The sequence below is a fragment of the Symphalangus syndactylus genome, chromosome 18 (assembly GCF_028878055.3).
Source record: "Symphalangus syndactylus isolate Jambi chromosome 18, NHGRI_mSymSyn1-v2.1_pri, whole genome shotgun sequence".
Lineage (NCBI taxonomy): Eukaryota > Metazoa > Chordata > Mammalia > Primates > Hylobatidae > Symphalangus > Symphalangus syndactylus.
The window spans coordinates 17575848-17687970 of NC_072440.2; the positions used below are offsets into that span (position 1 = coordinate 17575848).

The following is a 112123-nucleotide window of genomic DNA, read 5'->3' on the forward strand; positions in this document are numbered from 1 at the left end:
TGTGGTGGCTCTCGCCTATAATCCCAGCATTTTGGGAGGCTCAGGTGGGCGGATCGCTTGAGTTCGAGAACAGCCTGGGCAACATGGTGAAACCTCATCTCTACATAAAAATACAAAGTTAGTCGGGCATGATGGTGCACGCCTGTAGTCTCGGCTACTTGGGAGGCTGAGATGGGAGGATCACTTGAGCCCAGGAGGTCGAGGCTACAGTGAGTCGTGATCGCGCCACCACACTTCAGCCTGGGTGACAGCAAAATCCTGTCTCAAAAAAAAAAAAAGACATGGACCCACCATTATCCAGAGTAGTTTCACTGCCCCAGGGATCCTCTGTGTCCCACTGTTGATTCCTCCTTACCCCCAGTCCCTCACCACTGAGCCTTTTACTGTCCCCCAAGTTTTGCCTTTTCCGAAGTGTCATATAGTTGAGATCAGATAGTAGATAACCCTTTTTAGATTGGCTTCATTCACTTGGTAATGTGCATTTAAGGTTCAACCATGTCTTTTCATGACTTGATGGCTTGTTTCTTTTTAGTGATAAATAATTCCATTGTCTGACTCTACCACAGTTTATCCATTCACCTGCTGAAGAACATCGTGGTTGCTTTCAAGTTTTGACAATTACAGATAAAGCTGCTGTAAACATCCCTTTGCAGGTTTTTGTGTGGACGTAAGGTCTCAACTCCTTTGGGTAAGTACAGGAAGCACAGTTGGTGGATTGTATAGTAAGAGTATGTCTAGTTTTGTAAGAAATTGCCAAACTGTCTGGATCACCTGAGGTCAGGAGTTTGAGACCAGCCTGGCCAACATGGTGAAACCCTGTCTCTACTAAAAATACAAAAATCAGCCAGGCATGATGGCTCACGCCTGTAGTCCCAGCTACTCGGGAGGCTGAGGTGGGAGGATTGCTTGAACCCAGGAGGCAAAGGTGCCAGTGAGCTGAGATCATCATGCCACTGCGCTCCTAGCCTGGGTGACAGAGTGAGGGAGACTCTGTCTCCAAAAAAAAAAAAAAAAAAAAAAAATTGAAAAAAGGAAAAGAAATTGCCAAACTGTCTTCCAAAGTGTCTGTACCATTTTATACTCCCACCAGCAATGAATGAGAGTTCCTGATGCTCCACATCCTTGCCAGCATTTGGTGGTGTCAGTGTTCTGGATTTAAGCCATTCTAATAGGTGTGTATATAGCCATTTATTTTTTTAATACTTAAAAAGTTTTTAAATTGTGGTTAAAAAAATGTACCATCATAACAGTCACAGTACAGTTTAGTGGTGGTAAATGTGTTCACAGTGTTGTGCAACCAATCTCCAGAACTTTTTCATTTTATAAAACTGAAGCTTTACCCATTAAACTGCCCCCCTGCAGGCCGGCCCTGCCTCTGGAGCTTTCCATTTCTGTTTCTAGGGTACAAGCAGCCCTCGATACCCACAGGCTCCACATCCACAAATTCAACCACACATTGAAGATACTTGAAAAAGTATAACAACTAAAAATACAAATAAGAGCAGTACAGTATAGCAACTATTTATGTAGCATTTACACTGTATTAGGGATTATAAACTAGAGATGATTTAAAGTATACAGGAGCATATGCATAGGTATACTATGCCATTTTACATAAGGAACCTGAGCATCCTTGGATTTCAGTATTTACCGGAGGTCCTGGCACCAATCCCCTCCAGGATACCCAGAGACAACTATTCCACTGCCCGTAACTCTATCCCCTTGCAGCTGTGGAAACGCAGAGGTGCTGCTTTGAGGGCAGACAGACCCCACCACTCAGCACTCTGAGTCGGACCCAGCAGAAACCTGTCCCATGGGAGGAGCTGGGAATTGGAGGGTCCCTCCCAGTAGCATTGCTGTGCCTGGCAGGGAGAAGGGCAAGAACGAGCAAAATGCTCCAACTTCCCTTCCCATGCAGTCCCTTCCTGGCTCTGCACCAGCTGGCATTGCAGCATCCTAACTAGTTTATAGAATTCTCACGATGTTTTGGTCTCCTATAGCTTTAACATTGAGCTCTCTAGGAGAACAAGAGCCCGGAGTTTCCTAGTCTACCGCTTGCTGACATATTTTCACACCATCTCACTTGGCAACGTCCATAGGGCCTGCCAGGGCACAGTGCATTTTTCACCATGACACAAGGAGTACTAGCGTTCAGGGAAGGCCGGTTGGATCTGTTTCCTAAAAATAATAAATCCCAGAAACGCCTATACTGACAATAGAATGTAATGTCCAAACAGTATAGAATAGTAGCTCAGCATACACATTGGACATGGACTCTTAACACCGCTCTGTGACTTGAACCTTGTTATGTGATCTCTGAGCCTCAGTCTCTGTGCCTTGGAGACCATAAAACCACCTCCTTAGGGGGCTGTGGGAGGATTAATGAGCTGGAGCACACAGAGTCTGACCAGCAGTTTCTGGCACATAAGTGCCCAATCAATGGAAGCCACAGGTGCACAATGATTGGAAAAGGCCACAGGCATCGTTATTGAACGTTTTCCTCATGCTGCGTATCTTGAATTACAGGCCTCTGGCTGGTAAGGAGGGCACTCGGGAGGACACTGCCCACGTTGCAGGCATGCCTGTCCCTGCCCTTCATACCCCCATCATGATTCATGATGACTGCTTGGGGGAGGGCCTGACACCTCAAAAGGTCAAGAGTGCATACAGGTAATGTATAAAGGGCCACCATGTAACAAGCACCCGGACCATCCTGCTGTCCCTGCACCTTGATTCTCTCACAGTCCCAGGTAGAAGGGTGCTGCCACGTAGGACAAGAACATTCATTCAGCTGAGGCCAGTTTGGGAGACCACAAGCCAGATCTGAGAAGTCCCCAGATGTATATGAGTCTTGCTTTCTTTGTCAGTTGAGTGGCTTCAAAACTTCTGTTGGGCCAGGTGGCTCACGCCTCTACTCCCAACACTTTGGGAGGCCAAGGCAGGAGGATCACTTGAAGCCGGGAGTTCAAGACCAGCATGGTCAACATAGAACCCATCTCAACAAAAAAGCCGAGTGTAATGGTGTGCACCTGTAGTTCTAGCTACGCGGGAGGCTAAAATGGGAGGATCTCTTGATTGAGCACAGGAGTGAGCTATGATCACACCTCTGTACTCCAGCCTGGGTAACAGCAAGACCCTGTCTCTAAAAAAAAATTTTATTATTATTTTTTTTAATTTTAAATAAACTGTTCTCCCTGCCTTCTGTTCCCCAGATCCAGTCTTCATCCAGACCTGAAAAGACCCAGGCTCCAGCTGCTGGCCTCCTGCTACCCCTCAGGCCACCTGCACAGGAAATTCCAGGGGTAGGTTGGTCCCACTGCCAGTGCCATGGCCTATAGTGCTAGGCAGCCCCTCAGTCAGCTAGACAAAATTCTCCATGAATCCTTCCCAGAAAGTCCTGTTCCAGCCTGGGGCAATGTCCCCATGACCTTCATGGCACTGCTGGCTTGTCATGTCAGCTATGTTACCTTCCTTCTCCTCATGGTCATCATTACGTTGGGGCATTGACTCACAGCCTTCCCACCATGCTCCCAGTACACAGCTCAGCACCCAGTACAACCCATACCTCCAGCTTGGGTGGACCTCTCACGCCAAGCCACCTCTCACCCACCACCCTAACCTGGGTAGGCAACTACAGCGAGCAGGGGCAAGGACCTCTGGAGCAGCCCTTACCCGCCCTGGCCTGACCCTGCACTCACTGGCAGCACAGTCGACACAGTAGGTTGGCTCACAGCAGAAGGCAAAGGCCATCATCAGCTCCCTTTATAAGGGAACGGTCATGCGCTCGGTGTGCTGAGAGTGTCCTGCCTGGTCCTCTGTGCCTGGTGGGGTGGGGGTGCCAGGTGTGTCCAGAGGAGCCCAGTGGGCAGTGAGGCAGCCATGGGGCTGGATGCACTGGTGCCCCTGGCAGTGACAGTGGCCATCTTCCTGCTCCTGGTGGACCTGATGCACCGGCGCCAACGCTGGACTGCACACTACCCACCAGGCCCCCTACCACTGCCCGGGCTGGGCAACTTGCTGCACGTGGACTTCCAGAACACATCATACTGCTTCAACCAGGTGAGGGAGGAGGTCCTGGAGGGCGGCAGAGGTCCTGAGGATCCCCCACCACCAGCAAACATGGGTGGTGGGTGAAACCACAGTCTGGACCAGAAGCCAGGCTGAGAAGGGGAAGCAGGTTTGGGGGACTTCCTGGGGGAGGGCATTTATACATGGCGTGAAGGACTGGATTTTCCAAAGTCCAAGGAAGAGTAGGGCAAGGGCCTGGAGGTGGAGCTGGACTTGGCAGTGGGCATGCAAGCCCATTGGGCAACATATGTTATGGAGCACAAAATCCCTTCTGCTGACACCAGAAGGAAAGGCCTTGGGAATGGAAGACGAGTCAGAGTCCTGAGTGCCGTTTAAATCAGGAAATCAAGGATAAAGGGGGTGCAGTGACCCGGTTCAAACCTTTTGCACTGTGGGTCCTCAGGCCTCACTGCTCACCGGCATGGACCATCATCTGTAAAACAGGATGTTAACTGGGGCCTATGGGCAATTTTGGTGACTCTTGCAAGGTCGTATCTGGGTGACGCATCCAAACTGAGTTCCTCCATCCTAGAAGGTGTGACCCCCACCCCCGCCCCAGGATCAGGAGGCCAGGTTTCCTCCTCCCACCTGCTCACTCCTGGTAGCCCCGGGGGTCGCCCAAGGCTCACTTGGGACTAGGACCTGCAGTCTGGGGGGACCCTGGCTTGATGGAGACCCTGACCCTCCCTCTGCAGCTGCGGCACCGCTTCGGGGACGTGTTCAGCCTGCAGCTGGCCTGGACGCCGGTGGTCGTGCTCAATGGGCTGGCGGCTGTGCGCGAGGCGCTGGTGACCTGTGGCGAGGACACCGCCGACCGCCCGCCTGCGCCCATCTACCAGGTCCTGGGCATCGGGCCGCGCTCCCAAGGCAAGCGGCGGTGGGGGACAGAGACCTCGTTTCCGTGGGTCCCGGGTGGGCGGTGACCGTAGCCCAAGCTGGGCCGAGAGGGCACGGGGTCATGGACTTGGGACACACAGAAAGGCCAGAGCGTGGGTTGGGGACAGCGAGCCAGGAAACCACTTCCACTGGGGAGGTGCGAGTGTGTGGGCAGGAGGAAGAGGGGCTTATGAGTGGGCGGGGCAACTGCCAAGACCCGCCAGGAACCGGGTGGGCGGAGCCGGCGCCTTTCCCAGCTGGAAGCGGGTGTCTAGAAGCCGGGATGGCCTCTGCTGCAGGCTCAGGATGGGCGGGGCGGGGCGGGGCGGGACGGGACGGGCGGGATCTTCCCTGAGTGGAAAGGCGGTCAGGGTCGGAAGAACCAAGGTGGGGCCAAGACCCAAGCAAGGTGGGTGAGCAAAAGAGCAGGCCCTGTGCCCAGTTGGACAGGGCGAGGGACTGCGGGAGACCAGGAAAAGCACAGAGTTGGAGTGGGCGGCAGAGGGCAGGGCCAAGGCCTCCATGACCACGCCCAGTGTCCGTCCCGCTCCCATGTGTCCGTCCCGCCTCCAGGAGTGTTCCTGGCACACTACGGGCCCGCGTGGCGCGAGCAGAGGCGCTTCTCCGTGTCCACCTTGCGCAACTTGGGCTTGGGCAAGAAGTCGCTGGAACAGTGGGTGACCGAGGAGGCCGCCTGCCTCTGTGCCGCCTTCGCTGACCACTCCGGTGGGTGATAGGCAGAGGGGCACAAAGTGGGAACTGGGAAGGTGGAGGACCGGGAAGGCGACCCCTGACCCGCATCTCCCGCCCCCAGGACGCCCCTTTGGCCCCAACGGCCTCCTGAACAAAGCGGCGACCAACGTGATTGCCTCCCTCACCTGCGGGCGCCGCTTCGAGTACGACGACCCTCGCTTCCTCAGGCTGCTGGACCTAGTTGAGGAGGGATTGAAGGAGGAGACGGACTTCCTGTACGAGGTGTGGAGCGAGGGACCGCAGGGTTTCTGCAGGGCGAGTTCCTGAGAGGTGCTGGGACTGCAGCCAGACCTCTTAAGGGGCAGGGTTTGCATAGAGTGGTTTGGAAAAGGACATTGCAGAAGAGCTCACTGCTAGAGGAAGGGCCTGGAGGAGGAGGGGAAATCTCAGATACAGTCATGGGAGAGGTGTGCCTGGGTCAGGGGGCACCAAGAAAGGCCAAGGACCCTGTGCCTCCTGTCCACATTGGAGATTTTGATTTTTAGGTTTCTCCTCTGGCATCCCAGGGCAAGGAGAGAGGGTGGAGGCTGGCACTTGGGGAGGTCGGCACTTGGGGAGGTCAGTGGTGGGGACAGGCAGGCCCTGGGTCTTCCCTGGAGGCAGCTGGAGCCTGAGACTGGTCCAGGTGAACGCAGAGCACAGGAGGGATTGAGACCCCGTTCTGTGTCTGGTGTAGGTGCTGAATGCTGTCCCCGTCCTCCTGCGCATCCCTGGAGTGGCTGGCAAGGTCCTACGTTCCCAAAAGGCTTTCCTGACCCAGCTGGATGAGCTGCTGACCGAGCACAGAATGACCTGGGACCCAGCCCAGCCACCCCGAGACCTGACTGATGCCTTCCTGGCAGAGATGGAGAAGGTGAGAGCGGCTGACACGGTGGGGACCAGGGGTGGTGGGTTGAGCGTCCAGGAGGAATGAGGAGTGGCTAGGCAAAAGGTGAGTCCATTGGATCACTTGGTGAGTGGCACCTGGGCTGACAGGTGCAGCAGAATGGGAGGTCATTTGGGAGCTACCCCGCTCCGTCCCCTGAGTACCCTCTCGGCCCTGCTCAGGCCAAGGGGAACCCTGAGAGCAGCTTCAATGATGAGAACCTGCGCATAGTGGTGGCTGACCTGTTCTCGGCTGGGATGGTGACCACCTCGACCACGCTGGCCTGGGGCCTCCTGCTCATGATCCTACACCCGGATGTGCAGCGTGAGCCCAGCTGGGGCCCAGTGCAGGGGCCGAGGGAGGAAGGGTACAGGCGGGGGCCCGTGAACTTTGCTGGGACACCCAGAGCTCCAAGCACAGGCTTGACCAGGATCCTGTGAGCCTAACCTCCTCAACACAGGAGGCAGGAGAGTGTCAGGGCTGGTCCCCTGGGTGCTGACCCATTGTGGGGACGCATGTCTGTCCAGGCCGTGTCCAACAGGAGATCGATGACGTGATAGGGCAGGTGCGGCGACCAGAGATGGGTGACCAGGCTCGCATGCCCTACACCACTGCCGTGATTCACGAGGTGCAGCGCTTTGGGGACATTGTTCCCCTGAATGTGCCTCATATGACATCCCGTGACATCGAAGTGCAGGGCTTCCTCATCCCTAAGGTAGGCCTGGCGCCCTCCCCACCCCAGCTCAGCACCAGCCCCTGGTGATAGCCCCAGCATGGCCACTGCCAGGTGGGCCCAGTCTAGGAACCCTGGCCACCCAGTCCTCAATGCCACCACATCGACTGTCCCAGCCTGGCTGTGGGGTGCAGCATATAGGCAGGACTGGCCTCTCCATCCAGAGCCCCAGTCTAGTGGGGAAGACAGACCAGGACCTGCCAGAATGGTGGAGGACTTCAATACCTGTAGGGAGAGGGGGCAGCTTGGATGCCCCCAGGAGGTGTGACTGCGCCCTGCCATGGGGTCGGAGAGGGTGCTCTGGAGCTTCTCGGGCACAGGACTAGTTGACAGAGTCCAGCTGTGTGCCAGGCAGTGTGTGTCCCCTGTGTGCTTGGGGGTCACAGCATCCTAGAGCCGAGTCCCCACTTTCATCCCGCATCTCCTGCCCAGGGGACGACACTCTTTACCAACCTGTCATCGGTGCTGAAGGATGAGGCCATCTGGGAGAAGCCCTTCCGCTTCCACCCGGAACACTTCCTGGATGCCCAGGGCCACTTTGTGAAGCCAGAGGCCTTCCTGCCTTTCTCAGCAGGTGCCTGTGGGGAGCCCAGCTCCCTGTCCCCTTCCGTGGAGTCTTGCAGGGGTATCGCCCGGGAGCCAGGCTCACTGACGCCCCTCCCCTCCCCACAGGCCGCCGCGCATGCCTCGGGGAGCCCCTGGCCCGCATGGAGCTCTTCCTCTTCTTCACCTGCCTGCTGCAGCGCTTCAGCTTCTCGGTGCCCGCCGGACAGCCCCGTCCCAGCCACTCTCATGTCGTCGGCTTTCTGGTGACACCACCCCCCTACGAGCTTTGTGCTGTGCCCCGCTAGAGTTGGGCATCAAGCCCCCAACTTGCTCCTCAGCTGGGACCCTGTTGTACAATAAATTAGTCTAGTGGCTCCCACTTGGTTTCTGTATCCAGTCTGGGCCCCTGCCAAGGTCCTGGTTGTGTTGGGTCGTCAGTCACCTGCCTGATGTCAGTGCTCACCCCTCACCTCATTCATTTTTTTTTTCTTTTTTTTTTTTTTTTTTGACATGGAGCCTACTCTGTCACCCAGGCTGGAGTGCAGTGGTGCAATCTCAGCTTACTGCAACCTCCGCCTCCCGAGTTCAAGCAATTCTCGTGCCTCAGCTTCCTGAGTAGCTGGGATTACAGGCACCCGGTACCACCCCTGGCTCATTTTTGTCTTTTTAGTAGTGATGGGTTTCGCCATGTGGGCCAGTCTGGTTTCAAACTCTTGACCTCACGTGACCACCAGCCTCAGCCTCCCAAAGTGCTGGGATTACAGGCGTGAGCCACCGAGACCAGCCTTAACTCATTCATTCTTACCTGGACACCTGACGTTACTTGAGACAGGCATAGTGATTCTCAGCAGGCGACAGCCTGCCCCCGCGTCACGCCCAGAGACCCATCACTGGCTGCCTGGCTTGGTGACAAAGTCCATGCGTAAGTCTTGGCTGGGGTGGATATGAATAGGCATATGCCAAGAATCAGCCCATTCCCTGGCTAGGGTGGGAGACTGTGTTGTGCTCCCCCAGACCACCCTCAGGTTCAGTGATTTCTAGAAGGTCTCACAGCCCTAGAAAAGCTGTTATTCTCCCTGTTAACGGTTTATTACAGAGAAGGGTACAGATTAAAGTCAGCAAAGATGAAAGGCACAGGGGTCAGAGTCCAGAATGACCAGGCTGAGGCTGCAGCTCTCTTTCCTGGTGGACTCCTACAGGCAGTGCTTAATTCTCCCCCAACAGTAAGTGACACAGCAGAGAGCCCTGCCAGCCACGGAAGGTCACCTGAGCCTTGGTGTCCATGGTTCTTGTTGGGAGTTGGTCATCCTAGGCGTGAGCCCCTGCAGCATGGCTGACCTCAGTTACTCAGTCTCCAACCCCTCCTGAAGTCAGATGGATACAGGCCTGAGGGCCCCATCCTCGATCACATTGTTGGCATAAACTGTGTTGTACGGTCCAAGGCCCTAGCTATGTACAAAGACACTGTTTCAGGCAGGACATTCCAAAGCCTTAGCAGATATCTCCCAGCCGCCTGTCAAGAGTCAGTTGGGACTCTTGGTCCAATGGCTTGCATTGGGCAGGGAATGACTTCCCCACTTTTTACTATACAGGCCACCCCTCTTGGCTCTAACAGCAAAATGATATTAGTTTGAGCATCTGTGTGTGTGTGTGTGTGTGTGTGCGTGCAAGCGCGCGTTTTGTTTTCTTGAGACAGGGTCTTGCTCTGTCACCGAGGCTGGAGTGCAGTGATGCCATCAGGGCTCACTGCAGCCTTGACTTCCTGGGTTCAAGCAATCCTCCCATCTCAGCCTCCCTAGTAGCTGGGACTGCAGGCACATGCCACCATGCTTTTGCTAATTTTTGTATTTTTTGTAGAGACGGCCATGTTGGCCAGGATGGTTTCAAACTCCTTATCTCAGGTCATCTGGCTGCCTCAGACCCCAGAGTGCTGGGATTACAGGTGTAAGCTACTGTGCCCAGCCAAATTTCTTTCCTAATTTCTTCATTGAACCACTGGTCATTCCGGACCATATTGTTTAATTTTCACGTGTATGTATAGTTTACAGAATTCCTCTTGTTGTTGATTTCCACTTTTATTCTGTTGTGGTCGGAGAAGATGCTTGATATTATTTTAACATTTGTAATGTTTTAAGACTTGCTTTGTGACCTAACATATGGTGTATCCTTGAGAATGATCCATGTGCTGAGGAGAAGAATGTGTATTCTGCAGACTTTAGACGAAGTGTTCTATAAATATCTAGTAGGTCCTTTTGTTCTATAGTGCAGATTAAGTCTAATGTTTTCTTGTTGGGTTTCCATCCGGGACATCCGTCCAATGCTGAATGTGGGGTGTTGAAGTCTCTAGCTGTTATCGCATTAGGGTCTCTCTTTAGCTCTAATCACATTTGCTTTACGTGCTCCCGTGTTGTGTGCATATGTATTTACAATTGTTATATTCTGTTGCTGGATGACCTTCTTTGTCTCCTCTTACAGTTTTTCTTTTGTTGTTGTTGTTTGTTTGTTTTGTTTTGGAGATGGAGTCTCACTCTGTCACTCAGGCTGGAGTGCAGTGGCGCAATCTCGGCTCACTGCAAGCTCCACCTCCCAGGTTGATGCCATTCTCCCGCCTCAGCCTCCCGAGTAGCTGGGACTACAGGTGCCCGCCACCACGCCTGGCTAATTTTTTGTATTTTTAGTAGAGACGGGGTTTCGCCATGTTAGCCAGGATAGTCTCAATCTCCTGACCTCGTGATCCGCCCGCCTCGGCCTCCCAAAGTGCTGGGATTACAGGCATGAGCCACCACACCCGGCCTCCTCTTACAGTTTTTGTTTTAAAATCTGTTTTGTCTAAGTATTGCTACTCCTGCTGTTTTTTTGTTTTCCATTGGCATGGAGTGTCTTTTTCCATCCCTTTATTTTCAGTCTGTGTATATCTTTATAGGTGAAGTGTGTTTCTTCTAGGCAAAAGAGCATTGAGCCTTGTGTTTTCATCCATTCAGCCATTTTGTGTCTTTGTATTGGAAAGTTTAGTCCATTTACATTCAATGTTATTATTGCTAAGTAGGGACTTACTCCTGCTATTCTGTTAGTTGTTTTCTCACTGTTTTGTGGTCTTCTCTTTTTTTTTTTTTTTTTTTTTGTTGTCTTCCTTTTAATGAAGGCGATTTTCTCTGGTGGTATGATTTAATTTCTTGCTTTTTCGTGTGTGTGTATCCATTGTGTGTTTTTTCTTCTTTTCTTTTTCAGACACAGTCTCACTTATGTGCTTTTTGATTTGAGATTGCCATGAGGCTTGCAAATATTATAACTCATTATTTTAAACTGATGACAACACTGATTACGTAAACAAACATAAAGCAAAAAGAAAACTAATAAAAACTCTACACTTTAACTTCATCTTAGTGCTTTTTAACTTTCTGTTGTTTCTCTTGGTCTTTTTTTGTTTTTGAGATAAAGTCTTGCTCTGTTGCCCAGGCTAGAGTGCAGTGGCACGATCTCAGCTCACTGTAACCTCCACTTCCCAGGTTCAAGCGATTCTCCTGCCTCAGCCTCCTGGGTAGCAGGCGCCCACCACCATGCCCAGCTAAATTTTTTGTATTTTTAGTAGAGATGGGGTTTCACCATGTTGGCCAGGCTGGTCTCGAACTCCTGCCCTCAGGTGATCCACCCACCTCAGCCTTCCAGAGTGCTGGGATTACCTGCGTGAGCCACCAGGTCCGGCCTCTTTATGTCTTACTGTACTGTCTATGTCTTGAAAAGTACTTATTATTTTTGATTGGTTCATCATTTAGTCTTTCTAATTAAAACAAGTGTAGTTTACACACCACAATTACAGTATTATAATACTCTGTTTTTCTGTGTGCTTACTATTACCAGTGAGTTTTGTACCTTTAGATGATTTCTTCTTCATCATTAGTATCCTTTTTTTTTCAGATTGAAAAACTCCCTTTAGCATTTCTTGTGGGATAGGTCTGGTGTTGATGAAATCTTGCAGCTTTTGTTTGTCTGGGAAGGTCTTTATTTCTCCTTCCTGTTGGAAGGACATTTTTGCCAGATATGCTATTCTAAGGTAAAAGTTTTTTTTCCTTCACCACTTTAAATATGTCATGCCACTCTCCCCTGGCCTGTAAGGTTTCCACTGGAAAGGTGGCTGCCCTATGTCATGATTGGAGCTCCATTGCATGTTATTTGTTTCATTTCTCTTGTTGCTTTTAGGATCCTTTGTTTATCCTTGACCTTTCGAAGTTTAATTATCAGATGCCTTGAGGTTGTCTTCTTCTTTGGGTTAAATCTGCTTGGTGTTCTATAAACTTCTTGTACAAAAAATTAGCCAGGCATGGTGGTGGGCGTCTATAATCCCAGCTACTCGGGAGGCTGAGGCAGGAGAATCGCTTGAACCCTGGAGGTGGAGGTTGCAGTGAGCCGAGATCGCATCATTGCACTCCAGCCTGGGCGACAGAGCAAAACTCCATCAAAAAAAAAAAAAAAATTGGGGCTCGGTGGTGGCTGTAGTCCCAACTTGGGACTTGGGAGGCAGGAGGTCTACTTGATGTCAAGATTACAGTGAGCTGTGATCCTGCCACTGCACTCCAGCCTGGGCAACAGAGTGAGACCCTGTCTTAAAAAAAAAAAAAAAGGCAACATATCCTGAACAAAGGATCCTCCATAACGTTCCCACCAGATTTCTAATCAGAAACATGGAGGCCAGAAAGCAGTGGGGGACGACGGCCCTCAGGCAGCCCTGGAGGATGTTGTCACAGGCTGGGGCAAGGGCCTTCAGGCTACCAACTGGGAGCTCTGGGAACAGCCCTGTTGCAAACAAGAAGCCATGGCCAGGCCGGAGCCCAGGAATGTGGGCTGGGCTGGGATCCAGGTGACAGCTTTGAGGCTCACTGGGAGCAGCCTCTGGACAGGAGAGGTCCCATCCAGGAAACCTCGGGCATGGCTGGGAAGCACGGTACTTGGTGCCAGGTCTGTATGTGTGTGAATGGTTGTGAGAGAATGTGTGTGCCCTGTCAGTGTGAGTCTGTGTGCATGTGAGTATTGTCTGCGTGGAGGTGATTTTCTGGGTGTGTAATCGTGTCCCTGCAAGTGTGAACAAGTGTCTGGGAGTGGACAAGAGATCTGTGCACCATCAGGTGTATGCATAGCGTCTGTGCATGTCAAGAGTGCAGTGTGAAGTGAAGGGACCAGGCCCATGGCGCCTCTGATTATCATGAGCTTCCTAAAGCCCCAGGTAAGTGCCAGTGACAGATAAGGGTGTTGAAGGTCACTCTGGAATGGGCAGGAGGGGGTAAGGAAAGGGTAAGGCCATGTTCTGGAGGAGGGGTTGTGACCACATTAGGGTCTATGAGCCTAGCTGGGAGGTGGATGGCCGGGTCCACTGAAACGCTGGTTATCTCAGAATCCTGTGCGGGCTTCGGGAGCTTGGAGTGGGGAGAGGGGGTGACTTCTCCGACCAGGCCCCTCCACCAGCCTACCCTGGGTAAGGGCCTGGAGCGGGAAGCAGGGGCAGCCTCTGGAGCAGCCCTTACCCGCCCTAGCCTGACCCTGCACCCACTGGCAGCACAGTGAACACAGCAGGTTGGCTCACAGCAGAAGGCAAAGGCCATCATCAGCTCCCTTTATGAGGGAACGGTCACGCGCTCGGTGTGCTGAGAGTGTCCTGCCTGGTCCTCTGTGCCTGGTGGGGTGGGGGTGCCAGGTGTGTCCAGAGGAGCCCAGTGGGCAGTGAGGCAGCCAAGGGGCTGGATGCACTGGTGTCCCTGGCCGTGACAGTGGCCATCTTCCTGCTCCTGGTGGACCTGATGCACCGGCGCCAACGCTGGGCTGCACACTACCCACCAGGCCCCCTGCCACTGCCCGGGCTGGGCAACCTGCATGTGGACTTCCAGAACACACCATACTGCTTCGACCAGGTGAGGGAGGAGGTCCTGGAGGGCGGCAGAGGTCCTGAGGATCCCCCACCACCAGCAAACATGGGTGGTGGGTGAAACCACAGGCTGGACCAGAAGCCAGGCTGAGAAGGGGAAGCAAGTTTGGGGGACTTCCTGGGGGAGGGCATTTATACATGGCATGAAGGACTGGATTTTCCAAAGTCCAAAGAAGAGTAGAGCAAGGGCCTGGAGGTGGAGCTGGACTTGGCAGTGGGCATGCAAGCCCATTGGGCAACATATGTTATGGAGCACAAAGTCCCTTCTGCTGACACCAGAAGGAAAGGCCTTGGGAATGGAAGACGAGTCAGAGTCCTGAGTGCCGTTTAAATCAGGAAATCAAGGATGAAGGGGGTGCAGTGACCCGGTTCAAACCTTTTGCACTGTGGGTCCTCGGGCCTCACTGCTCACCGGCATGGACCATCATCTGTAAAATGGGATGCTAACTGGGGCCTATGGGCAATTTTGGTGACTCTTGCAAGGTCATACCTGGGTGACACATCCAAACTGAGTTCCTCCATCCTAGAAGGTGTGACCCCCACCCCCGCCCCAGGATCAGGAGGCCAGGTTTCCTCCTCCCACCTGCTCACTCCTGGTAGCCCCGGGGGTCGCCCAAGGCTCACTTGGGACTAGGACCTGCAGTCTGGGGGGACCCTGGCTTGACGGAGGCCCTGACCCTCCCTCTGCAGTTGCGGCGGCGCTTCGGGGACGTGTTCAGCCTGCAGCTGGCCTGGACGCCGGTGGTCGTGCTCAATGGGCTGGCGGCCGTGCGCGAGGCGATGGTGACCCGCGGCGAGGACACCGCTGACCGCCCGCCTGCGCCCATCTACCAGGTCCCGGGCTTCGGGCCGCGTTCCCAAGGCAAGCGGCGATGGGGACAGAGACCGCGTTTCCATGCGCCCCGGGTGGACAGTGACCGTAGTCCAAGCTGCGCCAACAGGGCGTGGGGTCCTGGACATGAAACAGGGATAAAGGCCAGCGAGTGGGCTGAGGACAGTGGGCCAGGAAACCACCTGCACTGGGGAGGTGCGAGTCTGTGGGCTGGGAGGGGGCAGGGCTACTGCCCAGACCCGCCAGAAGCCTGGTGGGCGAGGCTGAGGCTTTTCACCACTGGAAGTGGAGGTGGCAGGGACCGCGCCTATGCTGCGGGCTCAGCGTGGGTGGGGCGGGCAGGATCGTCCCTGAGTGCAAAGGCGGTCAGGTTGGGCAGAGAAGAGGTGGGGCCAAGCCCTGCCCCAGGCAGGGAAGCAATGTGGGTGAGCAAAGAGTGGGACTGGGGGAGACCTTGTGGAGCGCCAAGGTTGGAGTGGGTGGCGGAGGGTGGGGCCAAGGCCATCGCAACGCCCACGTGTCAGTCCCGCCCCCAGGGGTGATCCTGGCGCGCTATGGGCCCGCGTGGCGCGAGCAGAGGCGCTTCTCTGTGTCCACCTTGCCCAACTTGGGCCTGGGCAAGAAGTCGCTGGAACAGTGTGACCGAGGAGGCCACCTGCCTCTGTGTCGCCTTCGCCGACCACTCCGGTGGGTGATGGGCAGAGGGGCACAAAGTGGGAACTGGGAAGGTTGGGGACGGGGAAGGAGACCCTTGAACCGAATCTCCCGCCCCCAGGACGGCCCTTTCGCCCCAATGGCCTCCTGTACAAAGCGGTGAGCAACGTGATCGCCTCCCTCACCTGTGGGCGCCGCTTCCAGTACGACGACCCTCGCTTCCTCAGGCTGCTGGACCTAGCTCATGAGGGATTGAAGGAGGAGACGGGCTTCCTGCGGGAGGTGCGGAGCGAGGGGTCTCTGCAGGGCGAGCTCCTGGGAGATGCCGGGGTTGCAGTGGGGCCTCCGAGAAGCAGGGTTTGCATAGAGGGATTTGGGAAAGGACATTCCAGGAGAGCTCACTGCAAGAGGAAGGGCCTGGAGGAGGAGTGGACATCTCAGATACGGTCGTGGGAGAGGTATGCCCGGGTCAGGGGGCACCAACAGAGCCCAAGGACCCTGTGTCTCCTGCCCACATTGGAGATTTTGATTTTAGGTTTCTCCTCTGGCATCCCAGGGCAAGGAGAGAGGGTGGAGGCTGGCACTTGGGGAGCCTCCCAAGTCCCACTTGGGGAGGGACTTGGGGAGATCAGTTTTGAGGACAGGCAGACCCTGGGTCTTCCCTGGAGGCAGCTGGGGCCTGAGACTGGTCCAGGTGAACGCAGAGCACAGAAAGGATCCAGACCCCGTTCTGTGTCTAGTGCAGGTGCTGAATACCATCCCCGTCCTCCTGCGCATCCCCGGGCTGGCTGGCAAGGTCTTACACTCCCAAAAGGCTTTCCTGGCCCAGCTGGATGAGCTGCTGACCGAGCACAGAATGACCTGGGACCCAGCCCAGCCACCCCGAGACCTGACTGATGCCTTCCTGGCAGAGATGGAGAAGGTGAGAGCAGCTGACATGGTGGGTACCGGTGGTGGGTTGAAGCTCCCGGGAGGAATGAGGGGAGGCTGGGCAAAAAAGGTGGGGCCATTGGATCACCTGGTGAGTGGCACCTGGGCTGACAGATAAAGAATGGAAGGTCATTTGGGGGCTTCCTCGTTCTGTCCCTTGAGTACCCTCTGGGCCCTGCTCAGGCCAAGGGGAACCCTGAGAGCAGCTTCAATGATGAGAACCTGCGCATAGTGGTGGCTGACCTGTTCTCGGCTGGGATGGTGACCACCTCGACCACGCTGGCCTGGGGCCTCCTGCTCATGATCCTACACCCGGATGTGCAGCGTGAGCCCAGCTGGGGCCCAAGGCAGGGACCGAGGGAGGAAGGGTATAGCTGGGGGCCTCTGGGCTTAGCTGGGACACCCGGGACTTCCAGCACAGGCGTGGCCAGGCTCCTGTGAGCCTAACCTCCTCCAACACAGGAGGCAGGAGAGCGTCAGGGCTGGTCCCCTGGGTGCTGACCCATTGTGGGGACGCATGTCTGTCCAGGCCGTGTCCAACAGGAGATCGACGACGTGATAGGGCAGGTGCGGCGACCAGAGATGGGTGACCAGGCCCGCATGCCCTACACCACTGCCGTGATTCACGAGGTGCAGCGCTTTGGGGACATCGTCCCCCTGGGTGTGACCCATATGACATCCTGTGACATTGAAGTACAGGGCTCCCACATCCCTAAGGTAGGGCTGGCGCCCTCCTCACCCAACTCAGCACCAGCCCCTGGTGGTAGCCCCAGCATGGCCACTGCCAGGTGGGCCCAGTCTGGGAACCCTGGCCACCCAGTCCTCAATGCCACCACATCAACTGTCCCAGATTGAGTGTGGGGTCCAGAGTACAGGCAGGGCTGGCCTGTCCATCCAGAGCCCCAGTCTAATGGGGAAGACAGACCAGGATCTGCCAGAAAGTTGTGCCTGTAGAGAAAGGGGGCAGCTTAGGTGCCCCTGGGAGGTGTGACTGCTCCCCGCCATAGGGTCGGAGAGGGAGCTCAGGAGCTTCTTGGCCACAGGACTAGTTGCCAGAGTCCAGCTGTGTGCCAGGCAGTGTATGTCCCCTTGTGTTTGGTGGCAGGGGTCCCAGCATCCTAGAGCCCAGTCCCCACTCTCGCCCTGCATCTCCTGCCCAGGGGACGACACTCTTCACCAACCTGTCATCGGTGCTGAAGGATGAGGCCGTCTGGGAGAAACCCTTCCGCTTCCACCCGGAACACTTCCTGGATGCCCAGGGCCACTTTGTGAAGCCAGAGGCCTTCCTGCCTTTCTCAGCAGGTGCCTGTGGGGAGCCTAGCTCCCTGTCCCCTCCCGTGGAGTCTTGCAGGGGTATCGCCTGGGAGCCAGGCTCACTGACGCCCCTCCCCTCCCCACAGGCCACTGCGCATGCCTCGGGGAGCCCCTGGCCCGCATGCAGCTCTTCCTCTTCTTCACCTGCCTACTGCAGTGCTTCAGCTTCTCGGTGCCCGCTGGACAGCCCCGGCCCAGCCACTCTAGTGTCGTCAGCTTTCTGGTGACCCCATCCCCCTATGAGCTTTGTGCTGTGCCCCACGAGAATGGGGTACCTAGTCTCCAGGCTGCTCCCTAGCCAGAGGCTCTGATGTACAATAAAGCAATGTGGTAGTTCCAACTTGGGTCCCTTGCCCAGACCCTTGTTGGGATCATCCTCCTCAGGGCAACTGCACCCCTGCCTCATTCCTGCTTACCCCACCGCCTGGCCACGTTTGAGACAGGGGTATGTTGAGGCTGAGCAGGTGTCAGTTACCCTTGCCCATAATCCCATGTCCCCCACTGACCCAAATCTGACTGCCCAGATTGGTGACAAGGACTATATTGTCCTGGCACCTGGGGAAGGGGCCAGAATGGGCTGACTAGAGGTGTCAGTCAGCCCTGGATGTGGTGGAGAGGGTAGGACTCAGCCTGGAGGCCCATATTTCTTTTTTTTTTTTTTTTTTCTCTTGAGGCAGAGTCTCGCTCTGTCGCCCAGGCAGGAGTGCAGTGGCGCCATCTTGGCTGACTGCAAGCTCCGCCTCCCAGGTTCACGCCATTCTCCTGCCTCAGCCTCCCGAGTAGCTGGGACTACAGGCGCCCACGACCCGGCCCAGCTAATTTTTTTGTGTGTTTTTAATGGAGACGGGGTTTCACCGTGTTAGCCAGGGTGGTCTCCATCTCCTGACCTCGTGATCCGCCCGCCTCGGCCTCCCAAAGTGCTGGGATTACAGGCGTGAGTCACTGCGCCCGGCCTCACATTTCAGGCCTAACTCAGCCCACCCCACATCAGGGGCAGCAGTCCTGCCAGCACCATCACAACAGTCACCTCCCTTCATATATGACACTCCAAAAAGGAAGACAAATCGTGGCATCAGGGAACTATATGCCAGGGTTACCTCCCAGGGTTCAGTCAGCAGGTGCCAGAAAGTTCCCTGGGAAGGCCCCAGGAAAACCCAGGACCAAGCCACGGCCCTCAGCCTGTCACCTTGTGTCCAAAATTGGTGAGTTCTTGGTCTCACTGACTTTGAGAAGGAAGCCATGGACCCTCACAGTGAGTGTTACAGTTCTTAAATATGGTGTGTTCAGAGTTTGTTCTTTCTGATGTTCAGACGTGTTCAGAGTTTCTTCCTTCTGGTGGGTGCGTGGTCTTGCTGGCTTCAGGAGTGAAGCTGCAGACCTTCACAGTGAGTGTTATGGCTCTTAAGGCAGCACATCCGGAGTTGTTCATTCTTCCTGGTGGGTTTGTGGTCTCACTGGCCTCAGGAGTGAAGCTGCAGACCTTCCAGTGTTACAACTCATAAAGGCAGTGTAGACCCAATGAGTGAGCAGCAGCAAGACTTATTGCAAACAACAAAAGAATGATGGTGAGCAGGTTGCTGCTGCTGGTTCGGGCAGCCTGCTTTTATTCCCTTATCTGACCCCACCCACATCCTGCTGACTGGCCCATTTTACAGAGAGCTGATTGGTCCACTTACAGAGAGCCGATTGGTCCATTTTGACAGGGTGCTGATTGGTCATTTACAATCCCTGAGCTAGACACAGAGTGCTGATTGGTGTATTTACAATTCTCTAGCTAGACCTGAAAGTTCTCCAAGTCCCCACTAGAATTAACGAGACACAGAGCACTGATTGGTGCATTTACAAACCTTGAGCTAGACACAGGGTGCTGATTGGTGTGTTTACAATTCTTGAGCTAGACACAGAGTGCTGATTGGTGTATTTACAATCTTTTAGCTAGAACTAAAGGTTCTCCAAGTCCCCACCAGATTAGCTAGATACAGAGTGCTAATTAGTGCATCCACAAACCCAGAGCTAGAAACAGAGTGCCGATTGGTGCATATATAATCCTCTGACTAGACATAAAAGTTCTCCAAGTCCCCACCCGACTCAGGGGCCCAGCCGGCTTCACCTAGTGGATCCCATGCCAGGGCCGCAGGCGTAGCTACCCGCCAGTCCCACGCTGGGCAACTGCACTCCTCAGCCCTTGGGCAGTGGATGAGACCAGGCGCCACGGAGCAGTGGGAGGCGCCTGTCAGGGAGGCTCGGGCCTCGCGGGGAGCCCACCGTGGGGAGGCTCAGGCATGGCAAGCTGCAGGTCCTGAGCCCTGCCCCGCGGGGAGGCGACTAAGGCCTGGCGAGAATTCAAGTGTGGTGCGCGCAGGCGGGCTGGCAGTGCTGGGGGACCCGGTGTCCCCTCTGCAACTGCTGGCCCAGGAGCTAAGCCCCTCACTGCCTGGGGCTGGAGGCGCTGGCCAGCCACTCCGAGTGCAGGGCCCACTGAGCCCCTGCCCACCCGGAACTGGCGCTGGCCTGCGAGCAACCCAGGTTCCCACCCGTGCCTCTACCTCCATAACTCCCCACAAGCAAAGGGAGCTGGCTCCAGCCTCCACCAGCCCAGAGAGGGGCTCCCACAGTGCAGCAGCAGGCTGAAGGGCTTCTCAAGCGTGGTCAGAGCAGACGCTGAGGCCGAGGAGGTGCTGAGAACAAGTGAGGACCGCCAGCACGTTGACACCTCTCAACCTCACCACAGGACTGGACACCTCTCTGGGCCCTCAGGGATGCTGCTATCCAGACCCCTGACCAGTGACGAGTTTGCACTCAGGGCCAGGCTGGCGCTGGAGGAGGACACTTGTTGGGCCCCAACCGTAGGTGCCATCCTCCCAGTAGGTGGTCAGGCAGGGCCCACAGGCTTGGCCAAGGGCCATGCATGAGCCCTGTGGGCCACAGGCCTGCCCTAGGGACAGGAGTCAACCTTGGACCCATGAGGCACTGGGGCAGGCAGAGGAGGAGGAGGTGGCATGGGCAGCTGAGAGCCAGAGACCCTGACCCTAGTCCTGGCTCTGCCATTACCCTGTGTGACCCTGGGCCCGCCCTTCCCCACCCTGGGCTTCTGTTTCCCTTCTGCCAATGAGAAGGCTACTTCACCTGCCCCGAGTCCTGTCTTCCTGCTCTGCCTTCTGGGGCTGTGGCCCTTGCTGGCCTGGAGCCCCAACCAAGGGCAGGGACCGCTGTCCTCCACGTTTGTCCTCACTGACATAATGGGCTGGGCTGGGCACACAGGCAGTGCCCAAGGGTTTCTAATGAGCATCTGATTACCTGTGTCCTGGGCAGACCTTCTTAGGGAACAGCCTGGGATAGAGAACCACAGACGCTCTGAGAAGCCACCTGAGGCCTCTTTTGCCAGAGGACCCTACAAGCCTCCCTGGCAGCAGTTCCGCCAGCATTTCTGTAAATGCCCTCATGCCAGAGTGTGGCCCGGATGTCAGCACGAGAGGGACGTTGGTCTGTCCCCTGGCACCAAGTCAGTCAGAAGGGTGGCCAGGCCCCTCCAGAGACAATCCACTGTGGTCACACGGCTCAGTGGCAGGAAGTGCTGTTCCTGCAGCTGTGGGGACAGAGAGCGTGGATGAAGCCAGGCTGGGTTTGTCTGAAGACGGAGGCCCCGAAAGGTGGCAGCCTGGCCTATAGCAGCAATAACTCTTGGATTTATTGGGAAGTTTTTCTTCACGGTTCTGAGTCTTGGGGGTGTTAGAGGCTGAGAACCAGCCCAGCCAGAGCTCTGTCATGGGCACAGAGACCCGGTCCCAGGGCCTTTGCTCTTTGCTGTCCTCAGAGGCCTCTGCAAAGTAGAAACCGGCAGCCTTGTGAGTCCCCTCCTGGGAGCAACCAACCCTCCCTCTGAGATGCCCCAGGGCCAGGTCAGCTGTGGTGAAAGGTAGGGATGCAGCCAGCTCAGGGGAGTGGCCCGGAGTTCCTGCCCACCCAAGGAGGCTCCCGGGAAGGTCAAGGCACCTGACTCCTGGGCTGCTTCCCTCCCCTCCCCAGGTCAGGAAGGTGGGAAAGGGCTGGGGTGTCTGTGACCCTGGCAGTCACTGAGAAGCAGGGTGGAAGCAGCCCCCTGCAGCACATTGGGCCAGTGGTCTTACCAGATGGATATGCAGCAACTTCCTTTTGAACCTTTTTATTTTCCTGGCAGGAAGAAGAGGGATCCGGAAGTGAGATCAGGCAGGTTCTTTGAGATCAGACAGGGAAACAGGCTCTGTCCACACGAAGTTGGTGGGGCCAGGATGAGGCCCAGTCTGTTCACACATGGCTGCTGCCTCTCAGCTCTGCACAGACGTCCTCGCTCCCCTGGGATGGCAGCTTGGCCTGCTGGTCTTGGGGTTGAGCCAGCCTCCAGCACTGCCTCCCTGCCCTGCTGCCTCCCACTCTGCAGTGCTCCATGGCTGCTCAGTCAGATCCAGGCTGGAGACGTTCCAGTTGAAGCACGGGGCTGTCCTTACCTCCCAGTCTGGGGTACCTGCCACCTCCTGCTCAGCAGGAATGGGGCTAGGTGCTTCCTCCCCTGGGGACTTCACCTGCTGTCCCTCCTCAGATAAGATGGCAGCCTCCTCCTTGGGGGCAGCAGCATTCAGTCCTCCAGGTCTCCTGGGGGTCGTGACCTGCAGGAGGAGTAAGAGGGCAGACTGTGGGCAGAAAGGCCTTCAGAGCACCTCATCCTCCTGTTCTCACACTGGGGTGTCACAGTCCTGGGAAGTTCTTCCTTTTCAGGTGAGCTGTGGTAACCTTGTGAGTTTCCTGGAGGGGCCTGCCACTACCCCTGGGACTCCCTGCCGTGTGTCTGGGTCTAACTGAGCTCTGAAAGGAGAGAGCCCCAGCCCTGGGCCTTCCAGGGGAAGCCTTACCTCCGAGGTTGGCTTCTTCCTACTCTTGACTTTGCGTCTCCGCAGAGGGATGTGGGAGGGGTGACACACAGCTATGAGTGACGAGCAGTCCTTCCCCGACTGGCCCATCCTCTCCAGGTGCAGTCCCCCTTACTGTGTCTGCCAAGGGTGCCAGCACAGCTGCCCCACTCCAGGGGAAGAGGAGTGCCAGCCCTTATCCACCTGAGTGGGCACAGTGTAGCATTTATTCATTAGCCCCCACACTGGCCTGACCGTCTCCCCTGTGGGCTGCATGACAAGGAGAGAGAAGAAGGCTGAGGTGAGCTCTGTCAACACCTAAACTTAAAAAATCTATAATTGGGCCGGGCAGGGTGGCTCACACCTGTAATCCCAGCACTTTGGGAGGCCGAGATGGGTGGATCACCTGAGGTCAGGAGTTCGAGACCAGCCTGGCTAACATGGTGAAACCCCATCTCTACTAAAAATACAAAAAATTAGCTGGGTGTAGTGGTGGGCGCCTGTAATCCCCACTACTCAGGAGGCTGAGGCAGGAGAATTGCTTGAACCTGGGAGGCAGAGGTTGCATTGAGCCAAGATCACACCATTGCACTCCAGTCTGGGTGATAAGTGTGAAACGCCATCTCCAAAACAGAAACCTAATTCCCCAAGAACTGTCGGTCTTTCACCTGTCTGCTGGCTCCCAGGCAGACCCCACTTGCCAGGGCTGTCTACATTTGTCCTGAGATCTCTTCTGGTGGAAACAGCATTTTCGTCAGGAAGGTTTGTTGAAAGTCATCAGATCCATGGTTGAAATCGAAGCTGCCTGTGGTGATGGATAACAGCTGTAGTTAAAAAGCAGCAGCTGGGGCATGAGCTGTCCACAGTGAGTTTTTGTTGTTTTTGTTTTTTTGGGTGGGGGATGGGGTCTTGCTAGGTCTCAAACTCCTGGCCTTAAGTGATCCTCCCATTACAGCCTCCTGAGTCACTGACACTACAGGTGTGAGCCAGCATGTCCAGCTTGTAGTGGTTTTGAACAGCTCTTGCCCCTTCTTGGGAATCTAGGTGCCCTGCATGTGTGTAAGGCTGTCTGCAGCTGTGCCCATATTCAGGCAGGCCAGCAAGGCCCTGAGCCCTCACCCGTTACTGACCTGAGATGCTGTGCAGACAGCACGTGATGGCTAAGGGAAAGTTGAGCACTGCCTGGCCGAGCGCTGAAGCCACGCCTGGCACACACAGAGAGACCCACCTGGCAAAGACTTCGCTTCCAGGCACCTAAGGAACTCTCTGACCAGTCATTAGCTGACCACTGCTGTAACTGAAGAGAGGCTTCAGTGGCCACACCTCACAGGGAATGGAGACATTAATGCTTAGTCAGAATTAGTCCAGAAAAGTCACTCAGCAAAGAAAGAGCTCCAACAGGCAACAACAACACACCCTGGGCAGGGAAGAGAATCTGACTTCCGGAGTTGCCACATTATCACCCGTGAAATGTCCAGGTTTTAACAACAAATTATGAGACATGGAAAGGAACCCGAAAGGACGGCCCAGACACGGGGAAAGTCACCAATGGGACCAGCCCCTGATGTTGCAATTGCTAGACAAAGACGTTAAGTCAGCTCATTTAAAGACCTAAAACATGTTGCATCTAAGGCTGCACCACCTGGAACCTGCTGATCTCAGAAGCTAAGCATGGTCAGGCCTGGCTAGTACTTCAAAGGGAGAAACCATGTGTAGGTCTGGTGCAGTAGCTCACACCTATAATCCTAGCACTCTGGGAAGCTGAGGCAGGTGGATTGCTCGAGCCCGGGAGTTTGAAAGCAGCTTAGGAAATGTGGTGAGACCCCTAGCTCTACAAAAAATTTAAAAAATTAGTTGGCTGTCTATGGTCCCAGCCTCTCAGGATGCTGAGGTAGGAGGATCACTTCAGCCCAGGAAGTTGAGGGTGCAGTGAGCCATGATTGTACCACTGCACTCCAGCTTGGGTGACAGACCCTCTCCCAAGGAAAAGAAAAGAACCATATCAAAAGAACTAAGGAAAGTGTGGGAACAATGTCTCACCAATTAGAGAATATCAATAATGAGATAAACCTTATAAAAAGGGGCCGGGCATGGGGGCTCACACCTATAATCCCAGCACTTTGGGAGGCTGAGGTGGGCAGATCACGAGGTCAAGAGATTGAGACCAGCCTGGCCAACATGGTGAAACCCCATCTCTACTTAAAATACAAATATTAGCCAGGTGTGGTGGTGCACGCCTGTAATCCCAGCCACTCGGGAGGCTACTCAGGAGAATCGCTTGAACCCGGAGGTAGAGATTGCAGTGAGCCAAGATTGCACCACTGCACTACAGCCTGGGCGACAGAGTGATACCCCAGAAAAAAAAAAAAAAAAGTTATAAAAAGGAACCAAATAAAAATTCTGGAGTTGTAGGGTAAAATAACTGAAATGAAAATTCATCCCAGGGGCCCAAGAGCAGATTGGAACAATTGGAAGAAAGAGCGTGTGACTATGGAGAGAGGCCACCTGAGGTAGTCCCCTCTGAGGAACAGGAACAAGAATGAAGAGCAACGCACAGAGATCCAGAGACCTGGAGACGCTGTCAAGCTTTCCGACATGCACACAATGGGAGTCCCAGGAAAGAAGACAGGGAGAAAGGAGTAAAGGAATAGTTGAAGAATTAATGGCTGAAAACCTCCCAAATTTGATGAAAAACATTAATCTGTACATCCAAAAAGCTCAACAAACTCCAAGTAGGGTAAACTCAAAGAGATCTTCAGCCATAAGCATCACCATAATCACTGTCAAAAGACAGATTTTTCTTTTTTTAGAATTTTAAATGTACCTTTTAATTTGCTCCTGGGGCAAAGAGACAGGATTGGTACTAGAGCAGTGTCTGGGATGAGAATAATTAAATAAAATGGGATTAGGTCCAATGGTTGGGTTAGGGGAGGCAACCTGCTTGGGAGGATCAGCCTCAACCTATCCATGCAGCAGGGCCTCCACCTGTCCCTCTCCGTAGTCCCACACCTGGAACCCAGAGCCATCTGCTGCTCCCCAGATCATGGCCGACAGCACTCCGCCAGACTGCGGCTGGAGCAGGCACAGGATTCACTGATTGAGGGCTGTGGCCTGGCCCAGTTCATAGCCTATACCCGGGACAGTTGTGTCACTTCTGCCACGACCACATCCGCCTTCTGCAGCCACGTCAAGTACCACTCATGGATAAGCCTGTCACCCCCAGCGGACTTATCAACCCTGCGTCCAGCTCCACAGCTGCCACGTGCTCGGTGAGCACTGGCTCCAAGCGTGGCAGCCGCCACACGATCCACCTGTACAGGCCCCAGTCCTCCCATCCTCAGTGGATGATCCCGTAGAAGTCCAGGGCCCAGCGGCTGCCCTCTCACAGAAGACAGGATTTTGAAAGCAGCAAGAGAGGAGAGACATATCAAGTAGTCACAGTGGCTCAGGCCTGTAATCCCAGCACTTCGGGAGGCCCAGGTGGGAGGACCACTTCACCCCAGGAGTTCAAGACCAGCCTGGACAACTTGGAAGAACCCAGTCTCTACAAAAAATACAAAATTAGCTGGGGCTGGGTGCGGTGGCTCATGGCTATAATCCCAGCACTTTGGGAGGCTGAGGTGGGTGGATCACCTAAAGTCAGGAGTTCAAGACTAGCCTGGCCAACATGGTGAAACCTTATCTCTACTGAAAATAGAAAAAGCCGAACGTGGTGGCACACACCTGTAATCCCAGCTACTTAGGAGGCTGAGGTAGGAGAATTGCTTGAAGCCTAGAGGTGGAGGTTGTAGAGAGCCGAGATTGCATCATTGCACAATGGAGGGGGGCCGCCAGCCTGGGCAACAAGAGGAAATCTCTGTCTCCAAAAAAAAAAAAAAAAAAAAAAAAAAAAAAAAAAAAAAAAATTGGGCTAGGTGGTGCCTGTAGTCCCAGCTACTTGAGAGGCACGGGGTCCACTTGATGTTGAGACTGCAGTGAGCCATGATCCTGCCACTGCACTCCAGCCTGGGCAAAAGAGTGAGACCCTGTCTAAAGAAAAAAAAAAAAAAAAGCAACATATCCTGAACAAAGGATCCTCCATAATGTTCCCACCAGATTTCTAATCAGAAACATGGAGGACAGAAAGCAGTGGAGGACGACGACCCTCAGGCAGCCCTGGAGGATGTTTTCACAGGCTGGGGCAAGGCCTTCAGGCTACCAACTGGGAGCTCTGGGAACAGCGCTGTTGCAAACAAGAAGCCATGGCCAGGCCGGAGCCCAGGAATGTGGGCTGGGCTGGGAGCAGCCTCTGGACAGAAGAGGTCCCATCCAGGAAACCTCGGGCATGGCTGGGAAGCGCGGTACTGGGTGCCGGGTCTGTATGTGTGTGTGAGAATGTGTGCCCTAAGTGTCAGTGTGAGTCTGTGTACATGTGAATATTGTCTTTCTGTAGGTGATTTTGTGGGTGTGTGATCATGTCCCTGCAAGTGTGAACAAGTGGACAAGTGTCTGAGAGTGGACAAGAGATCTGTGCACCATCAGGTGTATGCATAGCGTCTGTGCATGTCAAGAGTGCAGTGTGAAGTGAAGGGAACAGGCCCATGGCGCCTCTCATCAGGAGCTCCCTAAGGCCCCAGGTAAGTGCCAGTGACAGATAAGGGTGTTGAAGGTCACTCTGGAATGGGCAGGAGGGGGTAAGGAAAGGGTAAGGCCATGTTCTGGAGGAGGGGTTGTGACCACATTAGGGTGTATGAGCCTAGCTGGGAGGTGGATGGCCGGGTCCACTGAAACCCTGGTTATCCCAGAATCCTGTGTGGGCTTCGGGAGCTTGGAGTGGGGAGAGGGGGTGACTTCTCCGACCAGGCCCCTCCACCGGCCTACCCTGGGTAAGGGCCTGGAGCGGGAAGCAGGGGCAGCCTCTGGAGCAGCCCTTACCCGCCCTGGCTTGATCCTGCACCCACTGGCAGCACAGTCAACACAGCAGGTTGACTCACAGCAGAGGGCAAAGGCCATCATCAGCTCCCTTTATAAGGGAACAGTCACGCGCTCGGTGTGCTGAGAGTGTCCTGCCTGGTCCTCTGTGCCTGGTGGGGTGGGGGTGCCAGGTGTGTCCAGAGGAGCCCAGTCGGTAGTGAGGCAGCCATGGGGCTGGATGCACTGGTGCCCCTGGCCGTGATAGTGGCCATCTTCCTGCTCCTGGTGGACCTGATGCACCGGCGCCAACGCTGGACTGCACGCTACCCACCAGGTCCCCTGCCACTGCCCGGGCTGGGCAACCTGCTGCATGTGGACTTCCAGAACACACCATACTGCTTCGACCAGGTGAGGGAGGAGGTCCTGGAGGGCGGCAGAGGTCTTGAGGATCCCCCACCACCAGCAAACATGAGTGGTGGGTGAAACCACAGTCGGGACCAGAAGCCAGGCTGAGAAGGGGAAGCAGGTTTGGGGGACTTCCTGGGGGAGGGCATTTATACATGGCGTGAAGGACTGGATTTTCCAAAGTCCAAGGAAGAGTAGGGCGCAAGGGCCTGGAGGTGGAGCTGGACTTGGCAGTGGGCGTGCAAGCCCATTGGGCAACATATGTTATGGAGCACAAAGTCCCTTCTGCTGACACCAGAAGGAAAGGCCTTGGGAATGGAAGACGAGTCAGAGTCCTGAGTGCCGTTTAAATCAGGAAATCAAGGATGAAGGGGGTGCAGTGACCCGGTTCAAACCTTTTGCACTGTGGGTCCTCGGGCCTCACTGCTCACCGGCATGGACCATCATCTGTAAAATGGGATGCTAACTGGGGCCTATCGGCAATTTTGGTGACTCTTGCAAGGTCATACCTGGGTGACGCATCCAAACTGAGTTCCTCTATCCTAGAAGGTGTGAACCCCACCACCGCCCCAGGATCAGGAGGCCGGGTCTCCTCCTTCCACCTGCTCACTCCTGGTAGCCCCGGGGGTCGTCCAAGGTTCAAATAGGACTAGGACCTGTAGTCTGGGGGGACCCTGGCTTGACAGAGGCCCTGACCCCTCCCTCTGCAGTTGCGGCGGCGCTTCGGGGACGTGTTCAGCCTGCAGCTGGCCTGGACGCCGGTGGTCGTGCTCAATGGGCTGGCGGCCGTGCGCGAGGCGATGGTGACCCGCGGCGAGGACACCGCCGACCGCCCCCCTGTGCCTATCACCCAGATCCTGGGTTTCGGGCCGCGTTCCCAAGGCAAGCGGCAGTGGGGACAGACAGATTTCCGTGGGACCCGGGTGGGCGGTGACTGTAGTCCGAGCTGGGCGGAGAGGGCGTGGGGTCGTGGACGTGAAACAGGCCAGCGATTGGGGACAGTGGGCCAAGAAACCACCTGCACTGCGGAGGTGTGAGCGTGGGGACGAGGGCGGGGCTTGTGCCGAGTGGGCGGGGCCACTGCCGAGACCTGCCAGGAGCCCAGTGGGTGAGGCTGGCGCATTTCCCAGCTGGAATCGGGTGTCGAAGTGGGGTGCAGGGACCGCACCTGTGCTGTGGGCTCAGTGTGGGTGGTGCGGGGCACGCAGGATCTTCCCTGAGTGGAAAGGCGGTCAGGGTGGGCAGAGACGAGGTGGGGCAAAGCCCTGTCCCAGCCAGGGGAGCAAGGTGGGTGCACAAAGAGTGGGCCCTGTGCCCAGTTGGACAGGGCCAGGGACTGCGGGAGACCAGGGGGAGCATAGGGTTGGAGTGGAGGGTGGGGCCAATGCCTTCATGGCCACGCGCACGTGTCCGTCCCGCCCCCAGGGGTGTTCCTGGCGCGCTATGGGCCCGCGTGGCGCGAGCAGAGGCGCTTCTCCGTGTCCACCTTGCGCAACTTGGGCCTGGGCAAGAAGTCGCTGGAGCAGTGGGTGACCGAGGAGGCTGCCTGCCTTTGTGCTGCCTTCGCCAAGCACTCCGGTGGGTGATGGGCAGAGGGGCACAAAGCGGGAACTGGGAGGGTGGGGGAGGGGGAAGGCGGGGGACGGGGAAGGCGATCCCTGACCCGCATCTCCCGCCCCCAGGACGCCCCTTTCGCCCCAACGGCCTCCTGGACAAAGCTGTGAGCAATGTGATCGCCTCCCTCACCTACGGGCGCCGCTTCGAGTACGACGACCCTCGCCTCCTCAGGCTGCTGGACCTAGCTCAGGAGGGACTGAAGGAGGAGACGGGCTTCCTGCGCGAGGTGCGGGGCGAGAGACAGAGGGGGTCTTTGCAGGGCAAGCTCCTGAGAGGTGCCGGGGCTGCACTGGGGCCTCTGAAGAGCAGAATTTGCATAGAAGAGTTTGGGAAAGGACATTCCAGGAGACCACACTCTTAAGAAGGGCCTGGAGACGGAGGGGACATCTCAGACATGGTCGTGGGAGAGGTGTGCCCAGTTCAGGGGGCACCAGCAAAGGCCAAGGACTCTGTACCCCCTGTCCACGTTGGAGATGTCGATTTTAGGTTTCTCCTCTGGGCAAGGAGAGGGTGGAGACTGGCACTTGGGGAGGGACTTGCAGAGGTCAGTGGTAAAGACAGGCAGGCCCTGGGTCTTCCTGGAGATGGCTGGAGCCTGAGACTGGTCCAGGTGAACGCAGAGCACAGGAGGGATTGAGACCCCGTTCTGTGTCTGGTGTAGGTGCTGAATGCTGTCCCCGTCCTCCTGCGCATCCCTGGGGTGGCTGGCAAGGTCCTACGTTCCCAAAAGGCTTTCCTGACCCAGCTGGATGAGCTGCTGACCGAGCACAGAATGACCTGGGACCCAGCCCAGCCACCCCGAGACCTGACTGATGCCTTCCTGGCAGAGATGGAGAAGGTGAAAGCGGCTACCACGGTGGGGGGCAAGGGTGGTGGGTTGAGCATCCCGGGAGGAATGAGGGGAGGCTGGGCAAAAGGTTGGGCCAGTGCATCACCTGGCGAGCCGCATCTGGGCTGACAGGTGCAGAATGGGAGGTCATTTGGGAGCTACCCCGCTCTGTCCCCTGAGTACCCTCTCGGCCCTGCTCAGGCCAAGGGGAACCCTGAGAGCAGCTTCAATGATGAGAACCTGCGCATAGTGGTGGCTGACCTGTTCTCGGCTGGGATGGTGACCACCTCGACCACGCTGGCCTGGGGCCTCCTGCTCATGATCCTACACCCGGATGTGCAGCGTGAGCCCAGCTGGGGCCCAGTGCAGGGGCCGAGGGAGGAAGGGTACAGGCGGGGGCCCGTGAACTTTGCTGGGACACCCAGAGCTCTAGGCACAGGCTTGACCAGGATCCTGTGAGCCTAACCTCCTCCAACACAGGAGGCAGGAGAGCGTCAGGGCTGGTCCCCTGGGTGCTGACCCATTGTGGGGACGCATGTCTGTCCAGGCCGTGTCCAACAGGAGATCGACGACGTGATAGGGCAGGTGCGGCGACCAGAGATGGGTGACCAGGCTCGCATGCCCTACACCACTGCCGTGATTCACGAGGTGCAGCGCTTTGGGGACATCGTCCCCCTGGGTGTGACCCATATGACATCCCGTGACATCGAAGTACAGGGCTTCCACATCCCTAAGGTAGGGCTGGCGCCCTCCTCACCCCAGCTCAGCACCAGCCCCTGGTGGTAGCCCCAGCATGGCCACTGCCAGGTGGGCCCAGTCTGGGAACCCTGGCCACCCAGTCCTCAATGCCACATCAACTGTCCCCGCTTGGGTGTGGGATCCAGAATAGAGGCAGGACTGGCCTGTCCATCCAGAGCCCCAGTCTAATGGGGAAGACAGACCAGGACCTGCCAGAATGTTGGAGGACCCAATGCCTGTAGGGAGAGGGGGCAGTGTGGGTGCCTCTAAGAGGTGACTGCGCCCTGCTATGGGGTCGGAGAGGGTACTGTGGAGCTTCTCGGGTGCAGGACTAGTTGCCAGAGTCCAGCTGTGTGCCAGGTAGTGTGTGTCCCCCGTGTGTTTGGTGGCAGAGGTCCCAGCATCCTAGAGCCCAGTCCCCACTCTCACCCTGCGTCTCCTGCCCAGGGGACGACACTCTTCACCAACCTGTCATCGGTGCTGAAGGATGAGGCTGTCTGGGAGAAGCCCTTCCGCTTCCACCCGGAACACTTCCTGGATGCCCAGGGCCACTTTGTGAAGCCAGAGGCCTTCCTGCCTTTCTCAGCAGGTGCCTGTGGGGAGCCCAGCTCCCTGTCCCCTTCCGTGGAGTCTTGCAGGGGTATCGCCCGGGAGCCAGGCTCACTGACGCCCCTCCCCTCCCCACAGGCCGCCGCGCATGCCTCGGGGAGCCCCTGGCCCGCATGGAGCTCTTCCTCTTCTTCACCTGCCTGCTGCAGCGCTTCAGCTTCTCAGTGCCCGCCGGGCAGCCCCGGCCCAGCCACCATGGTGTCTTTGCTTTCCTGGTGACCCCATCCCCCTACGAGCTTTGTGCTGTGCCCCGCTAGAATGGGGTACCTAGTCCCCAGCCTGCTCCCTAGCCAGGGGCCCTGATGTACAATAAAGCAATGTGGTAGTTCCAACTTGGGTCCCCTGCCCAGACCCTTGTTGGGATCATCCTCCTCAGGGCAACCGCACCCCTGCCTCATTCCTGCTTACCCCACCGCCTGGCCACGTTTGAGACGGGTATGTTGAGACTGAGCAGGTGTCAGTTACCCTTGCCCATAATCCCATGTCCCCCACAATCCCATGTCCCCCACTGACCCAACTCTGACTGCTCAGATTGGTGACAAAGACTACATTGTCCTGGCATCTGGGGAAGAGGCCAGAATGGGCTGACTAGAGGTGTCAGTCAGCCCTGGATGTGGTGGAGAGGGCAGGACTCAGCCTGGAGGCCCACATTTCAGGCCTAACTCAGCCCACCCCACATCAGGGGCAGCAGTCCTGCCAGCACCATCACAACAGTCACCTCCCTTCATATATGACACCCCAAAAAGGAAGACAAATCATGGCGTCAGGGAGCTATATGCCAGGGCTACCTCCCAGGGCTCAGTCGGCAGGTGCTAGAACGTTCCCTGGGAAGGCCCCATGGAAGCCCAGGACTGAGCCATCGCCCTCAGCCTCGTCACCTCACCACACGACTGGCTACCTCTCTGGGCCCTCAGGGATGCTGCTGTACAGACCCCTGACCAGTGACAAGTTTGCACTCGGGGCCAGGCTGGCGCTGGAGGACACTTGTTGGGCTCCAACCCTAGGTGCCATCCTCCCGGTAGGGGTCAGGCCAGGGCCCACAGGCCTGCCATAGCCACAGGAGTCAACCTTGGACCCATGAGGCACTGGGGTGGGCAGAGGAGGAGGAGGTGGCATGGGCAGCTGAGAGCCAGAGACCCTGACCCTAGTCCTGGCTCTGCCATTACCCTGTGTGACCCTGGGCCCGCCCTTCCCCACCCTGGGCTTCTGTTTCCCTTCTGCCATTGAGAAGGCTACTTCACCTGCCCTGAGTCCTGTCTTCCTGCTCTGCCTTCTGGGGCTGTGGCCCTTGCTGGCCTGGAGCCCCAACCAAGGACAGGGACCGCTGTCCTCCACGTTTGTCCTCACTGACATAATGGGCTGGGCTGGGCACACAGGCAGTGCCCAAGGGTTTCTAATGAGCATCTGATTACCTGTGTCCTGGGCAGACCTTCTTAGGGAACAGCCTGGGATAGAGAACCACAGACGCTCTGAGAAGCCACCTGAGGCCTCTTTTGCCAGAGGACCCTACAGCCTCCCTGGCAGCAGTTCCGCCAGCATTTCTGTAAATGCCCTCATGCCAGAGTGTGGCCCGGATGTCAGCACGAGAGGGACGTTGGTCTGTCCCCTGGCACCAAGTCAGTCAGAAGGGTGGCCAGGGCCCCCTTGGGCCCCTCCAGAGACAATCCACTGTGGTCACACGGCTCGGTGGCAGGAAGTGCTGTTCCTGCAGCTGTGGGGACAGAGAGCGTGGATGAAGCCAGGCTGGGTTTGTCTGAAGACGGAGGCCCCGAAAGGTGGCAGCCTGGCCTATAGCAGCAGCAACTCTTGGATTTATTGGGAAGTTTTTCTTCACGGTTCTGAGTCTTGGGGGTGTTAGAGGCTGAGAACCAGCCCAGCCAGAGCTCTGTCATGGGCACAGAGACCCGGTCCCAGGGCCTTTGCTCTTTGCTGTCCTCAGAGGCCTCTGCAAAGTAGAAACCGGCAGCCTTGTGAGTCCCCTCCTGGGAGCAACCAACCCTCCCTCTGAGATGCCCCAGGGCCAGGTCAGCTGTGGTGAAAGGTAGGGATGCAGCCAGCTCAGGGGAGTGGCCCGGAGTTCCTGCCCACCCAAGGAGGCTCCCGGGAAGGTCAAGGCACCTGACTCCTGGGCTGCTTCCCTCCCCTCCCCAGGTCAGGAAGGTGGGAAAGGGCTGGGGTGTCTGTGACCCTGGCAGTCACTGAGAAGCAGGGTGGAAGCAGCCCCCTGCAGCACATTGGGCCAGTGGTCTTACCAGATGGATATGCAGCAACTTCCTTTTGAACCTTTTTATTTTCCTGGCAGGAAGAAGAGGGATCCGGAAGTGAGATCAGGCAGGTTCTTTGAGATCAGACAGGGAAACAGGCTCTGTCCACACGAAGTCGGTGGGGCCAGGATGAGGCCCAGTCTGTTCACACATGGCTGCTGCCTCTCAGCTCTGCACAGACGTCCTCGCTCCCCTGGGATGGCAGCTTGGCCTGCTGGTCTTGGGGTTGAGCCAGCCTCCAGCACTGCCTCCCTGCCCTGCTGCCTCCCACTCTGCAGTGCTCCATGGCTGCTCAGTCAGATCCAGGCTGGAGACGTTCCAGTTGAAGCACGGGGCTGTCCTTACCTCCCAGTCTGGGGTACCTGCCACCTCCTGCTCAGCAGGAATGGGGCTAGGTGCTTCCTCCCCTGGGGACTTCACCTGCTGTCCCTCCTCAGATAAGATGGCAGCCTCCTCCTTGGGGGCAGCAGCATTCAGTCCTCCAGGTCTCCTGGGGGTCGTGACCTGCAGGAGGAGTAAGAGGGCAGACTGTGGGCAGAAAGGCCTTCAGAGCACCTCATCCTCCTGTTCTCACACTGGGGTGTCACAGTCCTGGGAAGTTCTTCCTTTTCAGGTGAGCTGTGGTAACCTTGTGAGTTTCCTGGAGGGGCCTGCCACTACCCCTGGGACTCCCTGCCGTGTGTCTGGGTCTAACTGAGCTCTGAAAGGAGAGAGCCCCAGCCCTGGGCCTTCCAGGGGAAGCCTTACCTCCGAGGTTGGCTTCTTCCTACTCTTGACTTTGTGTCTCCACACAAGGAGGTGGGAGGGGTGACACACAGCTATGAGTGACGAGCAGTACTTCCCCGACTGGCTCATCCTCTCCAAGTGCAGTTCCCCTTAGTGTGTCTGCCAAGGGTCCCAGCACAGCCGCCCCACTCCAGGGGAAGAGAGTGCCAGCCCTTACCCACCTGAGTGGGCACAGCGTAGCATTTATTCATTAGCCCCCACACTGGCCTGACCGTCTCCCTTGTGGGCTGCATGACAAGGAGAGAGAAAAGGCTGAGGTGAGAGCTACTGTCAACACCTAAACCTAAAAAATCTATAATTGGGCTGGGCAGGGTGGCTCACACCTGTAATCCCAGCACTTTGTGAGGCTGAGGCATGTGGATCACCTGAGGTCAGGAGTTCGAGACCAGCCTGGCCAACATGGTGAAACCCCGTTTCTACTAAAAATACAAAAAATTAGCCAGGTGTGGTGGCGGGTGCCTCTAATCCCAGCTACTCGGGAGGCTGAGGCAGGAGAATCGATTGAACCCAGGAAGTGGAGGCTGCAACGAGCCAAGATCGCGTCATTGCACTCCAGCCTGGTCAACAAGAGTGAAACTCTCTTAAAAAAATCTATAATTGATATCTTTAGAAAGATAAAACTTTAGGGGCCGGGCACAGTGGCTCACGCCTGTAATCCCAGCACTTTGCGGGGCTGAGACGGGCGGATCACGAGGTCAGGAGATCGAGACCATCTTGGCTAACACGGTGAAACCCCGTTTCTACTAAAAATACAAAAAATTAGCCGGGCGTGTTGGCGGGCGCCGGTATTCCCAGCTACTCGGGAGGCTGAGGCAGGAGAATGGCGTGAACCCAGGAGGCGGAGCTTGCAGTGAGCTGAGATCGCGCCACTGCACTCCAACCTGGGGGACACAGCGAGACTCCGTCTCGAAGAAAAAAAAAAAAAAAAAAGAAAGATAAAACTTTGCATTCATGAAATAAGAATAGGAGGCTCATAAAATAAAAATGTTCAAACACCCACCACCACTAATTCTTGACAAAAATATAGTCTGGGTGCCTTAGCTCATGCCTGTAATCCCAGCATTTTGGGAGGCTAAGGCAGGAGGATTGCTTGAGCCTAGGAGTTCAACACCAGCCTGGGCCACCTAAGGAGACCCCATCTCTACAAAAAATTAAAATACTGGCTGGGTGTGGTGGCACACACCTATAGTTCCAGCTGCTTGGGAGGCTGAGGTGGGAGGATCACTTGAGTCCAGGAACAAGGCTGCAGTGAACTGTGATCGTGCCACTGCACTCCAGCCTGGGCAACAGAGAAAGACCTTGCCTTAAAAATAAAAAAAATAATAATACGAATGCAAAATCTAATCAAAGTATAGAAGCTAAACTTGAAAAAAATATATTCCAGAAAGAACAGAGAAGAGGTCAGGAGCTCCAACAGCTAAATTGTTGTTTAGATGTTTCTGAAAGAGGCAGCAGAGACAATAGACTAGGAGGCAGGGAGAGATGTCTAATAAATACGTTTCTTTTTTTGTCAAGACAAGTTCTCACAGAGGAAGAACATGAGTTTCCAGTAGAGAAGGAAACACCAAGTGTTCACAACAATGAATGAAGGGGACCCAGCCCCAATTTTGTTGTCAAGAAAATTCACAACACTGAGGACGGAGCGGAACCTAAAAACTTCCAGAGATAAAAAAGTCTGAGCTTCAGGAATTCAACATTCATCAGACTTCTCAACACCAACCTTTGAAGCTATAAGATAATGAAGACCTTCAAAATCTGAGGGAAAATATTTCCAATCTAGAATTCTATACCTAGCCAAATGCTATGCAACTATGAATTGAGGTCCTTTCAGATACATAAATGTCTCAAGACTACCCCTCAGGAAGCAACCGGAGGTTGTACTTCACTAAAATAAAGGAGAAATAGAAAAGAAGATAACATGGAACCCAGCACAACAGGCAGGGAGAGCCCCTGAGCATAAGGGTGAATGGGAAGCTCAGGAGGACAGCTGGGCAGCAGACCTCCAGGGTGCTCCATCCAGATGGAATCAAGGAGATGGAGGGCTCCTGAGATATGTCTCCATGAAAATGATCATATGGAGAAATGACCTGATCTGTCTAAATGTATTGCAAAGAGATTTCTATTTTTGGCAGAAAATTTGGATGAATTAATTATATAATAGATGCACAGAAAACTAAAGAAAGAGAAGAAAAACTAAAATCATGACTCAACTGGGACTACTGTCTACATTTTTTGTTTTGAGAAAGAGTCTTGCTCTGTTGCCCAGACTGGAGTGCAGTGATCACGTTTCATTGCAGCCTCCACAACCTGTGCTCAAGTAAGTGACTCTCTTACCTCAGCCTCCTTAGCAGCTGGGATCACAGGGCACCACCACACTCAGCTAATTTTTGTTTTTTAAATAGACAGTGTCTCTCAATGTTGTCCAGGCTGGTCTCGAACTCCTGGACTCAAGCAATCCTCCCATGTTGACCTCTCAAGTAGCTGGGATTACAGGCATGAGCCACTGTGCCTGACCTAGCTAATTTTTTTCTGATTTATTTATTTATTTATTTATTTATTGTACAGAGTCTCACTATGTTGGCCAGGCTGCTCTGGAACTTCTGAGCTCAAGTGATCCTCCTCCCTTGGCCTCCCAAAGTGCAGAGATTATAGGCATGAACTATCACGCCTGGCCTGTTTACATAGTTTAATAATGTAAATCTTCAATACTGATCTAATAAAACTTGAAATATGCCTTTTAGAATGGCTTTCAAAAATAACAAATGCTGGAGAGGATGTAGAACAACTGGAACCTCTCGGTTATTGCTGGTGAGACAGCCACTTTGAAAAAGTTTGAGTTTCTTACAAAATTAAACTTATACTTACCATATGACCCAAAAATTCCACTGCTTGCTCTTTACTCAAGTGTAAGGAAAATCTATGTTCACACAAAACTTGTACGTGAATATTAATAGTGATTTTATGCCCCAAACTAGAAATAGTCCAAATGTTCTGGCACATCCATACAATGGACCACCACTCAATAAAAGGAACAAACTACTGATACACGCGACTAGATGAATCTCAAATGCTTTGTGCTAAGTAAAATAAACCAGACTGAAAAGGCTACCATACGTTTCCATTTATATGACAATCTTGCAAAGGCAAAACTACAGGAACAGGAAACTGTTCACTGATTGCCAGGGTGTGGGAGTAGGAGGAAGGGTTGACTACAGATGACTATGGAGGATTTTTTTTTTTTTGAGACGGAGTCTCAGAAAAATCGCCCAGGCTGGAGTGCACTGGCACGATCTCGGCTCACTGCAATATCCACCTCCTGGGTTTAAGGTATTTTTAGTAGAGACGGGGTTTCACTATGTTGGCCAGGCTGGTTTCAAACTCCTGACCTCAGGTGATCCACCTGCTTCGGCCTCCCAAAGTGCTGGGATTACAGGCGTGAGCCACCGAGGCTAGCCACTTTTTTTTTTTTTTTAAGACAGAGTCTTGCTGTGTCACTCAGGCTGGAGTGCAGTGGCGTGATCCCAGCTCACTGCAGCCTCAACATCCTGCACTCAAGTGATCCTCCCACCTCAGCTTCCTGAGTAGCTGGGACCACAGGCACACGTCACCACGCCTAGCTAATTTTTAATTTTTTTGTAGAGACAGGGTCTCACTATGTTGCCCAGGCTGGTCTTGAACTCCTGGGCTCCACCCATCCTCCTGCCTTGCCCTCCTCACAGTGCCCGGCCCTCCTCACAGTGCCTGGCCCTTAGATTCTCTCTTTAACCTCTAACTCCACCCTGTCTTCCTCACTTTCAGCAGAGAGCATAGACACCATCAGATGGGCATTTCCTCAACTTGCTGCCACCAAACCCATTCACTCACCAGCTTCTCACAGGCCATTTTCTTTTCCAGGGGAGGAGGGGAGGAGGCTGCCCTCCCTCTCCGAAGCTAGCCCTAGTCCTGTGCCCCATTTCATCTGGTCTTCTCACCTGGGCATTTGAAGATCTCGTCTCACCTCAATATTCTCCTTTTCCTTTTTTCTGGCTCCTTCCATCAGCATCTAAACACATTGCTGATCTCTTCTATTAAAAAGAAAAAAGCCCTTCTCCCTTGAACCCATATGCCTTCTCCAGCTAGTGTCCTGACCCCTACCCTTCACACCAATCTCCTGAGAGTGGTGTTGGCAGGGGAGTGTGTTTACTGCTTTCTACCTCTCCCACACTCCACAACCCACTTCAACCTGTATCTGTCCCCATAAGCCTCTGAAACCCCTCTTACTGAGGTCACAAGTACACTCCTAGTCACCAAACCCAGATGACCCTTTCTTCTTTTTTTGAGACGGAGTCTTGCTCTGTCACCCAGGCTTGAGTGCAGTGGCGTGATCTCGGCTCACTGCAAGCTCCGCCTCCCAGGTTCACACCATTCTCTTGCTTCAGCCTCCCGAGTAGCTGAGACTACAGGCGGTCCGCCACGAGGCCCAGCTAATTTTTTTTGTATTTACTAGTAGAGACGGGGTTTCACCATGTTAGCCAGGATGGTCTTGATCTCCTGACCTCGTGATCCGCCCGCCTCGGTCTTCCAAAGTGCTGGGATTACAGGCGTGAGCCACCGCACCCGGCCCCAGCTGACCCTTTCTTTAACGACCTCGCCTTTTCTTTTGGCTGCTTGACCTCTCATGCTCTGGTTTTCCCCCTGCCTCCCACTCTTCTCTCTCTCTCTGTCTATCTCTGTCTCTCTATTTCTGTCTCTGCCTCTATCTCTGTATCTCTATCTCTGTCTCTATCTCTCTCTGTATCTCTAACTCTGTCTCTGTCTCTGTATCTGTTTCTGTCTATCTCTGTCTCTGTCTGTCTGTCTCTGCCTAAATCTCAGTGTCAGTGTTGCTCCATGTCCTGCTGATGACAAAGACTCTGAACTTCCACCTCAGACACTCACTTCTAGGCCTTTGCATGTGCTGTTCTCTACCCAGAATGTGTTTCTCCATGGCTTTCAAGAAGGCTTCCCTGACTACCTGAGTTCAGGTGGGGTGGCCCTCCTCAGTGCTCCTAGGGTACTGTACTGTCCCCTGACTGAGGGACCACTTTAGGTCTGTCCACTGTCAAACCCCCAGTAGCTGCCCCTATGCGTGGGACACAGCAAGAGCTCAGTAACCAAATGAATGATTACATGGCTGTGGTTCATCCTAGTGCTTAAAGCCCTGATCAGAGTTGAAAAGTTGCTGTATCTTATTCAGATTTCTGCTAGCAATATATTCAATAGTAAGCTTTGTTAGTCATCTATAACCCGGTGTAAGCGAGGTTATCAGGTCTTTTTCTGGGAGGAGGTTTAGAGGAGGAAAGGAGAGAGAATGAGTCCTAAAGGAGAGAAGAGGAGTAGAAGGGGCATGCCAAGTAGAAAAGGTTGCAGAAAAGGTAGGCTTGGGGCAAAAAGATAATTTTCACCTGCTTGGGTGGTTTACTGAGGGCAGCCTTTTAGGCCTGCTTACCAAAGAGGCCAACCTTGCTGACGCTAGAAATTTGCAGATAATCCGTTTACCAGATCAGTGTCAGGCAGCTTATCCACCTCCTCCTGGGCTCTACGACCAAACCCGAGAAGAGCACTGAGGCCCAGCTAAGTCTGGGAGTTCAGTGCACAGGCCTCCCCTTTTGCACAGAGAGTGGTGTCTGTGTGACATCATGTCTTAGGGGGGCTTTATGACAGGACAACCTCTTCAGCCTTGGCCAGAACAGCTTGTCAACAGCCTCAGGGTGGCTTTAAATCCCCAGTAGTGAGAGACAGCCCCTTTGTACGTATCTCGTTGGTTCAATTCAGCACAAACAGCGCTGACTGAGCAGCTACAATGTGCCAAGCTCTGTGTGAAGACTCATAGAGACACAAAGACGCAAAGGTGTGTAAGACTCAGTCTTTTTTTTTTCTTTAAGACTGAATCTTGAGCTGTTGCCCAGGCTGGAGTGCAGTGGCATGATCATGGCTCACTGCAACCTCCACCTCTCGGGTTCAAGGGATTCTCATGCCTCAGGCTACCGAATGGCTGGGATTACAGGTGTGCGTCACCATGCCCAGCTAATTGTTTTGTATTTTTATAAAGACAGGGTCTTGTCATGTTGGCCAGGCTGGTCTCAAACTCCTGGCCTCAAGTGATCCACCCACCTCGGCCTCCCAAAGTATTGAGATTACAGGCGTAAGCCACTGCACCCAGCCAAGACTCAGTCTTATTGCATAACACAATACGCATATTTTCTAAATCCAAAACAAGAACACAGCCTAACAATTGTATGTCATCTATTCATTCATTCAACCAGTGTCTGCTGAGCTTCCATTTTGGTCCAAGCATTATGCTGAGAGGATCAAAGGTAAAAAGGACATACAGCCTACCCTTGAGGAGCTCAAAGACTTCAAACAGACATCTTATGGTTCAAGACAATAACTTCTACCTTCCTCCAAATTTCTGTAAATGTAACAATAATTACAAATCTATGGGTGGTTGAAACTGAGGGATGGATGCCTCAGTTTCACATACACATGAAACATTCACCAAGATAGGCCATATTCTGGACCACAAAACAAATCTCAATGGATTTTAAATTTATCTCAAGTATGTCCTTCAACCACTGTGGAATTAAAAATTAGAAATCAGTAACAGAAAGATTCCTGGAAAGAATCTGAGCTCAGACTCACCTAACCCTGCCCCAACCTGACGGTATTTCTCTACCTGCCCTGGTAGCTGATCACAAAAGCCATAAACTCTTGGGAGCTTTATGGCCCTGTCCATCACCTGAGAAATCCTAATACTTATCCTGGCCAACTTAGGGCAAGCTTATATCCCCCTTCCAGTATTGCAGCTGGTATTCTCTTGAAAGCGCCACCTCCTGGCTGGAGGCCAACCAAGTCAGGACATTACAGCAACTCACAACAGAATAACCCTGCTCCAAGAAATGAGAAACAACAGCTAATTCCACTGCCTGCAACATCCTGGCTAACCAGAGCTCCTGAGTCTGTCCACGTGGCAACTTCACTGCTAGCATAACCAGCATTTGAGAAAGCCAGCACAGTAAACAAAACTACAAGCAAGGACTCTCACACAGTCTACTTTACTCCCTTCCCACCTCCACCAGAGCAGGTGCTGGTATCCATGGCCAGGAGAGCTAAAGACGGATCACATCACAGGACTCTTTGCAGACATTCCTCAGCACCAGCCTGGAACCTGGTAGCCCCACTTGGTGGATGGACCCAGAAAAGCAATAGCAACCACTGCAGTCTGGCTCTCAGGAAGCTCCATCCCTAGGGGAAGTGAGGATTCATCACATCAAGGGGTCACTTTGTGGGACAAAAGCATCTGAACAGTAGCCCCTGAGTTCCAGAATTTTTCCCTGAAATAGTCTACCCAAGTGAGAAGAAATCAGAAAAATTGTAATATGACAAAACAAGGTTCTATAACACCTCCAAAAGACCATACTGGCTCCCCAGCAATGAATCCAAATCAAGAAGAAATCTCTGAATTGCCAGATAAACAATTCAGATGGTTGATTATTAAACTACTCAAGGAGAGACCAGAGAAAAGTGAAAACAAAGAAATTTAAAAAACAATATTGGCTATGGATTGGCCGGGTGCAGTGGCTCACACCTGTAAAGCCAGCACTTTGGAAGGCTGAGGCAGGCTGATCACTTGAGGTCAGGAGTTTGAGACCAGCCTGGCCAACATAGTGAAACCCCATCTCTACTAAAAATACAAAAATTAGCCAGGCATGGTGGTGCGTGCCTGTAATACCAGCTAGCTACTTGGGAGATTGAGGCAGGGGGATTGCTTGAACCCAGGAGCCAGAGGTTGCAGTGAGCTGAGATTGCACCACTGCACTCTGAGCAACAGAGTGCTCAGAGTCTCAAAAAAAAAAAAAAAAAAAGAAAAGAAAACAACAAAAAATACAGGCTACGGATGAAAAATTCTCCAGAGAAATAGATATTATAAAGAAAAAAAAATCACAATTTCTGCAAACAGAAGACACACTTAGAGAAATACAAAATGCACTGGAAAGTGTCAACAACAGACTAGAACAAGTATGTAGGATACAATAAAATTCCTCTTCAAAGGTTTAGCCTGTTGACTTCCTTGTTCTTTGTTCTCAAACTCAACTTTCTTGTTCTCTATGCCTCCTTGTCCCTAGTTACTGTAACTGTAAACAAGCTTCCTGTCAGTTTTTTTTTTTTTTTTGAGACAGAGTCTCGCTCTGTCACCCAGGCTGGAGTGCAGTGGCGCGATCTCGGCTCACTGCAAGCTCCGCCTCCCGGGTTTACGCCATTCTCCTGCCTCAGCCTCTTCGAGTAGCTGGGACTACAGGCGCCCGCCACCACGCCTGGCTAATTTTTTTGTATTTTTAGTAGAGACGGGGTTTCACTGTGGTCTCGATCTCCTGACCTCGTGATCCGCCCGCCTTGGCCTCCCAAAGTGCTGGGATTACAAGCGTGAGCCACTGCGCCCGGCCCTTCCTGTCAGTTCCAATCAATAACTCACATCTGTTCCCTTGGTTATCCACTCTTCACCCATTCCTCCCTTCGAAACCGCACGTCCCACCACTGTAACTCACATTTACCTTCCGTTCCTTATTTGGGAAAGTATTCACAAATAGACAATTGGGTCAGTTTAGATTGTGCAGTCCAACCACAGCCCATGAAGGAGTGACACAGAGGGAGGGATTGCATTAGGAATAAAAACCCCTGCTTTCCTTTGTTCGGTGTGCTCTTGCAATCGTGATTGACACAAGCAGCACCCTTCTGCAGAAGTAAATTGCCTTGCTGAGAAAACTTTCGCCTCAGTGCTGGTTTCACTTTGCAGCACTGAGCATTTATCTCCAACAAATCTGGGGCTCATCCAGGATTCCCATTCTCCTCTGGGGAAGGGGTCTCTGGTACCTCTCATTAGGAGACGCATCCCACTGCCTCGTTGCGGTGGCCTCAGGGTGAGGGATTGGAACCCACCCGGCGTGACGAATAAACCTGGACTCTCAGCAATGTGGGGAAAAAAAGGCTTGCAACACCATGGTGACCAGGTAACTTTCTGCACAGATCAAGGTAAGAAACGTCACAGGGGCGACAAAGCATTTCCTTGGTGGTCACGATATTCTGGAGGTTGAAAGTGTGTGTGAATGATCACAAGCATTACTGCTTGCGGTGCTGCTTATGTGAATGGTACTAAGCACTACTGCTGTGCGGAGTGAGTGTGTCCTATCTGAGGTTCCATGGTCACCTCATACGGCTTAGGACAGATCCTGCCATGGGGTTTATACTGGCATGCCAATGCTAGGAGGGACCTAAATTCCCCTCTGGGAAGTGACCAGAGTGGACAAAGCAAAAGAAGGGTGCAAGGAACCTCCAGCAGGTGGGGGCTAAAGGATAGAAATCTCTAGTATGAGGGATTGAGCCCCAATAAGCCTCCAGAAAAGGATAGGCAATAAATCTCTAGTATGAGGGATTGAGCCTAACTAGGACCCAACATGGGAAATACTCCAAGCAGGACACAGAGTAAAAAGGATAAAGATAGCAATAAAGATATTCCCGCTGTTAGTCCCCTATGTCTCATGTTAAAATATTGGAAAGATAATGAGAGAATTAAACATAAGAAAAAGCAACAAATGACAAAATATTGCTGTTTTATTTGGACTCAGGGACCCATCCTCAAACCCTCAATCTTTAGGCCAAAGTATGGGTTGAACAAGGATGTGATGTATCAACTTCTAATTCAATGTGTAAATGATAAAAGTCCAGTTTCTCAAGAAGAACTGGCCTATGCTCTTTGTTGGAGGCAGGGACCTGTCCTCCTCTTTCCCTTAAAGACAACTAGGGAAAAACTCAATCCAGCACCTCAAAATGAAGAGTCAGAAAAGCCAGTCCCCATGCCTGAAGACTCCAGCACATGGGATCCTCTAGACCATCTTCCCCCATGCTCAGTGCCCCTAACCTTTCTCCTCAGGTAGCAGCTGCTGTCCCCGTTCCTGCTCCAGATCCTCCTGCTCATGTTATTCCTCCTCCTTACAATCCTGATTCTTGGGAATCACCATCCCATTAGCCTGTTCCTTCTCAGCCTAAGTACCCCTCCCTAAAAGGACTCCAACGTGAGGTAGAACAACGTAAAAAAGATATCCAAAATTTCCCATTTCCCCCCACATCTAAGGAGTCAGCCCCAACTCTCTTCCCCTTAAAAGAGGTGCCACAGGGACAGGGGGGCTATTAGTTTTGTGAATGCTCCCTTAACCAGTTCAGAGGTCTGAAGTTTGAAGAAGGAACTTAAGCCGTTATTGGATGACCTTATTGGGTGACAGATCAGGTTGATCAATTCTTGGGACCTCAGTTGTACACTTGGGTCGAGTTAATGTCCATCCTAGGCATCCTCTTTTCAGGGGAGGAAAGAAGCATGATCTGTAGGGCTGCTATGGCAATTTGGGAACATGAATACCCTCCTGGTCAAAATATTCCTACCGCAGATCAAAAGTTTCCCATCCAAGACCCCCGGTGGGACAATATTAATGCAGCTCACCGGGAAAATATGCAAGACCTAAGGGAAACGATAATAAAGGGAATTAGGGAATCAGTACCCTGAACCCAAAATCTCTCTAAAGCATTTGATATACAATACGAAAAAGATGAGGGGCCTATAAAATTTCTAGACAAGAATAAAGGACCAAATGAGACAATATGCAGGCCTAAATTTGGAAGATCCCCTTGGACAGGGAGTGTTAAAGCTCCATTTTGTCACTAAAAGTTGGCCAGATATTTCAAAAAAGTTACAAAAATTAGGAGACTGGGAAAACCAACCTCTAAGTGAACTTCTCAGAGAAGCTCAAAAAAATGTACGTGAGGAGAGAAGCAAAAACAAAAGGCAAAACTCATGTTATCCACTTTCCAGCAGGTGGCCCCAAACCCACACGCTTCTAAACAAAGCTTCCAGGGGGCCAGAAACTATAAAAGGTCCAGACCCTCGTTTAAAGGACCCAAGCCTCCTTCTAGAGGACCCAGGCCCTTGTCTACCAGACCCTCTGAAGAATTTGGGGGGGGCAAAGTTGAAGAATCCCAGAACTGAGAGAGAAGAGGGACAGGATACGTGCTATAAATGCGGAAGGGCAGGCCACTTCAAAAGAGAATGTCCCAAACTGGAAAAGGAGAAAGAAGCCCTTTAACTCATGACTTTTGAGGAAGAATAGGGGGGTCAGGGGCTCTGTTTACCTCGAGTCCCACCAGGAGCCCTTGATAAATTTACAGGTGGGAACCAAACATGAGCTTATCACCTTTTAGTCAATTCAGGAGTGGCTCGCTCCTCCGTTTGCTTCCCCTCATCCAACACTGCCTGCTCTTCAGAAGAACTTTTAGTCTCTGGGGTAAAAGGAGAAGGATTTAAAGCAAAAATCTTAGAAAGTACAGAAGTTAAATACCAAGATTGGTTGACTCATATCCAATTTTTGTTGATCCCTGAGGCAGAAACTAATCTATTAGGAAGAGACTTTTTTTTTTTTTTTTTTTTTTTTGAGACGGAGTCTTTCTCTGTCACCCAGGCTGGAGTGCAGTGGCGCAATCTCAGCTCATTGCAAGCTCTGCCTCCCAGGTTCACGCCATTCTCCTGCCTCAGCCTCTCCGAGTAGCTGGGACTACAGGTGCCCGCCACCACGCCCAGCTAATTTTTTGTATTTTTAGTAGAGACGGGGTTTCACCATGGTCTCGATCTCCTGACCTCATGATCCGCCCGCCTTGGCCTCCCAAAGTGCTGGGATTACAAGCGTGAGCCACCACGCCTGGCCTAGGAAGAGACTTAATGCTAGAATTAGGCATAGGCTTACAAGTTGGTCCTAAAGGATTCTTTACCTCATTAAACCTACTCACCACCACAGATGAAAAATACATTAATCCTAGTGTCTGGTCAAGGGAAGGAAACCGGGAGAAACTCTGAATCCCTCCAATCCACATCAAGTTAAGAACCCCCGAGGAAGTAGTAAGGAGGAAACAATACCCCAAACCCCTAGAGGGTAGGATAAGATTAAAGCCTATAATTGAAAGTCTTATTAAAGATGGGTTCCTTGAACCCTGTATGTCCCTGTATAACACTCTAATATTGCCAGTCAAGAAATTAGATGGGTCATACCGACTTGGTACAAGATCTTAGAGCCATCAAATAGTCCAAACTAACCATCCTGTTGTCCCCAATCCATACACCATTCTCAGCAAAATTCCATATAACCATCAGTGGTTTACAGTAATAGATTTAAAAGATGCCTCTGGGCATGCCCCTTGGCTGAAGACAGCCGAGACATATTTGCTTTTGAGTGGGAGGATCCCCATTCAGGGCGAAAACAACACTATTGATGGACAGTTTTACCTCAAGGGTTTACAGACTCTCCAAACCTTTTTGGTCAAATTTTAGAACAAGTGTTAGAAAAAGTTGTCATCCCAAAGCAAATATGCCTGCTCCAGTACATGGATGATATTCTCATATCTGTTGAAGATGTAGAGAAAGTAGCTGGCTTCTCTACACATATCCTTAACCATCTGGAGTTTGAGGGGTTATGGTTCTTAAAGGGAAAGCTTCAGTATGTGGAGCCTGAAGTTAAATATTTAGGCCACTTAATAAGTGCAGGTAAGCAAAGGATAGGACCTGAACGAGTTGAAGGCATCGTGTCCTTACCCTTGCCTCAAACTAAGCAATAACTCGGAAAATTTCTAGGATTAGTTGGATATTGACGCTTATGGATTGACTCATATGCCCTAAAAAGTAAACTTTTATATGAAAAGCTTACCCAGTGGGAACTAGACCGTCTCCTGTGGACTTCTGAGGAAGTCAATCAGGTTGAAGAGCTGAAATACAAACTCATAACTGCCCGTCTTAGCCTTACCTTCCCTAGAAAAGCCATTTCATCTTTTTGTTAATGTAAATAACGGGGTAGCTTTAGGGGTGCTTACTCAAGAACATGGTGGTCGCCAGCAGCCCATAGCCTTCCTATCAAAAATTTTAGACCCAGTCACCTGTGGGTAGCCTCAGTGCATCCAATCCGTTGCAGCTACAGCAGTATTAGTTGAAGAAAGGAGAAAATTAACCTTTGGGGGGAAATTGACTGTAAGCACACCCCACCAAGTTAGAGCTATTTTAAATAAAAAAGCAGGAAGGTGGCTCACTGACTCCAGAATCTTAAAATATGAGGCTATTTTACTAAAAAGATGATTTAACCTTGACTACTGATAATTCACGCAATCCGAGAGGTTTCTTAACAGGGGACCCAAATCTAAAAAGAGAACACCTATGTCTAGATCTAACTGACTACCGAACAAAGGTCAGGCCGGATCTAAGAGAGACCCCTTTCAAAACGGGGTGACACTTATTTATAGATGGTTGATCCCAAGCAATTAAAGGAGAAAAACACAATGGGTATTCAGTAATTGATGGAGAAACTCTTGAAGAAATAGAGTCAGGAAGGTTGCCCAATAGTTGGTCTGCCAAAGTGTGTGAACTATTTGCACTCAGCCAGGTTTTAAAACACTTACAGAGCAAGGAAGGAACTATTCATACTGATTCTAAATACATTTTTGGAGTAGCTCATATATTTGGAAAAATGTGGGCTGAGCAAGGTCTTTTTTTTTTTTTTTTTTTGAGACGGAGTCTCGCTCTGTCGCCCAGGCTGGAGTGCAGTGGCGCGATCTCGGCTCACTGCAAGCTCCGCCTCCCGGGTTCACGCCATTCTCCTGCCTCAGCCTCTCTGAGTAGCTGGGACTACAGGCGCCCGCCACCACGCCCGGCTAATTTTTTGTATTTTTTAGTAGAGACGGGGTTTCACCGTGGTCTCGATCTCCTGACCTCGTGATCCGCCCGCCTCGGCCTCCCAAAGTGCTGGGATTACAAGCCTGAGCCACCGCGCCCGGCGCAAGGTCTTATTAATACTAAAGGCCAGGCCAGGCGCGGTGGTTCATGCCTGTAATCCCAGCACTTTGGGAGGCTGAGGCAGGTGGATCATGAGGTCAGAAGATCAAGACCATCCTGGCTAACATGGTGAAACCCCGTCTCTACTAAAAATACAAAAAAATTAGCCAGGCGTGGTAGCGGGAGCCTGTAGTCCCAGCTACTCGGGAGGCTGAGGCAGGAGAATGGCGTGAACCTGGGAGGTGGAACTAGCAGTGGGCTGAGATCGTGCCACTGCACTCTAGCCTGGGCGACAGAGCAAGACTCCGTCTCAAAAAAACACCAAAAAACAAACAAAAAAAAAAACTAAAGGCTAAAATATCTTACACACGAAGAGCTAATCATCCATGTTTTAAACAATCTCCAGTTGCCAGAAGAAATAGCCATTGTACATGTCTCCGGACACCAAAACGACTTTTCCTTTACAAGTCAGGGAAATAACCTTGCAGATCAAGTGGCTAAACAGGCTGCCATTTCATCTGAAACACCCATCTTTCACTTAACCCCTTGTTTTCCTCCCCCTGCTACAACCCCTACCTTGTCTGCTGCAGAAAAGGAAAAATAATAAAAATGGAGCCAAAGAAAACTCAGAAGGAAAATGGGTGTTACCAGATCAAAGAGAAATGCTATTCAAACCCCTCATGAGAGAAATCCTACCCACCTGCATCAAGGGACCCAATGGGGACCCCAAGCCATGTGTGACACAGTTCTCAGGGTTTATGGGTGTATACCCTAGCCAAACAGGTTACGGATAGTTGCTTAATATGTAAGGAAACCAACAAACAAGTCATAAAGAAATCATCCCTGGGCGGGGAGGGATTCAGGGCTAAGACCATTCCAATTGTTCAAACTGACTACACTGAAATGCCCCCAATCGGTCGCCTAAAGTACTTAGTAATAGCAGATCACCTCACTCACTGGGTCGAAGCTATTCCCTTTTCAAATGCAATGGCCAATCATGTAGTTAAAGCATTAATTAAAAATATAGTGCCCAGGTTTGGGCTAATAGAAAATATTGACTCAGACAGTGAAACCTATTTCATAGCACATATCATTAAAAAGCTATCCTAAGCGCTAGACATTAGATGGAAATATCATACTCCTTGGCACCCACCTTCATCAGGGAGAGTAGAAAGGATGAATCAGACCTTAAAGAACCATTTAACCAAGTTAGTTCTATAGATTTGGTTGCCATGGACCAAATGTCTTCCTACTGCCTTGTTAAGAACCCAAACTGCAGTTCCGCCGCTGTCGCCGCCGTCGTGCAGCATGCCACTCGGCAGAGGGGCCAGGCCTGCGTTCTCTCCTCCTTCCTCCCCGCCTCCAGCTGCCGGCAGGACCTTTCTCTCGCTGCTACTGGGACCCTGTGTCATAGCCCAGGCTGAGCACGATGCCCCCTAAAAGGGGAGGTGATAGAATTAAACCACCCCCAATCATTGGAAGATTTGGAACCTCACTGAAAATTGGTATTGTTGGATTGCCAAATGTTGGGAAATTTACTTTCTTCAATATATTAACCAATAGTCAGGCTTCAGCAGAAAACTTCCCATTCTGCACTATTGATCCTAATGAGAGCAGAGTACCTGTGCCAGATGAAAGGTTTGACTTTCTTTGCCAATATCACAAACCAGCAAGCAAAATTCCTGCCTTTCTAAATGTAGTGGATATTGCTGGCCTTGTGAAAGGAGCTCACAATGGGCAGGGCCTGGGGAATGCTTTTTTATCTCATTTTAGTGCTTGTGATGGCATTTTCATCTAACACATGCTTTTGAAGATGATGATATCACGCATGTTGAAGAAAGTGTAGATCCTATTCGAGATATAGAAATAATACATGAAGAGCTTCAGCTTAAAGATGAGGAAATGATTGGGCCCATTATAGATAAACTAGAAAAGGTGGCTGTGAGAGGAGGAGATAAAAAACTAAAACCTGAATATGATATAACGTGCAAAGTAAAATCCCGGGTTATAGATCAAAAGAAACCTGTTCACTTCTATCATGATTGGAATGACAAAGAGATTGAAGTGTTGAATAAACACTTATTTTTGACTTCAAAACCAATGGTCTACTTGGTTAATCTTTCTGAAAAAGACTACATTAGAAAGAAAAACAAATGGTTGATAAAAATTAAAGAGTGGGCGGACAAGTATGACCCAGGTGCCTTGGTCATTCCTTTTAGTGGGGCCTTGGAACTCAAGTTGCAAGAATTGAGCGCTGAAGAGAGACAGCAGTATCTGGAAGCGAACATGACACAAAGTGCTTTCCCAAAGATCATTAAGGCTGGGTTTGCAGCACTCCAACTAGAATACTTTTTCACTGCAGGCCCAGATGAAGTGCGTGCATGGACCATCAGGAAAGGGACAAAGGCTCCTCAGGCTGCAGGAAAGATTCACACAGATTTTGAAAAGGGATTCATTATGGCTGAAGTAGTGAAATATGAAGATTTTAAAGAGGAAGGTTCTGAAAATGCAGTCAAGGCTGCTGGAAAGTACAGACAACAAGGCAGAAATTATATTGTTGAAGATGGAGATATTATTTTCTTCAAATTTAACACACCTCAACAACCGAAGAAGAAACAAAATTTAGTTATTGCTCAGATAAACATACAACTTCCAAAAGGCATCTGATTTTTTAAAAATTAAAATTTCTGAAAACCAATGGGACAAATAAAGTTGGGGAGATGGGAATCTTTGACAAACAAATTATTTTTATTTGTTTTAAAATTAAAATACTGTGTACCCTCTCCCCCCTCAATGAAATGCAAGTTCACTAAATGTGAACATCTTTGCTTCTCACGTGATTAAGACCCTACTCCAAATTGTAGAAGCTTTTCAGGAACCATATTACTCTCATGATACTTTATTAATCTCCATCATGTATGCCAAGCCTAACACATACACATTTGACAGTGAGGACAATGTGGCTTGCTCCTTTTTGAATCTACAGATAATGCATGTTTTATAGTACTCCAGATATCTACACTCATTTGACAAAACCAAAAAAAAAAAAAAAAAAAAAGAATCCAAACTGCTCCTCGAAAAGATACTGGCCTTTCCCCTTACGAGATGCTCTATGGATTGCCTTATTTACACTCCACTGCTGATGTTCCAAAAAGACCAGTTCCTCAGGAATTATATTCTTGGTCTCTCCCCTACTTTCTCTTTTCTTAAAACCAAAGGTCTCCTAGCACAGGCTCTGCCTCTGGAGTTCCCAGTACATCAACATTAGCCTGGGGATCACGTCCTTATCAAGAGCTGAAAAGAGGAGAAACTTGAGCCAGCCTGGGAAGGACCTTACCTGGTGCTTCTAACCACTGAAACTGTAGTCCGGACAGCAGAAAAAGGATAGACCCATCACACCCGAGTCAAGAAAGCACTGCCACCTCCAGAGTCATGGGCCATTATCCCAGGGGAAAACCCTCTCAAACTAAAGCTAAGAAAAGTTTAACTCTCTTTCATCTATTCTATTACTCTTTCTCCTTTCCTCATTCTGTTGCTGACCACCTTGTTATCAATGTAACTAAATCAAACTCACCCCAAGTTATTATGTTTGATGCCTGTTTAGTCATACCCTGTAGAGATCTCCAAAGTCAAAGGCAACTCTCAGCCTCAGAAAAGTATCTCTGCCGCTTTAAAATAAGAGGCTCCCCCTACCAAGACTCTTCTCAGAAAATATAGGGAAACAGGTCTGCCATAGCTGGAATGATGTTCTGTGGACAACTGAGTATCAAGGCTGGACCTCATCAACATGTGGCTGTATATACTTAAAACCATACATTCACTTTACTAAAGGAAGCACCCCTCCCCTCGATTTTCATTATAACCAATGTAATCCAGTGAAGATTTCTACTCTCACTCCGGCCTCTACCAACCCTCTAGACCTACTTTGAGTCGCTTCTATGGCATAGGGACCAACACGGCACAGACCTCATAGGGTCTTTTGAAATGTGTTTTATTAATCTCTCATCCTCTTCACCTCCTTCCCTCTCTTCTCATTCTAAGCCTTCTTCTAATCAGACTGCCATACCTTCCACACCCAATGATAAGACTAAAGTAGATATTGTAGAAGTAAATGATCTAAGGCAAACTTTAGCAACTGAAACAAAATATCAAGATGCAAATGCCTGGTTGGAATGGATCAAATATTCTGTCCGCACATGAAACAAAAGCAATTGTTATGCTTGTGCTCACGGCCAGCCAGAGACCCAGATTGACCCCTTTCCACTCGGACAGTCCCCCAGTCAACCAGGCATGGGCAGCATGGTAACTCTCTTCCAGGATTCTATAGCTTGGGGCAATCAATCATGCCAAGCTCTCTCTCTGCTCTATCCCAAAGTTCAACATCCTGCAGGTCAGCCCCAGAGGGCCATCCAGCTTCCGTCTCCCAACATCAATTTCACCTCCTGTTTCTCACAACAAGGGGAAAACTTGGTGTTCCTTGGAAGCTTAACAGGATGCAGTGAGCTTAAGCCTTTCCAAGAGCTTACCCATCAGTCTGCCCTTAGTCATCCTCAAGCAGATGTATGGTGGTATTGTGGCGGACCCTTACTGGACACTCTGCCAAGTAACTGGAGTGGTACTTGCACTCTTGTCCAATTGGCTATCCCTTTCACCCTGGCATTTCATCAACCAGAAAAAGAAAAGCCACAACACCATAAAATAAGAGAAGCCCCTTACAGGTTTTTTGACTCTCAAGTTTATTTAGATGCAACTGGAGTCCCATGGGGAGTACCTGATAAATTAAAAGCCCGGGACCAAATAGTCTGCAGGATTTGAATCAATATTTCCATGGGTAACTATTAATAAAAATAGTTATAACCAACAGCAGTTTATTAATTATACCAGGGATGCTATCAAAGGAATAGCTGAGCAGTTAGGGCCGACTAGCCAGATGGCTTAGGAAAACAGAATGGCCCTAGGCATGATATTAGCTGAAAAAGGTAGAGTTTGTGTTATGATTAAAACTCAGTGTCAGCCGGGCGCGGTGGCTCACGCCTGTAATCCCAGCACTTTGGGAGGCCGAGGCGGGTGGATCATGAGGTCAGGAGATCAAGACCATCCTGGTTAACACAGTGAAACCCCATCTCTACTAAAAATACAAAAAATTAGCCGGGTGAGGTGGCGGGCACCTGTAGTCCCAGCTACTCGGGAGGCTGAGGCAGGAGAATGGCGTGAACTCCAGGGGGCGGAGCCTGCAGTGAGCTGAGATCGCGCCACTGCACTCCAGCCTGGGTGACAGCGAGACTCCGTCTCAAAAAAAAAAAAAAAAACTCAATGTCTTACCTTCATCCTGAACCATACTGCCCCAGATGGGAGTTATCAAAAGCCTTACAAGGGACTTACCATTTAATCTAATGAATTGGCTAAAAATTCTGGAGTCAATAACCCTTCTTCAGGATGGCTAGACAGGTGGTTTGGTAAATGGAAAGGAATCATAGCCTCAATTCTTACTTCTCTTGCAGTCGTAATAGGTGTACTCATTCTTGTTGGGTCTTGTGTCATACCATGCATCCATGGGCTAGTACAAAGGCTTATAGAAATAGCACTTACTAAAACCTCCCTTAGCTCTCCTCCACCTTATTCAGATAAGATTTTCCTTTCAGACGATCAAGTCAAACAGCAAAGCCAAGACATCTTAAAAAGGTTTGAAGAGGAAGAACTATAAAAATTAAAAGGGAGAAACTGTAGGATACAATAAAATTCTTCTTCAAAGGTTTAGCCTGTTAACTTCCTTGTTCTTTGTTCACAAACTCAACTTTCTTGTTCTCTATGCCTCCTTGCCCCAGTTACTGTAACTGTAAACAATTTTCCTGTCAGTCCTAATCAATAACTCACATCTGTTCCCTTGGTTACCCACTCTTCACCCTTTCCTCCCTTTGAAACCGCACGTCCCACCACTGTAACTCACATTTCCCTTCCCTTCCTTATTTGGTAAAGTATTCACAAATAGCCAATTGGGTCAGTTTAGATTGTGCGGTCCAACCACAGCCCACGGAGGAATGACAAAGAGGCAGGGACTGCATTAGGAATAAAAACCCCTGCTTTCCTTTGTTCAGTGTGCTCTTGCAATTGTGATTGACACAAGCAGCACCCTTCTGCAGAAGTAAATTGCCTTGCTGAGATAACTTTTGCCTGAGTGCTGGTTTCACTTTGTGGCAGTGAGCATTTATCTCCAACAAGTAGAAGAAAGAACTTCAGAGCTTGAAGACAAAGCATTTGAAGTAACTCAACCAGACAAAGACAAATAAAAAAGAATTTTTTTTTTTTGAGACAGTCTCGCTCTGTCGCCCAGGCTGGATGGAGTGCAGTGACGTGATCTCGGCTCACTGCAAGCTCCGCCTCCTGGGTTCATACCATTCTCCTACCTCAGCCTCCCAAGTAGCTGGGACTACAGGCGCCCGCCACCACACCTGGCTAATTTTTTGTATTTTTAGTAGAGACGGGGTTTCATCATGTTAACCAGGACGGTCTCGATCTCCTGACCTTGTGATCTGCCTGCCTCGGCCTCCCAAAGTGCTGGGATTACAGGTGTGAGCCACTGCACCCAACCAAAAAGAATTTTTAAAAATGAACAAAGCTTCCAAGAAATTTAGGATTATGTTAAACAGCCAGACCTAAGAATAATTGGTGTTCCTCAGGAAGAAGAGAAATCTAAACCTTTAGAAAGCTTATTTGAGGGAATAATCAAGGAAAAGTTCCTTGCCCTCACCAGACATCTATACATCTAAATACAAGAAGCTCAAAGAACACCTGAAAAATTCATTGCAAAAAGATAATTACCTAGGCACACAGTCATCAGGTTATCTAAAGTCAAGATGAAGGGAAAGATCTTAAGAGCCAAAAGGCAAAAGCATCAGGGAACCTACAATGGAAAACCTATCAGATTAACAGCAGATTTCTCAGCAGAAACCCTGTAAGCCAGAAGGGATTGGGGTCCTATCTTTAGCCTCCTCAAACAAAATAATTGCCAGCCAAGAATTTTGTATCCAGCAAAACTATGCTTCATAAATGAGGAGAGATAAAGTCTTTTTCAGACAAACAAATGCTGAGAGAATTTGCCACTAGCAAGCCAGCACTACAAGAAATGTCAAAAGGAGTTCTCAATCTTGAAATAAAAATAGAACCTCCTTTAGGTATATATTTTAAAAGGCTTATAAAACAATAACATAATTTTAAAAAGCACCAACTATCACTATGAATAAAACACTATCTCATAATTCAATACTAACATTGAATGTAAATGGCCTGAATGCTCCACGTAAAAGATACAGAATGGATAAAATTCACCACCCAATCATCTGCTGTCTTCAAGAGACTCATCTAATGCATAGGGACTCACATAAACTTAAAGTAAAGGGGTAGAAAAAGATACTGCATGCAAATGGAAACCAAAAGCAAGCAAGAGTAGCTATTCTTTCTTTTTTCTTTGAGATGGAGTCTCGCTCTGTTGCCCAGGCTGGAGTGCAGTGGCGTGATCTCAGCTCACTGCAACCTCTGCCTCCTGGGTTCAAACAATTCTCCTGCCTCAGCCTCCCAAGTAGTTGGGACTACAAGCATGTGCCACCATGCCCAGCTAAATTTTTGTATTTTTAGTAGAGACAGGGTTTCACTGTGTTAGCCAGGATGGTCTCAATCTCCTGACCTCATAATCTGCCTGCCTTGGCCTCCCAAAGTGCTAGGATTATAGACGTGAGCCAGCCAAGAGTAGCTATGTTTTTTTTTGTTTTTTGTTTTTTGTTTTCTGAGACTAAGTCTTGCTCTGTCACCAGGCTGGAATGCAGTGGTGCTATCTTGGCTCACTGCAACCTCTGCCTCCTGAGTTCAAGCAATTCTCCTGCCTCAGCCTCCCGAGTAGCTGGGACTACAGGTGCATGCTACCACACCCAGCTAATTTTTGTATTTTTAATAGAGATGGGGTTTCACAATGTTGGCAAAGATGGTCTCAATCTCCTGACCTCATGATCCGCCTGCCTCAGCCTCCCAAAGTGCTGGGATTACAGGCGTGAGCCACCAAGCCTTGCCGAGTAGCTATTCCTGTATCACACAAACAGACTTTAAAGCAACAACAGTTAAAAAAAGACAAAAAGGGGCCAGGCATGGTGGCTCACACCTGTAATCCCAGCACTTTGGGAGGCCAAGGCGGGTGGATCATGAGTTCAGGAGATCGAGACCATCCTGGCTAATGTGGTGAAACTCTGTCTCTACTAAAAAAATACAAAAAAATTAGCTGGGCGTGGTGGTGGGTGCCTGTAGTCCCAGCTACTTTGGAGGCTGAGGCAGAAGAATGGTGTGAACCCAGGAGGCGGAGCTTGCAGTGAACCGAGATTGCACCACTGCACTCCAGCCTGGGCAACAGAGCAAGACTCTGTCTCAAAAAAAAAAAAAAAAGACAAAAAGGGACATTACATAATGATAAAAGATCAGTCCAGCCGGGCACGGTGGCCCACACCTGTAATCCCAGCACTTTGGGAGGCCGAGACGGGCAGATCACAAGGTCAGGAGATTGAGACCATCCTGGCTAACATGGTGAAACCCTGTCTCTACTAAAAATACAAAAAAAATTAGCCAGGTGTGGTGGTGGGCATCTGTAGCCCCAGCTACTCAGGAGGCTGAGGCAGGAGAATGGCGTCAACCCAGGAGGCGGAGCTTGCAGTGAGATGAGAGCTGAGATCACGCCACTGCACTCCAGCCTGGGTAGACAGAGCGAGACTCCGTCTCAAAAGAAAAAAAAAAAAAAGATCAGTCCAACAGGAAAATATTGCAATCCTAAATACATATGCACCTTAATGGGCCAGGCAAGATGGCTCACACCTGTAATCCCAGCACTTTGGGAGGCTGAGGCAGGCAGATCACTTGAGGTCGGGAGTTCAAGTCCAGCCTGACCAACATGGTGAAAGCCCATCTCTACTAAAAATACAAAACTTAGCTGGGTATAGTGGCAAGCATCTGTAATGCCAGCTACTCGGGAGGCTCAGGCAGGGAAGTCACTTAAACTCAGGAGGCAGAGGTTGCAGTGAGCCAAGATTGCACCACTGCACTCTAGCCTGGGCAACAGACCAAGACTCCACCTCAAAAACAAACAAACAAACAAACAGGTAAAGATGATACAGATTAACACCCTCATAAACACAGATGCAAATATTAACAAAATCTTATCACATTGAAAATAATATGTAAATATATACAACATTATCTATAGCATTTACTCCCAGGAATGCAAGGTTGGTTCAACATTCAAAAACTAATAAATGAAATTAACCATATTAACAGACAGAAAAAGAAAAATTACATTATTATATCAATAGATGCATAAAATATATTTCACAAAATCAACATCTGATCCTCAAAGAAAAGAAAATTCCCAGCAAACGAGGAATTCATGGAAACATTTTCAATCCGATGAGGGGTATCTACGAAAAACCTACAGCTAGCAACATACTCAATGGTAAAATACTAAATGTTTTGCTCCTAAGTTCAGAAATGTCTTAATTTATTTATTTATTTATTTATTTTTATTTATTTATTTTTTTGAGACAGACTTTCACTCTTGTCACCCAGGCTGTAGTGCAAGGGCACAATCTTGGCTCACTGCAACCTCCGCCTCCCAGGTTTAAGTGATTCTCCTACCTCAGCCTCCCGAATAGCTAGGATTACAGGCGCCCGCCACCACGCCCAGCTAATTTTTGTATTTCTAGTAGAGACGGGGTTTCACCATGTTGGCCAGGCTGGTCTCAAATTCCTGATCTCAGGTGATCTGCCCACCTTGGCCTCCCAAAGTACTGGCATTACAGACATGAGCCACCATACCTGGCCAGGAATGTCTTAATTTAAGGCAAAAAAATGTCTGCCCTCGTCGCTTTCTTTTTTTTTTGAGGCAGAGTCTCATTCTGTCACCCAGGCTGGAGTGCAACGACATGATCTCAGCTCACCGAAACCTCGGCCTCTCAGGTTCAAGCAACTCTCCTGCCTCAGCCTCCCAAGTAGCTGGAATTATAGGTGTACCATCACGCCAAGCTAATTTTTGTATTTTTAGTAGAGATGGGGTTTCACCATGTTGGCCAGGCTGGTCTCAAACTCCTGACCTCAGGTGATCCGCCTGCCTTGGCCTCCCAAAGTGCTGGGATTACAGGCATGAGCCACCACACCCGGTCTACCCTCATCACTTCTGTATGATATTGTGCTAGAAGCTCTAGCCAGTGAACTAAGTCAAAAAAGAGAAGTAAAGGCAATCAGATTGGAAAGAAAGAAATAAAACTGTATTTTCAAATAACATGATTGTGTGTAAAATCCTGTGGGATCATCCAAAAAGCAACTACAGCTTAACAAGGCTGAAGGATGCAAGATCACTGTATTAAAATCAATTACATTGCTATATAATAGGAATAAACAATTGGGAATTAAAACTTCTTAAAAACCAGTTATAACAGCATCCAAAATATAAAATACATAGGCAAAAAATATAATAAAAGCTACATGCAAAATCATACACTAATAACTACAAAACATTGCTGAGAGAAATTAAAGATGATCTAAATGAATGAAGAGCCATACCATGGTCATGAATCAGAAGACTCAACATTTTAAAGATGTCAGTTCCTCCCAAATTAATCTATAGATTCAGTGTAATCAATAAAAATTCCAGCAATTTTCTTGTTGAAATTGATTGCTTTTTCTAAAATTCATAGAGGAATGCAACTCAGGCCGGGCACAGTGGCTCATGCCTGTAATCCCAGCACTTTGAGAGGCCAAGTCAGGTTGGTTGCTTGAGTCCAGGAGTTCGAGACAAGCCTGGGCAACGTGGTGAAACCCTGTCTCTACAAAAAGTACAAAAATTAGCTGGGTGTGGTGGTGCATGCCTGTAATTCCAGCTACCCGGGAGCCTGATACAGGAAAATCTTTTGAACCTGGGAGGCAGAAGTTGCAGTGCACCGAGATCGTGCCACTGCACTTCAGCCTGGGCGACAGGGTGAGACTCCATCTCAAAAAAAAAAGAAAAATACAGTTATGAACATGTTGAAAAAATAAAAAATAGAGTCTCAGCATAGAAATAGGAGATATAAGGAAGAATCAGATAGAAATTTTAGAAATAGAAAATACAACAACTGAAATAAAAAGCTCAGTGAATGGGCTCAAAAGTGTAAAAGAGGACAACACAAGCAGTTAACTGGAAGACAGGACAACAGAAATTACCCAATCTGAACAACAGAGAGAAAATGGACTGGAAAAAGTAAAAAAGAAAGAAAAGAGAAAAGAAAAGAGGCCGGGTACAGTGGCTCACGCCTGTAACCCCAGCACTTTGGGAGGCTGAGGCAGGCGGATCATGAGGTCAGGAGATCGAGACTATCCCTGGCTAACACGGTGAAATCCCATCTCTACTAAAAATACAAAAACGAAATTAGCTGAGCATGGTGCTGGGCACCTGTAGTCCCAGCTACTCGGGAGGCTGAGGCAGGAGAATGGTGTGAACCCGGGAGGCAGAGCTTGCAGTGAGCCAAGATCGCGCCACTGTACTCCAGCCTGGGCAACAGAGCGAGACTCCATCTCAATAAAAAAAAAAAAAAAAAGAAGAAGAAGAAAAGAAAAGAAACAAATAATAAACACAACCTCAGGGCCTGTGAGACTGTTAATAAAAGATCAGAGTGGGGCGTGATAGCTCATCCCTGTAATCCCAGCATTTTGGTAGACAGAGGCAGAAGGATTGTTTGAGCGAGCCCAAGGAGTTTGAGGCCAGCCTGGACAACATGGGAGGGGGCCGGGCGTGGTGGCTCACGCCTGTAATCCCAGTACTTTGGGAGGCCAAGGCAGGCAGATCAGGAGGTCAAGAGATTGAGACCGTCCTGGCCAACCTGGTGAAACCCCGTCTCTACCAAAAATTCAAAAATTAGCCAGGCATGGTGGTGGGCACCTGTAATCCCAGCTGCTCAGGAGGCTGAGGCAGGAGAATCACTGGAATCTGGGAGGCAGACATTGCAGTGAGCCGAGATCATGCCACTGCACTCCAGCCTGGTGAAAGAGTGAGACTCCGCCTCAAAAAAAAAAATAAAATTGAGTGTGGTGGTGCACACCTGTGGTCGCAGCTACTCTGGGGGCTGAAGTGGGAGGAACGCTTGAGCCTAGAAGGTCTAGGTTGCAGTGAGCCATGATTCTGCCACTGTACTCCAGCCTGGGTAACAGAGCAAGACCCTGCCTCAAAAAAATACATTAATAAATAAATAATCAAATGAACAAATATGCAAAGAAAACTTTCCTACTTAGCAAAATGCATAAAACAATAGATTCAAGAAGCTGAGAGAATTCCAACTGGGATAAACCCAAAGAAGTTCACACCAAGACACATTATAGTCAAACTTCTGAAAACAAAACAAAAATTTTTTGAAAGCAGCCAGAGGAAAACAATATGTTACTTATACAGGAAAAATAATTTGAATGACAGCTTATTTCTCATCAGAGACAACAGAAACCAGAAAGAAGTGACACAACACTTTTCCATTGTTAAAAAAACTATCAACTCAGAATCCCATATCCAATGAAAATATCCTTCAAGAATGCTGGGGGAAATTGGAAAATTCCCAAAGGAAGGAAAACTAAGAGAATTTGTCACCAACTAATATGCCCAATTGGTTTTTTATAAAGGTGCTGATGCAATTCAATGGAGGAAAAATGGCTTTTCAACAAATGGTTCTGGAATAATCAGATATTCATAGGCAAGAAAATGAACCTTGAACTAAGGCTTACATTATATACAAAAATTACAAGGTGCAGTGGCTCATGCCTATAATTCCAGCATGGCAGATCACTTGAAGTCAGGAGTTCGAGACAAGCCTGGCCAACATGGTGAAACCCTGTCTCTACTAAAAATACAAAAATCAGCTGGGCATGATGGTGCACAACTATAATTCCAGCTACTTTGGAGGATGAGGCACTAGAATCGCTTGAACCTGGGAGGCAGAGGTTGCAGTAAGCCAAGATCATGCCACTGCACTCCAGCCTGGGTGAGGGAGTAAGACTCTGTCTCAAAAAAAACAAAAAACAAAAAACAAAAAACAAACCAAACCATGGACTTAAATGTAAATCATCAAACATTTAGGAGAAAATATTCTGGACCTAGAGCTACACAAAGCATTTTTAGTCTTGACACCACAAGCACAATCCATAACAGGAAAAATAATAAAATAGATTTCATCAAAATTAAGCACTTTTACTCTGTGAAAGACCCTGTTCAGAGGATGAAAAGGCATAGAGTGGGAGAAAATATTTGCAAACTATGTATCTGATAAAGGACTAGTATGTGGGGAAAAGAAAGAGAGATCAGCCTGTTACTGTGTCTATATAGAAGGAAGTAGACATAAGAGACTCCATTTAGTTCTGTATTTGAGATGCTGTTAATCTGTGACCCTACCCCCAACCTTGTCCTTGCAAGAGACATGTGCTGTGATGACCTAAAGGCTGCTTATGGTTAAAGGTCATCACCATTCTCTTAAATCTAGAGAAAAGAAAAACATTTGTCTTCTGCCCGTCCCTGGGCGATGGAACATCTCAAAGCACAGCACCGGTGATGGTAAAGATAATTGTGAGCTAGCTTCCTTCCTTCCTTCCTTCCTTCCTTCCTTCCTTCCTTCCTTCCTTCCTTCCTTCCTTCCTTCCTTCCTTCCTTCCTTCCTTCCTTCCTTCCTTCCTTCCTTCCTTCCTTCCTTCCTTCCTTCCTTCCTTCCTTCCTTCCTTCCTTCCTTCCTTCCTTCCTTCCTTCCTTCCTTCCTTCCTTCCTTCCTTCCTTCCTTCCTTCCTTTTTCTTTCTTTCTTTCTTTCTTTCTTTCTTTCCCTCTCTGGCCCAGGCTACAATCTACTCGGCTTGCTGCTGCCCGCGCCACGGACTGCCTGGGACTACCGGCGCCCGCCACCGCTGCCTGCCTTTTCTCCTTTGGATGCAGGCACGCGTTCGCCATCTTTGCCACGCTGGTCGCCAGCTCCTGACGCCGAGTGCTCTGCCCGCCTCAGCCTCCCGAGGTACTGGGACTACAGACGGAGTCTCGCTCACCCAGTGCTCGGTGTTGCCCGGGCTGGAGGGCGGTGGCGTGGTCTGGCCTCGCGGCAGCCTCTACCCCCCGGCCGCCTGCCTTGGCCTGCCAGGGTGCTGGGATTGCAGCCCCTGCCCGGCCGCCGCCCCATCTGGAAGGTGGGGAGCGCCTCTGCCCGGCCGCCCCGTCTGGGAGGTGAGGAGCACCTCTGCCCGGCCGCCCCGTCTGGGAGGTGAGGAGCGCCTCTGCCCGGCCGCCCCGTCTGGGAGGTGAGGAGCGCCTCTGCCCGGCCGCCCCGTCCGGGAAGAAGTGAGGAGCGCCTCTGCCCGGCCGCCCCGTCCGGGAAGAAGTGAGGAGCGCCTCTGCCCGGTCACCCATCGTCTGGGAAGTGAGGAGCGCCTCTGCCCGGCCACCCACCGTCTGGGAAGTGAGGAGCGCCTCTGCCCGGCCACCCCGTCTGGGAAGTGAGGAGCGCCTCTGCCCGGCCGCCCCGTCTGGGAAGTGAGGAGCGCCCCTACCCGGCCGCCCCGTCTGGGAAGTGAGCAGCGCCTCTGCCCGGCCGCCCCGTCCGGGAAGAAGTGAGGAGCGCCTCTGCCCGGCCGCCCCGTCCGGGAAGAAGTGAGGAGCGCCTCTGCCCGGCCGCCCCGTCCGGGAAGAAGTGAGGAGCGCCTCTGCCCGGCCGCCCCGTCCGGGAAGAAGTGAGGAGCGCCTCTGCCCGGCCGCCCCGTCTGGGAAGTGAGCAGCGCCTCTGCCCGGCCGCCCCGTCCGGGAAGAAGTGAGGAGCGCCTCTGCCCGGCCGCCCCGTCCGGGAAGAAGTGAGGAGCGCCTCTGCCCGGCCGCCCCGTCCGGGAAGAAGTGAGGAGCGCCTCTGCCCGGCCGCCCCGTCCGGGAAGAAGTGAGGAGCGCCTCTGCCCGGCCGCCCCGTCCGGGAAGAAGTGAGGAGCGCCTCTGCCCGGCCGCCCCGTCCGGGAAGAAGTGAGGAGCGCCTCTGCCCGGCCGCCCCGTCTGGGAAGTGAGGAGCGCCTCTGCCCGGCCGCCCCGTCCGGGAAGAAGTGAGGAGCGCCTCTGCCCGGCTGCCCCGTCTGGGAAGTGAGGAGCGCCTCTGCCCGGCCGCCCCGTCCGGGAAGAAATGAGGAGCGCCTCTGCCCGGGCGCCCCATCCGGGAAGAAGTGAGGAGCGCCTCTGCACAGCCACCCATCGTCTGGGAAGTGAGGAGCGCCTCTGCCCGGCCACCCACCGTCTGGGAAGTGAGGAGCGCCTCTGCCCGGCCGCCCCGTCCGGGAAGAAGTGAGGAGCGCCTCTGCCCGGCCGCCCCGTCCGGGAAGAAGTGAGGAGCGCCTCTGCCCGGCCGCCCCGTCTGGGAGGTGAGGAGCGCCTCTGCCCGGCCACCCATCGTCTGGGAGGTGAGGAGCGCCTCTGCCAGGCCACCCATCGTCTGGGAGGTGAGGAGCGCCTCTGCCCGGCCACCCATCGTCTGGAAAGTGAGGAGCGCCTCTGCCTGGCTGCCCCATCTGGGAAGTGAGGAGTGCCTCTGCCCGGACACCCATCGTCTGGGAGATGAGGAGCGCCTCTGCCCGGCCACCCATCGTCTGGGAAGTGAGGAGCGCCTCTGCCCGGCCACCTATCGTCTGGGAAGAAGTGAGGAGCGTCTCTGCCTGGCCGCCCCGTCTGGGAAGTGAGGAGCCCCTCTGCCCGGCCGCCCCGTGTCTGGGTAGAAGTGAGGAGCTCCTCTGCCTGGCCGCTCCGTCTGGGAGGTCTACCACGGAGGCCAGAAGCAATGTGGGGGCTGGACGTGGTGGCTCACGCCTGTGGTCCCGGCACTCTAGGGGGCGAGGCGGGTTGATCACTTCGGACTAGGAGTTCGAGACCAGTCTGGCCAACTTGGCGAAACATGAAGAATACAACAGACAAACCAACCAACCAACTCAATGACAACAAAACAGGTCTACCCTGGAGTCATACTCTAATTTTTTCTGTTTTCCTCCCTTTCTGATCCTTTATCCCACTTTCTTTTTCTTCCTCTTCCTTCTCCCTCTTCTTTGTCAAATAGAGGATTGAGTTATTATCACTGATCCATATAAAGTCCCTCTCTCATTTATTTTAACTCCCACCCCCATTTCTATTCCCCGACTTCCCATGTGCAACCTTCCTAATATGTTTGATACGCATCTTTTTGTTTGTATGTATTTTTAGAAAATGTTTATTGTTTTTGTATGCAAAAAAAATTAATTAAAAAAAAAAAAAAAAAAAAAAAAAAAAAAAAAAAAAAGATAATTGTGAAAACCGCCTTAAGGAATAAGGTGGGGCTTGCTGGAGCAATACTGCTAAAAGGTTTGTGGAGATGTTCACATATACATCTCAAAGCACAGCACCGGTGATGGTAAAGATAATTGTGAATAAATACTAAGGGAACTCAGAGGCCGGTGCCGGTGTGGGTCCTCTGTAAGCACAGCACCGGTCCCCTGGGCCGCGCTTTTCCTTCTCTACACTTTGTCTCTGTGTCTTATTCCTTTTCTCAAGTCTTTCGTCCCACCTAACCAGAAGCACCCACAGGTGTGGAGGGGCGGGCCACCCCTTCACTAGTATCTAGAATATATAAAGAACCCCCAAAACTCAAAAATAAATAATCTAAATAAAAAATGTGCAAAAGAGATGAAAAAGCACTTCAATGAAGAGAATATACAGATTGGAAATAAACTTGGGAAAGGATGTTCAATATCACTAGCCATTAAGGAAATGCAAACTAAAACTACAATGGGCTATCACTGTACACTTATCCAAATGGCTAAATGTAAAAAGTTGCTACACCAAATGTAGAAGAGGATGTGGAGAAACTAGATCACTCATGAATTGCCAATGAGAATGTAAAATGATACAGTTATTCTGGAAAACAATTTGGCAGTTTCTTTTTTTTTTTCCTGAGACGGAATCTTGCTCTGTCACCCAGGCTGGAGTGCAGAGGTGCGATCTCGGCTCACTGCAACCTCTGCCTCCTGGGCATGGTTGCACATGCCTATAATCCCAGCTACTCGGAAAGCTGAGGCAGGAGAATCGCTTGAACCCGGGAGGCGGAGGTTACAGTGAGCTGAGATCGTGCCATCGCACTCCAGCCTGGGCGAAAGAGCGAGACTCCACCTCAAAAATAAAAATAAAAAAGAGAGAGAGAGAGAAAAGAGGTTTAACTGACTCAGTTCTGCAGGCTGTGCAAGCATGGCTCCAGCAACTGCTCCTGGTGAGGGCCTCAGGAAGCTTCCAATCCCAGCAGAAGGAAAAGGGAGAGCAGGGATGTCACATGGTGACAGCAGGAGCAAGAGAGCAAAGCAGGAGATGCCACACACCTTTAACAACCAGATTACAGATGAACTCACTCATCACCAAGGGGATGGTGCTAAGCTGTTCATGAGGGATCTGCCTCCATGATCCATTCACCTTCCACCAGGCTTCAACTCCAACACTGGGGATGACATTTCGACATGAGATTTGGAAGGGAGATATATCCAAACCATATCACCATATTTTGTGTTTTGTTTAGATTTGTTTTTTTGTCACCCAGGCTGCAGTACAGTGGTAGGATCATAGTTTATGGTAGCCTCGAACTCCTGGGTTCAAGCAATCCTCCTACCACAGCCTCCCGAGTAGCTGAGACTATAGACACGTACCACCATGCTTGGCTATTTTAAACAAATTTTTGTAGAGATGCTATCGGGCAAAATTCACCCCTGATATTTCACGTAGGTTCTTTTCTATTTTCCCTAAGTGTCAGCCGGTCTGAGAAATAAAGGGACAGAGTACAAAAGAGATAAATTTTAAAGCTGGGTGTCCGGGGGAGACGTCACATGTCAGCAGGTCCCGTGATGCCCCCTGAGCCATAAAACCAGCAAGTTTTTATTAGCAGCCTTCAAAAGGGGAGAGAGTGTACGAATAGGGTGTGGGTCACAGAGATCACATGCTTCACAAGGTAATAAGATATCACAAGGTAAATGGAGGCAGTGTGAGTTCACAGGACCACAGGACCGCAGCGAAATTAAAATTGCTAATGAAGTTTCGGGCATGCATCGTCACTGATAACATCTTATCAGGAGACAGGGTTTGACAGCAGACAACCGGTCTGACCAAAATTTACTAGGTGGGAATTTCCTTGTCCTAATAAGCCTGGGAGTGCTACGGGAGACTGGGGCTTATTTCATCCCTACAGCTGCGACTGTAAAATAGGGCCACCCCCAAAGCGGCCATTTCAGAGGCCTACCTCAGGGATGCATTCTCTTTCTCAGGGGCGTTCCTTGCTGAGAAAAAGAATTCAACGATATTTCTCCCATTTGCTTTTGAAAGAAGAGAAATATGGCTCTGTTCTGCCCGGCTCACCGGCAGTCAAGAGTTTAAGGTTATCTCTCTTGTTCCCTGAACATTGCTGTTATCCTGTTCTTCTTTCAAGGTGCCCAGATTTCATATTGTGCAAACACACATGCTCTACAAACAATTTGTGCAGTTAATGCAATCATCACACGGTCCTGAGGCGACATACATCCTCCTCAGCTTACAAAGATGACGGGATTAAGAGATTAAAGACAGGAATAGGAAATCACAAGGCTATTAATTGGGGAAGTGATAAGTGTCCATGAAATCATCACAATTTATGTTCAGAGACTGCAGTAAAGACAGGTGTAAGAAATTATAAAAGTATCAACTTGGGGAACTAATAAATGTCCATGAAATCTTCACAGTTTATGTTCTTCTGCCATGGCTTCAGCCAGTCCCTCCATTCCAGGTTCCTGACTTCCCACAACAGTTGCAGTCTCACTATGTTGCCAAGCTGTTCTCAAACTCCTGGCCTCAAGCAATCCTGAGATTATAGGAATGAGCCACCATGCCTGGGTGACAGACCACCTTCTGTTTATGCACTTGTCAACTGATAGCCATTTGGGTGTTTTTAGTTTTTGGCTATGGTGAATAATGCTGCTATGAACATTTGCATACAAGTCTTTGTGTGGACAAAAATTTCTTTGGGTAAATACCTAGGATTGGAATTGCTGGATCATATAGTAAGTCTACATTTAACTTTTTTTTTTTTTAAATAGAGTCTCATTATTTTGCTTAGTCTGGTCTCAAATTCCTAAGCTCAAGCAATGCTTCTGCCTCAGCCTCTTACAAGTGAGTACCACCACTCCTGGCCATGTTTAACTGTTTAAGAAACTGCCATACTGTTTTCCCAAATGGCTACATCATTTTACATTCCCACCAGCAAAGTATGAAAGTTCTAATTTCTCTATATCCTTGCCAACACTATCTTTTGTCTTTTTTTTTTTTTTTTTTTGAGATGGAGTCTTGCTCTGTCACTCAGGCTGGAGTGCAATGGCGTGATCTCAGCTCACTACAACCTCCACCTCCTGGTCAAGCAATTCTCCTGCCTCAGCCTCCCTAGTAGCTGGGATTACAGGCATGCACTACCATGCCCAGCTAATTTTCCTATTTTTAGTAGAGAGGAGGTTTCACCATGTTGGCCAGGCCAGTCTCAAACTCCTGAACTCAAGTGATCTACTGGCCTTGGCCTCTCAAAAGGCTGGGATTACAGGCGTGAGCCACCGTGCCTGGCTGTGTCTGTCTTTTTCATTCTAGCCATTCTACTGCGTGAGAAATGGTATCTCACGAGGGCTTTGATTTGTATTTCCCTAATGGCTCATGATGTTGAATGTCTTTTCATGTACTTATTGGTCATCTGTATATCCTCTTTGGAGAAATGGTTATTCAAATACTTTGCCCATTAAAATAAAAATTTCATCTTTAAGAGCAGTTTTGAGTTCACAGCAAAACTGAACAGAAAACACACGGTTCCCCCACCCCACACACACTCATAGCCTCCCCCCACCATCAACATCAGGCACCAGAGGATATATTTGTTATAAGCAATGAAGCTACATTGACACACCAGTATCACCCATATCCCATAGTTTACATTAGGTTTCACTCTTGGTGTTGTACATCCTGTAGGGTTTGACAAATGTGTAATAACATGTATCCACCATTATAACATCCAGAGTAATTTCACTACCCTTAATATTCTCTGTGCAGCACCTCTGTGCATTTCTCCCCACTCCCAGCCCCTGCCATCTTTTTTATTGTCTCCATAGTTTTGCCTTTTCCAGGATGTAATACAGTTGGAATCATACAGTATGTAGCTCTTTCAGATTGTCTTCTTTCACTTACTAATATGCATTTAAGGTTTCTCCATGGCTTAATAGCTCATTTCTTTCTAGTGCTGAATACAGTCCATTGTCTGGATATACCAAGGTTTATTTATCCATTCACCTGCTAAAGGACATCTTGGTTGCTTCCAAGTTTTGGCAATTACAAATAAAGCTGCTGCTGGCCAGGAGCGGTGGCTCACGCTTGTAATCCCAGAACTTTGGGAGGCCAAGGCGGGCGGATCACGAGGTCAGGAGATCGAGACCATCCTGGCTAACACGGTGAAACCTCATCTCTACTTAAAATACAAAATACTTGGAGGCTGAGGCAGGAGAATGGCATGAACCCAGGAGGCAGAGCTTGCAGTGAGCCAAGATCGCACTACTGCACTCCAGCCTGGGTGACAGAGTGAGACTCCATCTCAAAAACAAAAACAAAAACAAAAGCTGCTGTAAACATCCACGTGCAGGTTTCTGTGTGGACATAAGTTTTCAGCTCATTTGGGTAAACAATAAGGAGTGCAATGGCTGGATCTTCTGATAGGAGTATGTTTAGTTTTGTAAGAAAGCCAAACTGTCTTCCAAAGCTGCTGTACCATTTTGCATTCCTACCAGTAAGGAGAGTTCCTGTTGCTTCACATCCTCACCAGCATTTGGTGTTGTCACCCTTGCCCATTTCTAAACTTAGCTATTTGTTTTTTCATTAATGAGTTGTAAGAATTTTATGTATCCTAGATACAAGTCCCTTATGGAACAGGTGATTTGCAAAAATTTTCTCCCAGTTTGTGGGTTGTTTAGAGGTCTTTTTTTTTTTCTTTTGAGATAGGGTCTCACTCTGTTGCCCAGACTGGAGTCCCGTGGCACAATCTTGGCTCACTGCAACCTCTGCCTCCCAGGCTCAAGCGATCCTCCTGCCTCAGCCTCCTGAGTAGCTGAGATTACAGATGCCCACCACCACGCTGGCTAATTTTTGTATTTTTAGTAGAGATGGGGGTTTCACCATGTTGGCCAGGCTGGTCTCGAACTCCTGACATCAGGTGATACACCTGCCTTGGCCTCTGAAAGTGTTGGGATTACAGGAGTGAGCCACCACGCCCCATTTTTTTTTTTTTTTTTTTGAATGTTGAACACAATGAAAAGGAATGTTGAACACAATGAATTTATCACGATAGTGGGTACTTCTGAAGGAGGCAGGGGTATAGACAAGTTTAGAATCATACAGGTAGATATCATGGTATAGGTGCTGCTAGAGTCAGAAAACTTACTCTGGCACCAGCTGCCTGGGCTTCAACGCCAATGCTGTAAAGTAACTTAGTCTCTTTGTGCCTCAGTTTTCTCATCTATAAAATGAGTATATTGGCCGGGGGCGGTGGCTCAAACCTATAATCCCAGCACTTTGGGAGGCCGAGCCGGGTGGATCACCTGAAGTCAGGAGTTTGAGACCAGCCTGGCCAACACGGCAAAACCCCGTCTCTACTAAAATACAAGCATTAGCCATGCATGATGGTGCGCACCGGTAATCCCAGCGATTCGGAAGGCTGAGGCAGGAGAATGGCTTGAACCCGGGAGGCGGAGGTTGCAGTGAGCCGAGATTGCACCATTGCAGTCCAGCCTAGGTGAGTCTCACTCTGTCTCAAAAAAAAAAAAAAGGGTATATCAACACTATCTCACTGGTGTGTTGTGAGGCCTAGCCAAGTTAATGTACCTAGAGAACTAGAGAACAGTGGCTACTAACGACATCTAAGGACACTTTATACAAACCTTAACTGTGTTACAACTTCTTAAGTCAGTACTGAGGTTCAAAAGCTTCCATTTTATTATTATGCTTTATAATTTATATATGTTACGTGCTTTCTTTTGTATAGCTCACTTGAATATACATATACATTTTAGAAGATAATAACGAAGAAAAAAGTATATCTGGTTTTTTAACCCTTCGAAATGGGAAAGTCTGGAGTAGATGCTCAGCCCTGGCCCCTGGCCCTTCCCCAATACTCACAGGCTCCTGTCAACTGCACCTTCAGAAAAAGACGGAGACTCTTAGGCAGGAGTCAGGCAAGTGGGGGGCGATCTGTCAGGTGACCTAGACTCTGGGCCACCTCAGTTTCCTCACCTGTAAAATGGGGATACTGATGGTACCTACCTGACCTATGAGAGCAGAGAACACTGAGATATCTTGCCCATGGCCTGCCCTTTGGTTAGCTGTCGTTTTCTCCTTGACACTTGTAGGCTCCTCTTCATGTTTACATAACCTCAGTGGGAAAACGCCAGCGAACAGAGACACCCAGAACGGACGATCTAAAGTTCCTTCCAGCTTCCAAATTCTGGGCTGGTTTTCAGAGATCCAGGGCTCGGGATGCGAATGTCCCTGTCTACGATGGGGCTGCCGTTACAGCCTTCCTCCCGGGGATCTGGAGACGCACCAGCGCTTTGACACCTCTCCTGTGCTAAGGAAGAGTTGGTTTACAGAAAAATAAGTATATCCTGGCCCTGCAGAAAGCCGCCAGGCGGCAGGGCAAGCCCCACCGCAGCCCAGGCGCCATTATCTGCCTCAGCAGTTACCTCGGGGGCCCGCCGCGAGGAGGTTCTTCAAGGCCTGCGCCCACGGACACTACCAGGGAGCGCGGCGAGCAGCCGCATAGCAGGACGCTGAGGGAAGCCCCGCAGTCGCTCGGCGTCCCTGGCGCCAGCTCACGACCCAGCGACCTTCCTGCGGCCCGAGCGTCCCCTGGCGGCGACGCCGGCTCGTTAGAGCGACAGATAGGGTAGTCCAAAGGCCAATCGGCGTTTCTGTAGATGAGCATGCGCAGCCCCCACCGTTCGCTCAGCCAGAGAGAGGCTTCCCAGCCAATCCGAGAGCCTCAGAGTCATCCTCCCGCCCACCCAGCATACAGGCGGGGCGTTCTTCCTTAGCCAATGGGAAAAGACATTCGCTCGCGGTCCGCACGCGCTGCTTGCAAAGGGGTGGGGTTGTGGAGTGGATGCTTTGGCAAGATGGCGGGGAGCGGCGTCCGCCAAGCTGCTTCTACTGCCAGCACCTTCGTGAAGCCCATTTTCAGTCGGGACATGAACGAGGCCAAGCGGAGGGTGCGCGAGCTCTACCGCGCCTGGTATCGGGAGGTGCCGAACACTGGTGAGAGGTAGCGGCTTACGTGGGGACCCGGAGGCCGCCGCTCAAGGTCGTGGCCGGCCCGGCCGGGGTTTCTCATGGGCCGAGCTGAGGTCACCAACTTGGGCAGAGGCGACTGCGGGTGCTTCAGGGGAAGAGGTTCACCCGAGCCTACCATGGGACGGACCCGGCGGCGGCGCGGGGGTCAGACCGGCCGTGCCCAGCATTCGTACGTGCCCTCGGAGCTTTGGTCTCTTGTCCCTCGCAATTGGCGGGAGGACGATGACTGTCAGTGACACACTTTGTGGGTGAGGCAGCGGAGGTACCGAGAGGTGAAGTGATGTGCCCAGGGCCCAGGCCGAGCCACTGGTGTACCTAGAACCCAAAGTCTAGAGTTGCAGAGTGTAATTATAGATGCCTGTTGGATTTTTTGTGACAGAGTCTCGCTGTGTCGCTCAGGCTGGAGTGCAGTGGTGCGATCTCGGCGCATTGCAAGCTCCGCCTCCCGGATTCACGCCATTCTCCTGCCTCAGCCTCAGCCTCCCGAATAGCTGGGATTACAGGCGCCCGCCACCACGCCGGGCATATTTTTTTTGTATTTTTAGTAGAAACGGGGTTTCACCGTGTTAGCCAGGATGGTCTCGATCTCCTGACCTCGTGATCCGTCCGTCTCGGCCTCCCAAAGTGCGAGAAAGAGGTGTTTTTGAGTGAGCTGGAGCACGATGCCACTCCTCAGGGCTGTCCAGTCCCTGCTTGTATGTGTGAAAAGGCGGTAGAATGTGGTGGTTAGGAGCACGGACTTTTCTTCAGGCGCTGCCCTCAACTAGCTATGTGACTTTGGGCCAGTTATTTCATCTATTCCTCAGTTTCTTCATCTTTAAAATGGGAATAATAATTCCTTCTTCAGAAAGTTACTGTATTAAGTTAAAATATCTAGAGTGCTTAGAACAGGGCTTGATGCATATTTAACTCATTAAATATTAGCTGCTGCCGTTGTTTTTGTTGTTATTTTTGTTATTTATAGGACTTACCTTAGCAGCAGCTTCCAAGCAGAACCCGGTTCTTTGACATATGAGAACTGTGTCTGCTCCACAGAGTCCCTGTCTTCAAGCTGACTTTTGGAAAAATTGCTACTGACCAGAACTTAAACCCACGCGATACTAGAGAAGGAGAAATTTGAGTGATCTGCTGGTTCAGGGACTGCAAATTCAGATGCCTTCAGGGGCAGGCAGATAAAAGATGTGTGTGGGGAGTGACTGTAGTAGTGTGTGTGTGTGTGTGTGTGTGTGTGTGTTTCGGGGTGGTGCATTCAAATTCAGAAGTTTGAAAACATAATGTTTGCTTGGCAGAATACTTCTAGGAGTACCCAGAACCCTCCCTGGTTGCAGGAGGAAGGTGCTGGGGGAAGGAGGACCACATTCAAAAAGGTTGGCTTGTGAAGGGTAAATCAGTGGCCAAGTAGAAGACAGAACCCAGGTACCCTGACTCTGAGGATCCAGCTCTTTCTAAACCGACCCCTCCCAAGACCTTCCCTCAAATTCTGTTTTGGGAAGAAAGTCCCAAAGTCAGACGGGTCTTGAGAGGAGGAAAAGTAGGCAGAGGGTTACAGGAGCCTAGAGAGCAAGGGAAGAGGAGAGAAAAGAAGGCGTCAAGGAGTGTGCATCCCTATGGGGAAGATCAGTGATCTGTAGCTGGCCAGTTACTCAGACCTGTGCCACACGAGTTTTATGGTATCCATCATCAGGACTCCAGCTGAGGAATCAAATCAAGGAAGGGGGATAAGTAATAGTGTTGATAACTTAGAACAGCCTGAGCATTAATAAAAAAAAAAAGTAAAATTTTAAGTATTTAATGAAAAAAATAGTAATGATAACTCACTTTTTTTTTTTTTTTTGAGACAGAGTCTCGCTCTTGTCTCCCAGGCTGGAGTGCAATGGCGCGGTCTCGGCTCACTGCAACCTCCGCCTCCCAGGTTCAAGTGATTCCCCATGCCTCAGCCTCCCAAGTAGCTGGGATTATAGTTGCATGCCACCACACCTGGCTAACTTTTGTATTTTTAGTAGAAACGGGGTTTCACCATGTTGGCCAGGCTGTCTTGAACTCCTGACCTCAGGTGATCCGCCAGCCTTGGCCTGCCAGAGTGCTGGGATTACAGGCATGAGCCACTGTGACTGGCCAATAACTAACATTTATTGAAATGCTTACATATGACTCAGCACTATGCCTTATTTTAGGGTGGGCTCTAATAGTTTCCCTGCCTTGTAGATGAGAAAACTGAGGTACATAAACTTGTCTCAGATGACATCATTAGGAAGTAGAAGAGCCTGCCTGTAAACCCCTAATACCCAGCTCTTAGCTCCTACTGCAGTTTTCCCTGAATCTCCCAGGGCCCAGTTTTGCATGGCAGCACAGGGATAGAACTGCCTTTGAATCCTTCCTTTGAAAAAATATGACATGCTGTTTGCTGGCCGTAAGATAACAGGAGACTTTCTATAGAAACAGTTCATTCATTTAATTTCCATTTCATTAAGTATCTGTTGTACTTCAGAGTCAGTACTAGATGCCTAGAGAGATACAAAAATGAAATAAACACAACCCTGCCTTCAAGGGTCTGATGGTCTAGTCATATGGTCTAGTCTACTATAGGCATATAACCAGATAATTAAACCCAAGATATTATAGAGATAAGGGGAAAAAGTGTGACAATTTTAACAGCCAGCATTTGGATCATGCTTTACAAGGTGTCACTTGATTTTTCACTATATTCTTGTAAAAGAATTAGGTTAGAATTTATTTTCTTTCCTTTTTTTTAGATGAGATGACAGGCTAAGGAGGCTGTACCCCAGGCAAGATCATGATTTATAATGATCTGGAGACCTTACCCAGCTTATTTGACCCCTAATCCCATGTTCTTTTCCATTATACCATGCTGCCTTCCCATCTAAGAATACAGGTCTTGTGCCTTGTATGAATGCAACCAAAATGAATTGGAGCAAATAGCTGAGAGCAGTATGGGATTGTCCTTCTGAATCTGTCAGAGCCTTCTGGACTCAGGAAAGCCTTAACAGTAACTTCAGAAAAGCACACAAAGACTGTGGAAAAGTCACCTTCACCCAAAAGGGGTACTTCCTTTTGAGCCTTCCAGATTTTTTCAAATTGAAATAGAAGTATTCAGGATTCAAAGAATAAGCCAGGAATCTGTGAGCTACGAAAGAACAACTGGAACTGATTTACACCAGAGTTTCTCAACAGTGGCATTTGGGCTGGACGATTGCTGTGCAGGGCTGTCCCCTGCATCGTAGGATGTTTAGCGGCATCCCTGGCCTCTACCCACAAGATGCCAGTAGCACCCACCCCATGGGTGTGACAACCAAAAATGCCTCCAGACATTACCAAATGTTTTGGGGGGTCAAAATCATTGCTGGTTTGCCACGGATTTAGACCAAAGTACAATTCAGTCTACGGCTAGGCTATTTCCATTTGCTTTTCTGCAGCCTTTCTCTTTGGTTGGGGGGTGCATTCAGAGTGTTGGGATGGGAGGAGGGAGCCTGGGACAGACCTATGGAATTTGTCTTTCTAGAGACAAGGGTTCTTAATCTGAGGATGGGAACTCAAGGATCTGTAACCTCCTGAAACTGTAAGTAAAATGTTGCATTTATGCATGTGAACATTTTGCTGAAGAGAAGATTCATTACCCAGTGCCCTGCTGTGTAGTAATTCAGGAGATAATGAGGAATGGGAGCTGATGGGCACAAGCTCCCATAAGTATGCCCAGAGAAATCTTGTTTTTTATTCCCAAGGTTGGGCAGGAATCTAAAATAAAAAATGCAGGAAAGATAACCACTGATAGTAGGGGAAGATTCCTCATAGTCCCTTCCTTAAAAGAGCACTGGATTGTAAATTTAAAAAAAGCAACCCTGGATTCTAGGCACACGTGTACCAAGGACAGGTTTGGTCAGGTGTGCTAGCTTACACTTGTATTCCCAGCACTTTGGGAGGCAGAGGCAGAAGGATCCCTTAAGCCCAGGAGTTCAAGACCAGCTTGGGCAATGTAGTGAGATGCATGTCTCCACAAAAAACTAAAAAAGTATGGGCCTGGTGGTGCGTGCCTGTAGTCTCAGCAACTTGGGAGGCTGAGGTGGGAGAATTGCTTGAGCCCGGGAGGTTGAGGCTGCAGTGAGCTGTGATCATGCTATTGCACTCCAGCCTGGGTGACAGACCAAGACCCTGTCTTAAAAAAAAATAATAAAATAAATTTCAGGTTCCGTATTAGTTTGCATTTATTTTTGCATCTGTCTTCTTATTGCCCTTTGTCTGCTCTTTACTGGAACTCCTAATATACCTTGGTGAACAGCCCTGTGGGGGGTAGAACTCAAATTTATAGTGTTTGCCATTTTCCGTGGTATAAATACTCCCACCATGATTGATTTTTAAGTGAAGTCAGTGTGTACAGATTTGGGAAGAGATATGTGTAACTGGCTCTCCATGAGAGCCTGCTCCAGCACACCCTGGACACTTACTTCTAGTGAATGATCCTCTGTCCTCTGTGGTGTTAACATTGACCTATCAAGCTGAGATGCCAGTTCTCCTAATAGATTTCTGCTGTTGCTTTTTCCTTGGTTGGATCAGAAACTTTGTTTTCTTTGCAACATGGCCTGATATGTCCCTCAGCAGAGGCTTTGTTTTTCTATCACTGTCACTAAGTTAGGAGTATAAAGATTCAGGTGAGGTGCAGTGGCTCATGCCCATAATCCCAACACTTTTTTGGAGGTCAAGGATTGCTTGAAGCCAGGAGTTCCAGACCAGCCTGGGCAACATACTGAGACCCAGTTTCTACAAAAAAAAAAAAAAAAAATTTTTTTAAGATTCAAACTTTATTGTTAATTCAGTCACAAAATGGCCTTCATCGTTTTCAGATCTGGTTATGATAGTTCTGTAAGCCAGAGTGGACACGTCACGGGAATGGCCACAAGACAAAATATTCCAAAGGAATACACTGGTTTCCTTCACTACAGTGCTCATTCTAGCCTGGGAGCCTTGATTTTGCTGTCCCTACAGCCTAGTGTGCCTCTGTCACCCTATGTGTATCCCACCTAACACACAAGACCCTGTTCATGACCTTGTCATCAACACATCCACTGATGGCTGAGCGTCCCAGGGGGTGGTAATGCATGTGACTAAAATGTAATTTTCAAAGGACATCCGTACGTCTCATCTGAAGTTCCAGATTACTGAGTCTTTGTCACTATTTTAGGAGCTTAATCAGGGATTGTTAAATATTATGATTTTATGTTTATATTCATAGCTGGCTGTCCCTCCAGTCAGAATTTAACACCTAAACAAGTGGAGCTACATCTTAAACTTTGCTTCCTCCAAGTAATCTAAGATGCTATTAATTGCTTATTGGATTGAAGCCTCCCTAACCTGCATAAACCCCTAGCAGTCTCCCTTAACTCAAAGTTTGTGTAGTACTTAATAGCCTAGGCCACATCATTTTACATTAATTTCAATCCTGTTTTCTTTTGCTGATTGTTCCATATAAAAATAATGCTAAAGTCTATTGAGAGCTTATTCCATGTGAGGCACTATTGTGAGCATTTTGCATTGTCTCATGAAATCTCCACAACAGCCCTGGAGTTATATGTGCTGTTATTGTCTTCATTTTATTGATAAATAGATACAGTCAGCCAGGATAATGGCTCATGCGTGTAATCCCAGCAACTTGCCGGGCTGAGAGGCAGGAGGATCATGAGGGCCCAGGAGTTCAAGGCTGCAGGTAGCTATGATCACACCACTGCACTCCAGCGTGGGCAACAGAGCAAGACCCTGTCTCTAAAAAAATAACTTTTTTCTTTTTTTTTTTGAGACACAGTCTCACTCTGTCACCCAGGCTGGAATGCAGTGGCACCATCTCAGCTCACTGCAACCTCCGCCTCCTGGGTTCAAGTGATTCTTCTGCCTCAGCCTCCCGAGTAGCTGGGATTACAGGCACCCGCCACCATGCCCGGCTCATGTTTGTATTTTTAGTGGAGATGGGGTTTCACCATGTTGGCCAGGCTGGTCTTGAACTCCTGACTTCAGATGATCCACCTGCCTCGGCCTCCCAAAGTGCTGGGATTACAGGTGTGAGCCACTGCGCCCAGCTAATAATTTTTTTTTTTTTTTTTGAGATGGAGTCTGACTGTGTCACCCAGGCTGGAGTGCAGTGGTGTGACCTCGGCCCACTGCAAGCTCAACCTCCCGGGTTCACACCATTCTCCTGCCTCAGCCTCCCAAGTAGCTGGAATTACAGGCACCCGCCACCACGCCCAGCTAATTTTTTGTATTTTTAGTAGAGACGGGGTTTCACTGTGTTAGCCAGGGTAGTCTCAATCTCCTGACCTCCTGATCCGCCCACCTCGGCCTCCCAAAGTGCTGGGATTACAGGCATGAGCCACTGCGCCCAGTCCCTAAAATAATTTTTTAAAAAATACTCTCAGGCACAAGAGAGTTAACTTACACAGGATCATATAGCTAACAAAAGTTGGGATTTGAACCCAGGTTGTTCAGACTCTTGAACAATGCTTTACTGCCTCTTCAAATTCAGTGGTCTTTTTCCCCAAACAATAAGTTCCTTGAGAGCAAATAGCATGAATCACATGTCTCATCCTCAGGCACCTAGCCTAGGGTCAGGCTAACTTTTGGTGAAGAAATGAATGGGCGACCTGTATGTGTTCAATGAGTATCATTTGACTCTAGGTTTTAAAAACATGTTTTAACCATACAATTTCTACCCTGAGTCATGTTTTTCTCTCTAGTGCACCAATTCCAGCTGGACATCACTGTGAAAATGGGACGGGATAAAGTCCGAGAAATGTTTATGAAGAATGCCCACGTCACAGACCCCAGGGTGGTTGATCTTCTGGTCATTAAGGTAACTGACCCTCCCTGACCAATTTAAAAGATCAGCCAACTTGTCCACTACTTCTCAGTCTTTCCAAATGAACATTTTGTCTCCAAGTTTAGAAAGCAGCTACTGGTTCAGCAGTGATTATTGCTGTGTTTCAGAGAAATACTTGAACTTGGAGGTTATCATCTGGTTAAATAGATAAGATTCATCAAGGGAACATCCACTGGGACTTGCATTTTATAACCATAAAAAAAGATATAGGGAGGAAAGTTTGAACTCTTCTTGAACCTCATCCCTAGAAGTTACCACTTCATCTGAATGCCAGTTTACAGCTGGAAGAGGCAGTTAGGCTGGTTATGAGTCCTGTATAAATGGGGTCAAATCCTAGGGCTGATTCTGTCCCCCTGGCCAGTCACATTAGCATCAATGGGAGCTTTAGCATAGACCAGTCAGTAACAGAAGAAATGATAAGCAGAAACATAAGTTAAGCCAGTCAGGTTAGGTAGTCATGGGATAGGAGCCTGTTAACCTATATGTTTCTCCTCCTGGTACCAGCTAACCACAGAGTTAAAGAATCTTTGAAAAGTCTCAGAAATCATTTACCCCAACCACCTCATTGTCCAGACATAGAAACTTTGCCCAGACAGAGTAGTTACTTGCCCAAGGTCATTCAACAAGTCCATGCTGAGCAGAGAATAGAATCCTGGCCTTCAGTGTCATATGCCTTCAACTTGACCACTTTGACTGATGACCTCTCTCCTCACTGTTCAGGGAAAGATTGAACTGGAAGAAACAATTAAAGTATGGAAGCAGCGGACACATGTTATGCGGTTCTTCCATGAAACAGAAGCGCCAAGGCCAAAGGATTTCCTATCCAAGTTCTATGTTGGCCACGATCCATGAAGTCATTCAGTGGAAAGGTGCACGTTGATACTATTTTAGAGCACAAATAAACTCACTATACGATGGTCACTTTGTGATAGAATTCCATTGATGAACCAATTTTCTGCAGCCTTTTTGCCTGAGCAAGTGGGGCTTTGGTATACACACCACCTGTTCTTTCCCTTTTCTTGAAATGTGGTGTTTGCTGTAAATTGGATTGAATTATTTTTCTCAGAGCCTTGCACGTCAGTAAACAGGAAGGAAGGAGGCCATCTGTTCAAAAACTGTGACACTGGGCATGAGGCTGGATGACTTGTTAATGTAGTTGTTTCTATAGCCCCTATGATTAGACACCGTAGTGTCAGGGCACAAATTATCCAAAATTAGCCAGCTCTTGCTGTCAGAGAGGGATCAGAGCAGCACTAACAGGCGCAAAAGTAGAGCTGTCAAGATAGGCTAGTTTTCCTTGGGTTCTGAAGAAAATGGATGCGCAAAGGCTTGGCTCCGCTACTTGTAACAAGCTCCAGCCCTTAAAATGAAATTAACTTCCTACTCAGGCACCCTGCTAGGTGCACAGCTGTTCAATATACACACAGAGAACAGAAATATTCCTACTGTCTTTGGAAACTCTGGTGTACCTCTCAGTGGCAGAATAAACATCAACCCAGGTTCAAGAACTGATCTCTGTTTGGATAGTGGTCTTCTCTTGTCCTTCCCAGGGCAATCCAAATGATGGAGAAGGGGGTTTGGAATCTATAGGTATGATCACTGAGGACTCCCATACTTTTTTTTTTTTTTTTTTAATAGAGATGGGGTCTTTCCATTGCCCAGGCTGTTCTTTTTCTTTTTTTTTTTTTTTTTTTTTTTTTTTGAGATGGAGTCTCGCTGTTGTTGCCCAGGCTGGAGTGCAGTGGCATGATCTTGGCTCACTGCACCTTCCACCTCTCGGTTCAAGTGATTCTCCCTGCCTCAGCCTCCCAAGTAGCTGGGATTACAGGCGTGGACCACCACATCCAGCTAGTTTTATATTTTTAGAAAAGACAGAGTTTCACCATGTTGGCCAGGCTGGTTTCAAACTCTTGACCGCACGCAATCCACCCGCCTTGGCCTCCCAAAGTGCTGGCGTGAGCCACCGTGCCCAGGCTGGTCTTGAACTCCTGGGCTCAAGTGATCCTCCTGCCTCAGCCTCCCAAAGTGTTGGGACTACAGGCATCAGCCATTGTGCATGGCCCCAAACCTTATGGCACCAAGGATCCCTTTATAATCTTTTCACCTAAGGAACCTGAGGGAAAAAAAGTGTTTTTGTGCTCTCACTCAATAACAATAAACACATAAGACTTCTGTGATCAAACGTATGAGGGTTTCTCCCCACACTAAGCAAGCAGTCAGTTCTGCAGCAGACACCAGCTGGCTGTCCTCCATTTCTCTTCGAACACTATCTACGTGGAGATAGCATCAGATTCCACAGGTTTGGGGCTCAGTCCCACAAGACTGCTCCCACCCCCATTAGACAACATTCGCAAGTCCAAGCCTCCAGAACTTCTGAGCTTCAAGTTCCCATGACCCCTTCTTTTTTTTTCTTTTTGAGACGAGTCTCGCTCTGTCGCCCAGGCTGGAGTGCAGTGGCGCCATCTCCACTCACTGCAAGCTCTGCCTCCCGGGTTCACACCATTCTCCTGCCTCAGTCTCCCGAGTAGCTGGGACGACAGGCGTCCGCCACCACGCCCGGCTAATTTTTTGTATTTTTAGTAGAGACAGGGTTTCACCGTGTTAGCCAGGATGGTCTCCATCTCCTGACCTCGTGATCCGCCCGCTTTGGCCTCCCAAAGTGCTGGGATTACAGGTGTGAGCCACCGTACCCAGCCGACCCCTTCTTTTTAATTTGCTGGAGCAGCTTGCAGAACTCAGGGGAACACTTAGGTCCGTGTACTGGTTTATTATAAAGGATATCACAAAAGATACAGCTGAAGAGATGCATAGGGTGAGGTATAGAAGAAGGGGCATGGAGCTTCCAAGTAAGTTCTCTCCAGGCGTGCCACTTTCCAAAGCCAAGTGTTCTGTTCTCCAAGAGCTCTCTAAACCTGTCTTCTTGGGCCTTTTATGGAGACCTCATTGGATAGGGATGATTGAAGCATGGACAACGGTGGAGAAATGGGATTGGACAAAAGAGACATAATCTAATACAGATGGAGTGGGGAAGAAGTCCAACAAGGCCTGTCCACGTTTCTTTCTCCCAGGTATGGGGCAGAATCCCTTCTGAAATGGGGGTCTCATGACCTAAAATCAGACAAGGTAGGTCAGAGGATTCTTTTCATGGCCAACTCGAAGACGGGCAAAGGAAGATTATACTTTTAGTTTCTATGGCCTACCTTGGGGAGAAAAAGCAGCAGAAGGAGGTCAGGAGAAGGTCTGAGAAAGAGACTGCTGTTTTCTGAGGCCCGAAGTGCCCAACATTATAACAAAAGCCTAAAACAAGGGTTTTGGGAGTTATAAGCCAGGAAATAGATGAAAACCTATATATATCTTCATATCACAGAACCCAAGTTTTGAATCATTCTAGTTATATTTAAGTAATACGCTAACAAGCAGAGCTGTCATGACTGGCACTGAACACAGAATGGCATGAGGCTTTAGTTAGCCCATGTAGCTTTCTTAAGGGAAAATGCACAGTTTCTGTTGGGCTTTTGTAAACAATGAAAATAGTTCCCAGGGCTCCAGAATAGTTCACCAGGCTCCACTGCAGCCTGGATAGCCTGGGCCTATGTTTCTCCCATAAATAAAGGACAGCAGAGACAACTGCACCAACTAGAACCTAGGCATACTGAGAAACTGCAGCCATCACTCAGTCACACACAGCTGATATTTATTATGTTTATTCATAATTTGATTGCTTGTTTGCGCAGTGCTTAGTGGACAGCACATCTCAGGGAGCCTCTCAGAGCCTGGGGTGGGATATGGTCATGGACCATACAGGAAGCTTCACCAGACTGGAAGGCTGAGGGCCTTCCCTGAGCCTTTCTGCTGATAGGGAAGGCAGAGAAGCTGAGAGCATCACCATTTCTTCAGTTAGTGCTTTCTCCTTTCTGTAATTCCTGGAAGAAAGGAAAGCAGCAGTGAACTGGGCAACAGCATAGTCTTTCATCCACAGACTGAAAGAATTCCACAAAGTGCTTCTATCAAACATGGCAGGAGAAAGGCAGCTTTGAGCGCGTTTGATTGTTTATGCGCACGTTAACTGGGCATTCACCACGGGCCAGGCACTGGGGGCCCAAATGTATAAAAAACGTCCCCTGTCAGCAAGAAGCTCAGAGTCTAGTAAAATTTTGGTTTGTGTGTGTTTGGCCACATAATACCGAGTATTTGAAGAGAGGTACTGGTTGCTCAGAGGAAGGAGCCATCAACTTGCAAATGAAAGGAGGAAGGAAGACTTCAAAGACACTGTAGAATGGGTGGAATTAAGACCCAGAGCTCTGGGAAAGAGCCTTCCATGTGGGAGGAACAATGAGCCAATGTTTGGGGGTGGGTATGAGCGTGAAAACTCAAGAAATGGTGAATACTGGGAATCGGCGTGTGGCTGGAAATATGGAAGAAGAGACTGGAATAAGAGGTGTGACCAGATTATGGCAGCCTTGAATGCCAGGCTAGGGAGTCAGGAGTGTCCTCATCTCTGACAGAATGCCATGCAGCACATATTAGAGCACATGAAGTCGGCTGGGCGCAGCGGCTCACGCCTGTAATCACAACACTTTGGGAGGCCAAGGTGGGTGGATCACCTGAGGTCGGGAGTTTGAGACTAGCCTGACTAACATGGAGAAACCCCGTCTCTACTAAAAATACAAAATTAGCCGGGCATGGTGGCGCATGCCTGTAATCCCAGCTACTCGGTAGGCTGAGGCAGGAGAATCGCTTGAACCTGGAAGGCAGAGGTTGCAGTGAGTCGAGATCATGCCATTGCACTCCAGCCTAGGCAACAAGAGCGAGACTCCGTCTCAAAAAAACAAACAAACAAACGAAAACATTAGCCACCAAGTGGGTCAATTCATTAATGCTTCTGCCCCCAGTGTCCAAATGCTGCTACCAGGCCAGACTGCATCACAGATGCTCTACCCTGCTTCCTGGTCCATCTAGGGTAAAGCAAGTCTTACCTGTTAGTCATCATCATCATCATCCTCTGGAACAAAAATGTCATGTTCCTCAAGTAGAGCAGCAAAGTTCTTGCTAATGAGTGTCCCGACATAGAGAAAGGGGATCACAATGCAGAACACACGGAGAAGGCCGAAGGACATCTGCAGAGGGTCAGAGTGGCAGCTGTGAGCTCCAGAGCCCACTCTGGCAGGACCAAAGAAGACCGGGCCCTCTCACGGACATACCCTCAGACCCATCATAAGCAACTTGATTTTAAAGTCCTTGGAAAAATTCAGGGCAAGAAAAGTAATTAGAAAAGGAGAAGGCCAGGCGGCGTCACTCACACCTTTAATCCCGGCACTTTGGGAGGCCGAAGTGAGTGGACCACCTGAGGTCAGGAGCTTGAGACCAGCCTGGCCAACATGGTGAAACCATCTCTACTAAAAATACAAAAAATTGGCCCAGCATGGTGGCGCGCGCCTGTAATCCCAGCTACTCGGGAGGCTGAGGCAGGATAATTTCTTGAACCCAGGAGGCAGAAGTTGCAGTGAACCAAGATTGCACCATTCCACTCCAGCCTGGGCGACAGAGTGAGGCTCTGTCTAAAAAAAAGAAAAAAGGCCAGGCGCAGTGGCTCACGCCTGTAATCCCAGCACTTTGGGAGGCCGAGGCGGGTGGATCACGAGGTCAGAAGTTCGAAACCAGCCTGGCCAACATAGTGAAACCCCGTCTCTACTAAAAATAAAAAAACTTAGCCGGGTGTGGTGGTACACGCCTGTAGTCCCAGCTACTTAGAAGGCTGAGGCAGAAGAATCACTTGAACCCGGGAGGCGGAGGTTGCAGTGAGCCAAGATTGTGCCACTGTACTCCAGCCTGGGTGACAGAGTGAGACTCCGTCTCAAATGAAAAAAGAAAAGGAGATAAAGTGACTGTTATGGCCATCAAAGTGGACGAAAAGTCCACTGGAAAGAAAAGTCTAAGGCACCCAAGACATCTAAAGTTAGGACACAGCCTGCTAATTACTTTAAATCCCTACAGGCAATCGGGTGCACCAGTACTAGGAGGGCCAGACTGCGGTGAGCTCTACCTGAACACGAAATACACGAAAACCGATGACAGAAAGATGTACAGTGAAGGGATATTCTATACAGTTCACTAAGTAACAGGTTCCCTGATGCCTGAGAAATTTGATTTAAAAATTTTAGAAACAGATGTATTTGAAAGTGGGCATGTATTTACACTCAAAGACTATTTAGATGGATTGGGAGAATGTCAGTAAAATCTCAGCAACATTTCTCTCGTATTCCTAGAATTAAAAAAATTTTTTTTCAACTGTTTTGATAAGGCAGGTCTTTCCCAACATGGACCTACAGTCAATTGTGTGAGTTAGCATAGGCCAGACTAGCTTTAAGAGAATTTGTTTTTTTAACTCCCACACCACACAGCCCTGCAGTCGTAAAGCAAACTTTTGTTTGATATAAGGGACTGTTTCCGTTTTCCCTAGAAAAACCCAAGCATGTGATAGCGTTCAGTGTTGGAAAAAGATAGGACCTGGTGGAGACGGTACCAGGAAGAAACCCGGATGCAGCGGCCTCAGCGCTAGCCTTGGATACTAGCTTCACCGCTCTAGCCCGATTCTTCATTTGAAAAACCGTGATTGTAATAATTCCCTGCACATCTATCAGGACTGTAAATCACATGAATTAAATACTAGGTGACAACTAATAAAAAGATGAGGCCTGTCCCACGTACCCTTTATTTACAGAGTCCTTTCAAAATTCATATTTCATCTCATAAACTAGGAGACAGGCAGGGCAGAGATTACAGGACTGGTCTAAGCTAGAAGCACACGGCCTAGTCTTCTGACTCCAGAGGAGCAGAGCACCGCACCTCTCACGACAAGCTAATGTAAAAGACCAACTTCCTCAGCGTTTGCCCCCCATCTTCTGTCTACCTACCATTTTCTACACACCTGTCAAAATTAGCAACTCATTAGCGTATTCTTGGTCCGCCTTCCAGTCTACGGTAATCGTTATGATTGGCCTTGGCTCCTGTCAATCAGCGCCTCCCTCACGCACTCCCCACAATGATTGGCCTCAGCCCCTTCGCCCCGTCTCCAGGAAGACACTCACTTTCACCGGTTTGGGCAAAATGGCGCCGCTGCGGGTAACGATGACTGACCTCGACGGTACCAGGCTCTGGCCTGAGCCGCTCCGTGCGGCGGCGACATCGCCATCTTTCCTCAAGCTAGGCCCGCTCCGGAGAGCCCCGGACCTGACGGGTGCCAGTACTAGCCAGCGAGCCGCTCCGGACGCCATGCCCCCAGCTCCGCCCCTCATCCGAGCACCCGGACCCCACCGCCCGGCCCTGGTGCCGCCCTCGGGAAGAAAGCCGCCCGAAGCCTCGCGGGAGTTTGAGGAGTACACGAGAGGCCCAGCCCTCCCACTCGCGCAGTGCCGGCGGCTCCTGGGGCGGCGGGAGGGAGGTGTTTGTCAGTAGCCGGCGTGGTGGCGTCACGAGAGCGGCGGCGTCGCCCCGGCTCTCTCCGTCCGCATCCTGCTGGGCGTGGCCGCGGTCCTGGGTCCGCCCGGCCGTCAGAACAGGCCTCAGCGGCCGGCTGTGGAAATAAACCCAGGGAGCCGAAGGAGTAATAACGAAAAAGCTTTACTAGTGTTTTAACCGTGTACAAAACACTGTAGCAATAAGAAAAAGGCCCGTGCTGTGTTTAAACAAAATGCAGTGGCTGCGGGGCTTCCAGGCAGGGCTGGGGAGCAGGCCGGGCGCCCGCCTTGGGCGCATCTCCGCCTCCTGGGGGTAAGAGGCTCAGAGTCTACCCCTTAGGCCTAGTTGGATGCGGGTCGGTCCTGCCCAAGGCCCCAGTGAGGGGAGCCAAGGCTAGGAAGGGGCAAGATTTATGTGTTTGGGAGCGGGTGTCTGCGTCTTCCCCCTGGGGCGTCAGTATGGTCAGGCTCTGGTGACCCAGCTGCTTTGCCTCCCGATATTGGGAAGAGTAGCAAGGAGAGGTCCTGGCACGTACACCCTGGGTGACAAACAGGGCTATGAGAGTTCCCAGGTGGTTTCTCGAGCAGCTTCAGTTTACCGGAGCCCAGCCAGGAGAGAGAATTTTAGCACAGGAAATGGAATCCCGTGCCCAAGCTCCTAGAATACCCAGGACTGAGAACCAAAGCAACAAATTCCCCAGGGAGCCACACTGCCTCACCACCTCTTCTTTAACCCCTCATTTGGCAGCTCCAGGAGCTGGCTGCTGAAGACAGAGTACAGGAGGCCATTTCGTTGACATAAAAAAGCTACAAGCCCCTTCTGGGGCAAGGTCCAGCATCATCTGTTAACAGGGCAGCCAGGGAGAAAGGATGGGACCCCAACACTCTGAGCAGACTAAATCTCTCTTCACTGGCCGAGATCCTCTGCCTCAAAGGGCCCTACCCAAACTGCTGAGTGAGGATCCCATCCCCAATCTTCCCACCCCCGCAGGAAGAGCTGGGTCCCAGAAACTGCTGTGACACAATAAATCCACTTTCTCTGACGATGGCAGAGCCTCAAGGCCATACTGCAGCCTACCTCGGATTTAAATGCACACGAGACTCCCCAGGTGGGAAATTATGGCTCTAGAGCCTGGTGTGTAGGTCAAAGGTAGGGCAAGCCTGTGACACTCTCAGGTGACATTTCCCACTTCCTTCATTTCATTAACATCCCCTGGGAGGGGGCAGTCAGGCCAGTGCAGTCACAGGAGATTGGGGTCTTGCTCTGTGGCTGCTAAGTCTCTGGACCTCAGGAAATAAAGAGGATGGAAGGAATGGTCCCTCAGTCCCTTCTAGACACACGGGTGGATCTGGAACCTGGAGAATGCCTAAACAGCAGGAAGAAGAGAACCCATGTCCTCTCCCAAAACGCAACCTTGGCAATGGGTAAACATTTAACTCCTGAAAAAGAACTGGCCCTGGTTTCCTGACTCAAAGGGCCCAGACTTAGGGCCTATCCTGTTCCTCACATTTTGGCTGGCTCCCCTGGGCCCTCTGCTGCCAACACTGCCGCAGCTCCACGATCTCCTGGCCATACCAGTCATGCAGGGTAGAGAAGCAGGAGGTCTCAGGGGACACAGGGCTCTGCCCTCTGCCTAGGAGGAGGCTGGCAGGGCCCTGCAGCTCCCACTCAGCCAACCCCTGCCCTGCAGACCTGCTGCCCGCTTCTTCGTCCAAGCCCACAGGGCTGCTGTCCTTGGAGAAGGAGTGGCCATTCTCCAGGCCCGCAGATCGGTGGTTAGGAGCCTGTGGCTTACAGCGGCTGGTAACAGACTTCCACGATGAGTGGCGTTGCAAAGCCAGGCTCTGGCGTGCGTCCTGCAACTGGCTCTCCAACTCGCGTACCACCAGGCGCATGTAGCCAAAGCTTGCCCGGGACAGCGCCTTCACCCAGGCCTCCTGAGCCGCCGGCCCTTCTGCGGCCAGCAGGTGTGGGCGAACTCCAGGGGCATCAAAGCAGATGGCAAAGGCAAACTCCTCAGGCACGGGAGCCTCGGCCAGTTCCACTGTGCAGCCTTCCAGCACCACCAGGCTCAGCGGGGCCCGGCCCTCGCGACTCTCAAAGGAGAATAGCAGGTTGCCCTTGAGGACAAACCAGCATCTTCGGCCAGTGCCACTGGGGGTCGGTGGGGTCCCTGGGCCCCCCCAGGTGCGCAGGAAGCCCATGTGGTCTGCTGGGGAGTCGCTGAGTGCATAGTGGGCTACACTCCTCTCGTTCAGCTTCATGGCTCCCACGGGAACTGTGAGGTGAGAGAGATGGCAGATCAGAGAGGGAGGTGGTTCTGTGCCTCCCTGGGGAAGAGCACTGGCTCTGGAGGCAACCTGGACCCCAGCCCTGGGGCTCCTACTCGCTTGCTGTGTCCCCAAGGCCCCTAAAGTCACCTGAGAAGTGGGCTCGTCTTTCCTTCCTTTTCTCTCAAAAGGATGTTGTGAGGATCATGCAAAAAAAAACTGGACATAGGCGGACTTGGAGAAAAGAATAACGAGATTGCATCAGACAGGAGGCATGGCAGGACCTGGGCACGGCTTTCTAAAATCCAAAGAAACAGGCCCCAGCTGAGCTGAAATGGACCCCAGACCCATCGAAACCACTGTGCTTAAACTATCCCCTAATCTGGGGTCCTCTCAACTCCAGCTCTGAGGCCAAGCTTCCAGGGTTTCCATGACCCTCCTGGGCCTCTACTGGCCTCTTATTTGCATATAGCAGTTGAATCTTATTGACCTACAGGCAGAAGCTGAGGCACAAAATATAACTTTAAAGAGTTTACTTGAGGGAGAGTAAGGACAACTGCCCAGAACAAACTTCTAAGTTGCCGTGGGGTGTACTGCGTTGGGCCTTTCCTACAATCAGGTTTTTATAGGCAGAAGGGGGCAAGGATGACAAAGTTGTTTGGCAGGAATTCTCCTTGGTTTATAGAAATAACATTGATTGGTGGGGTGCGGTGGCTCACATCTGTAATCCCAGCACTTTGGGAGGCCGAGGTGGGTGGATCACCTTAGGTCAGGAGTTCGAGACCAGCCTGGCCAACATGGTGAAACCCTGTCTCTAAATACAAAAATTAGCCAGGCACGGTGGCGGGTGCCTGTAATCCCAGCTACCCAGGAGGCTGAGGCAGGAGAATTGCTTGATCCCAGGAGGCAGAGGTTGCAGTGAGCCGAGATTGTGCCATTGCACTCCAGCCTGGGTGACAAGAGAGAAACTCCATCTCAAAAAAAGAAAAAGAGGCCGGGCGCGGTGGCTCACGCCTGTAATCCCAGCACTTTGGGAGGCCGAGGTGGGTGGATCACGAGGTCAGGAAATCGAGACCACGGTGAAACCCCGTCTCTACTAAAAATACAAAAAATTAGCCGGGCGCGGTGGCGGGCGCCTGTAGTCCCAGCTACACCGGAGGCTGAGGCAGGAGAATGGCGTGAACCCGGGAGGCGGAGCTTGCAGTGAGCCGAGATCGCGCCACTGCACTCCAGCCTGGGCGACAGAGCGAGACTCCGTCTCAAAAAAAAACAAAAAACAAAAAAAAAAAAACAAAAAAAGAAAAAGAAATAACATTGATTAGTGATTGGCTATGCATTGTTGAACTATAGGGTATGAACTATAGGGTGTCCAGTGTACAGCATTTTATGGCTACTTGGTGTCACTCTAGAGCCACATATCAAGTGGCATCAAGAGGTAATTCTTGATCCTTTTGTAGTTCATGAGCGTGATGATTGGGTGTTCACGTGCATGTGTGAGCCGTGCCACCCTCGAACCTTGTTACCATGTGGGCACATCACCGACCTGACATGAAGAAACGAAAAGCAAAAAAAAAGAAAAAGAGATAATTCTTTAGCTCAAGGGAGGAGTAAGACTTGACAGCTGTTGCGTTTCAATATGTCTGGGCCTGATTATTTAAAGGGGCTCCAATTCCTCAGATAAAACATTATTTTTCTCTCTCAATCTGCAGCCTTCAGGGCCAGATGGGGAGCTACTCTGTACACAAGAGTGTGGCACAAATCCAGGGTACAGCTGAGAAGAGCTAACCGCAGCCATTGAATGTGGGTGCCCCCAGCATCGTGAACGGCACTTAGTCCAACTATCCTTACTCATGGAAAACCAAGGCCCAGTGCAGTGAGGGGAACTTGCCCAAGGTTACATGGCCAATGAGACGCAGAGCTTCGTCTCCCAAATCCCTCACACTGTACCCACTTACCAGCAGGGCTCACTGGGGGAGGGCAGGGACCTTTTGTCTGGCCACACAGCTCAGCCCTTCGACCACCTGGTTCCCAGGGAGCCTGCAAAACAATTCTCAAGCCCAGTCAGCTTATCCCAAAGAATGAGAACTCCTACTCCACCTTCGAGGCCTAATCAAACCACAGCTTCCACCAGGAAGCCTTCCCTGACCCCTGAGAATCCCCCCACCCATCCACCCAGCCAGGAACCCCTGGGCAGCTTAAGGGGCTGGGTCCCCTTGTCTTGACCTTTACTCTTCAGACCCCAGCTCCCTGCCTGAGTCCAGGTCAGAGCTAATGTGCCCTCATGGTTCCTAGCTTTTCCCTTCTAGCACTTCCTGGCTTTAACTGAAGTCACCCAATCTAGGAGGCCTTCCATGATCACCATATCATCTAAGGTGGCCCTGACCACCAAGGTGGCCTGACCTAAGGTCACCTGACCAGTAGACCCCCCCATTTGTGGTTTGTTTCCTTTATCCCACCACGATGTCATTTGTGTTTACAGCACTGTTCCCAGCCCCAGAATGTCTAGGGTGGGGCTCGGCTAAGTTCCCAGGAGAACCCCAATACTCAGCACTGTGCGGGGCTCAGAGAGGCCCTCAGGAGGGATCTGTTGAATTAATGGGGATACATCAGTGGACAAATCGAAGTCTCCCGCCCTCCTGGAGCCTACATTCCCACAGGTGGAAACACACTGTAGGCAAACAAAATAAATACTAATAAATTAATGAAAGAATAATTAGTGAAATAAGAGAGAATATAAGGACCGGTAATGCTAAGGGTTATGGAGAAAAACAAGCCAGGCCCCTGGATGGGGAGAGAGGCCATTCCAGTACCGGTGGCCCAGGAAGGAGGAGGAGGAGATCACAGATGTTTGCCAGAGGAGTGGCCTCACTGGGGGTCCTGGGCCCAGCACTGGGGCACAGGGAGGGGGTGGGCAGCCCGTGCGGCCATGACCCCTCCCCTCCCCCGCGTCTGGGGAAGGGCGCTCCCTCCTCTCCACCAGTAGGGGGGCCAGGCCTCCGCACACCCGGCCTCCCGCCCGCCCCAGCGTCTTCCTGGATTCTTTTGTTGGAGGAGAGGCGGGCTGGGGGTGCGGGACCGCCGGGACAGTGGCCACTGCAGGGAGCCCCAAGCCGGCTGTCGCCCTAAACAGAGGTCACCTCGGTCAGGGTCTCCCTGGCTGCCGCCTCGGTTTCCCCGTCCTCGCGTCGGGGCTGTTCCTCGCCACTTCCCCGCGGCCACGCCTTCCCTGGGGCCACCTCCTCCCGGAGCCCGCCGGGCCCACTCTCACCTCCAGCTGCCGATCTCACCGAAGCCCAGGAGGGCGATCCCGGCTCGAGACCCCGCGCCTCCGCCTGGGCTGCAACGTGGCCGCGGGAGCCGGGAGACCCCGCCCGGGAGGCTGGAGTTAACGCCCCTCCCCGCCCAGTATTCGCCAGGCCCGGGATCTCCGAGGCCGCCTCGGGATCTGCCAGGGCGGGAAACTGAGTCCCGAGAGGGCGGTGAACTGCCCGAGCCGCAGCACTGGTCGGTGCGGGCGGCCTCGAACCCAGAGGCCCCCCTCGGACGGTCCGCAGGCCTCGGACCCAGCCCACCGTCCGGAAAACTCAGTCCTTCTCTTCCTCTCTGGTCGCCCTCTCCCTGCTCGGCCCACTTCCCCGGCGGAGCCAAACCAGGGATGTCTCTGGGCACCTCCTAAGGGCGGGCTCCTACACAGCCCGCGAGGGCCAGCCAAGCTTTCTTGGCCACCCACCGGGCCACCGGGGTCGGCTGATTTCTGCCTCTGGAAATTACCCGTTTCTGCTTCCCTGGCCTGAAGCCCACGGGCGGCCCCCAGGCTCTGCACTAGTGGGTCGAGGAGGAGGTCTGCGGTGAAGGTCGCAGGAATGCACAACCAAACCCAAGAGACTGGAGCTTCTGGAAGGCCCCAGAAGCCGGAGGTGTCCTCGAACATCTGCCCATGAACTTGGCTCCCACCTCAGAGCCTTTGCCCTTGCAGTTCCTGCAGCCTAGAATGGCCTTCCTTCCCACCCCCAACCGCAGCTCCACTCCTCAGGACGCCTCTGGACGCAGATTTGAGTCTCTGCTCAGTGGTCCCCTCTGGGGCCATTGTAAAGCAACCTGCCCTGCAGTCTCTGTCCCATCCCTGGGGTGTTATTTCCATCAGAGCACTCACTGCTAGAGTAAACTTTCCTATGCTCATGCTTTTATGTTCTTGTTTATTGCCTGTCTCCCCTACTAAATTTTATTCAGTTAATACTGTACACCATAATAAATGTGTTAGAAGGTAATAAGTGGCATGGAAAAACAGAGGAGGGTAAGGGAGACTGGAAATTGTGGGAGTAGGGAGGTTGCAATTGCAAATAGAGTGGTCAGGGTAGGCCTCACTGAGAAAGTAACATTGGACAAATACTTGAAGGAAATGAGGGAGCCAGCCATGCCAATTCCAGGCAGAGGGAACAGTCAGCTCAAGTGGCCCTCAGGCCTGTTGTGTTTGAGGACCTGCAAGAAGGCCAGTGAGGCTGGGAGGCCTGGGGAGGGGCCGACAGTAGGAGGTGGGGGTGGAAGGGGTGGGATGGGGCTCTGTAAATCTGGGAGGGCTGTTACTCTAGACAGGGCTGTGAGGAGGGACCTGAGCGATTTCAAGGCATACTCTGGCTTCTGTGGCGAGAATCAATGTCAGTGGAAGCTGGAGACCAGTGAGGAGCCTGCTGCCACTATCCAGGCGAGATGTCACAAATGCGGCGAGAGCAGGGAGGGAGAGGCAGCCAGATTTAGAATGGCTTTTGAAGGTAGAGAACACAGGATTTGCTGAGGAGTTGGATGTGGGGAGTGAGGGAAAGAGCAGGCAGGACTGCACAGTTTTGGCTTGAGCACCTAGGAGAGTTGTCATTATCTGAGATGTGGAAAGTGGCCGGTGCTTGGTCTGGGTTATGTTTGAGACACCCAGTGGCCATCTGAGTGAAGGTGCTGTTGGGGCTCAGAAAGCGACGCCTAAAAATATGGCACTTGGGCATGCTGAGTACTTTGAACCAAAGGACACTGGAAGAGCCTCAGAAGCAAAGTATCTCTTTGACCTTCTCCTGCCCCCCTTCTTTCTCCCGTTTTTCTCCTGCAAGGCAGGCCATAGAAACTAAAATTCCTCCTCCCTAAGGTGAGTTATAGAAACTACGAATATTGGCCGGGCACAGTGGCTCATGCCTGTAATCCCAGCACTTTGGGAGGCTGAGGTGGACGGATCACGAGGTCAAGAGATCGAGACCATCCTGGCCAACAGGGTGAAACCCCATCTCTACTAAAAATACAAAAATTAGCTGGGCGTGGTGGCATGTGCCTGTAGTCCCAACTACTTGGGAGGCTGAGGCAGGAGAATCACTTGAACCTGGGAGGCGGAGGTTGCAGTGAGCAGAGATTGCACCACTGCACTCCAGCCTGGTGACAGAGGGAGACTCTGTCTCAAAAGAAAAAAAAAAAAAGAAGAAAAAAAAGAAACTACAAATATTACTGGAAACATCCCCCACCTTTCTGTGTCGGGCCCGGCCATAAAGGAATTCTCTGACCTACCTTGTCTGATACTAGGTCGTAAGACTCTCATTCCAGAAGGTGTCCTGCCCTCTTCCCAGCAGGAGGGAATGCCACACACAGAGAACAAGAAGAATCTGAATCTGAACAGACACTGCTGGGTTTCCACACTCAGCTATTAACATTAAATCATTCCCTTTTGTCTAATCACGTTTATACACAGTTGTCCATTCCTTATTCCTTTTTTTTTTTTCTGTTGCCCAGGCTGGAGTACAGTGACACAATCACAGCTCACTGCAACCTCGACCTCCTGGACTCAAGCAATCCTCCCACCTCAGCCTCCCAAGTAGCTGGGACCACAGGCACCTGCCTGGCTTTTTAATTTTTTGTAGAGATGGGGTCTCACTATGTTGCCCAGACTGTCCTTAAATGTCTGGCCTCAAGCAATCCTCCTGCCTCAGCCTTCCAAAGTGCTGGGATTACAGGCATGAGCCACCAGACCCGGCCAGGGCTGTCCATTTTTCATCAAACCGAGACATAAAAATAAAGTTTTCCCTGAGTATTTGTGTCTTCATTCCTGAAGGCTCTCAAGTCACATAAAACATTGAGTAAATCAATCTATTATGCTTTTCTCTTGCTAACCTATATTTTGTTTATAGGAGTGTCCGCTGTGACATTTGGGATGAGTAAGGGAAAATATCACACCTTTCTGCCCCTACAATGCCCAGAACAAAGCATTTGGCACCTAGCAGTTTCTCAATAAATACTTGAATGAATGAATGAAGAAGGAAGTAGCCCAGTCTGTGCGAGCAGTCCCTGAGCGTCAGGCGGGGAAGGGGAGCCAGCTGCCTTTGCGGGAGCTGTGACCACCTGCTTTGCTGCCCCCCACGCACCCTCCTTGTAGAGACGATTAATCCCAGACTTCCATTTTCCTAGCAGCTCACTAGGGAGGCCTTGCTTCAGAGCAGTCTCTCATTTCCTCTGCACAAAGCCCTCAACAGGTATTCACTGCACGGCCGCTTACTGAGCGCCCACGGTGAGCCTGGCACGATCCTCGCCCTCTTGGTCCCCACAGAAATGGAAGGACAGGCCTCGCGGGGCCCGGGCCACGAAGGACAGCCCCGAGCCCGTTCTCCCAATGTCAGCCTCGCTAGCACGCAGGGCGGGGGCCCAGTGGGGAAGGGCTTAGAGAGGCTGGGAGGCCGGGCTCATTGGGCGGGGCACAGCGTTGCTAGGGGGGGATTCTGATAGGTTGCGCGAAGGGTTGCCTTCGTGAAGCCCCGCCCTCACTGGAACGCTTCAGACTTATCAGGTTACCGGATTCGAGTCAGAAGCGGCCGCGGGTCTGAACGCTTCGGTAGGATAAGTGCGGCGGGAGGGGGCTCTGCGGTTTTGGGGGGCCCAGTGCGGGAACCCGGACCCGGCTGGGAGTCCGGAGCCTGGCCGCAGCCCCGCCCCTCTGCTCTTTCTGGGTGACCTTAAGCCGGTCGCTGCGTTTTTCTGAGCCCGGGCCTGGCCGAAGGCGGCCCGTAGGCCCTCGGGACTCCCAGCACTTTAGAGGGTGTGAGGTCTGACATCCAAGACACGTTGTTTAGTATTTCTGAAGGAAGAACTCAAGCTCCGGGAAGTGATGGCTGGGGATGGGGCGGGCAACTTGGGGACCGAGTGTAGGATCCACGCCCAAGGTTGAGGGCGGCCGAGCTAGCCAAGCAGCCGTGACCCTAGTGCTTTTCAGACGTTTCTTAGCTTCCAGAGCCCAACACATACAGCTGATACACGCAGACCAGATCTGGTCAGGTCCTCGGAAGCTGAGTCCAGAGCGATGCTGCTGAGGACAGGTACCTACACCGGCTGGGGTGGCTTGGAAGGGTAGGGGTGAGTGCTACAAGGAGTGCTTTGGCGCTTCTTCCCTAATGTGGGTTTGTGGGGAGATAGGTTCCTCTCTCTTTTACTTAGAGCTGGGCAGGAAGGGAGGAAATGCTTCCCCATACGGGAATCATTTCTCCTTCAAAGGGGTCCTGCCTTTCTCACTTCCTCTCCCTCAAGCACAGAGGCCCTAACTGATGTGATATCAACACGTGCAGAGAACCGCCTGTACAGTCCCTACAGTAACTCCATATTACAGATAAGGAAACTGAGGCCCGAGGGGGAAAGGGCTCACTTAGATCAGCTGATTGGGTGCCCATCCTTGCTGGCTTACTTCTTAAGCCTCTCTGAGGGCTCTTGAGGGTCTGTGGGAGAGAGCAAAGAGCTCTGGACTGGGGCTCAGGAGACCTGGAGTCTGGCCAATGGTCCCGACTTAACGATTTTTCAACTTTACTGTGGTGTGAAAGCGACACACATTCAGTAGAAACCACAGTACCTATACAACCACTGTGTTTCAGTATTCAGTAAATTGCATGAAATATTCAACAATTTATTATAAAATAGGCTTTGTGTTAGATGATTTTGCCCAGCTGTAGGCTAATGTGCATTGAAGCTTTTTTTTTTTTTTTTTTTTTGAGACAGAGTCTCACTCTGTCACCCAGGCTGGAGTGGAGTGGAGTGGGTGGAGTGGCACGATCTCGGCTCACTGCAACCTCCACGTCCCAGGTTCAAGCAAGTCTCCTGCTCAGCCTCTTGAGTAGCTGGGATTACAGGCACTCACCACCTCACCCCGGTATTTTTTTGTAGTTTTAGTAGAGACAGGGTTTTACCATGTTGCCCAAGCTGGTCTTGAACTCCTGACTTACGGTGATCTGCCCACCTCGGCCTCCCAAAGTACCGGTATTACAGGCGTGAGCCACCGTGCCTGGCCTGTCTGCACTTTTAAGGTAGGCTAGGCTCAGCTATGATGTTTGGCAGGTTAGTTGTATTAAGTACATTTTTGACATAATATTTTCTTTTTTATTATTTTGAGGTGGGGTCTCACACTGTCACAGCCCAGGCTAGAGTTCAGTGGCACGATCTCAGCTCACTGCAGCCTCCGCCTCTGGGGTTCAAGTGATCCTCTTGCCTCAGCCTCCCAAGTACAGTGCACGCCACCACACCTGGCTAAGTTTTTGAATTTTTAGTATAGACAAGGTTTCACCATGTTGGCCTGACCTCAAGTGATCCACTCGCCTCGGCCTTCCAGAGTGTTGGATTACAGGCGTGAGCCACTGCACCTGGCTGATGTGATATTTTCAACTTACACTGGGTTTATGAGAACGTAGTTCCATGGTAGGCCTAGGAGCATCTGTACTGTTAAGTTCTATATATGGGATGGGAGGAGCTGATGGGGGTTATAGGAAGGGAAGGACATAAGGTGTTAGTTTTGCTAATTCCAGGTGTTAGTTTTGCTAATTCCAGCACTGCTGTGACAGCCGGACCTCAAGCCACTGCCTGGCCCAGGCACCATCCTCCCACTTACTGCTTTGCAAGAGCCAGCCATTCATTGCAGGAAAAGCCAATTCTACCCTAAACCCAGGAGTCCAGTTTCCCTTATATATAGGCAGGCAGCCTCTGTAGGGCTGAGCAACATACAGATGGGGTGGGATGAGGGCTGGAGCTGTGAGGGCAACTGACAGTCACCATCCCCTCCTCCCTTGCCCCCTAGTGCTCTTGCTGGGACACGTGGCCCAGGTGCTAATGCTGGACAATGGGCTCCTGCAGACACCACCCATGGGCTGGCTGGCCTGGGAACGCTTCCGCTGCAACATTAACTGTGATGAGGACCCAAAGAACTGCATCAGGTGAGTAAGGTCCACACTCACCTGATGAGCCTTGCCCAGGGCCCTGCAAAGTCGGGGGCAGGAAGTGGAGGGTCCACTAGAAAAGAGGGCAAGGTCAGAGTTCTCCATCCCAGAGACTGCAGCCGAAGTCACTCGGACTGTGACACCTAGCCCCGTGACCTGCCTGGAGCCTCTGTAGGGACTGTCAGGCCCCAACCTGGTCACGAGGCAGGGACTTTACATGGACCCAGCCCCTGAGATAACTGTTAGAAGGTCAGGCCAGGCCCCCTGTACTTCCCCTGACCCAGTCCTGCCTTTTGGCCTGGGGCCAGCCACTCCTTTCAAGCTTGCTTATGGCTCATGGCACAATCCCTGGTGGTCATTTACACGGATACCTGGCTTAGGGCTCAGCAAGGTCATGGTTTTTATAGCCCAGATTCAATCAGAGCTGAGGCAGGGTGTGGGTGAGGGCCGGGCTGGGTCCCTGAGCTACCCCATCCCTCTGCCCCTCACTAGTGAACGGCTCTTCATGGAGATGGCTGACCGGATGGCACAGGATGGATGGCGGGACATGGGCTACACATACCTCAACATTGATGACTGCTGGATCGGTGGGCGCGATGCCAGTGGCCGCCTGATGCCAGATCCCAAGCGCTTCCCTCATGGCATTCCCTTCCTGGCTGACTACGTGAGCTGCACCCCAGCCCTGCCCTTGGCCTCAGGGCTAGACCACTCCTTTCACTCTACCTTGCTTAGGGCTCATTTGCATGATTGAGATCTCACAGTCTAGTGGGGGAAACAGACAAATGAACACCGACTTTTGGCCCGCTCTGTTGAGTGAGAGCCAGAAAGGGCATGTCACGCAGCCTGGTATTCCAGGAAGGTTCCCTGGAGGAGGCAGTTCTTGAGCTGAGCCCAGAGAGATGGCACTGGAGGCAGAGAGGATGGCAGGAGCAAAGGCCTAGGGGCAAGAAACAGCTGCTGGGAGGTGTGTGTTGGGGGAGAGGTGGGCCATCATGGCCAGAGGCCGGGCCAGCATGCTGGGACCATCTGCTTTGGTCCGTGGGAGCCCTGGAGGTTTAATGGGACTGGGTCAGATATGCCTTGAGGATATCTCCCTGAGGGTCCTGCTTGAGCCCACTGTGTCCTCAAACCCCCACAGGTTCACTCCCTGGGCCTGAAGTTGGGTATCTACGCGGACATGGGCAACTTCACCTGCATGGGTTACCCAGGCACCACACTGGACAAGGTGGTCCAGGATGCTCAGACCTTCGCTGAGTGGAAGGTGGACATGCTCAAGCTGGATGGCTGCTTCTCCACCGCCGCCGAGCGGGCCCAGGGTGAGTTACGCAGCTGGCTGGGGCACACAGGCAGATGGGGAGGGTGGCCATGGAGACCCACCCAGGGCCCACCTGGCTGAGCTTCCCAATTCCCCCCACCCAGGGGTTAGGGGAATTGTGGCTCCCAGGCTCCCTAAATATGAGTGGCAGCATAGCCCACCCTGGAAGCGTTTGAGGCTCTGGGTATGTGGGGAGGCACCTACTCTTTGGAGCTTATTTCTTCACATCTGTTGGGAAAAGGTCTGGGCTCAGGCCCCAGACTGCCTCCTGCACTTTCTCAGGACTGAAACGGGTTGGGCTTTCTCTAGGGTACCCCAAGATGGCTGCTGCCCTGAATGCCACAGGCCGCCCCATTGCCTTCTCCTGCAGCTGGCCAGCCTACGAAGGCGGCCTCCCCCCAAAGGTAAGCCTTTCTGCCCCCCTGCCTGATGGCGCTTCCCACACCCAGGCCTCCTTACCTCCTGAGTGCCAGGCTTCAGGGACGGGGCCTTCCAGAGCCAGTGCTGCTCTCACCACAGGTGCCCATATGGTGATTTGTAGGTGTCTAGAGACCTACGTTAAGTACCCACAGAGAGCAGGTGGGCTCAGCCAGCCCAGAGAGGTGTGTGTGTTGGAGGAAGGGGTGGGCCTTAGAGAAGAGGCCCTTGTGAAGTGGGCTGAAGGAGTTGGCATCAGAGGCAGGAGAGCCATCTGTGCTGGCACACAGTGCCCAGGATTCCAGGAGGTGCCCATTGGGTGAGGAGACCCAGAAGGCTGGGGAGGCCAGGCAGGTGGGGCCAAGCCTTGGAGGAACCTGTGGGCTCATGAGGGGTCCCTCGGCATGTTTGACACCAAAAAGGGTGGGCTCAGGCCTGTGGAGCTGAGAAGACAGAAGACAGCAGTTTCTCACTGAGAGAACATGGGGGTGGGTGGGTGTCAGGGAGGGTTGTTTGTGGGTGCACCAGCCTGGGCCCACACCCTGGGCTTGACCCAAGGTGGCATGAGAGGGCAAGGTAGGCTCCTGGCACCAGCATGCACAGAAGGGAGACCCCGGTAGCCCCAGAGCAGGGCCACCCTCTGAGGCCCTCCTCATCCTGAGCAAGCCGGTGGGGCCTGTTCTCTTCCCTCTTCCCCACCTGTGTCTCCTGCTGAGCCTCCTCAACTCCTGTGTGGGTCTCTGGGCTGAAGCGTGTGATTCTGGTGCTGGACTCTGCCTTTCCCTCGACATCCAGGTGAACTACAGTCTGCTGGCGGACATCTGCAACCTCTGGCGTAACTATGATGACATCCAGGACTCCTGGTGGAGCATGCTCTCCATCCTGAATTGGTTCGTGGAGCACCAGGACATACTGCAGCCGGTGGCCGGCCCTGGGCACTGGAATGACCCTGACATGGTACCAGGATGGAGGGGGATGTCCCTAGGCCTACCATCTGTGATGACCCTGCTCCCCACTGCCCTGTTCTTTCTTCCTTCTTGGAGGCTCACTGCCAGGTTCTAGGTCAGCGCTTCTGAAATGTGTCCCTGAACTGGTTGCTTTAGACTTGACTTAGAAGCTGGTTTCCAGGGCCCCATCCCCCACGTTTTGCATCAGAATGTTCAGGGGGAGAACCTAGGAATTCCCACTGTTAACCATCTCCCCAGGCAATTCTGATGTTTTTGAAAGCTCAAGAACTTGGGTCTATAGTGACCCTGGAATAAGATGTTATTGCCATGCAGGTTGAAGATCATGACCTGGCTATTCCTAGTGCCTGGACTCCTCTACCCCATCTGCCTCTGATCCTTTTGTCAATTCCCGGCCTCGTCCCCTACAGGGACAACTGGCCCTCACAGTCCTGCTTCTAGCCCTTCCATTCTATCCCAGTCATTGCCCTGTGACATTTTGTTGTTGTTACAATTTATAGCTTTATAGTTATCTCTTTGTCAACAAGCATTTACTACCTGATTGATCCTATGATGATTATAAGAATTACAAGTGCTAAGCCAGGTGGAGGAGCAACCTGGAGTAGCAGGAACTGGCCTGCTGTGGAGTCCCAGCTCTAGCTCTGCCACTTTACCTTGGGCAAGTAACTTAATTTGTTCTGTGCCTCAGTTTTGTCAATTGGAAAATAAGAATAGTAGCTACCTTATAGGGTTGAGGGTTAAAATAACTCTGAAATGCTTGGCACAGTGATGGGCATATACACAGTGCTTAAATTGTTGTCACTAAGCCTGTAACTTGTGTCCTGACTATGGATTGCTTGCCCTGGGGTCAGGAGTCCCCCTTGATCCATTCAGCTGTGGCTAGGGCAGGTGGGTGTGGCCAGTGGTAGGTGCAGGGACTTTGTCCAGTTCTGTTTCTTACCACTGTCACCGTGGAACATTTATTGACTTTACCTAGTTTATAAGCTTTTTGACAACAGGAGCCCATTTGATCATCTGAACAACCTGTGATGTAGCCAGGGCATATTACCACCCCCATCACCCCCAGGGTTTTATTTATTTATTTATTTATTTATTTATTTTGAGACAGAGTCTTGCTCTGTCGCCCAGGCTGGAGTGCAATGGTGTGATCTCGGCTTACTGCAACCTCCACCTCCCAGGTTCAAGCGATTCTCCTGCCTCAGTCGCCCGAGTAGCTACCACACCTGCTACCACACCCAGCTAATTTTTTTTTTTTTGTATTTTTTTAGTAGAGACGGGGCTTCACCATGTTGGCCAGACTGGTCTCAAACTCCTGACCTCATGATCCACCCGCCTCAGCCTCCCAAAGTGCTGGGATTACAGGTGTGAGCCACCATGCCCGGCCTATTTATTTATTTATTTAGAGACAGAGTTTTGCTCTTGTTGCCCAGGCTGGAGTGCAATGGCATGATCTTGGCTCACTGCAACCTCTTCCTCCCAGGTTCAAGCGATTCTCCTGCCTCAGCCTCCCAAGTAGCTGAAATTACAGGTATGCACCACCACGCCTGGCTAATTTTGTATTTTTGGTACAGATGGGATTTCTCCATGTTGGTCAGGCTGGTCTCGAACTCCTGACCTCAGGTGATCTGCCCTCCTCAGCCTCCCAAAGTGCTGGGATTACAGGCATGAGCCACCGCGCCTGGCCTTTTGTTTTTTGAGTCAGAGTCTTGCTCTGTTGCTCAGGCTGGAGTGCAGTGGTGCAATCTCAGCTCACTGCAACCTCCCCACCTTCTGATTCAAGTGATTCTTGTGCTTGAACAAGTAGCTGGAATTACAGGTATTCACCACCACACCTGGGTAATTTTTATATTTTCAGTAGAGATGAGGTTTTGCTATGTTGGCCAGGATGGTCTCTAACTCCTGGGCTCAAGTGATTCACCTGCCTCTGTAGCAGGATGAGCCACAGACAAAACTCCTCAGACACCGGATTAAAGAAGGAAGAAGTTTTTATTCGGCCGGGAGTGTCAGCAGACTCGCATCTTAAGGGCCGAGCTCTCCAAAAAAGAAATTCTTGGCCTTTTTAAAGGCTTACAACTTTAAGGGGTCCACGTGAAAGGGTCGTGATACATCAAGCAAGCGTGGGAAACGTGACTGGGGGCTACATGCATCAGCTAACAGAACAAAAAGTTTTACAATGCTTTTTTCATACAGTGTCTGGAATTTACAGATAACACATAGTTTAGATCAAGGGTTGATGTTATTATTATTACTTTTTTTAATTCCTAGGGCCGGGTGGTGGTGCCAAGGTTGTCTGGCTATTTATCTTACTTTTATTTCCAACTTTTTGCTTTTTCTTTCCTCCTGTCTTGTGAACTAGGCAAGGTTGGGGGAGGAGGGCAGCAGAAGTAGTAGTGGTCTCCTTCCTTACCTCAGCCTCCCAAAGTGCTGGGATTTACAAGCGTGAGCCACCGCACCTGGCCATCTGCCCATCCCCCTACCGCCAACTCCGTGTTCTTCATGGAAAATAAAAAGCTGATGCTCAGATGGAAAATGACTTAACTCCCCCAAGGCCACAGGGCTGGGGAATGGTGTTTGCTGAACCAGGCCTCCTCCACATACAGCCATCTTTCCCTAATCCCTAATTGCTCTTCCTCGGCTACAAGTTTGGGGATGGTCCTTGTGTCTACCTCCTTGAGGAGATGAGAGTTGACTACTCCTCTTCCCTGCCCCCAGCTGCTCATTGGGAACTTCGGACTCAGCTTAGAGCAATCCCGGGCCCAGATGGCCCTGTGGACGGTGCTGGCAGCCCCCCTCTTGATGTCCACAGACCTGCGTACCATCTCTGCCCAGAACATGGACATTCTGCAGAATCCACTCATGATCAAAATCAACCAGGATCCCTTAGGCATCCAGGGACGCAGGATTCACGAGGTACTGGGGTGTGGAGGGAAGGAAGGGGAGGACTGAGGAACTGGGCTCTCCTGAGAGAAAGGCTGCCAGCCTCCCTGGGGGCAACACCTGGGGAGGTACAGGAGTCGCCCAGTCCCCAACCAGGGCTACCCCTTCTGGTTGCTTATGGTTGAGGACTCTGATGGGAGCTGCTCCAACTGTCTTCCTCTTGCTGGGTGAGAGCAGGGCTGAGCAGGGCTGAGCAGGACAGCTCAAGGGAGTCGGGGATGAGAGGCGTCAGCCACGTAAGTGCACACAGGAAGGGTGAGGCACAGAGCTTCTATACACCCATGATGGCCTGCAGAGAGCTTGGGCTTCCCTCCAGAGCAGGAGGAGCTGGTTTGTTTTTGAGATAGGGTCTCACTCTGTCACCCAGCTGGAGTGCAGTGGCACAATTTCGACTCACTGCAATCTCCACCTCCTGGGTTCAAGCAATTCTCATGCCTCAGCCTCCTGAGTAGCTGGCACTACAGGCGCCTGCCACCACGCCTAGCTAATTTTTGTATTTTTAGTAGAGACACCATGTTGGCCAGGCTGGTCTCGAACTCCTGGCCTCAGGTGATCCACCCGCGTCAGCCTCCAAAAATGCTGGGATTACAGGCATGAGCCACCGCACCTGGCCAGGAGAAGCTGTTATAGCCAAGGAATACTACGACTACTAGTGGCTGCTATTTATTACCTACTATGTGCCAGGAGATTTAGATACTTTTTCTCAGCAAGGTAGGTATCTTGCCATTTTACAAATGAGAAAAATGAAACTTCAAGAGTCTGAGTAACTTTATCCCAAGGCTACACAGTTGGTACAAACAAGACTGAACTTCAGTGTCACCTCAAAGCCTTTGCTTTTTTTTTTTTTTTTTTTTTTTTTTTTTTTTTTTTTTTGAGATGGAGTCTCACTCTGTAACCCAGGCTGGAGTGCAGTGGCACCATCTCAGCTCACTGCAACCTCTGGCTCCCAGGTTCAAGCGATTTTCCTGCCTCAGCCTCCCAGGTAGCTGGGATTACAGATGTGCGCCACCACACCCAGCTAATTTTTTTTGTATTTTTTTCAGTAGAGACAGGGTTTCACCATGTTGGCCAGGCTAGTCTCAAACTCCTGACCTCAGGTGATCCACTGGCCTCGGCCTCAAAAAGTAATGGGATTACAGGCGTGAGCCACTGTGCCTGGCCACCTTTGCTCTTTACCAAATCCTGGACTCTGGTAAAAATAAACCTACAGAACTACAGAAGGCACCTATAGAACTGGTGATGCCCAGAGGAAGTAATGATTCCCTGCCAGAGGGGCTGATGATGGAGCTGGGCCTGGAGAACCTTCTGGAGGATGGGAGTTCACATCCAGCTCCACTCTCCACCCTCCTGGAACAGAGTTCACTGTTCCCACTGGACAGCACCCTCCAGGCCAGCACTGGCAGTTGTTTGGGGCCGGCACTCATACACTGTACTGTTGTTGCTTCCCCGTTTCTGCATTTATCCCTCCCGTTGTCCTATGAGCTTCTGGGGCAGGGCCTCATGCAGCATTTGTCTCAATGTGCTAGCACAGGGGCCAGGCTCAGAGTAGGTGTTGATGAGTATCTGCTGAGTCAGGGAAGGCAGGCAGGTAGGGTTAGATAAGCTGGGGTGCTGGAGGCCCGTGGCATCCTCCCTAAGCCTGTGTAACATGGAACTGTGAACTGGGGGACCCAGAACTCAGGGAGGGCCAGGGAGGCAACGGTAGGTCTTAGTCTGAGCAAGGGACCCCAGCCAGTAGCCACCTTCTGTGCCCAGGAAAAATCTCTTATCGAAGTGTACATGCGGCCTCTGTCCAACAAGGCCAGTGCCTTAGTCTTCTTCAGCCGCAGGACCGATATGCCTTATCGCTACCACTCCTCCCTTGGCCAGCTGAACTTCACCGGGTCTGTGACATATGAGGTGAGCACCCGGCTGCCTGCAGCCACCCGCCTGGGCTTCAGATTTCTGTGGGAGGGTATTATGGGGTGTGATTGTTCACATATGGCCTCCCCTGAGCCATGGGCTTAGGACCTCTGGCAGGTGCCCATGGGGAGCTGCAGGCACTGAGAGCTGCAGCCAGTGCCGTGCTCTGCACCAGTATTTTCAACCTATGCAAACAGAACTACTGCATATAAATATGAATCCCATTAGCCTCTAGGGCTGTACTCCTCCTCCTAAGGGTCAGCCCTTGCTGGCACATTCCTCACAGTTTTCCATGGGCTGGGGCTTTCTCCACTGCCTGTGCTTGGGCACCTGTTGGATTTACTGGTGGAGAAGTGATGGAGATTCAGGGCTCCCACTTCTGTAGGGCATACTGGAAGCCCAGCACAGACAGGCCAAAGTCCAGGCAGAAGGCTTCTACATCCTCTAGGGAGGTCTCTGTGCAGCCATTCTCATGGTGGCATTGGTGATGTCCCTCCCCACTGCAGGCCCAGGACGTCTACTCAGGTGACATCATCAGTGGCCTCCGAGATGAAACCAACTTCACAGTGATCATCAACCCTTCAGGGGTAGTGATGTGGTACCTGTATCCCATCAAGAACCTGGAGATGTCCCAGCAGTGAGGAGCTGGGACATGTGACAGGCTGTGGTGGCACCATTGAGCCTAGACTATGGAGCCTTGGCATGCCCAGGGCAAGTGGGCAGGTTCTCTGCTCCCCAGGCCTGCTCGGTGACTGACCCCATCATACCCAAAGTGCAATCTCAGGGCCAGGTTCTATGCCCTGCCCAAGCGTAAACCCTCTTGGAAACTTCTTTTGGGGCAATTTTCCTGTGGCCTTCCTGGCCTCTACTTCGTGTGCACAGCCCCCCAGATGTTGCCGAGCAACTCGCCAGCCTCCCGAGCCCCATGCCCATCAGGACTCTAGCCTCTGACCTTGCTGTTGACTCTGAAATCAGGATTTGGAATTTTTCGAATTAGGAGTAGAGAGATCTGACCTCTTGCCAGGAATGCCCATGAATCATGTGATTGGCTTTTCTACCCATAGAGGGCCTTGCAGGCTGATACCACCTGGGAGTGAGGGTCACAAAGGAGACCTTGGCTCCCTCAGGTCACCAATAAACCTGTTCTTTAATCAAGTAGTTGTAATATGGACCTGGGGTACCTTTAGTTAGGCACTCTGGTGGCACTACACACGGTGCTGGATTCAAATCTCACCTCTATGGATGATGTCTGGCATCGTCTGGCCCCTCCTTTTCCAAACTGACCGGAAGATTGTACTTCCTAGAGATGCCAGACTTGCCTCACACCCAGGAGCTGCCCCTGCTGTGCCTGGTATGCTGGCAGTGGTGATGGTGACAACATAATGAGGCCAAGTAGCAATGCTCCCAGGTCCTGCAGCTTGTGCTCTGCCCAGCAGTGCCCCTGGCCCAGCAACTCAGCCTGCCCTTCTCTCTGGTGGCTCCACCCCCACCCCTACTTCTTTTCCTTTATTATTTCTCTCCCGACCTGGCTGCAAAGGAGGTTCATATTCCCCAGATGTGTCCACAAACCTGTCCAGGAGTTGTGTCTTAAAATTGATTTCCTGTCCCTCTTCCTAAGGACAGGGGTTAACAGTCAAAGTGAAGGAATGATGGGTTCTTGCCTATCTTGCTTTGGTCCTTATTTCCCAAGCCCTCCTCTTTTAGCCAAGGCTACAGGGCACTTGTCTTCCCTGGTGGCTCTCTCCCCTTTGGAGATTGCTGGTGGCAGAGCAAGCTAGCTAGGTCCTCCTTGGGCTTTGAATGTAGGAGCACCCAGTGCCCCAGGCCTTGCACTCTCCTGCCCAAGGAGTATTTTCTGGGTGGATCTCCCATAGTCCTCAGGGTTCTGAGGTCCTTGTATTTAGGGTATGGTGTGAAAACTTACATGTGCACATTTTGTTACATCATTTAAGATTACTGGAGCTTTACTGGTTAAGTATAGGGTCACCAGAGAAAGTTCCCTTCCCCAGTTGATGTCTTGAGGCTGCTGAGAAACTTAGGACAGAAGCCTACCTCATCCCAGGCCTCTGTCCTTGAAGGCCTGCCCCTCTGTGCATAGCTCTGGCTTTGGGTCTTGTTCATAGTGCTGTTCAAGCAAAATGGAATAGTCTCAGGTGGGAACACCTTCTCTTGCCAGCTCCAGGAAGGCTTTCCCACCACTCTGGGATGTGGTGGGAAATGAGTTGAGACCATGGACTTGGGAGTTGGGGGCCAGAGTTGAGCCTGGACTTGACCAATTAATTCCTTTACCTTTCAGCCCAAGATAGCTACATGTCTTTACTCGCTGTATAAGTTATCCTTTTGTCCTGGGGGTGCCTGATTGATCCTATCTCTTCACCCTTCATTCTTTCAACAAACATGCCATCTATCTCCCAGGACATTTATTCCCTTCTAGTCAAGGCCAGTTAGGAATGCAATATTTTTTCAGTTCAGCACAGATTTGTTTGGACCCAAAGTACCCTTTCTCTTTTTAAAAACTTTTTATCATGAAAACTTTCAAATACAAAAATAAAATGGTAGAGTGAACCTCCATGTACCCAGCATCCAGCTCCAATAACCATCAAGTTGTACCATTATTTCATCTCTCTTCCTGCACTTGCTCTTATGATGTGTGAGCTAGAGTATCTGAAAGGAAATTTCAGAAAACCCTAAAAACCACTATGTCTCTAACAGATAAGGGCTTTAAAAATACATACATGGGCCGGGCGCAGTGGCTCATGCCTGTAATCCCAGCACTTTGGGAGGCCGAGGCAGGCAGATCACAAGGTCAGGAGATCGAGACCATCCTGGCTAACACGGTAAAACCCCGTCTCTATTAAAAATACAAAAAATTAGCCGGGCATGGTGGTGGGCGCCCATAGTCCCAGCTACTCGGGAGGCTGAGGCAGGAGAATGGCGTGATCCTGGGAGGCGGAGGTTGCAGTGAGCCAAGATGGTGCCACTGCACTCCAGCCTGGGCAACAGAGCCAGACCCCATCTCAAAAAAAAAAAAAAAAAAAAAAAAAAAAAATATATATATATATATATATATATATATATCCTTAATACAATTTTCCTATCCAACAAAACAATTTTAAAATAATCTAATAACCAGTCTATGTCCAGTTTTTGCCAGTTGTCTCAAAAATCTCTCTCTATAGTTTGTCTAAATCAAGATCCAGTACGAACTACTGAAAGTTTGCTCCCTTCATAAAAGCATTGAAAAACCTGCCACATACTATCAAAATCAACTTTCACAGAACTCTGGAAATTAACCAAAAGCTTGCAGCAACCCAGAAAACTTCAACTGAAAAAGAAAAAAAAAAAAAAAATAGTTGAATTCCAGTAGGAACAGCAAGCTATGTGGTATTTTACCTTATTACCAGATTTTAAATCAGCTATTTTAAACGTTCAAAGAGCCAAACAAAGCCAGGTCTAAAGAAATAAAGGAAAGAATAAGAATGATGCCCAAACAGAATAACAAAGGAGATAAAACTATAGTGGAGAAGAAAGCACAAATTCTGAAGTTGGAAAGTACAATAGTTGAAATGAATTCACTGAAGAGGTTTAATAGTAGATTTGACAGAAAAAGAATCAGCAAACTTGAAGATAGATCTGTTGAAATTAACCTCTCTGAGAAAAAGAAAGAAACAAGAATGAAGAACACTGAGCAAAACTTCTAAAACCTTTGGGATACCACCAAATGTACCAATATACACATAAAAAAAAAGAGAAAGGGGAAGAATATTGGAAGAAAGAATGGTTGAAAATGTCTCACATTTGATGGAAAATATTAATCTACCTATCCAAAAAGCTCAATGAACTCCAAGTAGGTTAACCTCAAAGAGCTCCATACCTAGACATATCATAATCAAACCCTCAAAAGACAGAATTTTGAAAGAGGCAAGACAAAAGCAACTCATCACACAAGGGAGTCTCAATAAGATTTACAACTGACTTCTCATCAGAAACCATGGAAACAAGAAGGCAATGGGTACATTTAAAAATAAGTATAATTGGATTGTTTGTCACAAAGGATAAATGCTTGAGGCGCTAGATACCCTATTTTCCGTGATATGATTATTACAGGAATGCAATGCCTGTATCAAAACATCTCATGTCTTCCATAAATATATACACCTACTATGCATCCACAAAAATTAAAAATGAAAAAGCAGTGGGTTGACATATTCAAAGTGTTGAAAGAAAAAGACTATCTATGAAAAAATCTGTATTTGGCCAAACTATCTTTCAAAAATGAAGGCAACATGAAAACATTCCCAGATAAACAAAAACAGAGTTCATCTCTAGCCAACCTGCCCTACATAAAATACTGAAGGACATCCTTCAGGCTGAAATGGAAGGAAACTAGAAGTAACTTGAATCCACATGGAGAAATAAAGAACACCAGTAAATGAAACACATAAGTAAATATAAATGATTTTGGTTTGTAACTCATTTTTTGTCCCCATCTGATTTAAAAGGTAACTTAAATGCAGTAATTATAAACTGAGATGGGTAGACCATGTATAAAGATGTAATTTGTAGCAATAACAGCATAGAGGAGGGGAACAGCTATATAAGAAGCAAAATTTTTGTATACAAGTGGCATGAATTAGTATTAATCAGAATGAGATAGTTCAGAATAAGATGTTAATGGCAATCCCTATGGCAGCCACAGAAAAAAACTTTAAAAATATGGTAAATATATGACAGAGATCAAACAGTACAAAATAAAATGTCTAACACAAAAAAAGGCAGTAATGGAAGAAATGTGGAACAAAAGAGACTTAAGACATAACACACAAATAGTAAAATGGCAAATGTAAACCTTATCAATAATTACACGTAAATGGATTAAACATAGATCGACAGAATGCATTTAAAACATACACACACAAGTGCACACATAATCCAAAAATGTGCTTTATTTAAGAGACACTTTAGACTCAAAGACGTAATAAGTTGGAAGTAAAAGGACAGAAAAAGATAGACCATGCAAATGGTAGCAAAAGTACTAGGGTTGGGGGGGTCTATGTTAATATCGGAAAAAGACTTTAAGACAAAAATTGTTACTAGATCCAAAAGATTTTATAACATTGAAAGGATCAATCCACCAAAAAAGATATAATTAGTATACCTAACAAGAGTCCAAATATATAAAGCAAAACCAGACACAATTGAATAGAGAAATAGATAATTCAACAATAAGTGTTACCAATTATATTACCAATACTAATTATAAACCAATTAGACCTAACAGACATCTACAGAACATTCCACCCAATAGCAGCAGAATATACATTCTTCTCAGTACAAATGGAACATTCTCTAGGACAGACCGTATGTTAGGCCATAAAGTCAGTATCACTAAATTGTAAAAGACTGAAATTGCCAGGCACAGTGGCTCACACCTGTAATCCCAGCACTTTGGGAGGCCGAGTTGGGCAGATCACCTGAGGTTGGGAGTTCCAGATCAGCCTGACCAACATGGTGAAACCCTGTCTCTACCAAAAATACAAAAATTAGCTGGGCTTGGTGGCGGGCGCCTGTAATCCCAGCTACTCTGGCAGCTGAGGCAGGAAAATTGCTTGAACTCTGAGGCGGAGGTTGCAGTGAGCCAAGATCGCGCCACTGCACTCCAGCCTGGGTGACAGAACGAGACTCGGTCTCAAAAAAAAAAAAAAAAAAAAAAAAAAATTAGCTGGGCATGGTGGTAGGTGCCTGCTGATGCAGGAGAATCATTTGAACTCAGGGGGCAGAGGTTGCAGTGAGCCGAGATCACACCATTGCACTCCAGCCTGGGTGACAGAGCGAAACTGTCTCAGGAAAAAAAAAGAAAAGAAGAAAAAGAAAAAGAGGACACACACTTTCAATTTCAGTATCTACCAAAAAGCTACAGTAATAAAAACAGTGTGGTACTGGGGTAACAATAGACGTACAGTTGAGAGTCCAGAAATAAACCCATATACATCTATAGTTAATTGATTTTTTTTCTTTTTTAGACACCAGGTCTCACTGTGTTGCCCAGGCTGGCATGTACATAGCTCAGTGCAGGCTTAAACCCCTGGGTTCAGGCGAACCTCCCACCTTGGCCTCCCAAAGCACTGGAATCACAGGCATGAACAACTGCATCCAGCCAGTTAATTTTTTTTTTTTTTTTTACAAAGGTACTAAGACCCTTCAATTAGAAAATAGTCTTTTAAATAAATGGTGCTGGGACAACCAGATATCCACATGTAAAAAAAAATGAATGTAACTCAAAATGGTTAAAAGACCTAAATGTAAGACTGAAAACTATAAAACTCTTAGCATAAAACATAAGTGTAAATCTTAATGACTTTAGATTATGCCACAGTTTCTTAGATAGGACACTAAAATCAGAAACAGGCTGGCTACGGTGGGTCACGCTTATAATCCCAGCACTTTGGGAGGCTGAGGCGGGTGGATCACCTGAGGTCAGGAGTTCGAGCCCAGCCTGGCCAACAAGGTGAAACCCTATCTCTACTAAAAATACAAAAAAAAAAAAAAATTACCTGGGCATGGTGCCATGCGCCTATAATCCCAGCTGCTCAGGAGGCTGAAGCAAGAGAATTGCTTGAACCTGAGAGGTGGAGGTTGCAGTGATCGTGCCACTGCACTCTAGCCTGGGTGACAGTGTGAGACTCTGTCTAAAAAAAAAAAATTTTTTTTTTTAATCAGAAGCAATCAAAAAAATAGATAAGTTGGACTTGATCAAAATTCAGAACTTTTCTGTATCAAAGTATACTATCAAGAAAATTAAGAGAGGCCCTGCACAGTCGCATACACTTGTAATCCCAGCACACAGGGAGGCTGGGACGGGAGGATCACTTGAGGCCAGGAGTTCAAGAGCTTGAGCAACGTAGACCTTGTCTCTTAATTTTTTTTTTGTAATAAAAAAATAAACAAAGTTAAAAGACAACTCGCAGGATGGGATGCAA

The 112123-nt window shown here is 50.5% G+C and overlaps 8 protein-coding genes and 1 non-coding gene across 21 annotated transcripts; 7 read left to right on the forward strand and 2 right to left on the reverse strand.

Moving 5' to 3' along the window:
- The first annotated feature begins 1025 nt into the window (after nt 1-1025).
- On the forward strand, nt 1026-13143 carry LOC129468047 (cytochrome P450 2D17-like). Its single transcript, XM_055253069.2, has 11 exons — nt 1026-1172; nt 2527-2670; nt 3213-4059; nt 4764-4935; nt 5518-5670; nt 5759-5919; nt 6374-6550; nt 6745-6886; nt 7090-7277; nt 7728-7869; nt 7968-13143. Exons 3-11 carry the CDS (start codon nt 3880-3882, stop codon nt 8144-8146), a joined length of 1494 nt encoding a protein of 497 aa, XP_055109044.2. The 5' UTR covers nt 1026-1172; nt 2527-2670; nt 3213-3879; the 3' UTR covers nt 8147-13143.
- Nucleotides 13144-13178: 35 nt separating this feature from the next.
- LOC129467430 (cytochrome P450 2D6-like) lies at nt 13179-17879 on the forward strand. Its single transcript, XM_063622970.1, is given in 10 exon segments — nt 13179-13741; nt 14446-14617; nt 15124-15223; nt 15225-15274; nt 15363-15523; nt 15987-16163; nt 16355-16496; nt 16701-16888; nt 17332-17473; nt 17572-17879. Coding segments are annotated over 10 exon segments (1455 nt in total). The 5' UTR covers nt 13179-13630; the 3' UTR covers nt 17784-17879.
- Nucleotides 17880-19045: 1166 nt separating this feature from the next.
- SMDT1 (single-pass membrane protein with aspartate rich tail 1) lies at nt 19046-86159 on the reverse strand. Of its 6 annotated transcripts, XR_010117030.1 has the most exons (10): nt 85753-86097; nt 83641-83781; nt 71178-76557; nt 70759-71062; nt 33712-34227; nt 32872-33404; nt 23037-23173; nt 22372-22638; nt 21613-22128; nt 19046-21305 (listed from the first exon to the last, which is right to left on the reverse strand). XR_010117030.1 is itself a non-coding variant. In XM_055253126.2 (3 exons), the coding sequence occupies exons 1-2, from the start codon at nt 85957-85959 to the stop codon at nt 83644-83646; spliced, it is 345 nt and encodes a 114-aa protein (XP_055109101.1). In that variant the 5' UTR covers nt 85960-86097; the 3' UTR covers nt 81417-81772; nt 83641-83643. The 6 variants fall into 6 exon arrangements, 2 of the variants coding, with proteins under 2 accessions (XP_055109101.1, XP_055109098.1); XR_010117031.1 differs by lacking the exon at nt 22372-22638; XR_010117032.1 differs by lacking the exons at nt 22372-22638; nt 23037-23173.
- On the forward strand, nt 23159-31845 carry CYP2D6 (cytochrome P450 family 2 subfamily D member 6). Its single transcript, XM_055253063.2, has 10 exons — nt 23159-23233; nt 26464-27669; nt 28377-28548; nt 29092-29244; nt 29349-29509; nt 29945-30121; nt 30314-30455; nt 30660-30847; nt 31298-31439; nt 31538-31845. Exons 2-10 carry the CDS (start codon nt 27490-27492, stop codon nt 31714-31716), a joined length of 1494 nt encoding a protein of 497 aa, XP_055109038.1. The 5' UTR covers nt 23159-23233; nt 26464-27489; the 3' UTR covers nt 31717-31845.
- On the forward strand, nt 49710-51388 carry LOC129468049 (obg-like ATPase 1). Its single transcript, XM_055253073.2, is given in 3 exon segments — nt 49710-50166; nt 50169-50538; nt 50602-51388. Coding segments are annotated over 3 exon segments (1173 nt in total). The 5' UTR covers nt 49710-49811; the 3' UTR covers nt 51050-51388.
- Nucleotides 71610-79585, forward strand: NDUFA6 (NADH:ubiquinone oxidoreductase subunit A6). Its single transcript, XM_055253115.2, has 3 exons — nt 71610-71748; nt 78522-78637; nt 79385-79585. The coding sequence occupies exons 1-3, from the start codon at nt 71610-71612 to the stop codon at nt 79514-79516; spliced, it is 387 nt and encodes a 128-aa protein (XP_055109090.1). The 3' UTR covers nt 79517-79585.
- Nucleotides 86160-86268: 109 nt separating the features above from the next.
- Nucleotides 86269-91773, reverse strand: PHETA2 (PH domain containing endocytic trafficking adaptor 2). 4 transcript variants are annotated; one of them, XM_063623027.1, is made up of 4 exons: nt 91661-91773; nt 90348-90429; nt 88543-88690; nt 86269-88400 (listed from the first exon to the last, which is right to left on the reverse strand). In XM_063623027.1, exon 4 carries the CDS (start codon nt 88384-88386, stop codon nt 87607-87609), a length of 780 nt encoding a protein of 259 aa, XP_063479097.1. In that variant the 5' UTR covers nt 88387-88400; nt 88543-88690; nt 90348-90429; nt 91661-91773; the 3' UTR covers nt 86269-87606. The 4 variants fall into 4 exon arrangements, with proteins under 4 accessions (XP_063479097.1, XP_055109070.1, XP_063479098.1 ...); XM_055253095.2 differs by lacking the exon at nt 88543-88690; XM_063623028.1 differs by lacking the exon at nt 88543-88690 and having other exon boundaries at nt 91530-91753.
- LOC129468733 (small nucleolar RNA U13) lies at nt 89838-89941 on the forward strand. The gene has a single exon (XR_008652810.1). It is a non-coding gene; the product is annotated as a small nucleolar RNA U13 (small nucleolar RNA).
- Nucleotides 91774-95157: 3384 nt separating the features above from the next.
- Nucleotides 95158-108688, forward strand: NAGA (alpha-N-acetylgalactosaminidase). 5 transcript variants are annotated; one of them, XM_055253071.2, is made up of 10 exons: nt 95158-95248; nt 95645-95729; nt 97469-97604; nt 98100-98271; nt 98746-98923; nt 99232-99326; nt 100135-100296; nt 103017-103214; nt 104997-105140; nt 105650-107739. In XM_055253071.2, exons 2-10 carry the CDS (start codon nt 95714-95716, stop codon nt 105782-105784), a joined length of 1236 nt encoding a protein of 411 aa, XP_055109046.2. In that variant the 5' UTR covers nt 95158-95248; nt 95645-95713; the 3' UTR covers nt 105785-107739. The 5 variants fall into 5 exon arrangements, with proteins under 5 accessions (XP_055109046.2, XP_055109045.2, XP_055109047.2 ...); XM_055253070.2 differs by having other exon boundaries at nt 95161-95248; nt 95638-95729; XM_055253072.2 differs by having other exon boundaries at nt 95161-95248; nt 95638-95729; nt 105042-105140.
- The last annotated feature ends 3435 nt before the right edge of the window (nt 108689-112123 follow it).

Coding starts and splice junctions, on each gene's coding strand:
- LOC129468047 (XM_055253069.2), top strand. CDS start 3,880: ATGGGGCTGGATGCACTGGTGCCCCTGGCAGTGACAGTGGCCATCTTC. Junction 6,887..7,089: donor CCTACACCCGGATGTGCAGC/GTGAGCCCAGCT, acceptor ATGTCTGTCCAG/GCCGTGTCCAACAGGAGATC. Junction 7,870..7,967: donor CTTCCTGCCTTTCTCAGCAG/GTGCCTGTGGGG, acceptor CCCTCCCCACAG/GCCGCCGCGCATGCCTCGGG.
- CYP2D6 (XM_055253063.2), top strand. CDS start 27,490: ATGGGGCTGGATGCACTGGTGCCCCTGGCCGTGATAGTGGCCATCTTC. Junction 30,122..30,313: donor TCCTGGCAGAGATGGAGAAG/GTGAAAGCGGCT, acceptor GGCCCTGCTCAG/GCCAAGGGGAACCCTGAGAG. Junction 30,456..30,659: donor CCTACACCCGGATGTGCAGC/GTGAGCCCAGCT, acceptor ATGTCTGTCCAG/GCCGTGTCCAACAGGAGATC.
- NDUFA6 (XM_055253115.2), top strand. CDS start 71,610: ATGGCGGGGAGCGGCGTCCGCCAAGCTGCTTCTACTGCCAGCACCTTC. Junction 71,749..78,521: donor TCGGGAGGTGCCGAACACTG/GTGAGAGGTAGC, acceptor TTTTCTCTCTAG/TGCACCAATTCCAGCTGGAC. Junction 78,638..79,384: donor TTGATCTTCTGGTCATTAAG/GTAACTGACCCT, acceptor CTCACTGTTCAG/GGAAAGATTGAACTGGAAGA.
- SMDT1 (XM_055253126.2), bottom strand. CDS start 85,959: ATGAGGGGCGGAGCTGGGGGCATGGCGTCCGGAGCGGCTCGCTGGCTA. Junction 83,782..85,752: donor TTTTGCCCAAACCGGTGAAA/GTGAGTGTCTTC, acceptor GACCCTCTGCAG/ATGTCCTTCGGCCTTCTCCG.
- PHETA2 (XM_055253095.2), bottom strand. CDS start 88,386: ATGAAGCTGAACGAGAGGAGTGTAGCCCACTATGCACTCAGCGACTCC.
- NAGA (XM_055253071.2), top strand. Junction 97,605..98,099: donor GACCCAAAGAACTGCATCAG/GTGAGTAAGGTC, acceptor GCCCCTCACTAG/TGAACGGCTCTTCATGGAGA. Junction 98,272..98,745: donor TTCCCTTCCTGGCTGACTAC/GTGAGCTGCACC, acceptor AAACCCCCACAG/GTTCACTCCCTGGGCCTGAA.